The 144,179-nt window shown below is 40.5% G+C and overlaps 1 protein-coding gene across 1 annotated transcript; it reads right to left on the bottom strand.

Moving 5' to 3' along the window:
• Positions 1-31,030: 31,030 nt before the first annotated feature.
• Positions 31,031-139,167, bottom strand: LOC135712956 (uncharacterized). Its single transcript, XM_065236056.1, has 6 exons — positions 138,965-139,167; positions 97,798-97,933; positions 81,324-81,457; positions 52,737-52,859; positions 31,943-32,150; positions 31,031-31,856 (listed from the first exon to the last, which is right to left on the bottom strand). The coding sequence occupies exons 1-6, from the start codon at positions 139,082-139,084 to the stop codon at positions 31,702-31,704; spliced, it is 876 nt and encodes a 291-aa protein (XP_065092128.1). The 5' UTR covers positions 139,085-139,167; the 3' UTR covers positions 31,031-31,701.
• Between the last annotated feature and the right edge of the window lie 5,012 nt (positions 139,168-144,179).

Here is a 144,179-nt window from a genome sequence, read left to right as displayed (position 1 = left end):
GCACTGGTTGGTCTAGTCTGAGCAGGGTTAGTTCGAACCTACGAATCTACTGGCTTTCGAAAACCAACAGACTGTAAACTTTTTTAAGACACCTTCATTGTTTCATAGGACCGTTTGCATAAACGTGCTGGGGTTGCTCGTGGGAAGAAGAATTAACTCGAAAGGAATATTGATTTCAAAAAGGTAATTGGAGTCTGTTGGTCTTATGGAAAAAATAGAATTAGGGGCACGAACGGAAATTTATTTGACGTAGGACCGTGAATGGTTGATGCATTTGTTTTTAGATTTGATTCATTTAACTGTTAAAACAATCTGTATTTTTTAAATGGTGGCCCTAAAAAAGGTCGTTTGTTGTTTTATCTGGTATCCCCTATGGATTGTTACAGTGTTCGGGCAGTTGCTAGGATCTGTAATCAAGACAAGTTCGTTGCTTTTATTATCTTTCAGATAATTGTTTCACTAAGCTACATACGAAATGGAATGGATGTCAACAGTAAGAGCAGGAGCGTTAAGGAGGACCTGTAATTTCAAAGTTTGTCAATATCAAAGAGACCCTAAGAAATGTTTTCGTGCATCCAAGGATAGCCAGAAAGACGATTTTATTTTTCTACGAAATGTTTGTGCCCCTTTATATTTTTTCGTACTTTAAACGCTTGTTTGTTGAAGGTTATAGGAATGTTTCGTACTATTTTCAATCGATTTTATTTTTCTACGATAATTTCGTGTCCATCTGCTCTATTTTCCTACAATGTACGCATGTTTTTTTTTTAGTATACGAATGTTTCGTGGTATTTTAAATCCTCGGATTTTTTTCAGACGAGTAATTCGTTTTTTTTTTTTAAAGATTCGTTGTCAAAGCGAAATAAAATCAGAAGCGAGTGGGGAAGTTTTTTTTTACGAAACTAGCGTCATATCACGTACGAATCTAATTCGTTGCAGATAACAACCAATGGATTCGTGGAACAAACGAAAGATTTCGTTGTATATACTAAATTTTATTTTCAGTGCATGAACCGAGTGAACAATCAACAAAAGTCAGAAAACTGCGCGAATTTGGATCGAACAGCTGCGCTTTAATTCGAACGTAAGATCATGTGACAATGAAAGACGAGATGAATACGTGAGTCAAGCCAAAACAACACTGAAAATCAAATTTCGTTTATACAACGAAATCGCTCGTTTGTTCTATGGATTTTTATTCTTCTTATTTCAAATTTCTCAGAAAAGGTGCCTTACAATAGCTGCAAATTTTGCTGCACAGAGCTTGACGGTATATTTGACGTTTTTCTACTAACAATATTTTCTATTAAAATATTACTATCTCTGGGTGGGGCGAAAAGTAAAAGTTATACGCCCTTTTCAGTATGTTATTCTCAATACATAATATGAAAAAAATTAAGGTATGTTATTTTTTAAACTCGTATACAATCAATTTAATTTTTTTGCGAAAAATTTGTTGTCTGAATGTCTGTTAATAAACAAAGATTTACCCAATTATAGTAAAAAATAAAATACCTAAATTTTTTCATATTATTAGGCAAATTTTTCAAATGCCGTAAAAAATTTTGTTTTGGTTTGCCCCAACCAGAGATATTATCATTTTAAAATAGCACGTTTTTAGTAGAAAAACGTCAATAACTCTTGATCGGCAAAAAATCTCGACGAGCTCTGTGCAGCAAAAAAAAATTGCCTCCTAAAGTTCTAAAAGTTATTTGTAGACACCTTTGCTGAGAAATTTGAAAAAAGAAAACGTGAGCAAAACAATTGTTTTTTTTTAGAATCCCTAAAGGCCCAACCATATTAGATCCGTTTGCGTTGCGATGACGTAAATTTGACAGTTAGACAATAGATTTAGCTGTCACTTTGCCGCAACACGTCAGACCCGGATCTAATGTGCGTGGGCCTTAACGCAATTCAAGCAAATTGCTCTAAATCGGTCAATACAGATACAAACAAATATTTTTCTACTAAGTTGCTTGAAATTAGCTCAGCTATAACTTTGCCGAGAAATTTATTCCTTTAATTTGTACATACAAAAAAGTTAGATTTTTGATTTCAATGATAACAAAAACCACTCTTGAATTCATTGTCATAAAAATGAGGGCCTAGCTATAAGGAACAACTTTGTAGAAGAGTAGAAGAGACTTTTAGTCTAAAGTATCAATTTCAGGCTCAAAACATATCCTTCCACCCAAATCTGCATTCTGGACCACATTACATTAAGGTGGGGTTTATTTTTTAAAATCTTTCGGAGACACCTTTTATCATGTGGAAAATGATTACTACGGCCAAATGAGTGGGGGCACAGTTTGTGAAAACAGAAAATTTAACATGTAACAAAATTTTGAAAGATTTTGAACGTTAATAACTCAGCTACCCCTGGACCAATTTCAATAATTTTATCACCAATCGGTTAAAAATATTTCTACGCATTTGTGGTTGAGTTGATGGGTCAATTGGTAGGATCCAGGTGTTGGAGCTGCCTCCTTGGCGTCGGTAGCATTCGAGCTCAGTACGGAAAACAAATCTCGCGTAACTTTTCAATAAGTCCTATCTACATTGATTGATTCCCTTCATCGACACTCTCTTTCGTAAATAACTTGGCTTTACAAATGTTTCCTGCCGTCTTCGTCGAATTAGATGCTAGATTGTTGCTTCTTCCATCGAAAATATCCGGCCGTGGCAATTCAAAGTTGATCAAGGTTGATCAAAATAATGTACATGTTTCTCCACAGAGTGGTGAAAGATGTTGGCGTTGTTATAGCGTGTATCATTCGGCAAACAACTGTACCGTTAAAGATAAAATTTGCAACGGTTGTGGACGTGTTGGTCATATCCAACGGGCCTCTCGTTCACGGGAAACATTCAAACGACCAGCACAGGAATACTTGGAAGCACCTTCAACGAAGATTGCATTTGTTGAGACGACAGAGGAAGCTAAGGAAGAAGAAGAAGAAAAGGTAAGCGAGAATACAGATGATTGATTCCTGTATAACTGAGTTTGAATATGAGACAAAAGAGAATTAGCACAAGAAGAAAACAAAATTTACTTAAATTTTGATGTTGTTTACGAATGATCTTTAGAGAGAACCATGTAATTCATACTGAAACTGAAATAACAATAAAAATAATGATAATAATGATGTCGGAACCTAAATATAAGAGTGGAGTATTCGATGTGAGGAATCAAACTGATAGACCTCTAAAGGCGTATGGTTCTGTTGGAGATATAAAAGTATCTGCAACATTCCATGCGTACTCATACGTGTCAGACAATAGACCAACATTCCTGGAAAAAATTTATGTGGTCAAAGAAGCTCGTGCCCTTTTGGGTAGAACAACAGCTTCAAGGTACAGTATTTTAATGCTCGGTTTGAAAGTTCCTGTTGAATCACAGAATTTCGATGCCAGGAATGCTCGGTACGCTGGTGAGATAGCAGCTATTTCCCCGAATGCATTTTTCCCTAAATTCAATGTTCCTCCGGTTAAGATTCACTACGATAAGTCGAAACCCCCATGCCGAAATATTTTCCTTAATATTCCGTTGGCAGCAAAACCTTTGGTTGAAAAACGGATTCAGGGACTGATCATATCATAGAACCAGTAGTGGAAGGAATGGATACGTCGTTTTGTTCTTCCATGCTAGTGGTACCAAAGGGAAAAGAAGACATAAGGTTGGTCATCGATCTGAGAGGCCCAAATCGATACATTCATCGGACGCCATTTTCAATGCCAACCTTGGAAAAGATATTGGCCGAATTAGATGGAGCAACTTGGTTCTCCATAATCGATCTCTCAAACGCATTCTTCCACATTGAATTAGATGAGGAATCAAGGCACCTGACAAACTTCTTCACAGAATTTGGCATGTTCCGTTGTGTACGTCTGCCATTTGGTCTATGCAATGCCCCGGACTTGTTCCAAGAAATACTTCAAAGGAAAATACTGGGAGGATGCAAAGGATGTAAAAACTATTTGGACGACATCCTGGTGTTTGGAAAAACGAAAGCCGAACATGACGAAAATTTGGAAGCAGTCCGGTCTTGTCTGGCTAATCATAATGTTAAACTGAACGAAAGTAAATGTGTCTTCGATAGTCAATCAGTTAAATTTCTGTTAAAAATCAGCAATTAAAGAATTCAGGATACCTATTAACTGCTCTGAGGTAGAAAGTTTTCTCGGGTTGATCAAATTTGTTGACAAATTTATCATTCACCGAGCAACTAAAACTAAGCATCTACGGGCGCTCGCTACATCGGAGAAATTTTATTGGACTGAGACTGAAGACGAAGAATTCAATCATTTCAAGGAAGAAGCATTGACTACGATCAAGCGTTTGGGATATTACAGTCAATCCGATCGTATTGAGTTGTTTGTTGATGCCTCACCGACGGGTCTTGGAGCAGTACTTACGCAATTCAATGAGATGGGATGCCCCAGGATTATAGCTTGCGCATCGAAAGTCCTATCACTTTCTGAGCAGCGTTATCCTCAAACGCAGAAAGAAGCACTAGCTGTTGTTTGGGGAGTGGAACGGTTCAGCTATTATTTATTGACTAGATCATTTATAATTCGAACCGACGCTGAGGCCAACCAATATATCTTTAACAGTATTCATCGATTGGGGAAAAGAGCCGTGCAGAAGGTTGGGCTTTGAGATTGCAACCATATGATTTCTCAATTCAGCATATACCAGGAAATGAAAATGTGGCCGATGTACTTTCTCGTCTAATACCCGAAACGCAGAAATCCGACCCATTCGAAGAAGATGAAAAAAAAAACACTTCTTGTATGCATTGTATCTTGATTGTATGGAACTAACATGGAGTGAAATTGAAGCGGTTTCAGAAGATGATGATGAGCTACAATTAGTACGCGACGCGCTGCAGACCAAGAAGTAGCCAAATAAAATACGGGCATACGAAGCACAGAAGAAAAAAATAAATTACCTGGGATGTTTGATATTCAAAGATGAACGAGTGATCCTGCCTCGATCTCTACGTGGGAAAGCTCTTAATTCAGCTCATGGTGGTCACGTTGGTGAAGTGGCCGTGAAACGGATTATGCGTCAGTTTTTTTGGTGGCCAAAGATGTCCTCGGAAGTCACACGATTCATCAAAAATTGTGAAACATGTGCGCTATTGTGCAAACGTAATCCTCCATTGCCACTTGCATCTAGAGAACTTCCTGATGGACCATGGGAAATTCTACAAATAGATTCCTTGTCGGTCAATAATTTTGGAACAGGTGAGTTCTTGATTGTTATTGATAAATACTCCCGATATTTGTCGGTTGTTGAAATGAAATCTATGGATGCAGAAAGTATAAATTTTGCTTTGTGTAAAGTTTTCCAAACTTCGGGGTTACCTGTGATAATCCAAAGTGATAACGGACCTCCATTCCAAAGCGCGACATTCAACAACTTTTGGGAAGGAAAAGGAGTCAAAGTTCGTAAAGCGATACCACTTAGTCCACAGTCAAACGGAGCTGTCGAAAGACAGAACCAAGGTATCATCAAGGCACTTTCCGCTTCTAGACTGGACGGCACGAATTGGCGTTACGCTCTTCAGGAATATGTTCACAAGCACAACACACTGGTTCCTCATTCTCGACTTGTAGTGACCCCATTCGAATTGATGGTGGGATGGAAGTACCGGGGTACTTTTCCTAGCCTGTGGGGAGGCCAAAATGGCAAGGACCTTGACCGTGCAGATCTCCGAGACCGCGACGCAGAATCGAAACTTTCCAGCAAAAAGTATGCAGACCAGGTACGTGGTGCTAAGGAGTCCGACATCAATGTTGGAGACGTGGTGCTGCTTGCACAACAGCGAAAGTCAAAGACAGATCCTATTTATTCGACGGAACGATTTAAAGTTGTGGCTAGGGAGGGAGCAAAAGTTGTAATAATGAGAGACCTGAATGAGAGACTTCAACGAATGAAAACTTGAATCCACTCCAGCATTCGGATGAAGCTGATGAGCCTCGAACACTTCGCCGTAGAAATTTGATCAATCGTCCAACAAGATTCGACGATAACTACCTTTACCATGTATTTCACTAGATTACGCTGAGAAAAATGATTTCCAGTGAAGAGAAAACTGTTTCGGAATCGCAATAGAAACCAAATACTATGTTCGAACTGAAAAATAAATACGACCTACTTGGGCTTAGCTTAAATCGAGTACTATTCTTTTTGTTTGTGAGGTATGTATATGTTATGTGTGTGCGTGTGGTAAAAAAAAACAGTTAATAAAACATTTCTTCTGGATTCATCTGTCGTAGATAAAATTAATTCGAGATGACATGAAGATCTTGTTGAAAGATGAGTGTCGATTGCCGGTCAGGAAAATCAACTATAAACGTTGAAATAGTTCTGCATATTCACTTAGAAAGATGTAAATATGAAATAATGTCTTGATAATAGATAAGATTCCAATAAGATACCTACAAAGTAATGTTTCAAGAGTAGAGATGGGGAAGAATGTAGTGATCAAGACAGACCAACAATAACAAACCAAGTTAATTTTGACAATTGAATAGTCAGAATTCGAAGATCCGAGTCAACTGTCAAAAATACATAGAATATGGATGTGAGCCAACATTAATAAGAAACATTACAACGTCACAATGGAGATTTAGGTACATACACCGTTGATATGATCTATGTAAGTTTCTCGAAAACTGGGTATGAATATTCGCTACAGTACTCGCATGTATATTTATATACCGATAGAAAATAAATACTATTACAATGTTGAGATTTGATTGGATTATCATTAGATTTAATCGTGTGATGGTTTCTACCTATTATGTATATGCTATGTGGTGGCCCTGAAAAGAGCCGTTTGGTTGCCAAACTTGGTGATGATTTAACCTCCGAAACCAAACAGAGTGCGTCTCTGTCAGTTCAAAACGTAGATGACATCCATGGCCGCTTACGCTTGGCGTGTTTAGTGTAGGTGACAGCATCACGGATCTTATTTTTCAGGAACACCTTCAGCACACCTCGTAAATCAGACCGGAGATACGTCAGACACCACCACGGCGAGCCAGAGAACGGATGGTGGTTATCTTGAAGAATTTGTGTTTGGTTCTGAATAACGTGATGAGTGTGCAAAATATTACACAATTCCATCCTACTTATTCGCACGCGTCCAAGGATCGGAGGTGAATGCCACTTTTTTCGTCTACTTACTACTCTCTGACAACTGTGCTGAGGAAGCAGCATATGCATGTAGGTAATTGGTGGATTTGTTAGTTAATTCGATGCTTTTAAACAATACTGGACAATACTGGACATTGACCAGTTTTTCAATAGTTTTTTTGTTGAAAATCAACATTCAAAAGCATTGTTATCTATGCGTAGCCATATTTTTGATCGATTGGTGATAAAATTATTGAAATTGGACCAGGGGCAGCTGAGTTATTAACGTTCAAAATCTTGCTTAATTTGTTACATTTGTTTACATGTTTTAATTTAGATTTTCATAGGTGTAAACAGAATGATTTCCGGATGGTATTCAAGCTATCAAAAAATGGGCTAATTTCACCCAGGGCGGGATTCTTTATTTAAAATTTTCACTACTTTTTGGAAAACCCTTCTGATACTACCTACCTTTAAGAAATTTTAATTCAAAACCAAATGGATGGCATCCAGGACTTCGGGTATGATGTTTGATATAGATGGCTGTGGGATGCAAAAAAGGTACTGGAGCGACATGAAGCTTTCGCCGGTAGCCATGTACCGCAAAGTCAGAGCCAGCCTTTCTCCGGCTGTAATCGCTTTCGGTATACAGTCAAGATTCCTATAGTACGGTTCATAGGGACCGCACTATGGGAACCGGCATTAACGAATACACGTAGCGTATGGGATTAGAGCTAATTGGGGACAAACTCTTATTGTAGGGTAATTTGAAGAGATAACTTCCTAGTATCTTCTGAAAAGTTATTAAACAGAAAATTTGCCACCTTTTGGGAACATTCAACATCCGGAAAGTCACGAGTCTGATCCTCCGGAAGACCCGGAAAATCTGTAAAAGTGGTCAATTCATGAAACTAATCCAAGAGCTTCATGTTTTTTTTCGAAACCACACACAGATGTCTTTTCAGAATTAATTCGGAGTTGTGACCTGAATAAGGACCCAAGAAACCATAAGATGGTCCACCGGAAGATCCGGAACATCCGAAAAAGTGGTCAATTCATGAAACTGATCCTATAGCTCTGTGTTTTTTTTTTTAAATCACTCATAGACATCTTATCAGATTGAATTCGAAGTTGTGACTGGAATATGGACGCTGGATACCACGGGTTGGACCTCCAGAAGATCCGGAATATCCGTAAAAGTGGTCGACTCATGAAGCTGATCCTAGAGCTCCGTGGTTTTTTCGAAACCACTCATAGACGTCTTAGCAGAATGAATTCGGAGTTGTGACTGGAATATGGACCCTGGGTGTCACGGAATGGACCTTTGGATGATGTGGAATATCCATATACGTGGTGAGTTGAATGATGAATTCGAATAAGTGAGCAGAAAATGGTCCCTGGGATCCACGGGATAGTACTCCGGAAGATCTGGAACATCTGTCGCGATGTATGTATGTATGTCACGAATTAATATAGAGGCGAAGAGATATTGCAATGATAGCTTTTGATAAACGATGTTATTGCGCAAAGGGTGAACACCACAGAGATGTATGCTCCTCCTCGTCCTCTAAGAAACATACATTTCTTTCATGCGAACAATCAAAGAAGAAACCGTTAAATAGAATGATGTTTTGTTTAACGTTTATTGCGAAACAATTGACGTGACAATGAACAAAAGTAGGCTAAAAAAACGAGCCAGATAAGGTGCTATAAAAAAATAGACTTTATATATTTATTATAACTGAAATAGTCGACGTTTGATTGGTGACGAATTAGTAAATAGTACTCCATGATTTGTACGATCGCATAAGCGAGATGGATATTTTGTTATACAAAAATAAGGTACAAAAATTGAGCGCTTCGTTTCTCGATCCTCAGTACTTGCTAAAAAAATTTTTTTGACAAGCATTTGTTGTGGTAAATTTTTTTTATAATATTCTTCAAAAACTGCCAAAGTTACCCCGTTTTACGGTATCCAACAATTCTACTTGTTCTATGAGAAACTACCTAAAAGTGCACAAATTCAATCAAAAATAATCAAAGTAGTACATAGGGTATTTTCGGTGCAAGCTTTGACTAAACTTTATTTATGCATCGCTATGCATTAAAAATATGCACTTTAGAAATACTTTTTAGAATAAGGCTGTCTATTCGAACTTTAGTTTATTATACACAGACATATAATTCATCAATGTTTATGGTGGCATCAAACACACGCATGTCTTTGAGGCATGAAATTATTCTGTGAACTTAAATTGATTTGCCAAAACAAAATGTGAGTATTTTAAAGGATATTGCATAAATCTTGTCAATTTTTTTATTTAACGAATTCAAAACTGTTGAATTTAATTCGTTCACTACTCGGTGCACATTTTCTTCTATGCCGTTCACGAATATGGGAACGTATTTTTTTTCGAACTTTAAAATCTTTAAAATAAGTTATAAGTTTGACAAAAACTCCCAATGAACACTATAATACTCTTAAAATCCATAATTTTTTGGTAATATCATACATACAATATATGAAGCAGATATGCTTGTCAAAATAACTGAAAGAAAACTTAATTTGACTAAAAAGTATGCATAGCAGTGCAAATTCTTTCCATGATGAACTAGTTTTCGGCTAAAAATCACGTTCATAAAGTATTAACATAAAAACCAAAGTGTTTACTCTATTTATACTATCCATTACTATTCCACTTTTATGCATCGAATGAATGAAAAAGTCTACATTTCTTTTTCTTTTCTTTTTGAGGGTTTCATAGATGGGTAATGGATTTTAACTCACAATTGACGACTGGTACCCACAAACGCAATAAGTTGTTCTAAGGAACACTGATGAATGTGGGTAACAATTATTCATATACAGCTAAAAAAAAATAATCAATTCAATCAACAACTAATAATTCATTCTGATAAGACGTCTTCGAGAGGTTTCGAAAAAACCCACGGAAATCTAGGATCAGTTTCATTAATTGACCACTTTCATGGATGTTCTGGATCTTCCACAGGACCAGACTTGTGACCTACCGGAAACTGAATGTTCCAAAAAGTTGGCTTACTATCTACTTAACAACTTCTTCAAAGACATCAGGAAGTTATCTCTTCAAATTGCCGTACAATCAGTGTTTGGTCCCAATTAGCTCAAATCCCTGTATTCGTTAATGCCAGATCAACCGTACTATAGGAATCCAGTGGCAACCGTACTATAGGAATCCGGCAAGAACGAATCCGTACTATAGGAATCTTGACTGTATATGTGTCCTTTTTTTAAATATGCGGAGCTACTTAATCCAACAAATAGTCAAAATCAGCTTGGGTTACCAAATGGTATCCTAATGGAGGACATGTCCTCCTTTTTCAATAATTTTTCTACATCCTCCTTTTTCCCGAAAATGTCCTCCTTTTTAATCCTTGCATTTTTTTCAGTAACATATCCGTAAAGTTTTCAAAGAGTGTTGTTTGCAGAGCTTATTTGTTTAATTATGTCACAACCTCATCTTATCTAGCATATGCTTTTGGATGGTGGGACTAGGAGCATACTACAACTGTCAACCCCCCCCCCCCCATTATTTAGACTGCGGTCCATTTGATGAATTTTAAATTTTATTTGACAGATGAAACATTTTCAAATAAACCTGCTATTCGACCAAACTAATTTCAGACAAACCAGGAATCAATTATGACAAACAGTTTCTCGAAAATCGGACAATTAACAAGAGCGGGATTTTTGAACATTATAATTTATTTTCGAAGTGTCAGTGAAAATTCATCGAATGGAACACAGCCTTAGCATAGAGGTAACTCTAAGACCAGAAAGTCCCGAAGAAACGTGCTCAACTTTTTGGCTCAGCTCAGGTACTATCTTCGGTCCCAAGCTAATCGATGGACTCCTCGAAACATATGAAAATACACGAACCCCTCATTTTATCTATCAAACTTTCATAGCGAATCAAAACAAGCATAGTGTAGTACTAGAATTTCGACTAGAATGGGATACGCTTATAGATTTACTTGGGACCAATATAGTCAAGTAGTGAGCCAATTTAAAGTCGTTAGTTTTTACCGGTTGGTCTTAGGCTGTGTTCTATTGTTCTGAATTTTTACTTAAATTTGCATTTCAAAAATAAATTATAATTTTCAAAACTCTCTGTTGCTGTACGAGTGATTTTCGAGGTGTTTGTCAAAATTGATTCCTGGTCTGCCAGAATAAAGTTTGGTACAATTTGAAAATTTTCTATCTGTCAAAATTAAATTAAAATTCAACAAATGGAACACAGCCACACAGATTGAATCCTAAATGTGTTCGATTTTGACGTTCTGGTTCTATGGGATTTTAGGTATTTCGAGCATAATCATTCAAATCAACGTATCTGATGTTGTAAACAATCAATGCAATCGACGATTTGTGGCAACTGCAAGTTCACTCACAGAAACAGGCGAACATTTCCCCTACCTGATGATGGTGTTTGTTTGCGTGGGTGAGTTAGCAGTTAAGACAAATCGACAGTGAGGGCGTATACGCGATGATCGATTCTCTTCATCGATTTTCTCTTTGCATTGCTACAGCTAAGCGAAACAATTTTCTAGAATTTGTTCAATGCAGAGTTGTAACAGGTTGTATTGGCTATCAAAAGCAACAGCAAACGCACCGAGAAACGTTAATTCTAGTGAGTTATTAACAAAAGAGAAAAACGACGAAGCGAATCGATCATCGCGTTTACACCCTTATGCATGCTCACTGTCAAAATCGTCGATTGAAGAGATTGTTTACAATATCATAAGGTGAACATTGTTTTTCTCAACAGAGGAAGCGTGAAATCGAATGTAAGGAATAATATAAATAATAAGAATTCTTTTGTGTAGAACGCTAAGCACGCCTCTTCGCTCCCACTACACGGTAACCGCAAAATACCCAATAATGAGCTTGAGCTTGAGCTTGATTGACCGCCCACGGTTGCTACTCTGTTATTGCCAGATCAGCTGTAATTACACAGAGAACTAATAGACGATGCTTGGGACTAGCAATCATCCTCAATGTGTAAAAACTGGTGATCTTAAATTAGGCAATACCAGCGCCGGCCGCGCCCGAACACAGGTCAAGAAAGGAATGGGAAGGATTGTGTTGACATGCCATTATTATTATTTAGCTTTATTAAGGAGGCTTTCAGCCTTGGGCTGGTTCGCCTCCAATGTTGACATGACACTCGCATTGATGGAAGCCGAGAACACCTCTGCACTTTCACGAGGAATCACTGGGATGTTGGATAAGAGGGTTGGGTTTGCAGCAGGGTTCGTTTTGGTAAACGATAAGCTGAATTGATGTCCTAACGATCATATAACGCGAAGGAGCTTGGGACTAAACCCACGGTCTTCTGCTCAGTAAGCAAAAACGGTTGCTCTAAGGCCACCGAGCCCCTCATATCACATAATACCGTTGCTCAAATTTTTGTATCCATTCAAACCCGGAACCAACGACAACAACGAGTTTCGCAAAATACACGATACACAAGCGATTCTACCATAAATCTCTTTGATATGTAAGGAACTGGGACCGCGTTTTTCTGCTCAGTAAACAGGCCACTGTAACCGACGATCTTTCAAATCCGGAAAACTAAAAACTACAAAAAAGTACTTAGGCCTTCATTAAGTTCCACTTTCACGCGACGTTCAATGTTTCAATTTGCTCTTTACGTATTGTTCAGGCCCTTTTCAAATATGTAATATGTAATATGTTTACTCATTTAATGGGTAGTCCCAGTCTCCCTCGAAAATGCTTACTTTGTAGTCATTATTGGGTATTTTGCGGCTACCGTGTATGGCAGCGGCCTTGGGATCCTATGCTGAATCAATGGTAAAATTAACAGGTTGCTTCGATGTTCCATGTTGATTACAATCAGCGATGACATGTATCCTGATTTTTGTACATGATAAAAGTTGTGATGGTTTTAAACTGTAGTTTTCATGCAAATCAGCTAGACTAGATCATTTCCAAGTATCAAAAATGAATTGTAAAGGTTAGTTTGATGCATTTTTCTGAAGTATAACAAGAAGATTAATTGAATTGGTAACGACTATAAATTATGACAATCTCAATTGAACCTTTGCAAATCATGAATTTTGTGATAGCGCACGAATTATTAAAACGTTTGATAAAAAATCAATGTTAAACTTTAATCACAGACAAACAGACATAGCACTCACAATCACATTCATCGCAAATAATGTTTTAGTTGGGAATGTGCTTGCATTTGTCATGGTGGCGCCACTGAAGCATTGAGCAAGCCACCACATTTCAAACTTATCAGTGATACTAGTTCTTTTTCACGTGTAGTTAGTAGATGGCAGCTCTTGAAAATGATAAGTGGTCAAGGCATCCCACTGGAGACTCATACCACATCTGACGAATACAGGAAAAAAAAGTTGTTGAATATTACATCAAAATTGCTGCACATTAGTCATTCCGTTCCTAATATTTCGCTGTACGATGTACACAGAATTCGAGAACAAATCATGTTGAAGGCTGTAATATTCTATCAACTTTTACCAGTTGTTGATGTTCGATACTTCACCATGAATTTCATTGATTGATACATATTATATTTTTTTGCTGTGTACACATTAAAGTCATGAGCGGTTGTAGAAAGAGCACTAATGAGTGATGCATTACCTCGTTTAAAAACTTGTTTCCAGCAAAAGAAAAAGCACACTAAACAAATAAAACAAATCCCTAAAAAAAGCTTCTGTGAATTTTTCATACGGATCCGTATGTCTGCAGAATTCAATCAATTCTATAGATATACGGAAAATTTTGTAGAACCGACATCACTGACTTCCATCTGTTTTGTTTTCATTCAACAAAGTTGACGCGTTGACAGAACGAGGGAAAAACAACTAGTGAAAAAATTGCATGAACGAGGAATACTCCGATTGCAAAACAATGCTTGGGAATGTGGATGATAGATGGTGCCAGTGCGCATGCAAAATACGCTTGACGATATTTTTTGAAGAATTTTCTTCTAAGAGTTATATCTGTTTGTCTGTGCTTTAATGTTAAGAAAATGAATCATTGTCGTCCTTAATCTCCAAACCTCAAATGAAATGTCCTCCTTTTTAAGTTTTTTATATGGTAGCCTTAAAATCAGCAGCCGTCATTCTCACGAAGTTTCGGAACAAATTTGGATGATCGCTCCTCAACTCATTCAAAAGGGTTGCATAACATCTTTGAATTTGCCGTTTCTTCACCCACTCCTGGACCCAAACACTACGCACTTTTTTTCGATTCGTTCTCCTCCAGCAACAGATATGCTGCTCCCATAACTGTAGCAAATTCAGAATAATTCATCCTGATTATTTTTTCTTCGATTTCAACTTCACAGCAAAACAACAACAATCAGACTTTAACTGCGAACGAATGACAAAGAGACAACTTAATATATAAATGCAAACAGTTGCAAACAATGTGATGACATGTCAAATATATCCCACCTTATTTCATGTTTGGCCAAATAATGTTTGCTCAAATATTTGCAAAATGTAATCATAGTGTAAAAGCATTGACAAACAACTTTGCGTAATTGCATTATTTGACAAGAGTTAACGAAGCAAATATTTGGCGTTTTGTCAAACAGTGTGATGTCAGCTTAAGCTCTCTTAGTAAAAATGGGTTAAGAGTAAATACGATCGGTTAAGATTAGTGTGCACCAAATCGTCGAAGACTGAATAAATAAATAGTAAAAACTATCAATCTTTATTATTAGAGTCACTTCTCAGAGTGTTACTCTTGGGTAATTCGTGACTTGTCCGGGGATGAGATTTAAACTCGTTACTTTGACGTGAGATGTATGGATGTTAATCACTTTTCCAGGGCCTTCCTCTCTCTTTTAGGATACCATATGGTTACCATAGTCTATGGACGACGGGGGGTCTATAACAACTCAAAATGGTCTACGTAGTTTATGGACAGCCCCTTAGTAGATATGTTAATAGGTTTAAGCTTCTTATTCATAGGAATCGAACACTTGACAGGATGTTTTTGTTCCGTTCAAGTACCTCAGCTTCTCAATATGTACTCTAATTGTTTTGTCACTGCTCTGAGACCTTTACTTTTCTTACTTCGGAATAACAAAAGAAAAAAAAAACTGAACAGCCCTTCAAAAGTAACGGCAAGCACCCCCTGAGGATAGCGCACACCCGCAATAAAATATTTCCGAGATCGCAAAAACAACAACTTCTCAGGTGCTCTCGATGGATGTGAGTGGGAATGAAAAGCCTATACATACAACACAAACACGCATAGGGCTTCTTGAGGGGGGTGGAGAGGGGTTGCCAAAAATAAAACGTAACAAGGAGCCACTCAGCAGCCAACTCCCGAGGAAGGTTGATCAAAATAAAGTTCCGAATTTTATTAACAATAAACGTCAACGGTCTAACGGTGTATTGCAGCATACCGTCGTCGTCGTCGTCGTCGTCGTCGTCTTCTTAGTTCGACCTCAATAACGAAGTGGCTTCGAGTGGAAGAGACCATGCTTCTCAATTTCGTTACCTTCTCCTTTTTTTTTTTTGAATGCGGGAACATCAACACGAGCTGGGGGTGAAAATTGGGGTCGCCAGACGGGAAGCAGCAAGATATAAGCTGTTCTCGATGTTATGATTATGATTTCTCGTAATATATCGCCGTTTGGGATCAAAAGGTCATCTCCGATGTGTAAGAGTGTGAACTCTGTGCCTTGAATTCCGGCCCCGATAGAATGCCAAACGACGAGGCAGAACGACCGAGCCGCGCACCGGGAGAATTAAGATTAAGATGTTTTCGGGGTCTTCCGAGATGTTGATCCTTTGACTGCCACTACAAACAGCGCCGAAAAGTGTTTGCAAATTTTGGTCTCTTCCATTCCGCATCGGGTGTAAAGGCAAGGTAGGAAAAAGAGGAAAACTGAGCTGAAAAAAAAGTGTCACCCTCGGTTATGTAACAGCTTCTCGCAACTGCGTACATCATCATGAAATGCGATTAGGTTAGGTAAGATATGAACAGGGTTTGGTAAGAGATAAAAAAGAGCTTGAAGTATGGGCCGTGTGTGGGCAAAGTTAGTCGTATTTGTATTTTAAGGTTACGGAGCTTTTTTTCTGCGTTGATGAGAATTTGTAGCGATCGGGATTTAAACGGTCTATCTTCAATAAATTTTCTGTCGCAACGATGTTTATCGCATAGTTGATTTGATCGTAGCTGTATTTTTTAATTGTGTGCTTTCAATACGAAATGCCATAGGGCTTCTACTACTAAATTAATTTTCAGCAAACTACCAAAGGTAAATGAATAATAATACTGATAGTGCGTGCTGATGCACAGTGGACTTTTACCATCGACTGAAGCCCAGCCATGCCTCCAAATCAGTGCCATGCCAATGTCAACCGACACAATTCGGCAAGCATTTCACACTGAATTGCCATCGCCATTGAAATAATTCCATGGCAATTATGCGCTCATTAACCCCGCATTTCTAACCCACACAAATCCGGCAATTTGCCCACTCATCGATTCTGCGGGACGGGTGGATGTGCAAATAGCGATAGCAGGATTAATCAATCACTGTGGGTGTACAAAATTTATACTTAGCCCAGCTCACCTCGCCATCGCGTCGCATCGTAGTTTGGTGGTGTGAAAACAATGCACGCTGTAATTTTCCACCCCAGCTGAAGTGATTTGTGATGCAATTATATGGTGGACATCCAAGCGAGAGTGAAAGACAACGAGAGTGGAAGAGAGTTTATGCGAAATACATTATGGTCATTGAAATGTGATATCTATGCCAAATTAAACCGCTTGCCTAATTCATCATACGTTGTCGTTTATGTGTATTTGCATTTAAAATTACATCCTTTCAGTACTATATTCAGTAATTAATTAAACTATGTTTTCTTCCTTGCGTTTCACCGTTTGGTTGTTGTTTTTACTCGTTAGCTTCTTTGCAGTTTTTATCATCAATATACTTTTATTTATATATATATATATATATTCTGGTTTTATCTTATCACACATAAATTCATTGAATTTCCTTACTTAACTGTCAAACGACTGCACACTGCCAACGGTGCAGCTTGCAGATCCGGTCGTCATTCGCTTTCATAACATAATTTTCTCGATCATAACTTCCATTTTATGCACACAATGCTTGTCTGTTTTCTGCTTTCTGCTTGCCACCGTAGGTCCCCAACATACCAACTTTTCCTCCTGGCGTGTCTTATTACTACTTACTTAATATATGTACATAAAACTTTGTTTTATTCATTTTTTACTTCTTCCATTAGATTTATTTTATCTAGAGTGCTAACGGGATTTATCTCATTGTAGTACGGATTTATGAGTGATGTATCCATCTTTTCTCCCCCGGCCCTTTCTTCTACATCAACGTCCTTCAGCACTGCTGCGTCATCTTTATGGCGCGTGTATTTATCATGAAATATTTTTTGGAAATTCCCCCCTGCTTGTCTTTCAGTTTACCTTTATTTGCGTTTATAATTCATGCTATTCATTTACATTTTTTGCACTTCATCCCGCCCCCCTCAGTAATACCTATGGAATGGTTGTTCTACTTTCCACTCGATAGAAGCTGAATAGCAACAGTCGTCAGTGTCAGTGCTCCCTTTCTTTCTCTGGCAATCGACGACGACGACGACAAAGATGAGAAGCAATTCAGTGAAACACCCTTTCTTTGGAACTCCGACTGGATTTAGCACCTGATTTGCATTTTATCTTCAGACAGGGCGTGGGAACAAACAAGAACATAACAATCATCACTCGAAACATTATTCCCCGATAGCAACAATAGAGAGTGCTGGGAGGATGCTAGTTCTGGCGAAAGCTATTCGTCATATTCATTGTCGAAAGGAGCGCGTCTTCTCAGACGATCTTTACGATTGCTGCAACGAGATTTGAATTGTTGTCGTCGTCATCGTCGTCGTCGTCGTCGTTGGGAGACAAGTAGTAATCTTTATTCGTCGCCGGTAAACAATTTGTTAGTGCGCGCCAACAACAGCTATGGATGCAAATTTTCTCTAAACCCTCCAAGGCGTCGACGATGCTCTGTCGCCATTCTGAAAGATTTGATTTTAATGTGCTCACGAATATTTTCCCATCGGATTATAGCAATGCTAGAGATGCTGATGAGGGTGCCATTGGAGAAAGCGCGTCGTTCGATGCTTGAGAGTTGGGGAGCTTTGCACCTCTTACCGGTTGCTTGTTTGTGCAGTTCTGTTGATCACGAAAGTGGCAGGATTAACAGGTGAGTGCATAGGAATTATTGGATTTTGGATGGGGAGAGGCCAATAACTTGTTAATGTTGTTCTTGTAACAATGTGGAATGTTTAGGGTTGCCAAAAAGATTTAATAGCTGGTAATTTCTAGACCTGTGCGCCGCCGCGCCACGCCGCCGCCGCCGACGATTTTCATACGCCGCCGCCGCAGAAAAATCGTTCACGCCGCCGAATAAATTTATGTCACGCCGATGAGAAATCCGCAAGACCTTTTCGGTAAAATGCATCTTGAACGCGTTGAAATTAGAACGCTCGATTATGGCTACTAAAAATTGAGCGAAAAACCACTGAATTTCATTGAAACCGAATCTACTCTAAATTTAGTAACATAGTCAGAACTAAATTAGAGTAACACGGCGAAAATGGGCATATATTTCGTTTCTTTTTTTTTCTTTAGGATCAATAAACTAAAAACTGAAAAGCATTTTAATCAAGCATTTCATTTTAAATAAAACAGATTTCAAAACAATTAAAATTCACGCAATTACCACGCCGACTGCTATTTGCACCATTTTCGAATGATTTCTTTCGAAATTTTCAATTTTTCTTTTACGACGGAAAGGCAAACTTCGTATTTTTCAGGACTGAAAAATTTCATTACAGCTAAAATGCTACTTTTAATAATTATAAAGATATGATACATTGTAATAATAATTTTTATATGTAAGATACAAGAAGAGGAGGTAAAGTTTGTGTATGGCACAAAAAACCTGTCAATTTAACTTCCAGAGTGTCGGAATTAGCTATTAGTTATAACGAAGAGTACTCACTCATTGAAAAATTTCATTACAGCTAAAATAGCTAATTGTGACCCTCTGAATTGACAGGTTTTATGTGTCCTACACAAACTTTACCTCCTCTTCTTGCATCCTACATAAAAAAATATTATTATTCTCATAGTTGCATAGTTTTGAAAAGTAGCGGATTAGCTGTAATAAGATTTTTCAGGCCTGCTCACAATTCCATTATGTTTTTTTTTGTCAACAAATGGGCTGCATACTCAAAATTGAGATCCACCTTTATTTATTTATTTAAATATTGTTGCGTCAATGTTAATCATATTAAAAAATCCCAACTACTCATGCCGTGACGTTTAAAAAGAAGTTATGATAATGAATACGTCTGACTCATGTTTGAGTAACCTCTAACAAGCCTGTATGAGGCAGCGATTTAGCGTCATTTAGTTTTTTGACGTTTGTTCGCGCTTTCTCTATCTAGCACACAGGAATCAATCCAAGGGGTAAGTCACTCAGCAAATTGTACCATAATTAGATTCGGCATAACTTGAGCACATCCATCGGCACACCTTTGGCACAATCTCGTAGGCATTTGATTGTTGTAAATAAAATGAAAGAACTGCTGGTCACTGAAGTTGTTCAAAACATTACGTGCTGTTTGGTTAAATATTCAGGAACATCCTCTAATGACCAGCAGTTCACTTCTTGGTTCACTAACAGATTTAAATCCAAAATGCCGCTATACCAATTTATCCTAGCGGATTCAAACCAAAACATTCCAGGTGCCAGAAATAACGGGTTGCCGGGATGGGTATTTTACAAAAAATCGCAGCTTGCTTTATGACAGGCACAATCGGCACACAAAAAAAAAGATCACCCAAGATGTGTGGAGTGACCTACCCCTTGGACAAATCATTATTTCAAGAGCAAATTTTCATTTTGTCGTAAGTAACATTCGCACCAATCCGATAAAAAATAAAGTTTTGTTTTGATGACCGAAAAGTTATTCCTATTGCCAAGTAAACACATATAATCTCATAGTGATAGCAATGTTTAACATATTTAGCAGGGTTTTAATCATACAAATGCAAATCGCTAGCTTTCATGCTAAAAAATACTGGTTTTTGAGTCAAAAGTTATTATACGTCGTTTGGTGGCCCCTATTGTTACTTAAGTCAAAGTGTATTTACCAGGATATGCGGGAGAATGATCAATTACGTCTCCTTACGTGCAGGCCATTCATCATTTTAGGACCACCGAAATCATCTTAGCAACAAACAGTTCGATTTATTCACTTTAATAATGAGAAAGCGAAACGACGAACGAACACTTTTCACGGGTTTCTCAGCGCTGTTACTTAAGTCAAACGGCATCTCCATAGAAATTGGGTGACTTAAGTAACATTGAAAACTATTTTGATCGGAAGGTGATTACGTCAAAAAGCAATTTGACTGGCAAATAAATTTAAAAATGAGATTTGATCCTATATTCGGACAGTTTATAGTGTAATAGCAGGAGAATCGATTGACACTGATAGCTCGACTTTGTTTACCTTTGTTACATTCGACGTAATGAAAATTTGCTCTTGATTTGTCCTCCTGTGTTTTGGTGCGCTGATCAAACGTCAAACATCTCAGTTCACTGGTTTCGTCTCCATGAGCAAGAACGGCGAGATCTATATGTGAGACAGAAGAAAAATAGCCGACTCTTTCTTTCTATCGATCCGACGAGAACCCTGGATGAATGAAACAGGCGACTAAAGTTTCCTTCTTCCTAACCTATAGATCCTGCACATCGGTCTCGTCTCAGTTACGCATTTTATTTTTGACGTTTTGTTTCCCATTCACGACAACTTCCACGATGTCGAATTTGAATTTAAATAAAATTTCTTTGAATTTTCTGTCGATTGATACTTCGAGAGGAAAAAAACATCGAAATGGAAAAAAACAATCAGACTAATATTCACTGATATTGAAGAATCTGGATATTGACTTGATATGGATGAGCAACATAAAGCAAAAGTTATCTATAATAGAGGAGGAGCTAGATGGTCAACTTGCGAGTTTGTGTGAAACGAATATCAATGTTCAATTTGACGGTGAATCTAAATAAGCCCTAACACTTAAAACAATCAGCGTAACACGTTGGCATTAATTACTTAAGATGATAATAAGTCTCGAACTGAATAGAGATGGCGTGAATGCCTTATTGAACCGTCTTAATAAGCACGATCTCATATTCACAGCACATGAGTGGGCGCTAGTTCAAAACTTGTGAAGCTTTCTTGAGCCGTTTGAAATGAGTTTTTTTTAAGACGTGGTTCTGAAACTATTATTCTAGATGGAGCTGGAATTAAGGCGTAAAAGCTTTTGTAAACAATGACTTCTTTCGATTATTTATAGAAAGTTAAGGCTCGTCAACACAAATAAACATCACCATCGGATATAAGAAGACTTCCTCTACCCGATGGTTATGTTGGTTTGCATGAGCGTGCTTTGAGTTCCTAGAAATCATCGAGAGAGGTCATAGTTTACAAAGGCTGTTACGCCCTAATTCCAGCTCTATCTAGAACTGTAAACTATTGTTGCTATATCTCGAGCAACTAAGCCTACTAGCAAGTTCCATCTGACCGATTGGTGACCATATAGGGTTTGAAAATCAATATCCAACCAGTGCATTGAAGATCAGATGTTTGTTTACTGATACACTAGACGATAGCTGAGAAAATAATGTTTGATTTTCACCTAGCGAACGGAATTCACTAATATAAATGCATTTAAAAAGCATCAGTGTTCTTCCAGTTAATCTTGAAATTTTGAAATTGCATCGTTTTGGCAGAAAATGTACTTTAACTGAAAAATTGTCTCAGTTAGCAGGCAAGTTAAAAACGTGCCAGTTAAAAGTCGATCATGTAGCGAACGTCTAGTGTGAAAAGTTTCATTTTAGTTCCAATGTGATTTTATCCTAGTCTGTTTCTGAGACATGGTGACAAGGTGGTGGTGAACATATTGTAGTAAAATTCCGTTTTGGTTTAAAGATAATAGCAACCCTGTTGGCTGTTGAAAAGAATGCAACAGTTTACATTGCCATGCTTTTGCGATCTGGGATTGAAGCTTGTATCAATGAAAAAAAAATGAGGACTTGCTTATCATCACACATATGAAGCTGGGGATGAAGGAGCAACTGAATCGAAGGTACCGTGTAAATTCCGAAATCCAAAATCAACAATCTTAATTCATGACAATTACAGCATTTGCAAAAACAGAGTTTTGCAATGAACACTGGCTTACTGACGAGGATCGGATTTACATAAATATTCACCTATTATTAACAACACGCTGAAATTTGACCTTGTTTTTTAATCGCTTACAGGCCAAGTTGTGTGGAATTCTACGTTTATCCGAAAGACATCATTTTCAAATACATAAACAAAAAGTTATATGACTACAATGCGCGTACATTCAAATATACATCAAAGTAATAAAAGCACATCATTTATCGCTATCAACATATTAATAACGTGTAATGCTCAATAAATGAAAAAAAAATCCTAGGGCCCATTAAATTGTTACGTAATGCAACAGATTGCTTTTCAATACAATCCACCTCTACATAACGTTCTTTTCTTATACTTAATAAAAGGGTTGTAACACTTTGCCATACGACTCCACCCCCCGCAATTTTAAACATTGCAAACATTGAGAATGTCTCAAAATTGAGAACGACTCAAAATTAAGTAAGAGCTACTCATATTTGAGTACCGGTTACTCAAATTTGCGAAAACGTAGGTCACTCATAGAATGAGTCAATTTTCCGACGCTTTTCCGAGGAAACCTTCTCGGATATGAGGAAAACTGAATATGGTTTTAGTCTGCCCACTAGTGAACTTCTAATCTGTGTACAATTTTCTTAAATTTTTCGCGGGAAAGTGTCGCAAAATTTACCTACGTTTTAGCGATTTTGAGTAATCTGAAATTTTTTTGTACATGTGCGATTGGCTTGAGAAGTTTTTTTTTTCTAAAACGTTAAAAATAAACTCACGCCGACCCACGCCACCACGCTGCCGCCACCGGAAGCAAACGGCGTGACGCCGCCGGCAGAAAATAACATATCACGCCGCCGCAGAAATTTTTTTGATCGGCGCACAGGTCTAGTAATTTCATTCGTGAAGCACTAAGAGGAAGAGGTAACAATTGGCTTCTTCCTCTTTTATTTCTATCTCTATCCCTATCTTTATCTATCTCTATCTCTATCTTACACACATGAAATCAGCCAATCAGGAGCTGGTTCACGTTTGACAGAAAAGTGGTTCATTTTCGCCCCCGTATTGTCATCTCTTCTCTTTGGTGAAGCAAAGTAAACATTGAAGTTTGTTTTTTTCCATTTGAACAAGGAGTAAACTGCCTAGAATCGCATATCAGTCCCAAATGAAAAACTAACAAACCGAGAAAACAGCGATGAAAGGTGAAATCATTTTAATCGTTTAACAGCCTGTTTCGCATGTTTGTTGAGAAGTAATGTTATTAATACTATTAGGTGAAATAAATTTCAAATTTAATCCATTGTAGAGAAAACATATCGATGGGACTGACATGCGGTTATTTTGTCTATCATGTCACAAAGTAACCGCATATCAGTGTCCCAGCATGCCTTAACGCTTTTAGTCTGCTGTCGGCGTTCGTTGTTTTAATACTCACACATGTAAGCAATACAGTGAACATCTTCAGCTAGCCAAAGCATCCCGTGCGGAGTACCGTGAGGATGGCGATGTCGTGAAATCTGGGCATGTTGTACTGGCGGTTGATTTGCAAAAGGTATTTCTAATGAATAATTATAGGTGGTTATGATTGTGAACTTACGCTAACCATTGTTTCCCCTTTAAATAGGTCATTCAACTGCCTCCTTTACAGTGATGGAAAAGTTCGCGATAACTCACTATGACTCGCGAACTTTTCCTATGGTGAACTTCGTTAAATATCGCGAACTTTTCCAACACTGCTCCTTTAAATGGATTGACGACAGTTGTGTTCTCACAAAGCCTTATAGCCATTAAAGAAGTACACAATGTCAGGAAGTACACGCAGAGAATTCCTGTTCTGGCATGTGTGTGGAATGAAGCTGTGAGCGGCCGATTGTCTAACGATCTAGCTGGGTGTTTTCATGGGATTATCACCAGATTTAGCAGTGTGGAAACGCTTGTTTTGTGGCTGGACAACTGTGCGTCCCAAAACAAAAAATGGAATCTTTTCCTTCACCTCATCCTTCATATAAATTCCAAAAATGTTGAGATGAAGGAGTTTATTCTAATTTTTTTTTTTTTTTTAATCAGAACACACCTTTATGGCAGCAGACAGCTTCCACACCGCAGTTGAAGGTGCATTGAGAAGAAACCCACCGGTGACATACCCAGACTTTACAGCTGTTGTTGAAGGCGCGAAAAAAAAGAGTTGAGGCATTGGATATGCTTCCCCAACGTTTTCACTGTCTCCCAGTACGTGCTAAACAAGCTGAGCCCTCGACCATACATCGAGAAAATAAGAAGAGATGTCGTCAAGAATGGCTGCTTTAATCTGTTTTATAGCCGTACGATCACACTGCTGAGCGCCGCCTACAAGGTACTCGCCCAAATTCTATGCCGCCGCCTGTCACCATTTGCAAGAGAGTTCGTGGGGCAATACCAGGCGGGATTCATGGGTGCCCGCGCTACCACGGACCAAATTTTCGCGATTCGGCAGGTTCTGCAGGAATGCCGGTAATACAACGTGCCCACACATCATTTGTTCATCGATTTCAAATCCGCATACGACACAATCGATCGAGATCAGCTATGGCAGATTATGCACGTGTACGGATTTCCGGATAAACTGACGCGACTGGTCAAGGCGACGATGGATCGAGTGATGTACGTTGTTCGAGTATCGGGGACTCTCTCGAGTCCCCTTGAATCTCAAAGGGGGTTACGGCAAGGTGATGGACTTTCATGTCTGCTGTTCAACATCGCTTTAGAAGGTGTGATCAGAAGAGCTGGGATAGACACGAGTGGCACGATATTCAGGAAGTCCATCCAGCTCCTTGGCTTCGCCGATGACATTGACATTATGGCACGGAACTTTGAGATGATGGCGGTAACGTACATCAGACTGAAGGCTGAAGCTAGGCGGATTGGACTTGCCATCAACGCATCGAAGACAAAATACATGAAAGGAAGAGGTTCTAGGGAAGACAATGTTAGTCTCCCACCCCGAGTTCAGATTGACGGTGACGAAATCGAGGTGGTCGATGAGTTAGTGTATTTGGGCTTACCCGTGACCGCCGAAAATGATACCAGCAGAGAAATTCAAACACGCATAATGGCAGGGAATCGTGCCTACTTTGGACTCCGGAGGACGCTCCGGTCGAATAAAATTCGCCACCGCACGAAGTTGACTGTCTACAAGACGCTGATTAGACCGGCGGTCCTCTACGACCACGAGACCTGGACTATGCTTGTGGAGGACCAACGCGCCCTTGGTGTTTTCGAACGGAAGGTGTTGCGTACCATCTACGGTGGAGTGCAGATGGATGACGGAACGTGGAGGAGGGTAATGCACCACGAATTGCACCAGCTGCTGGGAGAACCATCCATCGTTCACATTGCAAAAAATTTACGACTACGGTGGGCTGGGCACGTCGTAAGAATGCCGCACGACGACCCAGTGAAAATGGTTCTAAAAAGCGACCCAACAGGAACAAGAAGAAGAGGCGCGCAGCGGGCAAGGTGGATCGACCAAGTAGAAGGTGACCTGCGGACCCTTCGCAGAATACGAGGCTGGCAAACTGTGGCCATGGATCGAGTAGAGTGGAGACGACTTCTTCGGACAGCAGAGGACAACAAGGCCTTGGCCTGATTGGTAAGGTAAGGTAAGTCTTGATTATAGCAGCTTTGTGAACGATGACGATTTGAAAAGCTGTAAGATTTTAACAGCCAAGCAGGAAAAGTGGAGCACTTCAACCTGGAGGAACATTTGATAAGAAAAGTCAACCCAGAGGAATTGACCTGGACAGAAAAGCTGCATTGCTGAATACTGTTTTGCCATTGGTAGAGGAAGGAAAAAAACAGTTTTGGGAAGAGTTACCTGAAGCCCATGGAAAACAGGACGGCTAATTTTTTTTTCTTCATCGCTTTAATATTAATATGCCTCTTTCACTTTTTACAAGGTATCATTGCCAGCCATTGGTTTCGATTGGTATGGACTTGGATGGGAAATCTACAGGACTTTATATGGATGTCCATACAAGTCTCAGTACTGCTGGGGGATGTCAATACGTATTAACCCCAAATATTCCATCAGATCTGGACCCATGTACGATTGGCTTAGCGAAACAGTATAACAGTCAGAAATGCAATTACATTATATTCCGTGAGTACACCCCATCATAACCCCATCACCAATATATACTTTTCTGCTGCACTAAAAGGGTTGCCTACCAATCAGTCAATTATAAGGCTTTACTCAATCTCGAAAATTTGAATCGTGGCAGAGGAGGTTTCGGTAGGGTTAGCGGTTTTGAAGTGTGATATATATGAAGTGGGGGAAATTTGATGGTTTTCACTGGTGGTACATTGGCCACTGGTGGTACATTAGTAAAGGTATCCCAACTGCAAAGGATCGTGAACTTGGTAGGCTTGAACGTAATTGGGTATTTGTAGGAGACATCATAATCAGTGATGCGATGTCTTCGAGTTCACGTACTTCCGAGTCGATCAGAACTGTTTCGAGGTTGTTGTTTCTAGGGTGAGATTGAGCTTTTGCCCGTTCTAGTTCTGAGTTTGATTTTATCGGGGAGAATTTTACTGGCAGCTGGTAAAAATTTCGTCCATCACCAACCAGGCTACACCTTCGTTTCCAACACACATTTCTTGTGAGCGGGTCGCATAGTTTGGATTTCTAAGATTTCGTCATCCACCGCCCACTCCACTCTCGTTCTAATGAGAATGAAGCTTAATGAACCATGACCATGAATTAGAGAAATTCAACAATCACAACAGTCTAACTTCAGGGTTACCAAACTCATGGGATATTGACATCTTGATTGATACACTTCAGCCTACTTCGGAACGATCGGCACAACGCTTGGCACCCCTGTTTGTTTATTTTTTGATTCAATGAAAACGGGTCAGGTTTCCAGATCGTTTAAGTTTGTTTGAGTGAATCTTTGTTCCGTATAAAATGTCTGCGAAGACAGGTGGAGTTGGAGCAAAAGGAACCGCTCAAAGGTGTGGCTTAGCGGGGTTTTTCTTCTATAAAACCAAATTCCTTCCTATTTTACCCTTTTCCTAGAAGGAACTTTATCCCTGCATACGTCTTTCAGTCGCATCAATGATGGTAGTCAGCTCCTTGCTTTAAGGTTTCGGTAGATGTCACATAACTTTTGCGCTCGGTAGATATCCTCATGACTAATGCAGGACGGTCCAATAGATGGGGCCTCATAGCCTAGTCAGTAAAGGCACGGTATTACCAAGCCGGAGGCGGTGGGTTCGATTCCCGGTCCGGTCGAGGGAATCCTTTCGGGTTGGAAATTTTCTTGACTTCCCTGGACATAGAGTAGCATTGTGCTTGCCACACAATATACAAATTCATGCATTGGTATTGGCATTAAAAGCTCTCAATTAATAACTGTGGAAGTGCATTTATAGAACACTAAGTTGAGAGCACGCAATAAGCTAATATGCGCCAAGCAATAAGCTTGAAATGCGAACAAGAAAAAAAAGGTCCAATTTGGCAAACACAATGTATTGACATTCAAAATGTATAAAAGGAAAAGTGCAGCCAACCTCCATAAAATTCCAAACATCTTTCCTGAGGAATCCAATATCACAGCTGACAAATTGCTGGCCTTTAGTGGTTGCTTTTATTGACAATCATCGTATTGTCAATACATTGTATATTGAATACATTGATATTGAAAATATTTCAGTATTCACACCATCAATATTATTTTCAATGATTCCGATAGAAGGTTTCGACAGCATCCTCAATCTGGAACTCAAACATTTGAGTTCCGGATTCTTGAACCATCTGGTCAAGGGGCAAGTCAGCTGTACTCAGAGCAAATAGTTTCGTAGCGAGTAAATTTGAACAACTCATAATTATTCAAAATTGATCAAAGTAGTCTCGCTTTGTTGAACATATACAAACCTTCAATGAAAAGTCAAACCAGACGTCATCTACCTTCCCGAGATTTTATTTATGTTAACAGCGAATTCGGTTATTATTCTGTTCCAACCTGCATCGGGTATCAAGCTTGGGTCTGCTTGTTTTCTGACAAACGTCAGTTTGTTCGTTTGCTTTTAAAACCTAGCTCAGGTTGAGGTTCACACTGACAAAAAGTTCGGTTTCGCACTAGGTTGGAACTGGTGCTAACCCCGATAGTAAACGAGTTCGCTGTTAGTTGAAATCATGCATTTGTTAAATTCAGTATGAGATCACTTGCAGGACGGCTCATGGTATCTGATAACAGATTGATCGGTGCTAGGACATCAATTCGCATTAGTTGTCAAGATACCACTCGTAATCAGGAATTTGATTCTAATGAAGATAAAGGATTCATCGTAGCTAATGCTTATTTTTCCAGGAGGAGACGAAGTAATCTAGACTACCCTCGACTCGTGAACCTCAGCTGGTGTATTAGTTTCGGTCTGGGTGCACAACCAGAACATAAAAGCCTAAATATATCTACCGAAATCTTATACCAAAGGCCTGGTTGATACAACAGGAAGATGTATACGGCAAAAAAGTTCCTTATATCTAGAAAGGGATAAGTAGGAAGGAATTTTATTTTATCGTAAAACTGATCAGTTGGGTGGTATGCGGTTCCGAAACTAGTCACGAGCATTAAAAGAACGAAACCGACGCCATCAAGAATGAGTTTCCACTCAGGCTATGATTGACGATATCCCATTGTAGCGCTCCTCCAACTAGGGAATCTATTCGGACGGATTGTGTTGGCAGTTTTTCGAAAGTGACGAACATTTCATCGATAATGGATCAATGAAAATGCTGAGGTTTTGACAGAACCGTGCTGTGGCTACCACAGTATTTTACATTTGATCGTCCATATACAGTAGCGCCAAAAGCATGCTGTGGTGGGTTCAAAACTTGGCCATCTAAATTGATCAATAGTCTTTCGAACACCTGGAACTTGAAGTCATCGCTCAGAGAGGTTTTGATTCTTCTCGGTGACTGCTGTTGTTGTAGCACATGGTCGTATTTTTTCCGAGTAATTCGCAACGCCATTGTTTCCATCTTAAGCGGTCTTAATCAGACTTCCGATTTTGTTGATGAAGATAGCTCATAGATTTGTTGCACCGAGGCCTTGCTTACGTTTCTGTTCCTCCTGCATATAACCTTCGTAGCTATGTTCATCGTGCTTTTGGATGCTCCTTCTGTTGTCAAAGGAAGGAAGTTAAATGACAATTGATGTGATGAATAGCAGTTTATGAGCCGACGATGTTGACATATGGACACTACCCATCTAACAATTTGAGTTGACTTAAAGCTAAATAAGCTATTTTTTGCATAAATAACCACTTATTCAGCTATCAATGTTTGTTGGGTATTCGCTTTTGAGGTTTAACGCAGTGAATTCCAAAAAGGAATTCTAGAGAATTCCAGGAAAACTCAGTACTAAACTTTCCCTGTTAGCTTGAACAATAGTTCCGGGCAATGTCATTTTTGTAAGCTGGAGATTTTTCTTGGTGGACGCCATGCTCATGCTACTCATGGAAGTTCAGCAAAGCGCTAAATACTGGGAGAAGCAGAAACAAACGGTGCCACAAACCACAATCTTAAAACAGCTACAATTTTGTCTGTCAATCGATTCACCCGGTCAGTGATGGTATCCGTTAACTCAGGCCTGGTGGTCGTCCTGAATCATCGTTACAATCCGTGCATTCTGTAACACCGATTTTTTAGACATAATTTTACAATCCAGCAAGTTCAGCATTACAAGTAGCTCATCCGCAAGATGCAAGATGGAACATCAGAACCAGTTTTCAGTTGCTTATGAAATTATTCTGGAAAAATATATCAATCGGCTTCAGCTCACCGATGATGACAGATTTAAACACAAAAATCAGGTTGCTATGCGTATTTGATGTTGATCAACGCGAGTTAGTCAGAGCAACTCAGAGTTACTCGATATTTACTCCGATTTAACTCATGATCAAAAGCGGCCTTACCCCTTGAATCTGGCACTGATTTTCAGTCAATGCCACCAACTTGGCTACTTCCCCTCAGGATGGAAGTCAGCTAAAGTCATACCCGTTCGGAAACCTGGGAAGGATCCTTCCTCTCCTTCAAGTTACCGACCCATCAGCCTCCTCTCAGGGTTATCCAAGTTGTTCGAAAGATCAGTCTACAGCCGGCTTCTCACATCTGCCGAAGAAAACAGAACTTCGCATCCTCACTAGAACTTCGCCCAATAGAAAAATTCTGGGCGATAATTTGAAGAAAGAGTGGATGAAAGTGTGAAAGAAATAGGGCCCAAGTGTTGCACAGGATTTGATGGGTAGCATTAAGTCCAAGGTGCTGGCATTTAGTCTGAGAGAGGGGATTGAATAAACCAACTTTGCAAAAACATAGTTAATATGTGTTTATTTCTAACCTGATAGTTTTCAAAAAAATCCATCTTAAAATGAATGTTTAGTGATCATTTTTCCCTGTTTTATTTTTTTTTTCGAGTACAGTCTTTAGGCGACGAAAATTCAGTGATTTCAAAGTAGGAACGTAAACAAATATGAAATTTCTTGTGATCAACAGAACAGCACAAATTGCCTTCTCCTATACTAAACAGTAAAGTATTCTTTGAAATTTACACCTTTCTTCTATTAATTGCTTCGACGATAAGTATGCACAACAGTTTCCGCTAGAATTATTCTACTAATATCTTTCTCACACAATTTTCTTCTCCCACCCTAGTTGCAAGTGGGGTTTGTTTTTGTTTTCGTCCTGCAACAACTTCACCTTCAGCTAAATCTTAAAGTTGTACCCCGAAATTCCGCTCTCTCATACACAAACACACTCACACACACTCACACTTCCCACGCACTCGCCAAAACAACCATTAATCAGCGTCGTCGCTATCATTAACACCTTCATCACGCGCGCTTTCATCCCGTGCAGCTGCTTATCTTCCGTCACCTTCATCACCAACCGACCACCAGCACGAAAAGTTCCGACTCGACGACCCACGTTCGTCCGACTGCTGCCAGGCAACGCAGCATTTTCCAAGGCATACTACAAGTGGGTGAAGCTTCCCCCATCTCTTTTCTTTCTCTTTTTTTTTCTTGTTTCTCCTCCCATGCACACTTCGAGACACACTGACTTGTATTAAGAGCAATAAAACCCAACCGAAAAAAAAGATGCTCCTTCCATTCACGAACAGTTGGTAGAACTAAGGGGCAAGGAAAAAATCAAACAGAAGAAAGTTAAACCCGAAATCACATCACTAATGCACGTCACGGAATCATGTTATGGAAATCGTGCCGAATTTGAGCAAATGGTGAAAAACTATTAGCAGCCCTGTTGCCTCCGCCGCCCCCAGGAACCGAGTTGAGCTGATTGATGGCACCGATCTCGTCACCGAGGGCGCACTGCCCGACGCCGAGGACGACATGTCTCCTGGGAAATGCGGTGGAATGGAAGAGCAAACGAAATGATTAATTGACTCGATACGCCGTCGAAGTGAGACGGAGGGAGTGACTTACCCTGCAAGTGCGTCATGTAGTCCTTCCGGTCCAGCTCGTTGTCCAGCTGGGAGAACTGATCGTAGGGGTTGTTATTTATCAGGTTGACGCTGTTGGCGTTGCTGTTGGACGAGGACGAAGCCGCCGAAATGACATGCGGTCGTTCCTCGGAGATGGTCTTCTCCGTCGATTGAAGGTAGATGTCATGGATCCGGGCCGTGCAACGGATCTGTGGTGGGAAGAGAGGGAACAGTCAGTGATTTTTTTGCGGAGGAATTAAATGCACCAATCACTTCAGGAACAAAGCCATATGGTTTGCTGAGTTTCGAATTCCCACCAAACCGGTGCCGTTCGAATTTTTACGTTTGCGGAATACGCGAGCCTTTTGGTTGAATACCGAGGTGTACCGAAAGGGTTTAGGCGGCGTTCATTAATTACGTAATGCTAAAAATTTAAATTTTCGATCCCTTCTCCCCCTTTGTAACATAAATTAACGTGGAAAGTAAACCCCTCTCATTTATGAGAGCATATACTTTTCAAAAGTTTAACGAAAGCATTCAAGATTTTAAATTAAAAAACATCCATTTTGTTTGAAAGATTTCATGATGACAGTTTTAGCCTGCATTTCCAAACTTTAAATAAAACAAAAAACTAAAAAAATCATTATTTTAATTTACATTATCTTTATTACGTAAGCGTTACTCCCGCTTCCTTAAGTAACAATTCATGAGGTGATCCCCTTCCCCCTATAAGCGTTACGTTATTAATTGGTGCCTAGTTGCACTCTAAAATTAATTTTTCAATCCAAAACCTGGAGATTCGTCTACAGTGCACACTAGACTGATGCAAAATTTGAAATTTTCGCTCCACTGTGTTCAAACGGTTTCAAATCAGGTTCTGATTAGCCTCCGAAAGTTTAAACTCATTTGATAAGAAACTGACTAGGCACAAACCATTTGAAGTTTATATGGAAATTACCATGAGAAAACAAAACTTTTTGTTCATTGTCTTTTAGCCTTTGTACATATTGTACTGTTAACAAATTCCATTGCTTTTCTTATGGGAATTTTTATCAGCTACAACTTTGCAGAATTTTTTTTTTCAGCCTAACGTCAAATTAAATAGTTATTAATTGTTTAAGATATTGATAATCTTATGGCAAGATTAAGCAACTGTATTGTAGACAACACTGTATTCAGCAGTGTGACATAGTAGCCATGATTTTTGTCCTCTATTCTGCGCGCCATAAACACCAATGTTGCCTGCTGAACAGTTGATTGAGCATAATCATAAGACATCAGTGACTTGAATCATTAATAACTTTTGTTCCTTACATTTGATCGAAAATTAGTCTTAAACAAAGTTGTAGCTGAAAGAATTTTCAATAAGCTCAGCTATCATTTTATAAAGTAAAGTGAACTGGTGAATTTTGAGATAGATATGAACCAAAATAATGGTTTCTTCAAAGTAATTACCATACAAACTTCAAATGGTTTGTGCCAAGTCAGTTTTTTACTAAATGAGTTCAAATTTTGGGAAGCTAATCAGGGCCCAATTTGGAACCGTTTGAGCACTGTGGAGCAAAAATTTTAAATATTGCATCAGTCTAGTGGACACTGCAATTCTCTTTTTGCGTAACTTGTACGAAAGTTCGTAATTTCATATGAAGAACGTACTGTTGGTGTTGTGTACACTCAAGTCTTTTTACACGGGGGATTCGTACAGTGAAAAAAAAACCGCGTTATTCCAAAATACCATGTTTCACAAAACCGTGTGATAAACCCGTGTTATTTCAAGATTCATCATAACAAAAAATTGGGCATTGTGCATGAAATTTTGTTCGGTACTTGTAAGCCATGATCACCTAGAATATATTCGTTCATGATAAAGTTCTTCTGGAGGTAAAGACCTTCCGAATTCTCTGTTCACAGCATTTCGGAATTTTCTCTCATCAGTATATCCTAACCATCTTGAAAACAGCTGGCTTCAACAAAGCTGCTCCCGTAGCTTAGTAATGAACAGTAAAACGTTGTAGGTACATACATATGTACATATGAAATAGGTCAAGATGGGTAAATGATGAAGAAAAAAGTTATGATTTTTGAAAAAAAAAAAACTCAAGTCCAAAAAATTCCAAAACATGGTTAGACTTGATATATACTTTCAATTTACACCAAATTTAAAATAAAAAAGCATCAATATAAAATTTTTCTTAGTCGTATCGTTTTCGAGATGTAGTGGTTTGTACGTACATTTATTTAAATGATGGTAGTTTTTGGCCATGTTCGAATGTATTTCACGGTTCTTTCGATCTATATGTTTCGAGTAACAGTTCTCCGAAGAAAAGCTCCATGATTGCACCCATATTGACGTTGTTGTGTGTATTAAAGGCTGATACGGTCAAAATTTGGTCAATATCAACTTGACGTATTTCTTTCAATTTTGCATTTAAAAAACCTGAACACCCCTCATTTTGAAGGTGTGTGTGTGTAGAATGTTGCTCCTATATTGATTTTGGAATTCACTCTTCAGTTGTCAAAATGCCGTCCAAGCAAGAAGAGCAGCGTATCAAAATTTTGCTCGCGCATCGCGAAAATCCGAGCTACTCGCACGCAAAGTTGGCAAAATCGCTAAAAGTTGCCAAATCAACCGTTACAAATGTAATTAAAGTGTTTGGGGAACGTTTGTCGACAGCCAGGAAGTCTGGATCGGGGGGAAATCAAAAACCGGAAGCCGCTGAGACGACAAAGAGAGTTGCCGGTAGTTTCAAGCGAAACCCTAACCTCTCTCTCCGAGATGCCGCAAATAAGCTGGGTGTATCGTCTACAACCGTGCATCGAGCCAAAAAACGAGCCGGACTATCGACTTACAAGAAGGTAGTGACTCCAAATCGCGATGATAAACAAAATACGACGGCCAAAGCGCGATCCCGGAGGCTGTACACGACGATGCTGACGAAGTTTGACTGCGTGGTAATGGACGACGAAACCTACGTCAAAGCCGACTACAAGCAGCTTCCGGGACAGGAGTTTTATACGGCAAAAGGAAGGGGAAAGGTAGCAGATGTTTTCAAGCACATGAAACTGTCAAAGTTCGCAAAGAAATATCTGGTTTGGCAAGCCATCTGTACCTGTGGCTTGAAAAGCAGCATTTTCATAGCTTCCGGGACTGTCAACCAAGAAATTTACGTGAAAGAGTGTTTGAATAAACGTCTGCTGCCTTTCCTGAAGAAACACGGTTGTTCCGTACTGTTTTGGCCGGATTTGGCATCTTGCCATTACGGTAAAAAGGCCATGGAGTGGTACGCCGCCAACAAACGTGCAGGTGGTTCCCAAGGACAAGAACCCTCCCAACACGCCAGAGCTCCGCCCAATTGAGAAATACTGGGCTATTGTCAAGCGGAACCTAAAGAAGACCAAAAAATCTGCTAAAAGCGAGCAGCAGTTCAAGGCAAACTGGCTTTCTGCGGCGAAGAAGGTGGACAAGGTGGCTGTACAAAATCTGATGGCAGGGGTCAAGCGTAAGGCCCGGCAATTCGGATTTGGAAAAGCGGAAGCCTAACTGAATATTTTTCCTGAATTTTATACTAATTGAACTTGAAAAAGAAATTTAATTTGATTTTTTAAATAAACGATTTCACCGATTTACACGCGTTTTCCCTTGACCAAATTTTGACCGTATCACCCTTTAGTAATCAGTGTTGAGAAAATATCAAAAAATCAAATCTCACCAACGCCCAAGATCACGCTTGATTTTCTTAGACAAAAATCAACAAGCAACTGCGGATGATTTTGCAAGCTGTGATATCGCAGCTCGGAATATCAAGCTAACAAAACTCACCAACTGCAAATCTCACCAAACTGTGGTGAGATTGAGTTTAATGATTTTTGCTTTAAGCAAACCCCACACGCATCAATATATTGACGCGAAGGGGAATTATTGACAATAATATTGATGATGTGAATTCAGAAATATTGTCAATCTCGATATATTGACGTCAATAAAGAATGTATTGACAATACGATTATTGTCAATAAAAGTAATCGTGTAGGGTCCACTTTACACCCGAATGCAACCGAAACTTCCATAACGGTGAAGATTAAAAAGAGATTAGCAAACTATGCTTTCTCTTTCTAAGGAAACGATGGGCAATGGAATCATTTTGTGTGTCAAACTCAACTCTCAGCTTAATTTTTGCACGTTGTGAATAGTCTCGCAATATCAAAGGAGCTTGTAAAATCAATATCAAGCATGATATTTTGTTCCAATATCACGCGTGATAGTGCGAGCGCATGAGAGCGGAATAATATCAATTGATTTCTGATTTTGCCAACACTGTTAGTAATATTGGGTTGGGTTGCTTTTGGTTTAGTGAATCCATATCAGGCATCACTTGTAGGATCGACGAGTTTGGTTTTGTGAGCGGCTGCATCAGGTGACGTATTGTCTTGGCAGTTGGCAAGCCCGAGCAGACTCACTTTTCAAATAGACCAATGTAAAATATCCACCATTTTGAGAAAATCGGAGTTGAAGTTCGACTGATTATTATTTTAGTCTTGCCTGCTTTGTTGCAGAATACACTGAAGTCTTTTTTTACACGGTTTTTTTTACACGGTTTTTTTTTACACGGTTTTTTTTACGACGATTTTCGAAATAACGCGGTTTTTTTTACACGGTTTTTTGAAACAACGCGGTTTTTTTTACACGGTTTTTTGAAATAACGCGGTTAAAGAGCCAAAACATTCTAAGTGTTTTCTGAGGAATGGACTTAGCCAAAAAAACAAACTTGGAAGTGTACTTCGAGTGGATTCACCGGACAACATGGGTGCATACATATTTTCGGAACGGGAACGACGTATAGAGGCCGGAAATCGATGATTCACGTTATTTTGGAATTCAAGATGGCGGCTTCCGGTTTTGTGAAAAACTGTCAAGTAGCCAACAATATGGATATTTTCGGAACGGGAACGACGCGTAGAGGCCGGAAATCGATGATTCATGCCATTTTGGAATTCAAGATGGAGGCTTCCAGTTTTGTGAAAAGCTGTCAAATAGCCAACGATATGGATATTTTCGGAACCGAGACGACATCCAGAGGCCGGAAATCGATGATTCTTGGCATTTTGGAATCCAAGATGGCGGCTTCCGGTTTTGTGAAAAACTGTAAAATAGCCAACAATAGGCTAGTTCATCTCTTAAGCGGCTTCCGGTTTTATAAAAAAAAACTGTCAAATAGCCAACAATATGGATATTTTCGGAACCGAGACGACATGCAGAGGCCGGAAATCGATGATTCACGGCATTTTGGAATCCAAGATGGCGGCTTCCGGTTTTGTGAAAAACTGTCAAATAGCCAACAATATGGATATTTTCGGAACGGGAACGACGTGTAGAGGCCAGAAATCGATGATTCACGCAATTTTGGAATCCAAAATGGTGGCTTCCGGTTTGTGAATGTTTCAAAAAAAATGTTATGCAACAAATTTTAATTAACTTTAATTTAACATTGAACTTCATAAATTCAATGTTGAACAACATGTGATACCAGTGACTTGGTTATGGAATGCATGTAGCACTAGAGGTTATACAGGTACAAGTGGTAATGGCCTGCCAAGATTTGCACAGCCGAGCTCGGTAGAAAAAAACTAAGTGTGTGGATAGTACTTAACATAACAGGAACTGGGGTTGAAGTTGTCGCTGACCGAATAGTCAAAGTCATGAAACACAGTGAACGAAGAATCCTTGTCACTGAAATCGATGTTTAGCCAATAAGACATCATGGACACTGCCACTGCCAAAGTAACTCTAGTTGGAAACCTGGCAGACTTAAATCTTATTTACATAACTAAGACTTATCGATACTTAATACAAGCAAATGATGAAATTAAAGCATACCCCGTCAGTCAATGCTAACCAGTATATTATTGCGGTAATGCTCTTCGACAGAGGAACCATGCCATTAGTGCGAAGCATTTTTAGTCCACTGATACCAGCGCTCATTTCTGGAAAAAAAACTTATAATTTTTTCATTGCTTGCAAAAAGAATAGATGAATCAGGGCACATGTATCAGAATAAATCAAAATATAAAACTCTATAGTGTGAAAAAAATCAACAAATTGAAAAATTTACTCGGAATCGTATGTTTGCGAAAAGAATTATTTCGCAAAGTTCTCTTTGGCGCAATTCCGATTTGCAGAATCCTGTTTTGCGGAATAAGGATAAAATTTCTGCAAGGTAGGACATCACGCGAAATGGGATATTCTGCCAAATAATATTCCGCTTGATGAAACAGGTTACTCGGTAAATCGCTATTGAAATGCCACTGCCGTCAAACTATAGGGCGCCTTGATTATGTTGAGCCGACTCTTTCAATTCATGGATGAAATGGTTTTGCACAACATACATGTATACCACATTTTTTTTTGACCATGTCAAACAGTGGAATTTAAATTGAAGTTTAATTTAAATGGTCTACTTCAGTACATACCGTGCACTGGTAGTGGCAGTGTCCATGATGTCTTATTGGCTAAACATCGATTTCAGTGACAAGGATTCTTCATTCACTGTGTTTCATGACTTTGACTATTCGGTCAGCGACAACTTCAACCCCAGTTCCTGTTATGTTAAGTACTATCCACACACTTAGTTTTTTTTTTCTACCGAGCTCGGCTGAGCAAATCTCAGCAGGCCATTACCACTTGACCTGTATAATCTCTAGTGCTAAATGCATTCCACAACCAAGTCACTGGTATCACATGTTGTTCAACATTGAATTTATGAAGTTCTTGTAAATGTAAGAAGATTAATTACAGATTATCGAAAAAAAAATTAATTAAAATTTGTTGCATAACATTTTTTTTGAAACATTCACAAACCGGAAGCCACCATTTTGGATTCCAAAATTGCGTGAATCATCGATTTCTGGCCTCTACACGTCGTTCCCGCTCCGAAAATATCCATATCGTTGGCTATTTGACAGTTTTTCACAAAACCGGAAGCCGCCATCTTGGATTCCAAAATGGCATGAATTATCAATTTCCGGCCTCTGCATGTGGTCTCGGTTCCGAAAATATCCATATTGTTGGCTATTTGACAGTTTTTCATAATACCGAAAGCCGCCATCTTGGATTCCAAAATGGCATGAATTATCAATTTCCGGCCTCTGCATGTGGTCTCGGTTCCGAAAATATCCATATCGTTGGCTATTTGACAGTTTTTCACAAAACCGGAAGCCGCCATCTTGGATTCCAAAATGGCATGAATCATCGATTTCTGGCCTCTGCATGTCTTCTCGGTTCCGAAAATATCCATATTGTTGGCTATTTGACAGTTTTTCATAATACCGAAAGCCGCCATCTTGGATTCCAAAATGACATGAATCATCGATTTCTGGCCTCTGCATGTCGTCTCGGTTCCGAAAATATCCATATCGTTGGCTATTTGACAGTTTTTCACAAAACCGGAAGCCGCCATCTTGGATTACAAAATGCCGTGAATCATCGATTTCCGGCCTCTGCATGTCGTCTCGGTTCCGAAAATATCCATATTGTTGGCTATTTGACAGTTTTTCATAAAACCGGAAGCCGCCATCTTGGATTCCAAAATGTCATGAATCATCGATTTCCGGCCTCCGCATGTCGTCTCGGTTCTGAAAATATCCATATTGTTGGCTATATGACAGTTTTTCATAAAACCGGAAGCCACCATCTTGGATTTTAAAAATGGCATGAATCATCGATTTCCGGCCTCTGCATGTCGTTTCGGTTCAAAAAATATCCATATTGTTGGCTATTTTACAGTTTTTCACAAAACCGAAAGCCGCCATCTTGGATTCCAAAATGGCATGAATCATCGATTTCCGGCCTATACACGTCTAGATTATACCATGCAAGAGTGGAAATGGCTGAATTCCAACACAAACCTGGTTCATTGTCTCTACCGAACAATTACAATTGAGGGAGTTAGAAGGAAAGGGGTGTAAGTGACTTTGATCGATTCTCCCTTTGATCGATTGACCCTCAGCTTAATGTTATTCTGAGAGGTAAAATCTGAAAATCGTTTAATTTTTCGCTGTTTGGCGAAATTTTGAGGATCACCATAATCAGCAAGTTTATGTGTACCGTAATGTACCCTAATTCAAGAGCAAACTTCCATTACAAAGCAATTAGTTTTTATATTCAAAAGTCTGTTTGCCCTCGTCGTTTTGCTTTCTTATTATTAAAGTGAATAAATCGAACTGTTTGTTGCTAAGATGATTTCGGTGGTCCTAAAATGCACATAAGGAGACGTGATTGATAATTCTCCCGAATACCCTGGTAAAAATACTTTGACTTAAGTAACCTTAGGGGGCCACCAAATGACGTATAATAACTTTTGACTCGAAAACCAGTACTTTTTAGCATTAAAGCTAGTGATCTGCTTTGTATGATTAAAACCCTGCTTAATATGTTAAACATTGCTATCACTATGAATTGAAATTAGGATGCACCACGGTATGCACATTTGCACCACGTAGATATTTAATTCATACACATATGTATGTACCTACAACGTTTTACTGTTCATTACTCAGCTACGGGAGCAGCTTTGTGGAAGCCAGCTGCTTGCAAGATGGTTAGGATTTACAAATGAGAGAAAATTCCGAAATGGTGTGATCAAAGCATTCGGAAGGTCTTTACCTCCAGAAGAACTTTATCATGAACGAATATGTTCTAGGTGATCATGACTTACAAGTACCGAATAAAATTCCAATTCCAGACTTGAGTGTACACGGTTGTGGATATAGCTTGATGGGAATCGAGAAAAATCATAACACACAAATTTCAATTAACACACGTGTATCATCTTCGGCGTTACTTCGTGAAGCAGCTTGCCAACAATTTGGTCGTTTCCTTCTACCGACCCAAGCGAGCTATATTGGAAAAGGCCGTTTGTCATGAAAAAAAAATAGTGGGGTTGTGTACAAGACACGACCTTAGGGTTGACGTAGACTACGTTAAGCTGTGTAGTGAAATTCTCTTTAATTTTTTCTAGATATTGATTTAAAATACAGTAGAAGTAACCTATGATTTCGGTCCTATGTACATATTTTGGATTTCCTACTTAGTAAAACTTGGTTAAATTCAGGACCTCATAAAAATGCGAATACATATTCTATTTCATTTGGTTCCTAAATTACAATCAGATATGAGTAAGGCTTTCTTCAGGTGATTCATTGAAGCGTCCAACAATGACCGTCATGATGGCTGATATTCCCTATCACTTCAAGATTTCTAGGACACAAATCTTGGACGGTTGTGACATCACTCATGAAATTGAAACTCCTTGTGTACTGGACTGCAACAAACGAGAAGTTCCAGTTTCTTTGTTATAAGTTTTGTGAGAGCTGATATCTGTACTCTTGAAATTTTTCTATGGTAATGAGATTGATCCTCAGCGATTCAGCTTCAAAACGCTAAAAATAAATGCACACACAAAAACGGAGTGCACAATTTTGCACCAATGTTATGCAACATTTCATAGTTGATCGAGATGATATCAATTAGCCATGAATCCCTCCAATAAGTTCTCGGTACATCTTTTATCTACCGATTGAACAAATAAAAAAATACTAGGCTGTGTTCCATTTGGAAAATTTTCACTTAGATTTGACACTTCGAAAATAGATTAAGAAGTTCGAAAATCCCTCCGTTGTCGATCGGCCGATTTTCGAGAAAGCGTCTGTCAATTTGATTCCTTGTCTGTCAGAAATAATTCTGCTGGAATAGCAGGTTTATTTGAAAAATTTCCGTCTGTCAAATTTAAGTAAAAATTTCACCAAATGGAACACAGCCTTAATAACTTGAGCACAGAATCGTTTCTTGTTGTGTTTGTTGCAGTGTTGGCAAAATCAGAAATCAATTGATATTTTTCCGCTCTCATGCGCTCGCAATATAACGCGTGATATTGGAACAAAATATAATGCTTGATATTGATTTTACAAGCTCCTTTGATATTGCGAGACTATCCACAACGTGCAAAAATCAAGCTGAGAGTTGACTCGACACAAAAATGTTTCCATTGCACATCGTTTTTTAGAAAGAGAAAGCATAGTTTGCTATCTCTTTTTAATCTTCACCGATGGCAGATGCGAAGGGACTGCTGTAAGCTGTTATGGAAGTTGCGGTTGCATTCAGGTGTAAAGCAAAAATCATTAAAATCAATCTCACCACAGTTTGGTGAGATTTGCAGTTGGTGAGTTTTGTTAGCTTGATATTCCGAGTTGCGATATCACAGCTTGCAAAATCATCCGCAGTTGCTTGTTGATTTTTGTCTACGAAAATCAAGCGTGATCTTGGGCGTTGGTGAGATTTGATTTTTTGATATTTTCGCAACACTGGTTTGTTGTATTAGATGCTAGATAAAAATTTCTTTTATCGATATGTGTGCTGAAAATACCTGGGCCGAGTGGATTCAAGGAGAAAGTCGACCAAGAAAATCTTGTCAGTGTTACTTAGGACCTAATGCAATATTCAGCTTGAATTGTTTCGCTTAGCTGTAAACAAAAAATCGATGAAGAGAATCGAACATAAGCATTGCAAGATAAAGATAAGCATTGCAAGTCCCTCCTACTTGAAGAATTATGCAAAAAACTGGGGTTGTATAAACCGTTCTATAGCATAATTTTCTCTGCGCGCTTGACAGGATCTGCCTTGCTACTGCTTATGCTGTTGCTGCGGCTGCTACCTGCTTACCCGTCGTGCGAAGCGAAAATGAGTTGAGGTACATTAGCAGCGCTGTTTTATTACTTTTCTGATTCAAGCAGCACGATGTGCAACCAAATTGTACTTGATTTTGAGGACTGGGTTTGGGGAGAACGTTTATTTCATGAAAACAGTGATAAAATTATCACTTTTTATTTGTCCATTTTTAAAACAGTTTTTTTTTATGAAAAATTGAAAAAAAGATTATTGCAACAGCTTACGAAAGGTATTTCCTATCGACTGGTGCATTCGGATTTTAATTTCATCAATAAATGACATAGCTTATAGCGTTCAAAAAATTGTACCTTTTCGTGACGGTCGCAATTTTAGATTTTCAATTTACCCCCAGTACCTTCCCGTAAGACGTAGTCTACGTCAAAAGGAAGACGTTTATATCATTATTCTTTTCCATTGCTGACATAGCATTATGATTTGGCACGTTTATCGCTTGTAATTTTGTCATTTGGAGATATTTTTGATTTCTTAGTCATGAGGAACTTTTCTGAAAATTGTCAGCCAAATAAAAAAAAGGAAATTAATGATTTTTCGAATTCGTCTGGAATTGCTCTGCTACCAAAGGTTCCATTTTTCATTTAAGTTTGTTTTTTCTCTAGAGTAAATTTTGAAAAAGTCGTATTCAAAAACTGTTTTTTTTTTTAAATCAGTGCTTTGTAAATAATTCGGGTATGGCATATTTTTATTTGATTTTTTTTATATCTTTATTAAGGAGAATTTCAACCCTGGGCTGGTTCGTTTATGTGAAAATGAATTGTTTGTTATTTAATATACAATCATGAAAAAAATATTTTGTTGCTAGACATCGTGACGTACATTTGAAAATGATCAAAAATATCGAAAATTAATAATAATTATTTTTGAAATTCGCATTAACTAGAGAAAATCAACAACAAATATTCAAGGAATTGGTCATTCCGCACAGTGTGCCAAAAACACAGTTGGGCACACCTGGGCTCATTCATTGACACAGTTTGGCATCCATGGTTAGAAACTTTCATGATCTTTGAAATTACTGGCAACACTGTTCTACACGGGAAAAAATTCGATTCCATTTTCATGAATAAAAAATCATGAAATCAAAAAACTTGCCATCCCATGAAATCATAACAATAATTAATGATTTCGTTATGGAAATTCATGATTTCATAATGCAGTGGAATCATGACAACTTTAAGCGTTACTTGGAAAACCGTGTTCACCGCACTACACTGGTATCTCTTATACACCTTTTTCCTTCCGTCTTATACAAGTACTGATAGTTTAGTAGTCACAGTATGGGTTTAATGCTCGTAAGGTTCTTAGTTCGAATCCAGTCTATTGCTTTATTTTATTTTTTATATGTTTTGGTTTAAACACTAAAAGTTAAACTCAAGAATTTAGTTAATGATTTTAACTTGGATGACTCATGATTTCGGGAATCTTGGGTGCGTTATGCAAACATAGCTCATGAGATCATGAATATTATTTTTGGTATATTTTCATAACATGGAAATACGCTACGTTCATGAAATCATGAGTAATTTTTCTCATTTCGGATTTTTGATTTGTTCCCGTGTTCCCGATTTCCCGTAGAAATTTATCCATTTGCTAATAAAACATGAGTGATCCATCGGAAAAAGGTAGCAGAGAGCTATCCGCGGTGAATCACCGTCTTATCGAAGCCAATCGGTTGCAAACATTCACCAAGCCCACCTAACCGCAATATATGCGGATTCGTATCTATTGGCCACGGTAAGGTTTTTGATCACTGGTTGAAATTCGGTTAAGAAACTGAACGATTTCTACCTGGACGGCAAACCGGAGGATAAATTTATTCAATGAGAAGGAGCTTAGGGAGCAAAAGTGGAAGGTCACGAAGGTGCAAAATTACAAGTGCCTTGAAGCACATCAGCACAGCGAGGTCAATTGCGAAGAGGAATATACATAAGGACGTGCAAAACTTACAGTCACATATAAACTTATGAGAAGATTCGATCTTTGTGTACGGGATTAGTTAAATTTAATTGAATGCTAGAAGTTCGATTGGCTCTGTTATGATATTTTATAATGTTTTCGAATACTCTAAACAACAGCAGATTGTAAGATTATGATTAAACAGATAATTTAATATGATTTACAGCTTTTTTGCGTTCTGTGTGTTGAATTCGCCGTTTTTTCACCTTTCTGAAAATAAAAATCATTCATGATTGATCGAAGTAGGCCGCGCCGCGAAAATGACTTGTTTTTGTTTTGCTGCGTCGTTTTCGTTCAAGTGAAAATGTTATAAATTTCCAATTTCATTTTAAAAAAGTTTTAATTTGAAAGTACAGAAGTGATGTTGAAATGTGCATTAAGTGAAAATTTTCAAATTCTTATCCGTTGCATGTGGCTCCGACTGTTCAACGCTACGCTCAGCTAAGTTTATTTAAATTTTCGTTCCTCTGTCCTCGATAGGAAATATCCATCTAATTCAAGACGATTATTTTAAAACTTACTAAATACGTGTCAATCAAGTATTGCACTACTGCTTGATTGAAAGTTTCAGTACATTATCAATGATGTGCATTATGCGATGATGTGTTGGAGCGGGGCTTATCATGTATGAAAATAGCTTCGGAATGCTTGCGTTCTTAAAATGGGCTATTGTAGCTGCGGTAGAGCTGTCACCTTCTAACTCCCGGGTTCAAGCTTCTTTGCATTCATAAGAAATGATTGCAGGCAGATTTTATCCATAATACCACTGCCAGACAGTGGGAGTTAAGCCAAGAGCGAATCTTCATTCTAATCTACGATTCCACATACTATTAATAACCTTGTACACATCAGAATGAATATGTTTAGGATTAACAAACATTTACAGGCGCAAAATACCAACAGGATCGAGCTGATAACGTTTCTTAATTCCAAAATCTGAAGACTGTTTTGAATATTATGTTTAGGTAATGGGCAGCAACAACGGACAGATAAACTACTTACAGCTTCTATTTATTAAATGCTTGATATAACGATTACCAGCAACGCCGGCTGGGCATATCCTATGGCTTACCCTCCCTAAAAAAAAAATCGTCCTTCCCGTGACACTTATGAGGGGTCGTAGAGCTCTCTGTATCTCTCTTAAGTAAGTGTCGGACTAACATTCCTCCCTTTCTCCACCAGATGCAAGGACGTGGCCAGGACAGCTCTGGTCTGTTTTAGGGAGACACATCTTTTATCTAAGAGGTAGTAATTAATCACAAATTACTATCTAACAGCAACGGATGAAGGTGGGTCTCAATTTTTAAATTAGGACAACCACAACCGTGAATTTTCGCCCAATTTCCACCACCTCAACAGCGCACATTCTCGTTTCTTCTCAAACCGTGCATCCACGTTGCCACGGGTTGCTAGCAGTTATCGAACGTTGATCACCGCAGCCTCTTTAGATCCCGGAAGAGTTCTAGCAATTTCAATAGCAGCAGCTTGTCCTGGTGGATGTAGGTTTCAAATGTCATTAGATGAGCTTCGATGTTGCCTGCCGAGTTCTTTGACAAGCATCTACCTCAGTCGAAGGAGCTCGATCAGCTTCTGAAGGATCGCTCCTGTTTGTCCGTTATCAGCTTGTCCAGATGAGGTGGCTTAAGATCACCATCTTGGTTCTCATTTGACTGCTTGACAAGCATGCCGTTATTCACAAGCAAACAAAGTAGGTTTGGTATCTGGCACTCTCGACACTGCCGGCACAGCTGCAGCGTACGTAAGGCACACTGAGAAAAAGTTGACACTTGACCACGTCTTACTTGTTGCTCATAAAATTCCCTATTAAAAACTGCACTCGGTTTCAGGCTCATCACCAGGCTTCCAGTGCGCGCGCTACCGTATGCGAGACGCAATACGAATAGTCTCATAATCATAGCAGTCTCATGCGCAAGAGATTTGTAGCACTCTGTTTCTCTCTCTTCAGTTTTGTCGCATCTCACATTCTCATAATGTCTGTGTGTCGCACTGTTTTGTAAGCACAGCACATTTCCGGATGTATGCGTTTCATGAGAACGAGTATCATGCGACGTCGCGTGAGCCGAAGCTCATGCGCTTTTCGCAATGAGACGTCGCTAAGCGACGTTTCAATGCGACATCGAAATAACAAACTCAACTGGAAGACCAACTCGTGTTCTTGATGTGGGGAAAGCGTTGTTTTGTTTTGGAAACGATGGAAAGCGACCTAGCTACTACACTCTTATCGAACATGGAGAAGTGGTGTCGGATGGTTATGACCAACAAAGTTTTCCTAGCGGCAATTTTCGTTGATCAAAGGATTAACTTGAAAAATAACCCATTCATAACGAACGAAGTAAGAGATGAGGCTTTGGTAAGCGAAATTTACAATCAAGTTGTGGTTTATTTGCTCGTTAATATGCTTTTTTTTATTTCACCGAGGGTCCACGGTACTAACATTAGGACTATTTAGAAATCTGTCGTCGCAAATTGATTGTTTAAATTCAGCATCATGGTGGCTGATATGAACTATCCTGTGAGCGCTAACACATCTGAAGAATTCAGTTGCTGCCGTAGTAAGTTTTGTTGATTAACAGGTATTCAATACAATTCCTGAAGCAAGAAGCTTAGCAACAATCCGTAATATGGATATGACAAAAATTGTTCCTAAATTTATTACTTTAACCCTAATCCAGCATTTCGTACCTACGTACACTGTGGTGCAAAGTTGATCGGACAAAGGTCGTTTTCATACAAACTAGCCAAGTTTAACATGTTATAAATGTATCCTGTTATGATCAATTGGGCTGAAATTTTGACGCAAAACTACAAATATGTTGAATTTCACGTGTAAGAAATACCAAATTTTTTGAAGCACCTGCTGGAAGGTGACGATAAAAATAAAATTTGTGCATAGCTGATCGGACAAAGGTCAATGGAAAAGCAAGTTTTGTGACAAAAATTTCAACTCAATTGATCTGACAGAACACATTTACAACTTGTTAAACTTGGTTAATTTTTAAGTGCAGACTTGTGTGTATGCAATGAGAAGTCACCACCAACGTTTTTGCAGCAAAGTACACTTCTGCGTTGAAAATAATCCCTTAAAATAGTGTTCACTCAAGCCAGACAAATAAAAATATTAATATTCAGAGTTCTATCATTACTAGCGTGTTGATATGATCGTTCAAGTCAGACACAAATGTGAATTTTTTATTTGATTTTGAGAAAAACGTATTTAAAGTTGGCTGTTCAATTGTTTTCTCGTGCTACTCTAATTTTTCAAATATGGCTGAAAAATTGAAATGTAGCTGAGGGAATTTTTTGATCTTATGATATCATTAACTCATTTTTTGTTTTTATTTTGCTACTTAGTCCCTTCTGACTTAAGGCCGACCATATGATCTTGTATAGTATAGTGCTGTTTTACATTCAAAATCGTTCATTTATATTTTTACTGGTCTGAGTAAAAGTATTCTGAGGGATTCTGAGTTTAATTTGGTGCAAATGCGCAATAACTTGTTTATTTTTCCACCAAATGGGCTGAAAGCTTCAGAGGCTTCCAAAAATTGTATTTTAGAAGATTTCCGCATAAGGGCTTGTTGAAGGACACATAGTTCCACAGATATTCCGGTATTATTTGGGTGCTAACATGCTAACGGTATCCCAACTACCGTAAGGTTGCCATCCACCGCTCACGTAGCCTTCCTTTACCTTCCTTTAGCATCCTTTCGACAAGCAATTGCGTCTTCCTAGGATCATTAGTGGTGAGCTTACGGTGATTCCAGTATATCTCTGGAACCATGAGTTGAGTCTGCTTGAATCTATACTAGAAGATATTTCTGGAACCATCTAAAAACTTTACCCCATTTCAAAATCCACATGTGCAAAGGGCCACAAGTCTTCTGTGAACAAACCCTTATCTCGTCACCCGACAACATCACTTATGATGGGACCGCGAGAGTCAAAGCATGCGAAACAGCGCACGGCGATGGCGCCCTGAGAGAGCGCATTGAGATGTCTCAATGAAACAGTCGCATGTGATTGAATACATGCGTCGCATTGAGAGATCAATGCGATGAGACAAACAAAAATTGAAACGCTCGAATTTGTTGAGAGCGTGTAGCTTGTCGCGCGCATCGTTCTGGTCTCTCTTTTGTACAATAATGTAGCACACCATGGATTTGAGAGTCATGCGACGCTCCGTCTCACAGCTCGCTGTCGCATTTGTGTACGCGTGAGATTTCCGGAAGCCTGCTCATCACGCACATTAGACAATTTATTATTTAAATTGCACATTAGCCATCTAGTTTTTCAAGTTGTTATCCACGCTAAACATTTTGTTTTGGCAATGTTATGCACTGGGGACTTGACAAGACAGCCACCTATAAAGTAACACCATTTTTTCGATTTTAACCAAAATGGCATAGGAGAAATGGCTCTTATGTTGGCGTATTGATCTAAGATTGGGTAAATCGTTAAAAATCTGCTATTTATCAATTTTATCTAGATGAACGCTTCATTGGGACGGTTCTAATGGATATTTTTGGTCGCTATTGAAAATTTAGTCGATTTCAGAATTTATTTATGGGCCCAAATTAGGAGCATTAAGGCCGACATAACATCCATTTCCCCTATTGGCCAATTTCTCATGCGTCTTCATTGATTTATAGCGACTTTAACATGGTTACGACGCAGTACAATTACCTTTCATTTTATATTTTTATCTTTGAAATCGGTCAAGTAGTTCAAAAGCTATGAATTTAAAACAAAAAGTTATTTCGATTCGATATCAATTTTTTGGACCACCATAACATGGATATGGTTACCCTAATGACAAACGGGTCTAAAATTTTGCGATAAGGAACAAAACTACCAATTTTAACAAAATTCTAAGATCATTTCGTTTTGCTTGGAATGGCTGTATGTATGTGTGTGTTAGAATCAGTGGAGCCAAATACACGATTATTCTCACCAGGTTTATCAATTTGTTCATATAACTGTATACTCGATAAATATCATTGAAAAATATCCGTGTGAATTTTCAATTTCATCGCATAGTTAAGAAAAGGTATGTTATTACCTTTATTAAAACAAATATTACTGATTAGTATAATGTCAATCTATCTATCAGGAAACTTTTCACAAAAGTTGATACAAACTTTTTGTTCGTAGTGTGCCAACAGCGTACCATAGCCTACCTTTATGGATTTGAACGTAGCTGAGAGGGGTGATTTTTTGAAAATATTCACAAAACTTTCCAAAACCTTCACCAATGTTTTGTACCAAAAGAGTACCTTCCGAACACGAGGTTTATTTTTAACGTTCCACAAAACCATATGACCATACATGCTTATATAAAACTTTTTAATAACATTATATGTAAAATCTGACCATGAATTTGGATGCTTCGGCAAGTTTTAGCTTGATTTGACTCAATGAACATATGACTTATGTGTATTCTACGCTACTTTATAACAAAAAAACGTGTTTTTCAAACAAGTACAGGTATACTTCGATATAACGAAACTTTCACTTTTGACATCGTCTATATCTCGCTAATAAAAATTGAATCATACAAATAAATATTACTAATAGATGGGGGATTATCTCATCTGTCCGATGGTGAATATCGCTTGTTTGAATGATCGTTTATGGAAAATCAGCAATGGAAGCCAAAAGTGACAGTTACGTTATATCAAGAAATATCTGTATGTATATGCCTAAATACCTTTGGATACCTACATCCACCTAAGTATTCTATTTATACTTGAATGTAGATAACCAGCAAATATGGAAAATGCATTTTTAAACATCTTGAAGTAGGGGAACGGAACCTATTCTCGGCCTATGCTCCTATTTTGTGCCAAACGCTAAAACTCTGCATTGAAACAACATGTCACTAATTTTCATTAACTAATGATATTATGCGATTCATCATACTCCATTCAAGCAGAAAAATCAGCCTGAAGTAGGTTAAAAATTGAGTTTTATCGTTAAGCCCAACAGGACCATAGGCCGAGAATAGGATCACTAAGCCTATACATAATCAATCTGTATAGGTACAGGTTTAACGTACGTCAAGGAATCTCAACTTTACAAATATTGAGAGGATGATTGACTTACAAAGGACCATCGAATTTTATGATTATTTAAAAACTATAAGGGGTTGTACGAAATGGTGACGTAGGACTACGTGGTCTTATATAATAAATCTTATTTGTTTATTGCAGCAAGAGCTTGTGTTTTGTGTAGGAATAGTGATTTGTGCGGGGTTCTGTTTAAACTCTTTAGTATAACGCGCTTGACATGACCCACAGCGACTCACGAAGAGCTACTGATTCCGATCAATAGCTGTGCGGCTTCTTCTTCCTTCTATGGATGGTCATTGGTCATGTGGGCTGCAGGTCGCTGCTTGCAGGCAGCCTTTCGTTGTGTACTGGAGAACAATGTTCAACGCCACGCACCGAAAGCACTGCACCGGACACCACCACACACGGTGATTGGAACTGAATCTGATCAGCGGTTGAGGGCAGCCTGGATAGCTAGCTGCTTGCGGGGAGACTTTCGTTGTGTACTGGAGCACACCACCACGCACCACGCGGTGATTGAATAAACATCGTTTGGTGAGAGCGGATGGAATCCAACTTTGAAATCTGTGTTAGGGAAATCGCTTTTCGCAAGCAATCGGTGATAATTTTAGTTATCATAGCAACAATTGCACATTCGTTCATTTTTCAATAGTGACATTTTGAAAAATGATAGTCTTAAATTTTACAGATGCGTGGAAATATTTCTGATCGATTGGTGATAAAATTATCGAAATTGGTCCAGGGGCAGCTGAGTTATTAACGTTCAAAATCTTTCATAATTTTGTTACATTCCCCATATAGAAATCACAGACTTAGTCCTACGTCAAAAAAAACTAGTTACGTGAAAATGACATAACCTGCTGCGGACCAAATCTTCTCAAAATATTCTCATAAAGAGGTTGTCCATAAACCACATAGATAATTTTTGGCAAGTGTCTTTGGTCCATACAATCTACAATCTCTCAAAATCTGTCAACACATGAAGAGTTTTGAGTGTGTTGGATTATTTCCTTTAAATTCCGTTATAATTGCTCATCTTTTGGCAGATACCTATATTTCGTCTACTACTTGCAGACTTCATCAGTGCCAAGTACTCAACACCACTTGCAACTGATGAAGTCTGCAAGTAGTAGACGAAATACGCGTAGCTGTCAAAAGATAAGCAGTTATAACGGAATTTAAAGGAAATAAGCCAACACACCCAAAGTTCTTCATAAAGGGATTCTGTTAAGATGTTCGACAAATTTAAAAAGACTGTCAACATAGTTAGTTTATAGACAGCACCTTACCACTCTAGAGCCCATATATATTTTTTTTAATTTTGTTTACCTCTTTCGACAGGTCACCAGGCTATATGAAAAAAAAATTGTTTTTCATAGATCATATTTAGCTTTTTTTTTAATTTTATATTGGTAGGATGTTATTAAAAACCCATAATCACCCAACCGGGAAATGTAAGATTACATATTTGCCTAAAAATCATGCAGAATTTGTTATGTTTCATCACATGAACAGATTATGTAATGTGGTGACTGGAAGGAAATCATTTTGTAATTTTTATGATAGTTGCGATAGTCCGAACATTTTTTTTCCCAAATGCACTGCGGCCAGAAAGTTTTGTACGACAATATACACTTTGGAAAACTTTCTTGTACCTTACAGCCCATTGTAAAAACTGAATTAGCCATAAGCAAAGCCGTTGTCCACCCTACTCTTGATTTGTTCACGGTGAATAATATTTTCAAAATTTTCTATTCAATCGGATGCCGATTACGACGAAAGTAGTACTTAACCCTACTTAATTTCTCAACCGACTCCATTCCGCTGTCCCAAACTGTATTAATCTAAATATCGTTAATGAAGCGTGCACCTTTCACGCAAAGCATAATGATTATTAGTTTTTTTTTACTTTCCATCCCTAAAAGATGTAGGCCTAGAGTGAAGAATTATTGGCAGCCAAATTTCCTACAGGAAACATTAACAACGCACGCCTTCACACCCGAAGCACTTACCTTAAGCTTTCCGAGCTGGAAGTGATGACTGCTCAGCACAAAGTGCAACCCGATGGCCGAAGTTTCCAAATCGGTATTACGGTCTCTAAACGGCTTATGATTTCGAATATGTGAGGGATTAGCCTGTAAGAAGATTAAGATTTATTCGGTCATTATTGTATTTTTTGCTCGTGGGTGTCGGATTCTATGCGATGTTGCTTTCTTAGGTGGGGGCATTGCGGGATCAGTTGCTTTTAACAGGTTCACTCTTCTTATATTTCTAAGACGGTAATTTATACCTTTTGGCAGGATGTTTTGGTTTTCGGAAATGGAAGGCATATTTATGACCAACTTTTCGTTAAATCCAGCCCGTTGTCCAGCGCAACCGTTCCGGATTATAGCTGAGGTGGAAAATTGTTCCATTGTCGCTGGTAGTTTTCAGCCTGAATGCTCGTGTGTGTTTGCAAAAGGTGACCGGATTTCGATACAGTACACAGACACAGCATTTCCTGTTTGTTGCCGCTGGCGCCGCCGTGTACGATTTCCGTCCTAGTGGGTTCTTTTATTTGTTGAACGGTGGTAGTTGAAGGGTGGCCGCCGGTAAGGTAAAGGTTGTTGTCGACATTAAGGAAATCGAGGATTAGGGATATGATTTGTGGCTCGCAGTGCTGCTCAGTTACCCATTTTGGCCTTTAGAGCGGGTTCTTGTACAAGGTAAGAAGGTCACGGAATGGAAGGGGAGGATGGTGAAGGGAAGGGACATAGGAAATTTTACGATTGTTGTTAGAACGTGGGTCGTACAAGTTTCTGACTTGGGGTGGTCGGTATGCCTTCGACAGAATTTGGTTAGCTAACAGGCCGTGATTTTCCGAATTAGCTGATTGTGAAAGTTTGAAAATTGATTAATTATATATTATAATTTCACCTTTGCAAACACTGACAGATCTAAAGAAAATCGTTTCTAACGTTCCAACCAGAAGTAATAGCAACTTGGCTACTGTGGCATCAAATGCAAGTTTGCTTCCGGCTACTGTGCTATAAAAATGTTTTCTTCTTTCTGATTTATGAAATCATCTTTGGTTCTCAGGTAATAGCCAAATGTCGAACAGAGGCACTCTTCTATTAGCAAAAATTTAAGTGATCTTCCACTTTAGCTTTCGGTCCACAGCTTTCTGTTTTCGGCCAGATTTCAGTGTATGCTGAAAGGCTATCTCCTTATATTGTGCATTTTGCACCTTAGTAGACTCCTGAGCTGAAATTATTTTCTCAGTCACGATCCCTCACCTCACTCACAGGCATGCATGCTTTGATCGTTTTTCTTGATTTGTTTTGTTTATTTTCCACTAACGCGCTTGTCAGATTGTATTCAATTGTTCTGTTCCACTGTTTTCCTATCGGCTTCATTCCGGAATAAATAGTCTGGGGAAAAGTTTATTGTACCATTCATCGATATGTGGGTATTTTCAAATATCAGTTGTGCAATAATTAATCAAACGATTTCGTCAATTGCACAGATTGCAAGAGTATGGAGAAAAACCAAAAACGGCGTCGCTTGGAAGCTTCGGAAAATCCGGAAACAGAAAATCTGTCGCGTCTTTCCAACCCCGATGACGAGATGGAAGATCCCGAAGATGGCCCAGGAGGAGAAAAACGCTTGATCTCTGATTGTGATGATGACCCAGCCGTGATTGTAGATTATGAGTTGAATTTAACCGATGAAAATCGTGACTACGCTTAATCTATGCTGCCTAGTGGCTTGTATGGCTGTTGGCTGCTGGTATCGGTTTGTGAGTTTAAGGGTCAGAGTTCAGGAAAAGATGCAGGTAAATGGGGAGTTTCAGGAGACTCTCCCGCGGAGTTTGTGAAAAACTGTTGGTTATTGTCCCAACAGTTTCTCAAACGTGATATCGTCTTCGTCTGCGATGGAAATGGTGTTGCCCAGCCGTCATGGTGCACACAAATGCAACCGGATGAAGAAGATTTCAATCGTTTCGCATTATTTAACGACAAATCTTGTCACAGGTCACATACCGTTGACAAAATCACAGCAAAAATTTCGCAAAACTGGAAGAACAAAGAGATCCATCTTCTCTTGCACGCGTACTCTCTTCCCGTTAATAACAAGGCAGTCCATAAGGTGGTGAAGGACACTCATTTAGAACCCGAGGAACGGGATAGTGTAGCATGTGATTTTCACATGTCACCAAATCATGAATGTTCTCGTTCTTCAAAATTAAATTCAATATCCAAAGGTTCAACGAACAATTACATCAGCACGTTGGAATTGTTCGTTGCCCTGCAAAAGTCTTTCGTTGCAATTTATCACGCGAAAACAAAAGTATCAACTTACAGTGTCAATACTCGCAGGCTGTTTCCAACTAGCACGGAGTGTCACAATGCTTACTAAGTGCTCTCTCACCATAACTCTTTCTCTCAATTCATTTGGACCTCTCTATCAGGTAATAATCAGTGATTGGTTAATTAAGTAAATAATAACTTCAAGTATCTCAGGTAAATGGAAGTTAGAATAAGTCAGTAGAAGTCAATAAAAACACATTCGTTAATCAACCTACTAAGCGTGAAGTTCGTCGTCCGAAAGCCATACGTGGAAAGTAGCTGGTGCTGCGTCCAACATATCTGTTGGACTATTAGCTGAAAAGATACGTCAAACGCACGGGGATCATTGGCAAGCAGTGGATGGATGATGTGGGCTAATGCCATTTTTGCCTCAGACCCTTGTCTCCACGAAAGCCTGGTGAACGAAGGACCTCCAGCGCACTTGGTGAAGCTTTTCACAGCCAAAGAGCTGCCGCGATCGAGGCAAATTCGTCAGAACTTTACCGTAGCTCACAACGTCAATGCAGGGTACCACAAAAATGAACATTGAGGCATATGAAGTGCGAGACCACTTTGGCAAATCATTTCTCCCAGCAGCGGAAGAAGCAGTCACATTCAACGAGTCAGATTTTGGAGCTTCTCTGAAAATGTCAGTAACATCGAAGACGTGGACCACAGAGCAAGGTTGCAAATACTCATTCCAGCTAAAACAATGTTTTTTTTAAATTATGAAATAATTAGATGCTATGATCATATTTTGAATTGGTAAGATACAAGAAGTAGTTGCAAAGAATGTGTTTGATATATTAAACCTGTTTATTTCACTTCATGAGAGTCACAATCAGCGATTTTTTACACACTCACTCACACACTCAGCGATCAGCAAATCGCTGATTGTGACTCATAGAAAGCAAAATTTACAGGTTTTATGTTTCAAACGGATACTTTGTAACCTCTTCTTGTAAGTTACAAGTAAAACATGTCATCATACCATCTTTTGGTTTTATTATTCCGAAAAACATTATTTTAGCTGAAATGAGTATTTGCAACCTTGCCACAGAACGGCGCCGGTGGTGTAGTGGTAAGAGTGATTACCTCTCACTCCAGCAGGCCTGGGTTCAATCCCAGTCGGCGCCGCCGGGATGTTCTGAGGCATAACATCTCTGATCACGCCTTCCTTCGGATGGGAAGTAAAGCCGTTGGTCCCCGGTTCATGAGTTGATGGGTCGATAGGTAGGGTCCAGGTGTGGGAGCTGCCTTCCTGGCACGTCGGTAGCATTGGTGCTCAGCACGGAAAACAAGATCGACGGAAAAAACAAACCAAAGGAAAAAAAAAAAAAAACCTTGCCACAGAGAATAATATTTTATGTTTTCTTTTAAATTTACAATTACAATAAAACGAATGGAAACCGAAATGACATATTAATTTTGCATTTCATATAATTTATTAATTATTTTTAAACCTATTGTCTTCAAAACCAAGATAAATCAGATCACATTCCAATCCAACAGTTGGGTCAAACCTTCCTGCTCTGATATATCCACACTTTTTTGATAAATTATTCATAGAATACTTCGAGAAGTCTGTTAATACTTCCGTCACTGCTAGATCAACAAGAGATGAACTAGCCATATGGCTAAAAATCTCTTAAATAAAGACTAACAAAACTGCTAGATCAATATTTTTTAATTGTGGTTCCCTTGATACGTCCTCTTCAGTTTTCGTTTGATCATCCCAAATACAAATTCTATCGGATTGAAAAAAGGGCAGTAGGATGGCAGGAATTTGGCATAAATGCCCAATGACCGGAGATAGGAACCCAGAATAAAAGAATGGAACCCAGGGTAGCACCACATAACATATGTGGAGCTCGATCAACAAAAATCGACCCCATTTCTGTGATTTCAAGTGGTTTAGAAGAACATCGATCTGTCAAATTGATTATACCAGCCGTAAAATGAGAAAAAGGATCAAGGGGCTAGTTAATTCTATTAGAATAATGCTAACGTGGTTTATAATGCTATGTCATCTTAGCACTCCTGAACTCATGACTTTGTATTTCCTTAACCATTTACGTCCTTTATTTATAATTATATAGCTAGCTTTGACAAATTCATCATCTTGCTTCACACAGCAAAATATGACGTTTGCATTTAAAAAGTATATATTTTTCGCCAATTTTTTATGCTATGACCTACCACCCAACTGTTTACAGACTAATTTAAAAGAGAAACGTATTGTTTTTCTGTGATTATGGCCAAAAAGTGGGTATACTGGGGATAGAAGAAAAATGTATGTAAAATTTTTTTCTTTGGACATTTTCATTTTTTTGGAACCAATGGATCAAACTTTGACTTCACAGTTTGAAAAAGTAGTGTAAATTTTTGTTCAATATGATGCACATCTCATCTAAGTCTACATTATAAATCGTGAAATGTTGCGAATATTGAACACAAAAGCCCATATACAATACAAGTTTACGTGAATGAAGGTTGTTCGCAACAGCGAATAGATTGGTACCACTGCCGTGTATCGATTACACCGCCACCGCTAACCACTCTACGTTTCCGATGTTGGCCGCAGAAATCAGCACAGCAGAAATATTTCCCTATCCTTTTTCCCCTCCTTGCATTTTGTTTTACTAACCCCGAGAAGGCCGCGGGCAAACGGCTTCTCTTACTAACACTAGCAATAAGAACAGAAATAAGTGTAAACATCTAATCAGAAACTAGCTTTTATAACATTGTACACGATCATTCCGTTTTGCGTAGTATATTGTTAGACCAATCATCATCGTCATTTAATTTCTCTTTGATTAAAAAAAGTATAAAACCAAGCGAATCACGCATTCACATTATCAGTCGTTTCCGAATTGCCAAGCAATACAGATATAAGGTGAAGAAGCTGAAGTCATCCTTCTAAGAAAGAAAATTCCAGTTTTCCCGTCGATTCGATATCCATGCAAGGGGTCCCTGTTACCGTCCCAGTTTTGTCGGTGGTCCTGCTCAGCGGAGTTCCTGTTCCCTCTACTTCCGAAATGGAGAGTTGCTGTTCCCACCGTTGCTTGTTGCCGTCGCTGCTCTAAAAAGAGTTTTACTTTCGCGGTGTTCTTTTAAGAACTACCGATTCCGAGTAAGCGACGTCGGCTCGCAGCTGGTGCAGCTGGAATTTGTCGTCATCTGTTGGCAAGGCCCAACGAGCAGCCGTTTCAGTTTCAAGTCAAACATCACGTTGGCAGTCGAGCCAACAAAGGTTGACATCACAATTATAATTCAGAATTTTTTGCTGTGTATGTTTCGTAGGAGGAAAACTACGACCGCGCAAATTTAGAGTTAAGTGCTTACATTTTGAAGTCCATAAAGAAGCAACAAAATTTTCAACAAGAGTCCCTGTTGTACACACTTAGAAAAATTCATGTAAATTTAGGTGCTCTGAGACTGACATATACGAGCGTCAATTTTGACATAAAATTGAGTCATAATAGACGCGAAATTCAGCTCAATCAAACGTAATGTTGAACTTTTCAGTCTTGGAGCACTTAATTTTACATGACATGTTTGTTTACGTCTCTTCCTTTATGTCAAAGATAGATTCCGTCACGTGTAAAATTGGGAATTTCTAAGTACCATGCGAACAATATTTAGTGTTTTGAACTGATCTTGCATCGTTCCATTCACCAGAATTTGGCAGCAGGAAGATGAAATCGAGCACTAATCGATGTAATACCTAAGGTTTCAAATTTATCTATGTTTCTCAACTGCGGCCAATTTAAAATATTAGCTTAAATCCTAATACAAATATCTACTCCAATTATTTTAAATCAAAAACCGCGAAAAAGTTGATCCTGGTTACTAGAAAAGGCAAAGGAGAGACTAAACACAATCTTAACAACATTTTTTCGATCGCTATGGCTAAGGTCCCAGGCTGTGACTCCCAGCTAGCTGCCTCAAAGTTACCAGACATGGCTTAAACAATTCTTTTTCTAGCAAAAATAAGCACTTTTTACACACGAAAGTTATCGTTTGGTTCTATTTGAAGTTGTTTTTTTTTCTAGCTTTTTGGATTTTTTTTTTTATTTGTAAACGTTAATATCCATCAACAGAATATGTTGTGATGTAATCATAAGTTGTCTAACTAAAAGCACAGTGAACAATATTCCAACAAACTACAGACAAAATGGTAGATTTACACCTATATATTCAACGTAATCATCAAATCTTCGAATTGTTTGCATTAAACTACATTCAATTATCATAAATTTGGTTAATGAATCCAAAGCAATTCAACCAGTTCGAAGAGACGAAGAAATATTGCATCTGTGAAAAGGCTATCCACGCTCCTGGCTTCAACCGACTTGAAAATACTAGTTAAAAGATCCTCTGAAAAGCCCCTTGTAGGGCTAGTCGAAAAAAGAATGACCGCATAGCCCAATGACCAGTAAACATGTCAACAGAGAATTTGTCGTATCTTTTGATCCTCCGTGGTTCAAATGGATGACGGACTTTGACATCAAACTCCGTCAACCATTCAAACAGCGGAGGAACAAAAGAGACGACAAATGCTCTCGGCCTAGCCTGTTTACAGCTCATTGCGCATTACCTTGACAATTGACAATTCGCCTTTTCGGTCACTCTGTAACTCTTTACTCCTATGGTAAAATCCCATAAGCAAACATCAGTCTGTAGTGAAACATGGTGAACATTTCCTTACCCTTTCACTCCTATGAAAATCCCATAATATACTGTTCCGTGAAGAGTCCGCTAGATTTTTTGATTGTCAGATTGTCAGATGCTTATGAGAGTTTACCACAGGAGTAAAGAGTTGCAGAGTCAACGTCAACGCCAATGCTTACTGAGCATGCAACCGTTTATCTGCTTTTCTTTCATAAGGACCAATGCCCTAGCCAATGCCACAAACGCAAACAATTACTTTTTCCGTGGATATCTCTATAATGATATCGCACTCAAGTAAACCACCACGATGATTGTGTAGAGCGAGAGTCATCCTATCCGATAGAATTGAAGGCTTACATTACAACTTTTAGTCAGTTATTTTGCATGAAGTTCCACATATGTTATGTGGTAGCACTGAACCGTTCCAGATTCCAAAGCAAAGTTTCTGCAGCATTCGAAAAATGTTGCTCTGTTAAAAGTCCCTTCTGTCGAGAATGCTTCTGTTAACCCTTTTTGTCCTGCGATGTGTGATATTCTGGGTTGTCTGACAAACTCACCCCTACAAATCAAACGTTCACCTCTTACTCCGTATCCTCTAGATCTAAGCATTGACCAATTATCAAAACTATCTTCATCCAGGAACAGCGAATCCAAACACATAAAGCAACCAACGATACAGACAAAACGGTTGCTACGACTACCATGACAAACTCGCTCTGTAATATAGCGCGATCGGAGTGGTAGAAGAATAATGATATATTTGCTTGCCTGCTTTGTTGCAATATACACGGATGAGGACATAGCTTGATATGAATCGAGAAAAGACATATCAAAAAAATTCCCATTAACACACGTGTATCATCTTCGGCTTTACTTCGTGAAGCAGCTTGCCAACAATTTGCTCGTTTCCTTCTACCGCCCCGAGTGAGTTGTGTCGCACGGGCTGCTTGTCATGAAAAAGAACGAAGAAGATTATATCATTATTGCTTTCCACTTCTGACATAGCGTTATTATTCGGTTCATTGATCGCTTGTCATTTTGTCATTTGGAGATATTTTTGATTCCTTGTCCAGGAAGATTACATTTTGATAATCCCATTTGATTTCACTCATTTCTGAGGCAAACCGAACGACGTCTTCGCTACGTATTTGAATAGCTCGTCTCTCGAGTGCTTTCCAGCTAAGCCTTTCCTGGCGAAGGATTTGACAAATTGATGATGCAGAAATGGTGATGCGGAACGTGTCTTCAAACAACCGCTTTGCTTCGTCCAGATAAAGAGTCGGTTTGCAGCGATACAATTGAACCAGCCATGTCCGCTTATCTGCACCAAATGTTTTCAATCCGTTCTGTTGATACGTGGAAATCCATTTGGAAATGGTTGACTTATGCTTTCGATAGATGATTGCAAGCTAGATCGCAAGCTTAGATTTGGATAGACCAAGGACAAAGTATCCGTAAAGCGCATGATATGCTGTATTCACCAATGATCGCTTCTGCGAAACTTGCAGCATGTTGTATGTTGTATCAGGTCTATTGATTATCTGAACCACCATGTCTGATATCTATCAGACATGGTGGTACAGATAATCAATAGACCTGATACAAAATACAGGATACATTAGTTTTATGATAATTCTCGAGTCAAAATGTTTTAATAACTACTTGTATTTTATTGTGTTTTATTGCAATTTGACAGATCATTCACTGAGACGATGATTGAGGAAAAAATACCTGTCAACTACGATCCTCACAGTTTTAGACTACATTTCATGGCATTAGCAATAAAACTTCACGATATCGGTTTGAGCTGCTTTGATACCGTGCCGATTCAAATTTCGGACACTTAAACTCGAATTTCGGACACTTTTAAAAGTTGATTATCTCGGTCGAATATGATCCACATGTCTTGTAAATTTTAAATTTTTTTGACTAGTGCCCTCCACGATCATCTAACATTATTACTTTGTTTCTAACTGGATGTAATATTTAATTAAAAATGAAAGAGTCCGAAATTTGAATCGTCCAAAATTTGAATCGGAACGGTACTTACTTCCTCAATTTTCGACAATTCCTGGGAGACAGGTTTTTGCGCTCTTTAGGAAAAATAACTCGCATTTTGATGATTTCGCAAAAACTGGGATTTTCGGCACACATCCTTGTAGAACAATATGCATACAACAACCAGAGAGGCCAGATGTATAGACATGTCTGTGAATTTACAGTGTTTTATTTTTTTTAACAGACATTTTTTTCGTTACAGACATTTACAGACGTTTTAGTTTTTTCACAGATATTTGCAGACTTTTGTAATCGAGGGAAAATTTTAAAATTTATTTGTTTACACTGTTTTACATCGTTTTCAAATCCACTACACGAACGAGCTGTCACTGTTATAGACGGTCATATTTATTGAGCTGTCGATGTGCTGCCATGTTGTATCCAAATCTAACATTTTCCATACGATTTGACGGTTTGTTTTGATACGTCAACTCACGTTGGCCGGTCTTTAACTTGACTGTCTATAGTCACTGTCAAAAAGTGAATGAAACGGACAGTGTGTTGGCATCCTATTCAATCTTTTTATTCGAGAACAGTTTTAGCACAGACAAACAGACATAAAACTCGCAAGTTGTTCATCAAACAAGCATTTAACGGTCAATTTAAAAGCATCGTAGTTGGTAGTACCGCCACCTGTGGCGCGCATAGTCAATTCCCTTGCGTTTGTCGTTTATACACTACCGCCATCTGTTCAGCGTACTATCCACCACAGTGTACTCAACAGATGGCGGAAATGTTTTAGCGACGATGCTTTACAGTGAGAAATATACAATGCAGAGCTTAAAATTATTGACTGCCTTGGCTGAGTGTGAAAGCACTGCACTATTCAATCCATTGCTCTGTGCAGACCGTTTGTACCAAACAGTAAAGGACGAGGCAATGAAAGAGCCAACAAAATCATTCAGTCACTCACGAGCAGGCGACGCACACTGCTTGCATTCACTCACACAGCATCTAATTGAGTCATTTTTCCAGGTCATTCAAAACAAATGTTGGGTACCATCACGGCAGAATAAACGTGTTGACTGAGCTACTGACTGAGTGCTCGGCTGTCAGTGACTCGTTTACCTCTGAATCATTCAGACTCTCACGAGGCAGTGAATGATGAGGAAGATGGCAGTTCATATTCATATCAAAATGACTCAATGAACCTGACTGTTTTGCGCACTGATACAATGTGTTATGTTTGTTTGTCTGTGGTTTTAGTGCTGAACATAGCAGCCATTGTCTTCGTTTGTACCTGAATAAAAGTCGTTAAAATGTGGAAAAAAAAATCGAGAAAAATCAAAGGGAACCCGAGAGGAAACCCCATAACAAACTTTTACAAAGAATCAGGTTAAGGAAAATCAAGATAAATGCTAGCACTAATCATTACGTTGAGTTCCATATGATTTGAGGTATCGCACGATGCATTTCGGCGCATCTCAAAATCTGTCCACTTCCGGTACCCAGTGCATTTGAACGAGGCCATTGTGATCATTGGGTCTGTATATGTCCACCATTGATCCATCCATTGAAATTCTAGTGTGATTTGAGGTGTCGCATGATGAGTTTTTGATATACAGTGCCTTCCCGTTTTTGGCAACACGACCTCATCAACTAATTCTTTCTTCAAATTTGGGCTAGCACTTTCTGGGGATTAATTAATGACATTTCAAGATGATACACACAAACCAAAAATCTATTACAATGAATGTTAGTTCCATTTCCTATCATCCTCTGTTCATGAACATCGCAGCGAATGTTAGAAGTTGACCTTGCAGGCGATGTAATGGTTTTTTGCCTTTTTTATTTCGTGTTCTGTCTGTGCTTTCACCTACACAAGCAAGCGTTTGCCTTGATTTTTATGTATAACATGGCAGAACGACGCATACACTTGCCTCGAATCTCTCCAGCAGAAAAAGCATACGAAGTCGAGTGTGAGAGGAAATGAGCGCTTCTTGTTTGTTTTTAGGCAATCCGTATTCAGAAGCATGGAGAGAGCAGTGGAGAAAGCACAGGTCTGATTATCGCAACGTTCGTTGTTCGAGTCCCGTCGGCAACCTTTTTCCTATTTTTTTTTCGACATAATTTACCTCACTAACACACTCTACATTTTTTGGTCTCCAATTTTCTTGCATTGGACCGCAGCTAGGTATATCACATCCTCAGTCTCCACTTACACCCTCTGATGATGAATCCCACATAATTGTAAGCGAATCTTACATCCACCGGTTGGGTGTAGGAATGGAATTAAGCCTTGGATGGATTTTCTTGACAGTGAAGAAGACAAAAATCATGTGTTGACAAAAATATTAAGGCTCTGTATCAATGTTTTGTGAATTCCCCAATTGGATCTGGAATTCACATTTTATTTCAAATCTTCGGAACCATAATTCCGACCAAAAAATAAACCAATACCGATCTATGGGGATCTGAAACAAATGTTCTGGAATTTGTTCCACTCAAATTGATCCATCCATCTCTGCGAAAAGTGAGTGAGTTGCACTCATACGAACTTACATACATACATATTAGAGTGATGCAAAATTTGAAATTTTCGCTCCACAGTACTTAAATGATTCCAAATCGGATCCTGACTAACCTCTCAAAATTTGAACACATTTGGTGAAAAACTGAGATGGCACAAACCATTTGAAGTTTGTATGGGAATTACAATGGTAAAAACAAGATTTTTGTTCATGTCTATCTAATAGTTCACCATATAGGTCTGCTTCAAAAGCTTTCAACTGTATTTGTAGGTAATTTTCCCAGCTACAACTTTGCTGAAGACCACTTTTTGATTAAATTTAAAGGATAGAAAGTTATCAATGGTTCAATGCGCTGATGTCTTATGATCATGCTCAATCAACAGCTCAGCAGGCAACATTGGTGTTTCTGGGGCGTTGAATAGGATACACAAATTATGGCTACTATGTCACACTGCAAAATACAGTGTTGCCTACAGAGCAGCTGCTTGATCATGTCATAAGTTTACCAATCTCTTAAATAATTAATAACTTTTTCCCGTCTCGTTTTACATAGAAATGATTTTCAGCAAAGTTGTAGCTGAGAAAATTTTCTATAAGAATTGCTATCGAACTGTTTCGCAGCTCAATATGGAAAAAGACTAGAAGGCAATGAACATAAAGTTGAGATTTCCCATAGTAATTTACATGTAAACTTCAAATGGCTTGTGCGAAGTCTGTTTCTAACCAAATGATTTGTATCTTTGGGAGACTAATCAGGACCCGATTTGAAACCATTTAAGCACTGTGGAGTGAAAAAGTCAAATTTTGCATCAGTCTAATACATATATACACACATACAGAAATATTTTCCAATCCCTTGGTGTAAGAGAAAGGCAAAAAACTTGGTATCAACAAATTGCGATACACTTATCCAAGTTTTTCTCCCCCAAGTTTGTAATTATTTTGCAAAATGTAATGAATATGTTGCTTGATATATCTTATTTTAAAACTGTGTTTGCAAAATCGTTACTACAGTGTTAGTGTTTAGCGCCAATTCATCGTACTTGGCTTCGTTGTACAATACTCTCCATTTCTCGATGATATTAATTCAGATATTCCAAAAAAGGACCAGTACTAAGTAGCTAACGGATTTCCACAAATTACTCAAACTCTAGAAAACGTAGTTTACTTGTACATCCAACCCGGGGATGTAAGATTTGCTTACAATTATGTGGGATTCAGCATCAGAAGATGTTAGTGGAGACCGCATGAACCGAGGATGCGATATACCTAGCTGCGGTCCAATGCAAGAAAATTGGAGACCGAAAAATGTAGAGTGTATTAGTGAGGTAAATTAGTTATGTCGAAAAAAATAGGATATAGATTGCCGACTGGACTCGAACCACGAACGTTGCGATTATAAGACTTGTGCTTTTTCCACTGCTCTCTCCATGCTTCTGAATATGGATAGCCTAAAAGCAAACATGAAGCGCTCATTTTCTCGCATACTCGACTTCGTATGCTTTTTCTGCTGGACAGATTCGAGGCAAGTGTGTGCGTCGTTCTATAAGCTTACTGGTTTAGTCGAAAGCGTAGATAGAACACAAAATAAAAAAGACAAAAAACCATTACATCGCCTGCATGGTCAATTTCTAACATTCGTTGCGATGTTCATGAACAGAGGATGATAGGAAACGGAACTAACATTCATTGTAATAGATTTTTGGTTTGCGTGTAGACTTAATAAAATTTTCGAGCCTCATAAATCTTTTTGAATATGTCGAAAATCGACGAAAAATTTACTTATTCTAGAAGCATACACTCAAAGAATAAATCACATATCCAATGGAGAATATTTATTTGAATTTCACCTAACATTCATGTGATATCATAATTGGGAATTGAACCACAAAATCACATGAACCTTATGTGTCAAATGAAATTTTTCCTGTAAAAGCTCGGAAAGTTTTACTCAGTCTATGAATTAACTACATTTCAAGAATATGAGTGAAATAATCGCAACTTTATTCGACCTCATTTGTCGTGTAATCGTAATTTATCTTTTTATTAACTGCTTTTAACGTATACTGCGTTAATGGATGCATTCTCAACTCCAATTAGGGTCAATTCGTTAAAAGCAGGTCTTTTCTGCTCGAACATGACTTTTACTGAAATTTCAAATTTCGCAAACTATTTCGAGACAAAAGATGATTCAAACGCAAAATTTCTGATAATTTCATGCAGCCCAATTACAGACATTTTTTAAATTCACAGACACTTTTCGCAGACTTCCGAAATAAAAATCTGGCATTACAACACACGTCGATGAACAGTGATTAATGTCATCGGGACTCAAATGGTGCCATGTTGAAAATGTGCCCATACTTTATGAAACACTACCGAAGACGGCACCACCCCCGCGCCCTTCGGGGATTAGTGTATTCGGAGATGGACAAAAGAGTTGTATCCCTAGGTCAGTGCTACTTTCTGAACATTACAACAACAACATTTAAATGACATTTAAAAACAGTAGAGGGGTTGGAACAGTCGTCAGAGTACTTCATTTGAACGCTATCACGGAAACACACCCTTACGTGACAGTAACGATCCTACACTCCCGTTTTCCAAAACTGTACTTTAAGTCAGGGTTGCTTCCACTCACTTCAGTATAAAAAAAATGCTTTTCGGAATTATAGAGGCATTAGAAGAAGAGGTTTTGAAATATATGTTTGACACGCCTGACAATTTCGCTTTCAGAGAATTTACTCCGCCTTCAGAAAATGAGCACTCACGAACGTTGATTTGGCTCTCTGAATGGGAAATTGACAGAACTTTTCAACCTCTTCTTGTTACTTACAAGAACAAATTATCAATGATTCCATAATTCAGAAAAAAAAAACATTGTGAAGTGAGTGGAAGCAGCCCTGCTTTAAATTGGCATTCTCAAACATAACGCTTCCCATTAATTTATGCCACAACAAAGTACACCGCAGAGACCAATCAACAATCATTCATTCACCCAGCATCCGCCTTCTACCCCTGTGCCATTCCTTCTTTCCGGAGTGCACTGGGAAAAGCTGTTTTTTCATTCTTTTCACAGAAGCCCAACCCTGCCTTATGCCAGCCGCCTGAGGTGGGTACTTGCTACTACTGCTGGTGCAATTCCCAATTACACTGAAGACATAAAATAAGCATAAAGGCATCATCGCTTTGCAACCACAAAACTATCCTACCACACCCTCCTCCCCGCTCCACCCTGGTGGTCACATACATAGTCAAAACGATGCGGTGCTGTGGGCGGGATTTAAAGTTTTTACTCGCCACACTAAAAAGTGAGTAGTTTGTGCTGCACAACAACACAGACCCCCCTAAAACCGCCCCGCCAGTACCTAAAGCTCTTCCGCCGCACTTTTCAATGCTCACACAATAATGGTCCCGAGGGAACGGTTCCGTTTGAAATATGATAGGTGGTGCAACACAGCGATGTTGGAGACGAAAAAGAAAAACGGAAAACGGCTTCCATAAGAGGGGTTATGAGCTTTCTGTTGACATTTTTGTGAGCAATGAAAGTCTTTGTGTTTATATGCGGGAATTTATCGTTAACTGGCTGGCTGGTGCAGTCTGATGGATGCTCACCCGGTCGCTCCCGGAGATTTTATTAAACAATGAACACAACATGTGAAGGATGATTGTTTACTGGATTTCGGTCGGGATTCCTCTGAGGATGTTTTGAAACAAATTGTTCCCGGAAAACCGGCTGGTGTTCTTTTGCTGAAATTTTCCGCAAAATGCGTCAGCATCAGATCGTGTCCCCGGTGGCTATCTCATCCTATTGAAAACCGAAAAACAGAGCACTTTGCCAATATTCAAAATATCAATCATCTGACTTGTTTGAACCCCGGGAACCTTTGGCCGTTTCGCTCGCTGTTTCCCTTCCGAGACAGCCCAGAACGAGCATGTTCCGGCCGTTGCATCATCTTATAAGAAGTTCACCACCGAAACCGGGTGAAGGCAGATGAAACAATGTTCGTTGAATATTTCCGAAGTGAGCTGAAATCTTATTTCATACTTCAGTGCTTCCGGTGTGGACTTTTTCATGTGCACTATAAAGAAGGAACAAAATCAAATCTCGGGCCACTCTTGTGCTTCAATTCAACAGCTTTGGCAATCGCTTGGCGAAAGAACGACGTCTTTTCACAATGTCCATTGAACCGCAAGCGTAATTACAAAGTCCAACTTAAATATTGGGGCATGACAGGGTGGGAGCAAACTTTTCCACAAGCTATTGCGTGGTGAGTTTTCAACTTTTGCCCTTGGAGGATGGAAACTGAGTCGTTTTCGTTCCGGACAGAGGAAGAGCTTAATGCTTTGAGGGATGTTTGTGGGTTTTGTTATCGAGGGAAGCAGTTGCTGCAACTTAAATGTTTACTTGTTGGTTTTACACCTGAACTTCTTCGTTTACCGTTGAAAAAGTTTGCGATTCTTGGGCGGTGGTTGGGGCTCAAGGCATCGTCATTCAATTTGTTGTTTATTAATTTATTTGATAAGGCTCAATCGAATTAACTTTACAGAGCCGAGAATTCTTGGTCACTATACAATACATCTTAAAACTATAATCAAAAGATAAAAATCAATAAACACTTTATCTTCCGCTATCCAAAAAGCCTCCTCCATCAGAACGGGAGCCGCTTTCAGTGGTTTCATTGTATGGCAGTATTGCCAAAGTGGGTCAGAGCACTTCCATTGCAGCAATGGACGCAAAACGTGGTCAGCACTCACACACTCATCACTAAACGGTTGCTTTCCAAAGTCAACGACGCCTCGATCGAAAGAACTGACAGACGATCGTTGTCGACGGCCAATTGAACACTGTTTCAATTTGTATTACACTCAATTTTTTTAAACGAAATTATTTTTCGTCTCTGTTTTTGATCGTGTGATCTCGATCTAATTTAGCGCCATTTGTTTAAAAAAATGTTGTAAAATCAAAATCAATTTAAAGGGCGAACACGAAATTATTGCAGCACATTTAATTTGCTCTCAAATTTTATGTATTTATCAGATAAAAATCAAAAAATTTAGGGTGTTTCTAAACATGTATTAAGCTCAGTATTTGTTTATATTGGATCAATTTTTAGGATTTGTTTGGAAAAATGTCCGAAACTTTTGCTTCACGTCATTCACAATACGCTTGTAGAATCGTATCAGGTTCCTCATTTTTTATCCATTTCCTCCGCATGTCATTTGCATCCTTTGCTTCCTCTTTGGTCTTTCTGAGTTCCCGCTTCATCATGGCCCAATAGGTTTCGATTGGGCATAGTTCTGAACAGTGGTTCATATCCTTGGGGATAAAATGCACCGAATTTGCCTTATACCATCCAGCACGCTTTAAGAATAGTGACAAGAAGCTAAGTCCGGCCAAAACAATTGTTTTTTACTGTGCTTACTAATGGCAGTAGACGCTTTTGGAGGCATTAATTTTTCTAAATTTCGCTATTAATGGTGCCCTTTGGTACGAATATTTTAGTTCTTTTGACGTCTGTGATTTCTATATGGGGGTACACTTTGTGAAAACCGAAAATGAAACATGTAACAAAATTATGAAAGAGTTTGAACATTAATAGCTCAGCTGCCCCTGGACCAATTTCAATAATTTTATCACCAATCGATCAGAAATATTTGTACGTATCAATAACAGTGATGATTTTGAACAAGAAACTATTGGAAAGGTGGTAATGTTAAGCATTGTACAATGTACAATGAAAAAATAAAAAGTAATAATTTTATCACTGTTTTTCATGAAAGAAACGTTCTTCCCAAACCCAGTCGTCAAATTCGAGTATCACTTGGTTGCACATCATTCTGCTTTAATTTCATCATCTCATCTCATCATCATTCATTGCTCGACTGTTGAGCTGTTCAGTCCATATTTTCGCTCGAATTCTCGTTTCGATTTTGTTTCGTTTTGTGCTGTCGCATTGCGCCATGGAACTGTCGCCACCTTCTCGCGTTCTGGCAAGTTTACTTGAACTTGCAAACATGAAACAAATGGTGCGTAACGTGCCTATGAGACAGCAGCGGGCCCTTCAAAGAAGGTGCTAATCAAGCCCAGCGCGTCGCAGTATGACGCCGAAAAACGGGTACTACAAGTCAATACAGTACTCCCGGAAGAAATGGCGATGGTGACGCCGTTCCCATTGCAAGAAGAGAGTGGATTCCCCCGCTTTTCACGCCGGTAAAGGATGTTGCCAAGGTGGGTGCCGAACTGGCAAAACACAAGTTGCTGCCTCGCTTCAAGCTTTGCAGCATCGGTACCAAAATCATGTGCTCCAGCCTGGAGGAGTACAAACATATAGGATGTTTCCTAAAGGACAACAACGTGAACTTCTTCACGCATGATCTGCCATCGAGCAAGCCACTGAAGGTGGTTTTGCGTAAATTACCGTTGTTCAAGGCGGCTGCGGTGAAATCCGAGCTGGAGCGACTTGGGCTCAAGCCTGAGGCAGTGTACCCGATGAACCGGCGTTCCAACTACAACACCAGCTTCCATGATCAGTTTTTCCTGGTGCACTTCACTAAGGGATCCACCAGTATTGCGGCTCTGAGATCAAAAATCCGGGACCTGTTTCAGGTCATCATCAGTTGGGAGCATTACAAACCCCAACATCGTGATGTAACGCAGTGTATGAACTGCCTCTCATATGGCCATGGCTCCAAAAACTGCGGCAAGTGTTCTGGAACTCACTCAACTGCGTCCTTTGAGCAAGATGATAACATCGAGCCAACATGTGTCAACTGCGGTGGAAACCACCAAGCCTCCAATCGCGGATGTCCCAAGGAACAATCAGATCGGTCGTCTCCGTAATCATCGTTCGCCTCCTGTACTCACGGAAGGCCAGTACCCAGCTCTCCAGTCCCGTCGACATGTTCCGAACCTAGCCCCGCTTCCGCTCAACAACCAGTTCAACATCGTCTCGCTGCTGCTGCGGCCCAGCCGATTCTAGATTCATCCACCGCCCCTGGTTTATCATACGCTGGTGCTGTCTCAGGTGAGCCTGTTGACGATTCTCCGTTCACCTCGGAGGAACTTGTGACGCTCGTGGCGAGGTAATCATCATCATGCGCACCTGCAAGACTCGATCTGAGCAGCTACATGCTGCCCTGTCCCTTGTCACTCAGTATAGACCGTGAAGCCATCAAGATCGTAAATTGGAATGCTTGCTCCTTGAAGAGCAAAAACATCGAGTTTGTTGACTTTCTCAACGAACGGCACATCAACATAGCCGTCATCACCGAGACTCACTTGAAGCCCGAGCTGAACGTCTTCCTTCCCGACTATTGGCTAGTAAGGCTTGACCGTACCAGCTCCGGGGGAGGGGGAGTGGCCATCGCTGCGAGACGGAATATCAGCTGCCGGCTACTACCAAGCTTCCAGCTGAAAATCATCGAAGCCATCGGATTTGAGGTGAGCACATCGCTTGGTCCAATCACCATCATCGTGGTCTACTGCCCAAAGAAAACCAACATTAGGGACGGCTCGACCGCAGACCTCCGAAGAGACATCATCAAGCTAACACGACGGCGGCAAAATTTCGTCATCGCTGGTGACCTGAACGCCAAGCATCAGGCCTGGGGCAATAGTCGGCGAAACCACAACGGCACAATCTTATACAACGTTCTGCAGGAAGCCCACTACAACATCCTGTGTTCGGACACTCCCACTCGGTTGAGTCGATCCGGAGCTCATGCCACCATCGATATCTTCATCAGCAACGTTGGCGATAACATCTCTCAACCTATCGCCTATCAGGACCTGAGCTCGGACCACTATCCGGTGGTGGCCGCAATAGGTTCCTCGGCCAATATGTTTACAGTTTCCCGGTGAAATTACCATCGTGTTAACTGGCAGCAGTATCAGAGCTGTGTGGGCACAGAAAAAGACTACGACGTCCTACCGGAGTCGTTCGAAGAAGTCGATAATTGTCTGCAAACCATCGAAGAGGCGATATCCCGTGCCAGGGAGCAACACGTACCAGCATCCAGACAGGTGAGTCATACTCTGAACCTTGACAGCCCACCCATTGATCTTATCAGGCTCCGTAACACCATTCGTAGGCAGTTCCGAAGTTCTGGGCTGCCCACTTGAAGACCAATGTCAATAGGCTAACCAGAATTATCCAGGACAGGATGGTGGAACTCAGAAACAACGATTTTACCAAAAAGATTCGGTCTCTCCCAAATTGTGCAAAACCATTTTGGAAGATGACCAAAATTTTGAAAAATAAGTCGAGACCGATCCCTCCGCTTTCCTTTGTTGATCAGAACTTGGACCCATCCCTACTCATAACCCCAGTTGAAAATGCCAATGCTCTTGGCCAACATTTTGTGATTTCACATAATCTTGGCCAAACCATGGTGAGCCCCCATGGGTTTAACGTACTGGTTAATGTACTGGTTAATGTACTGGTTAATGAGTAGAATATCGGCTGATGAGATGATAGCAACAGTTAGAAGCACTAAAAACATGAAGGCCGCGGTGTAGTCAACCTCGAGTTGAAAAATTTGAGTATTGACTTCTTCAACCATCTTACCCTTATTTTCAACAAATGTTTGGAGCTTGGCTACTTCCCTGCATGCTGGAAGTTAGCCAAAGTGATTTCAATACACATATACTTACAGATGATACTCAGCCGTCTGCTAGTGTTTTCAAATGATAATAACATCTCAAAGAGCAACTCGGGTTTAGGAAAGGCCACTCTACCATCCACCAACTCGCACGGGTTACTAACACCATCAAGCGGAACAAGTCCGTTTCCAATACATCTGCCATCCCTAGTAGCACGCTTGTCACATATCGGCTGTAGAAACTTCTTTACGACTTATTTCAGTCATAAACAAGTTGCTGCAACTTTTCTTAACGGAAGTGTGCTACTCGGGATGGCATTGTTCGACAATGTCTGGCATGATGGCCAGCTGTATCGATACAACTTCTCGATCTACCTCGTGAAGATTATCAAAAACTACTTGTCGGGCAGATCATTCCAGGTCTTCTTGAACAATTCTTCTTCTGATACATTCAACGATTATGATGGGGTTCCCCAGGGTAGCCTCCTTGGTCCTATCCTTTTCAACATCTTCACGTCACGGATGTTCCTCCCCTTCCAGTTGTTGGTTATTCCTAAGAAACAATTCAAGCTGAACAGTAATAACAGAAGCTTATTATTGGTTGATTTAAGGTGTACAAAGCTGATTAACACCAGGCTGAATATATAGTTGATTAGTAGTGATTGAAACGAATGGTATCCCCATAATTCAACCTCAATAAGTTTAGTTCTTTTAAATGTACTGCCTAGCTTTCTAATCCCAAGCAGCGCCAGCAGTAGTGACAAGGAATAGAAGCTTTTTAAGAATAGCTCCATGTAGAAGTGGATTGTGACGACTTGTTGGAAGTATTCACATTTATATTCCTGTGTTTCGATTGTTCAACACTTTATATTGCACTGCATTTTCGGACCGCATTCCAAAAATATAAGTCAACTATGGCACTAAAATTGCATCCAAATGACCATCGAAATAAATCACGCACTTGTGTCCACATTTTGTTAACTGCTCTTGATAATGAGAGGAATGTGTTGTTGTTGTTGTTTACTATTCTGCATTGCTGTATAATACTATTCCGGTTGCTATTATTGAACTTAAATTTGACGTACTTCAAGATAAGGATCATACCTTTTGTCACACATATGCTTATGCGGTCCAATAGGTATGGTTGATGCCTGTGAATCAAAAACCATGAAATTTTTAGACTTGTAATAACAATATAAATATGGGTATCCAATTAGGCAGCAGCAAAGAAGGTTAGCAGTATTCCATTTTTTTTTTAATTAAATTTGAAGGCTGAACAAGGGTTGGAAAAGACTGTTATTCAATGCCTTTAAAAGCTGATAATTTTTATAACTTTTAATCTTTCGGCTGATTAAAATCAGATTTAGATGTTTAAAAGCTGAACGAAGGTAAACGTGGCTTATGTACACCAATCAATAAAACTAAGGCTGGATATAAATCAATAAAACAACACTTGTTAAGCATAAAATTGTTACCTGTGTTTACCAATGTGTGTGGATGACACTACCATCATCTATAAGGGTAGAGTGATCCGTGCTCTGACGAGAAAACTCTAATCAGGCGTGAATGTTCTGCCCAACTATTTCAAAAGCTGGAAGATTTGTATCAATGCAGTTCAAACACAAACCATACTATTTCCGCACTCCAATTCACCTCAGCTTGTTGCGCCTAGTAACTTAAAAGTCTTCCTTGATAAGACTCCCATTGAATGGACGAGTGAAGTCGCTCACCCTTGATAGCAAGTTGCTGTTCCATTCCCATGTGGACAAAACATCCACCAAGTGCAACATCTTGATTAGGTCGCTCTATCCACTTATCAACAGAACGTTCACGCTTTCCCTTAAAAACAAGCTTGCCCCCCACAAGCAAATCATCCTCCCCGTGATTGAGTACGGAACGCAAATCTGGGAGGGTTATGCTAAGTGCCATCACCTTAAACATCAAATGATGATCCTCAACAGGCCCCCACGAACTCGAAATTCTGAGATCCACTCAGCAAAAAAATAAATTTTAATATTACATCCAAGAGGATGCACTTTAATCACATCGAGAATCTCATGTAGTTTTTATGGCCACAACAATGAATAAATGCAGCAAAAGTAGCGTAATGTCAGTCATGCACTGTATTAATGATAATGTTGTCCTTTTTGCATGTAATATTACACCATATTTTCGACACGATGGAAGTGCATCCACTTTGATGTGATATTTTAGTCTTCAGATACTGGATGCTGCCACTCAATCAACGATTGGCTGTTACTCGTGCCGCTGCATCTGCTTCCGGCTGATACCTAGTTTCAGCTGAAAATAATTGAAGCATTGAGAGTGGAAGTCTCCACACCCGTCGGCCCCGTCTACATCATTGCGGCCTATTGCCGGAAACAAGCCAACGCCAGGGATGGATCCGTGGCAGACCTGCGGAGGAATATTATCAAGGTAACACAACGCCGTGGAAAGTTCATCATCGCTGGCGACCTGAACGCCGAACATCAAGCTTGGGGCAACCAAAGGCGGAATCAGAACGGTACCATCCTACACAGCAAAAAAATAATTTTGATATCACATCAAAGTGGATGCACTACAATCATGTCGAAAATTTCATGTAATTTTTATGACCACATAAATAAACAAATGCAGTAAAAGCAGCGTAATGTCAGTTCATGCATTGTATTAATGATAATTTTGTCCTTTTTAGCAAGTAATATTACACCATATTTTCGACATGATTGTAGTGCATCCACTTTGACGTGATATCAAAATTATTTTTTTGCTGTGTAAACGACGACCTTCAAGAAACACTCCCACCCGGTTGAGCCGGTTTGGCGTGTACTCCATCATCGACATCTTCGTCAGCAACATGGAGAAGATCTCCCAACCGGTAGCCCACCAAGAGTTAACCTCGGACCACTTTCTGGTGGTGGCCGAGGTGGGCTCCTCCGTTAATCGATTTCATGCTTCCCGTCGGAATTACCATAGGATAAGTTGGGAAGTTCCAACCGCCGTCCAGGAGGCGGTATCCCGAGCCCGCGAACAATACGTGCCAGCTTCCAGATGGGTGAGTAATTCTCTGAACCTTGATCAGAATACTAAAAGCCTCCGTAACGCCATGCGTAGGCAGTACCAGAGAACTGGACTGCCTACCTTGAAGACCCATTCCAACCGTCTAACTTAACTTATCAAAGCCAAAATGGTGGAACTCAGAAATGAGAATTTTGCTAATAACATCCGTTCCCACCCAGATTGTGCAAAACCCTTTTGGAGTCCTTAAAACTAAACCGAGGCCTATTCCACCGCTGGTTCCACTGAGTTGTCCGAACGGTTCAGTGGTTCACCTGATAACACCTGCAGAGAAAGCTTCCACGATAGGTCAACATTTCGTCAGCTCCCACAATCTCGGACAAAACATCAGCAGCCCGCACGAAGCTCCACCACCAGGTTCCTAACATATTTCCCGAAGAATCCGCGATCACGGCTGATGAACTGTTAGCTTATAACAAAACTTCCAAAAGCATGAAGGCCCCAGGTTTCGACAACATCGTGAATCGGGAGCTCAATCAGTGCCTCCGAGTTGGCTTAAGTCATCCTCATTCGAAAACCTGGGAAGGATCCTTCCTCTCCTTCAAGTTACCGACCCATCAGCCTTCTCTCAGGGTTATCCAAGCTGTTCAAAAGGGCAGTTTACAGCCGGCTTCTAACATCTGCCGTAGAAAACAACATCTTACTCGAGAAGCAGTTTGATTTCGAAAATGTCGATCGATCGTCCCCCAACTGACGAGAGTAACAAACATTCTTAGACGGAACAAGGCTGTTTCTACAACATCTGCTATGGCATTGTTAGACGTTGAAAAAGCGTTTGACATTGTCTGGCATGATGGCCTGATGTACAAGTTGCATCGATACGGTCTTCCGATCTTCCTCGTGAAGATCATACAAAATTATCTATCGGACAGGACGTTCCAGGTCTTTCTGAATGGCATCACATCGGATGCCTTCGACATCGGTGCAGGTGTGAGCCAAGGAAGTATCCTTGGGCCCATTCTGCTCAATCGATTCACCTCCGATATTCCGGCTCTCCCTGATGGTGGATCGTTGTCTCTGTTCGCAGACGACACACCCATCGTCTACAAGGGAAGGGTCATCGGAGCTCTGACTATAAAACTCCAGAGAGGCTTGGATGTCCTGTCTGAGTAATTCAATAGCTGGAAGATCCGTATCAATCTGGCGAAGACCCGGGTCATAATTATTCCACACTCAAAATCTCCCAGTTTTGTGTTCACTCGGCTGTCGACAAAAGCAGGCCACTCTCGATGTGTGCCACGCGATCGTCTGTTTTCTCGGCAGCAACCATTGTGTGATCCTCCTCATTGTTCTTCATCAGCAGTTCTTTCGGTCGATGCGTCGTCGACTTTGGAAAGCAACCGTTTCGTGATGAGTGTGTGAGTGCTGATCACGTTTTGCGTCCATTGCTGCAATTGAAGCGCTCTGACCCACGTTGGCGTAACTGCCATACAATGAAACCACTGGAAGCGGTTCCAGTTCTGATGGAGGAGGCTTTTTGGATAGTGGAAGATAAAGTGTTTATTGTGTTGTACCTTTTGACTATAGTCTTAAGATGTATTGTATAGTGACCAAGAATACTCGGCTCTGTGAAGTTAATTTTTTGAGTCTTATCAAAAAAATCAATAAACAAATTAAAAACTCCCAGACTTCTTCCGTCTGAGAATAACAAAATATGCCTAAACGGCACAGTGGTAGAGTGGTCCAAAGAGGTAGTCTACCGCGGACTATTACTCGACAGCAAGCTGATTTTCAGGGAGCATGTTGACAAAACAAACCGCTTATCAATAGGAGATCCACCCTATCCCTGAAAAACAAGCTTGCTGTCTACAAGCAAATAATCCTTTACGTCATAGAGTATGAGTTGCCAATCTAGGAGAGTTGCGCAAATTCTCATCACCTAAAACTATAAAAAGGATCCAGAACAAGATCCTCAGGATGATCCTCAACAGTCCACCGCGTCCTAGAAATTCTGTGTTCCACCGCCTGGCTGGGCTTCAGACCTTGGCGTTACGGAGAACTGCTACCATCGAAAGGTTCAGAGATTCCTGCATGCAATCCGATCATCAGATCATTAGGGTTCTGGCACGTTAGGTTAGGCAACTAGCTTAAGTAGGTAGAATATTAAATTTTCTAATTTAAATCAACAAACAATGCAAAATGTAAACTATTACAATGTAAAACTAAAATCAAACAGTAACTTGTTACAGACATAATCACCAAAGATGAAGAGCTTTCGGGCTAAAGGTCAATGAAATTTATAAACAGCTTCTAGTTATCCTATCATTTTAGGCACCGAAACAAGTTGGGATGCCAGCTTAAATAGTAGAGAAGTTTTCAGAGATCGCTACAATGTGTTTAGGGATGATCGTAAAAAAACGTTATCCAACAAAAAGTCTGGTGGAGGTGTATTAATCGCAGTGTGTACCGACTATGAATCGGAAAAGATTGAATCAAGCAAGAGTAAGGAGTTTGATAATGTTTGGGTCAAATGTTTTACTGGAAATAAATTCACATCTTTGCGACAGTGTATTTTCCTTCTGAAAGTGCCAAAAAAGAATCATATGAATTGTTTTTTAGTATTGCTGATACAATTATTTCTAAATGTGAGCCTGAAGCAAATGTTCATATTTACGGTGACTTTAATCAACGAGCAGCAAATTTAATTGTTGACGACGAAAATGAATCTGATTGATACCGATTGTTGGAGACAACGAAACGCTCCATTCTTTATTTGACAAAAGCGCAGAGATTGGAATTTATCAAGTCAATAATGTCATAAATCATAACAATTGTTATTTAGATTTATTATTTACGAATATGACCGATGATTTCTGCGTGATTGAGGCTCCTGCACCTCTATGGAAAAATGAAATATTTTATACTGCATACTCGATAACACCATAATGTTGGATGGCGATTTGTTGTAAACCTATTTTGACTTAAGACATGCAAACTATGAGCTAATCAAAAACAATTTAAATTCTATTGACTGGCATAGTTTGATTAGAAATTCGAGCCCGGAGCAGGCTGTAGATATGTTCTATGAAATTGTATACGATATATTAGAGACGACAGTACCGAAAAAGCTAAGGAAAAAATCAAAGAAATCTAAAACACCAGCATGGTACAATAGGCAAATAAATAATCTCAAAAATAGAAAACAAAAGGCTCATAAAGCCTATAAAAAAGAACCAAATAAAAGTAACCTCGCAATTTATTCGAACATATGCGATCATTTGAACTGTGAAATAAAAAAAAACGCATACGAACGGTATAACACTCAGGTTGAAGACAACATTAAATGAGACCCAAAATCATTTTTTAGCTTTGTTAGAGACAAACAGAAGTCAAATAATTATCCTTCGTAAATTTATCTAGACAACAAAACAGGAAAAATGACTAGCGAGATCAATAACTTATTTGCTGAGTTTTTTCAGGATATTTACACAAGTTATGATGACCAAGACCGGGATTACCAGTATTTCTCATACCTTCTTGAGCCAATGAGAGATATTGTAGTTAATAATCCCAAGTAGCATTGCTAGTTTTATCGAGGTTTTCAAAGCATTCTACAAGTCCAAATCATGCTCTACAGAACCCTCATAAAACCAACATTGTTACTTGGGATGTTACCCTCAACGAAATCTTACATTCTCTTAATACATTGGATGCATCAAAGGGTGCAGGACTAGATGGATTGCCACCACTATTCTTGAAATCAGTATCGCAGAAGATAGTAAAGCCATTGTTCTGGCTGTTCAACTCTTCTCTCGAATGCTGTTTTCTACCGTCATTTTGGAAGGAATCGTATTTGAATCCAATTTACAAAGGTGGAAAAAATCAGACGCAAAAAATTAGCGTGGAGTTGCTAAATTGTTCTGCATTCCTAAACTCTTTGAATCTATAATAAAACAAAGTGTTTTTGCACAAGTTAAACATTTAATTACAGGCAAACAGCATGGTTTTGTTAAAGGACGTTCACCGACCAGCATCCTGCATTCGCATCCAGTGCATAATTTATCTAATCCAGTAACGATTTCCAAGTTGTTAAAGCAAATTTGTTAGCTCGATTGTCCTATGAAATTTCATGAGAATCATCTTTGACAAACCAGTTAACAATACTAATTAGCAAATAACTTGCGAACAAAAAGGTGCCACATAAATTGACAACGTTCAAACTACAGCAGGACACACATTTCAGAACACCATACAACCCATCACCCTGAGGCCTCTTATCGAACGGTCTTCATCAAAAAATCCAAAACACTTTGGGAAACAAAAGCATTCTGTCAAGCAGCTTGGAAACCCTCATGAAAAGCCATAAAGCCTCCACGCAAGAAATCAACGACCCAAAACCCTCAGGTGCTTCCTGCGTGCAGAACCACTTTTCGATATGATGACTTTTCTGCCCGGCATTCGAAATTCCATTCGTTCTTCTGATATGATAACCGACAAACCACCACCATCCATCCATTCATCCCGAAGATTTCCGTTGCGAACGAAGACTGCGTGTGCTGGTATGAATCCCCCTTTCGTGGCTTCTGGTGGTGGTGGAGGTTGGAAGGGTGCAAAACTCTTTTAAGGGTTCTTCTCGAGTTCATACTTTGGCATTCAGTTTTACAAAACTCTTCTTCTGGTTCCCTCCGCTTTCAGAGGGCGGCGATAGATAACAATATTTGCATTCGAGTGTCCCTTTACCCGACCGTCCGGGTAAAGGGCTTGAAAGAAAATTCAAAGATTGAGAGGATACCTTTTCGCACTGACTATGGGACTTCTTCGGTCCGAGTGGGGGTGAAGGAAAAAGTTGTTTGGTGACCTCTGGCTGTTGGGTAGCAGGCCATCCAGGACCGTAACCAGCCGTCAGCCAGCATCTTTTTCTTTGCTTCTTGTTGTTGCTGGAATGTTGCTGGTTGAACAAGTTGTTTATCGGAAAGTTTTGTCCATTGCCCGAAAGGTATGTTCCGAACAATCTGTGTTAATTTGAAAGGGGGTTAAGTTTTCAACGAGTTCCCTGCACAATGTATTGATCAATGCTGCTTTCGGAGAGTTTGTGGGGGCTTTAGATGTGAGATAATTTTTCTTTAGAAAGGTTTCACCAGTTCTTCGAAGCGTACCCGACGTGATTGGTTATTATTAAAGATGAAGCTGATTTAATCAATATCTGCAGAGTGTCAAGGATCCGTCAATCTGCTTATAAATATGTGTAATCAATATGAATCATTATTGTAAATTCAAGCACGTACACTTTCATTTACACTTGGATCAGCTACGTCAATTGATGAATATTTTCACCCTGTTAAGCCACCGATGATCCTGCAATTTGATTGAGTTTATAGGAATACCCTCCCTCGCACCATCGAAAGCATCAAGTTGTTGTTCATGAACAATCGAGTTAATCACTTACCGGCATTTCGTTGACGTACCACGTCAGGTTGGCTGCTGGTCGTGAGTGGGCCGAGGAGCAATTGCCACGGACGATATCACCCAGCCGGTACCGTGGTCGGATTCCATGAATGAGCGGCACGTGCTTCGGAACCTCTGAAATGAAATGGAATCAAACACCCCCGAATAAACAAGAAATTAATATTAAGTGACGAGTGCCGGGTTTTTAAAATTCACACTGCATTCAATAAATTTCGGATGCGCACTGCCGCAAAAAAAAGCACCGCCCACCTCCACTGAAGTACTCTGTGATAGTACGAATGAATCCGATATTGAAACACAATCGGGGAAAAACAATCTCGAACTTCGCCGACCGAGTGAAAATTGCTAATTAATTAATTAACCAGCTGGAAAATTATAATAATGGCTCCATTTATCTCGTCCCGTCAAATGCGCTGATCATTTGAAAATTCTCGATAATGTGTTTCCTCCCGGTTTCCACTTTTCCGGCGAGCTTTGTTTGGATAGTTCCTATCGTCACATCGTCGATGATGTCAGGCTCTTTGTCAAAATGGGACACAGTTTCAAACACACACAAACACACTCATCATGGAAATGTCGAATCAAACTTTCCATACCAGCTGCAGCAACGATGATGATATGCATTATTATGCATTTCGAACAGCGAAAAACGAGCCAATCAAAACATATCGAGTTGCAGCATTTCGATGGAAGCGTGCAGAGCTTCATACTCGACGGTAAATATCATAATTGAATGATGCAAACCAATTATCGACGAATAATTTATGACACTCATTATAAATTTTACGAATCCCTGCTGCGACGAGTGAAAGCCAGCGAGAGAAAGAGATGGGTAGACACAGTTGCACGGAAGCATATGCCACTTGCGCTGCTCCAGAGTATCGGGACGTGATAATACTGATGCTTATGGTTGTGATAATTAATTGTTTAATTAATCAATATGGTTCATTCCACAGGGAGGAAGAGATTGCTCATTTCAATGCTAGTGGAATGGTGCTATCAGGGCTGCGGAGTTGAATCTAAATCGACCGACTCCGACTCCTTTGATTTGAAAATAGTCAACTCCGACTCCTCGACTTCGACTACTTTTCAAACAAAATCCAATAAGAATTTAAATGTATACCACTTCAGTTTTACATTGCTCCAATAATTTATACAGAGCATTGTGTGCTACATTTAACTCATTGACACCCAGTGATCTGTTCATCGATTAGTTACATTGTTGATTACTGTCGATAAAATAGAGCTACATGTCTTCATCAATATTGTTCTATGGGCCAATCTCTTGAAAATAATAAAAATGTAGGTCGAAATTAACTCACTAGGTGGTGCTAGTAGAAAACTTCGTTTTCTCAACTTTTATAGAATAAGCTTCTCGTTATATGTGATAGATAGAAGAATGCGGTCTTCTGCAAAGTTGATTAAGTTTAAAAAAAAACCTACACAACTTTCTATCTCTTTTTGCTCAGAACTCTCTCACAAGGTGGTTCTGGTGTTCATGTGAAATTTGTGAACTCATGATCCAGCCTTTTGTGTTCGTCTCTACCCAAGGAACATTTTCTACATTGAAAAAACAATCAAACAAAAATGGCCGAATCGAACATTTTAAAGGACATTTCTTATAAATGGCACTCTAGAGTGTCATACATAAGCATATTGCGTTACTTTCACACAAATGAGTTTTCTATAATTATTCTGACATTGCTTTTAAACCAAGAACAAAAAATCTTTCTACCAAACTGAGAACCTTACTTAACAGTCTCCAACGTTGAGTTTATTTAAACTCAATTTTGAGTACTTTTTCCTTATCGCGTAGATGGTGTTCACATTTCGCCATTTGACAGGTATGTTTTTGCTTCGTCAGTTCATATTGATATTTTGTTTAGTGACGCATCTTCAGATTGGCAGTCCATGTTTAGTGATTTTGGAAATGATTTCAGTGGAAATTTTCATGCATTTGCGAGTTAAAATTCTTCAACTTTGAACTTTAAGTGTTACAGAGACATTATGCCGCCGGTCAGAAGATCGAACATTGATTCACGCAGTCGCAATGCAAGACGATTGGCGGTTCGCCCAGCTAATCAAACTCCTGAGCGACGGGCCTTGTCACATGGCCGATTATATGTGGTATGTTCACGTTTTGGAAAGCCTTCATCTTTGTTTATTTATGCGCCGGATTGACCTGATAAATGATTCCATACACCGATTAACATTCCGTGTAAATAAATGTTATTGAATTCAATTCCATGCTCGAAATTGTTTAAAACAAAAATCAAATTTTGGGTGGGACGAAGTTCGACGGGTCAGCTAGTGTTATATATATATATCTACCTACGCACCCATCTTTAATTGCTGATGTTATTCCTCCAGCATAAATATGTGCTCTCATCTCTCCTCTCATTATTCTCTGGGGGAATGGAAGATCCGCACAAAAGCAAATAATCGAAAAGCGAAATCTAGAGTAACATTTGAACCTATGTCCAAAACGTAAACAAACCAGAAAATGAATTTTATGTTTTGACCGCCACTATTCAATTCATATTCAAGAAAATTGAAGTATTTTAGGCATTTATATTGTTCACAATAACAATAGTAACTGTATTTCAGTATTCAGCATCCAAAATATGCGGAAAGCTTTCAAAAATATATGAAAATCGATAACAATATAATTTCATAAATTAATAAGCCTTTTTTGTGGATAGGCCCTTTTTGTTAAGCCGTTGTGTTTGTCATCAGAAATGGTAGGCTCTTTGCTAAGCCTTTTCGCAACGTCAAATAAATTCAAAACAAATCATCGGTCCTGCCTCAAGCAGTAAGGCCTAGCATTGGTTAGAAATTTTTCAATCATCGGCCCTTCTATGTCACTAGGCTTATCAATGAAATGAAATAAATTAATGGTCGAAAAATCGAAATCGAAAATCGAAAAATTTCGTTGATCTGCCGTTTCGAAAATCGAGTTATTTTTAATGATTTTTCTCGATTATGCGGAACTTTTCTACACAATTAGTAGCCATCAAGCAGTGCTATCAAAACGGTGGTATCAAAACCTGATTTGTTTACGTTTTGGACATAGGCCCATTTCAAATGTTACTCGAGAAATGCAGTTATCCAGGCAGCTGATCTGGGTGCTGTTTATGATAACGGCTCTCGGACCCGTCCAGTTTTCGGAGCCATCCAATTCTCGGACCCATCCAGCTATCGGACCCGTCCAGCTATCGAACCCGTCCAGCTCTCGGACCCGTCCAGCTCTCAGCCCGTCCAGCTCTCAGACCCGTCCAGCTCTCGCACCCATGCAGCTCTCGGACCCGTCCAGTTCTCAGACCCGTCCAGCTCTCGGACTCGTCCAGCCATCGGATCCATCCAGCTCTCGGACCCATCCAGCTCTCGGACCCATCCAGCTCTCGGACCCATCCAGCTCTCAGATCCGTCCAGATCTCTAGGACCCGTCCAGCTGTCGGACCCGGCCAGCTTTCGGACCCGTCCAGCTTTCGGACCCATCCAGCTCTCGGACCAATCCAGCTCTCGAACCCGTCCAGCTCTCGGACCCATCCAGCTCTCGGACCCATCAGCTCTCGGACCCGTCCAGATCTCTAGGACCCGTCCAGCTGTTGGACCCGTCCAGCTATCGGACCCGTCCAGCTTTAAGATCCATCTAGCTTTCACACCTGTCCAGATCTCTAGGACCCATCCAGCTCTCGAACCCGTACAGCTCTCGGACCCGTCCAGTTCTCAGACTCGTCCAGCTCTCGGACTGGTCCAGCATTCAGACCCGTCCAGTTCTCAGACCCGTCCAGCTCTCGGACTCGTCCAGCCATCGGACCCATCCAGCTCTCGGACCCATCCAGCTCTCGGACCCATCCAGCTCTCGGACCCATCCAGCTCTCAGACCCATCCAGCTCTCAGACCCGTCCAGATCTCTAGGACCCGTCCAACTGTCGGACCCGTCGATAGCTGGACCCGTTCAGCTCTCTAACCCGTTCAGCTACCGGCCACGTCCAGCTCTCGGACCCGTGCAGCTCTCGGACCCGTCCAGTTCTCAGACCCGTCCAGCTCTCGGACTCGTCCAGCCCTCGGACCAGTTTAGCTCTCGGACCCATCCAGCTCTCGGACCCATCCAGCTCTCGGACCCATCCAGTTCTCAGACCCATCCAGCTCTCGGACCCATCCAGTTCTCAGACCCATCCAGCTCTCGGACCCGTCCAGATCTCTAGGACCCGTCCAGCTATCGGACCCGTCCAGCTTTTAGATCCGTCTAGCTCTCACACCTGTCCAGATCTCTAGGACCCATCCAACTCTCGAACCCGTTCGGCTCTCGGACCCGTCCAGTTCTCAGACTCGTCCAGCTCTCGGACTCGTCTAGCATTCAGACCCGTCCAGCTCTCGGACTCGTCCAGCCATCGGACCCATCCAGCTCTCAGACTCATCCAGCTCTCGAACCCATCCAGCTCTCAGATCCGTCCAGATCTCTAGGACCCATCCAGCTCTCGGACCAATCCAGCTCTCGAACCCATCCAGCTCTCGGACCCATCCAGCTCTCGGACCCATCCAGCTATCGGACCCGTCCAGATCTCTAGGACCCGTCCAGCTGTCGGACCCGTCCAGCTATCGGACCCGTCCAGCTTTTAGATCCGTCTAGCTCTCATACCTGTCCAGATCTCTAGCAACCATCCAGCTCTCGAACCCATTCAGCTCTCGGATCCGTACAGTTCTCAGACTCGTCCAGCTCTCGGACTCGTCCAGCATTTGGACCCGTCCAGTTCTCAGACCCGTCCAGCTCTCGGACTCGTCCAGCTCTCGGACCCATCCAGCTCTCGGACCCATCCAGCTCTCGGACCAATCCAGCTCTCGAACCCATCCAGCTCTCGGACCCATCCAGCTCTCGGACCCATCCAGCTCTCGGACCCGTCCAGATCTCTAGGACCCGTCCAGCTGTCGGACCCGTCCAGCTATCGGACCCGTCCAGCTTTTAGATCCGTCTAGCTCTCATACCTGTCCAGATCTCTAGCAACCATCCAGCTCTCGAACCCATTCAGCTCTCGGATCCGTCCAGTTCTCAGACTCGTCCAGCTCTCGGACTCGTCCAGCATTTGGACCCGTCCAGTTCTCAGACCCGTCCAGCTCTCGGACTCGTCCAGCCATCGGACCCATCCAGCTCTCGGACCCATCCAGCTCTCGGACCCATCCAGCTCTCGGACCAATCCAGCTCTCGAACCCATCCAGCTCTCGGACCCATCCAGCTCTCGGACCCATCCAGCTCTCGGACCCGTCCAGATCTCTAGGACCCGTCCAGCTGTCGGACCCGTCCAGCTATCGGACCCGTCCAGCTTTTAGATCCGTCTAGCTCTCATACCTGTCCAGATCTCTAGGAACCATCCAGCTCTCGAACCCGTTCAGCTCTCGGATCCGTCCAGTTCTCAGACTCGTCCAGCTCTCGGACTCGTCCAGCATTTGGACCCGTCGAGTTCTCAGACCCGTCCAGCTCTCGAACTCGTCCAGCCATCGGACCCATCCAGCTCTCGGACCCATCCAGCTCTCGGACCCATCCAGCTCTCGGACCCATCCAGCTCTCAGACCCGTCCAGATTTCTAGGACCCGTCCAGCTGTTGGACCCGTCCAGCTGTCGGACCCGTCCAGCTCTCGGACCCGTTCAGCTCTCTGACCCGTTCATCTATCGGACCCGTCCAGTTCTCAGACCCGTCCAGCTGTCGGACTCGTCCAGCCCTCGGACCAGTTTAGCTCTCGAACCCATCCAGCTCTCGGACCCATCCAGCTCTCGAACCCATCCAGCTCTCGGACCCATCCAGCTCTCGGACCCATCCAGCTCTCGGACCCGTCCAGATCTCTAGGACCCGTCCAGCTGTCAAACCCGTCAAGCTATCGGACCCGTCCAGCTTTTAGATCCGTCTAGCTCTCACACCCGTCCAGATCTCTAGGACCCATCCAGCTCTCGAACCCGTTCAGCTCTCGGACCCGTCCAGTTCTCAGACTCGTCCAGCTCTTGGACTCGTCCAGCATTCGGACCCGTCCAGCTTTCAGATCCGTCTAGCTCTCGCACCCGTCCAGATTTCTAGGACCCATCCAGCTCTCGGACCCGTCCAGTTCTCAGACCCGTCCAGCTCTCGGACTCGTCCAGCATTCGGACCCGTCCAGCTTTCAGATCCGTCTAGTTCTTCCGATCTTTTCTCTCTCGATTTTTCACGATTCTGCTACGGATCCGGACCTGAGCTAAAGTCTAATCGTACGTGTCATCGCTAATTTGCTTTTGCGTGGATCTTAAACTTCCCAGAGAATGGAGCGAGCAAATCTGCTGGAGAAATAACATCAACAATAAAATCTGCATGTAGACTGGATTGCATAGCACGAGAAAAAACGTAACATCGTCTGACACAATGTCAATCATATCATCGCGTGTGACATACCGTATGCGTGATAATGTTTGCACCATTGAGCAATGTCAAAATTAAAAAAAATCTCAAAGATTCCGTTTTTTATTTTTATTTATTCAAAGGGAGGTGTTTCCCAGATTTTTTAAATATGTTAATCATCGATCGAGTTTCCATTTGCTGCAATTACGGCCTCCCCACGCTTCCGGAATGTACGGCAGGTTCTAATAATGTAGTCTGGATCCATTTCTCTCCAGGTACGGGTTTATGTTTGTCTGAAGCTTGCTGTACTCGGGTGGCGTTTTGAACAGGCCTTGGCCTTCATGACGTGCCATATTGAGTAATCCAGCGGATTAAGATCGGGGCTGGATGGCGGCCACATATTCTTCGCTCAGAACGGAAGATGTTCCTGCAACCACTTCTGAGTGAGGTTCGAGGTGTGACACGGAACCCCATCTTGTTGAAATACAACATTTGGCTTCGGACCGTACTGTTCTTTGATCCACGGAAGAACATACTTACTTAAAATCCCGATGTAGACCTCCGTGTTGACCTTGTCGCCTTCTGGAATGATCACCGGGTCAATTTTTTTGCCATCGGAAGCCAACAATCCAAACACCATAACGCTAGCAGGATGCTTGGTCAGATACACGTTCTTGTGCTCGTCGGCCACGTCTGTTGCCGAAAGAGAACTAATATACCGGTCGGTTCTGGAATTTGATACGGGATAGACATGCTCTCGTTTGTGAATAGGATTACCGGATTTTTTCGCTTAAGGAAGTTCAAGATTTTCTTGCATTGTTCGACTCGTAGCTCCCGGATGCGGTTGGTAATCATGTGAGTTTTTTTTCCGTGCCCTCGACTTCACCCCGCAATCTTCGGAAGATCGTGCCGTAAAGTCACTGATCCCGTATTCCTTTGCCAATTGAACGCACTGGATTCACCCGAATCTTCCTTTTGATAGCAGCGATAACACTCGGAACCGGAGCTGACCTCGGACGATCTGTGGCCACCTTCGCGGATAGTTGTCCTTTCTTTTCTCGGTCTTAAACCCTTTTGACACTCTCACGGCGATTGAAATGTCTTTTTGCGACATTTGCGCGTGGGACAAATCACGAATACGCTGCCACTTCATCATGGTGCAACTGTCAAACTAAGTAAATCATTTTCTTTTATACACAGCCTACTATGGTATGAGCTATAGGTTACGTGCATGCAAAGAAAACCAAGGCATTGTATGCACAGGTGAAACGGGAACCTTACTTGTACGATGGTGTAAACATTATCACGCATACGGTATACACGTTCAGGAAGAAAGGAGGATGGAACGAACCGGGTTGATGATCTCCAGAGGTACCCCTCACCATCCCTCCTCAACAGGGGAGTTTGGTAAACGAGATGATTGAGATCAAAATTGACCTTTGCTCGTTTTCTACTCTCTATATACAATTTTCACACTGCCGTATTCTAACGGAACTATCAACTCTAAACATTCATTTCCTCATCTATCGTATAAAACGGCAACTTTAAGTCTGATATTTGAAGTTCAGCATCTCCAACAATAAAAAAGTTAAATAGTACCATTGAAGTGTTGAAAAGTTCATCCGGTTGAGGTTAACCACTAACGGGGCAAATCCTTATTGGCGGACAAAAGTTAGCGCTACTTAGTGGCGTAGGATATAAATTTTGACGTGATGATGCTTTCAAAAAAAATTCACAGAGAGGTATGGGAGAGAAGTTTGGAATCATTTAAAAAAGGGACTTAATTCAAACTTTAATAATAAATATAAAAGCTATATATATATAATACAATTCATGCAAATAAATAGATTAAACTAGGTATCATGCAAAATTAACCTAGAAGGCAAAAGACGGCTAACGCTCAAATAATAAAAAAAAAAAAAACACAACACGCTGTGAAGGTTTTGCACGCAGCCTCAACAACAAGACACACCCACAATACCCCCATAAACGGTGGTATTTTTGGTAGCAGTACTGTCTGATGGGTGGATGCTACAGAAAAAGGCCTATTCGCCAGTTCCTGAGGATTGCAAGTACATAGGCTCGGTCACTTGCTTGAGCACCAGGAAAGCACTCACACCTTAGCTCACGAAGAAAAAGTTAGTGAAGGAATTTATTCTCCATAAAGCGGTGGAAAGGTTCTACGAAACCACCGGAGTCGTCACTGCCATAAAAAACGGTAAGCTGACACAAGTGGACGAAGCGAGACTCTAAACCTGCGAATCCAAGAGAACTAGACCAGTGTGATCCGTACAATCAGCATATTCGACGCACACGGAGGAATCGTGGCAGTCGGCACGATTGTCACGAACGATCATCACCACCATAAAGGGCGAACACGAAATTATTGCGACACCGAAAATGTCATGCCAATTTTCTTATAATGTTTAGAATCAAACCAACATTTTAGGGTAGTTTTATGCATATATTTACTTCAAAAATCAAAAGAAAAGTTAATCGATGGAGCCTTGAGTGTAAAATTGAACGCATTTTCGCTTGATGCCCTCCATCAAAGTCTTTACAGTGTCATCCGGTACCAGTTTCTCAGTTTTTTTTTCCATTTTCTTAACATGTCCTTCTCGTCTTTGACTGTCTTCTTGCTCTTCCGAAGTTCCCGCTTCATTATTGCCCAGTACTGCTCCACCGGGCGCAGCTCCGGACAGTTTGGCGGATTCATGTCCTTTGGAACAAAATGGACAGAATTGGCCTCATACCACTCCAGGACACTTTTAGAATAGTGGCATGATGCCAAATCTGGCCAAAATAGCGGAGCTTCGTCGTGCTGCTGCAAGAACGGCAAAAGGCGCTTCTCGAGGCACTCAGATTTGTAGATCTCGCCATTTACTGTGCCCTTTGTCACGAAAGGCTCTTTCCTCAGTCCGCAAGAGCAGATGGCCTGCCAAATGAGATATTTGGAGGCGAACTTCGACATTTTCTTCTTCTTAAATTTGTCGTCCATATCGAACTTGCTCTTGCCGGTGAAAACTCCAACCCCGGAATTTGCCTAAAATCGGCTTTTATATACGTTTCGTCGTCCATCACACAGCAGCCATATTTTGTCAGCATCTTCTCGTAGAGCTTCCGTGCCCGAGTTTTAGCCGTCGATTGTTGCCGCTCATCGCGGTTTGGGAAGTTCTGTACCTTGTATGTATGTAATCCAGCTCTCATCTTTGCATTCTGGACGTAGCTCTGCGACATGCCGATCTTTTTAGCCAAATCACGGCTTGAGACGTTGGAATTTGCTTTAATCATCCGCTTCACCTTTCCCTCTGTCTTTTTGTTCTCCGGTTCCGGTTTTCTTCCAGCTCCTTTGCCGTGGTCCAACGTCAACCGCTCCTGGAACCGCTTCAACACTCTGGAGACGGTTGAATGGTGAATGTTCAACATTTTTCCCAACTGCCGGTGCGACAGGTCAGGAAATTCCAGGTGTTTGGAAAGAATTTGTTCTCTCAACTCGCATTGGTTCACCTCCATTTTCGTTGAATCGAAAAACACGACTTCGAGTTTGACAGCATGTACACAATACACATCAATGAGAAAGTGTGCAAAATTTGGTTGATTTTTACCCAATGGTAGAAAAGTTATGCCCTGTTGAATGTGTCGCAATAATTTCGTGTTCGCCCTTTAATAAACAAATACCATAAACGAACTGTATCCCGGATGGGTAAACTATCCCACAAATGGTTTGGATGATACACCGAACACGTCACTAAGCTCTCTGGTTATTTTTATTAGGGCAGATGTCGGGGAAGCCAGATCGGCGCAATCGGGGCTATCCGCACGATTGGCGCGAACGGCAAGGTAGGAGACCAAGGATTCGACTAGGTACGGAGACATCGTCCAATCCATTGCGGAACCAACCAGCGAGCGTTTATCGACGGGCCTGACACTGACACCACACACAAATAGAAACCGTGAGTTTTTATTAATATAAAGAGATTAGGGCTGTTAGGGACCGTTAGAGCAAAAATTCAATAAATTTCCGCCAGTAATCAAATTAATTGTTTTGTGGTTTTTCTTCTAATTTCGCAAACCTCGGAGGAAAGAAGCCGACCCAGAGTGTGGTTAGAGTCACTTGTGGGCTGAGCGGGCGTAACAAAAGGGATTGTTACAAAGTACTTAATCACTTCAGATAGTAACGACATAGTTTAGCATGAGAAAGATTAACCGCTCGCGGTTTGCTACTTCGTTGTTACCAGATAACCTATGTTGCGTTGGACTAGCATCTGCAATGCGTAAAAACTGGTGATCTCATACTTTACGAAAGGCAATGCCAGTGCCGGCCGCGTCCAAATGTAGGTCAATTAGGGAATGGATAGGAATGCGATGATGTGATTTTCTCTTTGTTGGAAACTGAGGAATCCTCCTCACTTTCACGGATTTTTGAATAGTTTTGAATAGTAGTTTGGGATTGTTATTCTATAAATCGACGGTCCCTTCAATATCGAGTTGTGGAGGTTGCACTGTAGTTATGTTTCCAAAAACAAGATCTACCTGTCATTACATTATATTAGGAATTTGGAATCACGTTGGAAAAGCTCAGAATTACTTCAGAAAGTACTGTATAACTTGAGCAAAGCTTAGGGCCAGTTTGGAAAGAACTGGACCATTTCATAAAAGCTTAGCACGTACATAATCACTTCAGTAATGAATGTAATGAAATTTACAAAAATGTAATGAACTTTACAAAAATGTAATGAACTTTACAAAAGTTTTAAATCACTTCGGTAAAAAAAATTGTAAACACTAGATCCGTGTATTCAGCTAATAAAATATTTAAAAACTTCGAAAGGCTTGAGTTCAGTAGGGAAAATGTTGAATCACTCATAGATAGACTAACTTCCGAAAGTGTTAAATTTTCTGGACTAATTTATCACTTTTGGCTGTAATTTTACGAGCTCTTGGGCACGTCTGAAACAAGAACCTGATATAAACGTAAAAACTTGCCACTGATACAGTAAAAGTTTTGCCTATTAAGGTTTCCAACGGTAACATCAATTGTAACAGCACAAATATCCCTGGTTATTATTTCAAAGATTTGCGTACTCACGATTGCATTATTTAGACGCACACATGCTCGAGGAGTTTGGCATTTTACTTTTGTTAAAACTAGCAAAGGTTGGGCTCACGAGTTTTTCTAGATAAAAGTTTCCTTTGCGAAAGTAAGGTTTTTGTACGAGAGCTACATTGGATGTACCGTTTAGCACTAATCTACATATTTTAGTTGTTCGTTTAGTTCTTTTATGTGGCGATTGATTTTTGCAATCTTAACAGTAGTCATTATATAAAACTACTCAAGATATTACAAATTCACCACCTCCAGCTTAAATTGAACAGCAATTTATAAACCAAATTGATATTTTGTAAAACGCTAGAGATATTCTAAGTTAAACACATAGAGCGAATCCATATTTAGGTAACTTTTAATATGTATTTTTTTTTTGTTTTTTTAATAAAGCCTGGAACGCGCAAAAATTGGTCAACTTCAAATTGGTGATGAGTTTTTATCGTTTGCTCTCCAGTTTTCAAAATGACGTCCAAGCAAGAGGAGCAGCGTGTCAAAATTTTGCTAGCGCAGCAAGAGAATCCAACGTTCTCACACGCCAAGTTGGCAAAATTGCTGGATGTGGCCAAATCGATCGTGCCAAACGTTTTAAAAGTGTTCGGGGAACATCTGTCGACCGCCAGGAAGCCTGGAAGCGGTGGCAATCGTAATCCGGACGTGGCAGCGACGACGAAGAAGGTGGCGGTGAAATATAAGCGAAATCTTAACCCCTCCACCCGGGACGTCGCTAGCAAGTTCATTGTCTCCCATACTACTGTGCAGCAGGCCAAGAAACGAGCCGGATTGTCGATGTTTAAGAAGGTGAAGGTGGCGAGCCAAGATTACAAACAAAAGACAAAATTCGACTGTGCCGTCATGGATGACGAAACTTATGTGAAGGCGGATTTCAAGCAGCTTCCGGGACAGGAGTTTTATACCGCATCAGGAAAAGGGAAGGTGGCTGAAATTTTCAAAACCATCATACTATCGAAGTTCCCGAAAAAATATCTCGTCTGACAGGCCATATGCACGTGTCTGAAAAGCGGCATTTTCATTACTACGGGAACCATCAATCAAGAGATCTACGTCCAGGAGTGCCTGGAAAAGCGGCTGCTACCATTGATAGAGCAAAATAATAGACCTGTGCTACCACTATGGGAAAAACGCAATCGAGTGGTACGATGCGAACAACGTGGTTGTGGTACCCAAAGACCACAACCCTCCCAACAGCCCAGAACTCCACCCTATCGAACGGTATTGGGCCATGGTCAAACAGAATCTAAAAAAAAACTAATAAATCTATGGAAAACGAGCAGCAGTTGAAATCTATCTGGCGTTCGGCGGCGAATAAGGTCGATGAGACCACTGTGCAGGGGTTAAGTGGAAGGCACGGCAGTTCGGATTTGTGGCCACCGGTCCTACACAGATCCGAACCCTACGGCAAGCGCAAGCGGCAGTCTCTGCCGTCGTCAAATTGACCGACTCGATGGATCCGATCCGATGCCACGTATGTTCGTCTCATCACCGAGTCAATAGCACCTCAATTACGATCCACGACCAAGCCATTCCAAACAGGACAACAGTTCGCGTCCTCGGCGTACTGATCGACCGAACGCTCGCCTTCGACCAGCATTTCCAACAGGTCAAAAAGGACTGCCGCAGTAGATTCAACCTCGTTAAAACGATCTCTCGGCCTCACCGATCCAACAACCGCGATGTTCGTTCCCGGGTGGCGCGAACCATCATCGACAGTAGGTTGCTTTACGCGACGGGAAATACTTGTATCGCCCCACCGAACACCGTGCACATATGGATTCCCGGACGTTGCGGAGTGCCAGGTAACGAGTCTGCTGATCACCTTGCTGGAGCCGGGACATCGGGTCACAGACTCACCGACAAGGTACCTCTACAGGACGTCAGACGGTGGATCATGCGGACCATTCGAGCGGCATGGGAGGCCGAGTGGTTCCGCAACAGAACTGCCTTCATCAGTAAAATCAAAAGGTCAACTGAACCATGGAGCGAACTGGACAGCCTGAGAGATCAACGCGTGATTTAGCGGCTTCAGACCGGGCACACCAAACTCTACCATAACTATGGTGGCCTGCCGTTCCGCAGAAGCTGCATCATATGTGGGGTACCCTACACCGTCGAATACATCCTGTGAAACTGCCCGGAGTTCCAAAATTTTCGGGAGTCACTCTGCTTAACTTCCAGCATCAGCGATCTACTGGGGAATGATACATCGGCCTCGGAAGCACTAGTAACGAAAAGAAGCCAAAATCTACCACTTGGTATAGCAGGAATTTTTTTCGGCCAGCGGGATTTGTCAGCTGAATAAATTTCCCCTATGAGAGCCATGCCAGTTGAGCTCTGTTTTGTTTGAATTATTCGTTTGTAGCTTGTTTTAAATCATTTTGTTTTCTGTTGTTCCTCTGTTTCACTATTTTATATATTGTTATTATTTCCATATTAGTTGAAGAGCCAGCAATCAAATTTATTTACAAAATTTTAAAATACCATGTATTTAGAGGCTACTTACTCTAAGGCCTCTCTTTTCTCCGAAGATGAACTAGCCATAGGCTAAAATCTCCTCAATAAAGAATTAAAAAATAGGCAGTTCGGATTTGGCAAAGCAAAAGAATAAACGAACATTTTTTTCCTTTCAATATATTAGAAAAAATTAAAAATAAGAAGATTTTTGTGATATGAATTTTGACTGAGAGATACTTTTTTTTTGTCAACCAATTTTTGCGCATTCCAGTCTTTAGTCTCCCAATTTCCCACGGTGGTTTCAAAGTTGTACGCATTTCTGTCTTCACATCTCTGGACGATTAAGTGTGCTTGTAAGATTCACTCCAAGATATGTCATTGATTCGCAGGTATCATAACCCAAGTAGCATTGCAAGTTTTATCGTGGTTTTATAGCATTCTACAAGTCTTAATAATGATCTTCAGAACCCCAATAAAACCCAAATTGTTACATGGGAATCCTTACCATAAAATTATATCATCTTCGGTGTACTCTTCGTGCCATTCGGCTCCCTAATAAGAAGTTGACTCTTTTTTTCGTTAGTTTCTAATCCAACATCGGCCAAGCATTCTTCCAAAACTGTTATGAATTTTTAAACTATTATCAGAAGGTCGTCAGAAATTCCAGTATTATTGGTAAGATGAGACCACCAATCTTAATCAATCTTAAATGTGGCACTTTAGCAGCTATGTACTTTCTTTAGTACACTTTGGATTTCTATGTTGAAAAGAAATGGCTTTCAACGTGCACGGGTTGTCCTTCAAAGCCTAATCTCCCAATTACCACAGTTAGGTGCAGGTTGTTGTCATCGAAATCGAGTATGTCCAAACTCAAAGCACGGTTAGCAGAGCATTGGAGAAGAGTAGAACGCCCGCGTCTTGCACCGAATCCATCCAAAGTAAATATACTGGGGCACCACTGTACCCTAGAGGGTGAGGATAATTTCCAGGGTATTATTCCAAGTATTGCCTATGCCACCACTACGTTTTTGTCCTCCTAATAGCAGTTACCGTAAAGTTTTCGGCTGAGTAGTCCGTTGATTCTGCACAATTGATGACACACTTCGAGAAGTTCAAGACAGGATGCTTGTAAATATTTATGCCACACATACTTTACAATCGCTTCTTTTAACTTACAAGTACAATATATAATTAAACATCTAATGAAATTCTGAAAAACTACCCTAGCTACCCTATTGGAGATAAACTAGCTAGTGACTAAAAATCTGGGAAAAGGACGCTACTCTGCGTAGCTAAACTCACTCCAAGCATTATTAGCTAATTAATAAGCCTTCTTCATCGAAATGCACCATGGCCGATGATGATAACGTACTGACTAATGGTGGAAATTGTTTTCGCCCTTTCATAGGACAACCGCGTTGCCCGACAATGTCCGCGATAGATGGACATACGACGTTTTTGGTTCTATAAAAACTGGTATATAGCAAAATGGTCCGTTAAACATTGATTTGCGGAGAGATGGTCAGCCGTTCCATCCATCTCCGTCGCTCATGTCCGTAAACCGTTTAGTAAATCTTAATACTACTCTTACGCAAATATTCGCTTTTCATTTGTTTGCACAGGCTTTATATGAATTCCAACCATCGCATTGCTTCATATTGATGCTGCATTGTTAAATATTCCGAGTATTTGTTTGGTGATATTAATAAATCGTATTGAATTAAATTAAAAGAGTACATCCCGCAACACAAAATCCCATCCAACGCTGTGACATTTCGAGTTTCCCGCCCGCAGTAATCATCTGTTAAAGAGCAATCGATTCCATTCACATTACTTATTTACTTGTATGAGTATGTCCTTTGTATACAATTATTTACCCATTCCGGCCTGAATCACGCCGAGGTGGGCTGAGTAAATTTAATCACATTGTGGTTTCAGACTAGCAACTACTCTGCGGAATTGCTGCCGACACTGACTGGCCTGACAGGGGCCATGATTCACACTTTCGCTCTCAACCTCACACCATTCGGGCCAGGCCAGAGGGTCAAAACCACACCAGGGTTCGGTGAATTCCCGCACCAGCCATGGGGAGAAATCCGTTTCAGCTGATGGTTTCAAAATTGATAAATAATGAAACCCGTTTCCGGGGTTAATTATTCGGTTAAAATTTAAAATTATTGTCTTTATGTTATGCCTGTCTTTCTCTCTAGCTGGCAGTGGCTGCATCTGACTGTGTGTCATTTTCACACGTAATTGTTCGTAGCAATGTTCAAATGTAGAAAGCCACACCAATGCACAACGGACGGGCAGACAGGTGGTTGAGGTCGTCGAGGTTTTGACCCAGTAGTGGGCCGAGGACCGGATGTGCCATAATCAGAATCACACTCGAGGTGGGCGGTCGGCGTGTGGATGACACCCACGCGGTTGAGTCTCAGTGGAAATGCGTGGAGGGTAGAATATAATGAATAAAAAAAAAGCGTGAATATACATGTGTTGGTGGTTTTCACACTTACCGCAGACTTCCAAATCGCCCGTGACGATCATCGTGTGAAAGGATGGCGCTTCCGCTGACACCTCGCAGCTGTACTTGCCCGATGACAACGCATTCAGATTGGTTAGCATCACCTGGCTCTCGTTGGATGCTGTACGCTGTTTTGTGGTGGGGCGTGTGGTGGGGAGAAAGAGAATAGTGATAATGGTGGTTGTAAATGTCAGCTTATGATATGGTTGATTACATTTTTTGCTTCACTTGAGCTGGTGGATTGCGGGAAAGCTGACTTGGGAATGATACATTTTCAGTATCTGTTTTGTGATGTGAACTTACCAATACAACATCTTGATTTCATTTTGCATAATATATATCAACTCGTGCTGTGGATCAATTTATCTCGTTATACGAGATTGGAGAGTTCTCGCTATTTAAAAGATTAATTTTTACGCGAGTTAGCAACATCGTCACCCGACTTAGCAACATTGCCATCCGGCTGGTAGAACAATAAGTGCAAAGTCCTCACTAGGTGTCAACGAACGTCAGCAGAATTCGTGGGACTCGGCCGCCGGTTAATGAACGACATCGCACCGGCAGCATCGAGGCGCATCAGCAAAATTGACCAACGTGGACGACAGTGCATGGACTCTGCACCGATGGCATGAGGTGCTGAGTAGACATAAAGTTCACCTGTAGCATTAATCGATAGAAATAAAGTTAGTCTTAAGTGAGTGTTGAAGTGGACTAGATGTTTAATCTTTTTTAAAAAGAAATCCGTTACCCAAAAAACTTAAGTGGCGCCCGAATAGGGACCTTCCACTTGGGAACTGTATAAGTCTGTGACTGTGAAAATTCTTTGTGTTAAACTGTGAAAATTTAAAAGCAGGTTGAAGTGAAAAATCAACTAATAACGGTGGAAAGAGCCGCACAGTGAACACCAGTGATAGACCTGCGAAAGTCTTAAAAAAGTGATTTAAGAAAAAAATCATCTCCCATCTGTTCCAAGAGCCGAGCAGCTATTAAAGTGAACACAGTGAAAACTAGTGATAGATCTGCGAAAATCTTAAAAAGTGATTAAAAAAACAATCATCTCCCATCGGTTCAAAGAGTCGAGCAGCTATTAAGTGATCACAGTGAAATTCACGACTGGTTTAAGAGCCAGCACAGCCCCAGACGAAGCAGGACAGGAGACACCGTGGGAAAACACCCCGATCGGCACCAAGGCCCGCAGTAGCGACTCCAGCGAACCGGATCAGTTCCTGAAGTGCCTGCTCCCGTTCTCCCCAATCAGCGAAGGAACCGCATCGAAGTCCAGTTCAAATGCTGGCCTATTTTTTGTAAGTAATCTTTTTGTATCTCATCTATTCGATTCATTTTATTTTACTATTACCATAAAATCAGTTTCACAAGTGAGCTAGAACAGTGCAAATTAGTTATCCAATCCAGTAAATTGAAACAATTGAGTGCTTTTGGATTTTTTTTTTAAGTGAGTTTTTGTGTGCTTCAAAATTACAAGTGAAAAGTATTTAAAAAAATCTCGGGTAGATTTCTATTATCAAAACATTATGATGGAAGACGAAGAAACGAAGGCCCGCCAAGAAGAGGCAAAGAAGCGATTTATTGACGTGGGAAAAATCCCTGATTTTGCTAGGGATTTGACCACTTTTAGTGGTGAAAGACCGTCTGATCTAGCACTATGGATATCAGACGTAGAGGGCATCCTGCACCTATACAAGGATCTGCCCAAGACTAGTTATCAGTATGGCCTGCTCGAAAGGACCATTCGAAGGAAAATTGTAGGAGATGCATCCAATGCGCTCAATTCTAATAATATTTTATATAACTGGTGTGAAATTAAGAATTGTCTCATTTTATACTTCAGAGATAAAAGGGATTTACAAACCCTTGACTACGAATTGACTTCTATACAGAAGCACAACCATGAAAACCTATCATCCTATTACAGCAGAGTTAACGAGCTCTTAGCTGCAACAATTTCACAAATTCAGACCAACGATGAATTTAAAGCGAACGTAGAATCACATATTGCCTATTTTAGGAAAAAAGCTTTGGATTCATTCATTCGAGGTCTAGATAGTCCTCTAAATTTATTGCTGAAGACAGCAAAAGTAGAAAACCTGAGTGCCGCATATAATTTCTGTATTGATTATTTCAATATGAACGCTCGCTCCTCATCTTTCAAAAGCACATTATCCGATAAACCAGTAATAAAACCACGAGAACTTGAAATGTTACCACCTAGACCACCTCCAAGAAGAAACATCCCACCCATCCCAGCACCACGGCTTATGCAACCAAGATTTCCTTCTTATAACAATAACCCGTTTAACACACCAAGACCTCAGCCATTATCACAAAATCCTTTCCATAACCAAACTTCTTTCAATCAACCCCGACAACCTCCGCAATAATCCAATCCAAAACACAAATCCTTTTAGACCCCAGTTCCATCATCCTAGACCCCAACAAAATTTCCCAAAACCAGAACCAATGGACGTAGACCAGAGTATACGTTCACGACATATAAACTATTCGAATAGACCCCAAAATAATTCAAGTCAATTTAAAAGACAAGCGCACGCTTTAGATGATGAGCAGTGTAATTTGCAAGATTTTTGTTATGAAAATGAAGATGAATATTACACCACAAATTGATAAACACACGAGGATCCTTACGAAGATCATAACGATTATATGTACTCCGCTGATCAGAAAGTATTCACAGATGTTACAAGCAACCATGAAAAAGCACCAGAAGAAACAGCTAACTCTTCTACCACGGCAAATTTTTTAGAATGGAACCCAAGTTGGTGATACCGGTGTTACCATTCATCAACTTGAAGACGACTATCGGAAATTTTCCTTTTCTCATAGATACAGGAGCTAATATAAATTTAATCAGCCCAAAGCTAGCATATTCTTACAAACAGGCAAAACCCTATGATTTCACAGCTAATAGCATTTCAAGTGCTAACGGCAATTTTAATGCTACATCTGCAATAGACATCAACTTTTTTTAAACAAAAATTAACCACAAGGCTAAATTTCTATTGCATAAATTTCATCCATTTTTTCACGGTATTATTGGCACAGGTATACTAAAAGCATTAAATGCAAACATAGATTTAGCTAATAAAACGTTGACGTTAAATGATCATCAAACCCAACTAAAAATTCCCCTTCAAGAGTATACACCTATTGAAAAATCTTCAAACGTAACATTCAGAACTTCTCATCTCTCTACATTAGAAAAATCAAAATTGGATCTAATTCTCAAATCTAACGAAAGATGCTTCCATGAACCAAACAATAAATTGACATATGCAACAAAGGTAGAATGTGCAATTAACACAACAGACGATATTCCCATTCACCAAAAGGTCTACCCATATCCAGCAGCGTATACCGAAGAGGTTAATAAGCAAATCAGCAAACTCCTCGCTGATGGTATTATTCGCCCCTCACGGTCTGCCTGTACATCGCCAGTGTGGATAGTTCCTAAAAAGACAGATGCGTCTGGAGAAAAAAAGTTTAGAATGGTAATTGATTACCGCAAAATTAATGAGAAAACTATAAGCGATCGATATCCCATACCTAAAATTAATTATGTAATCGATCAGTTGAAAGGGCAAACATATTTTTCGACTATTGATCTGGCTTCTGGATTTCACCAGATCAAGATGAAAGAATCTGACATTGAGAAAACAGCTTTCTCAATAAATAATGGGAAGTACGAGTTCACGAGGATGCCGTTCGGATTAAAGAACGCTCCCTCAACTTTTCAAAGAGCTATCGATGATGTACTCAGAGAACACATCGGTAAAATTTGTTATGTATACATCGATGATGTTATGATTTTTGGAAAAGACTAAGATGAGCATTTAAAAAATTTAGATATTGTTTTAAAAACCCTTGACAATGCTGGTTTTAAAATTCAGTTAGATAAATCTGAATTTCTTAAGCAAGAAGTAAAATTTCTTGGCTATATTATTTGTTCCGATGGAATTAAGCCAAATGAGAAAAAAATTGAAGTAATTAATAAATTTCCAGAACCTACATCAATCAAGGAACTTAGATCTTTCCTGGGAATGATGGGATATTACCGACGATTTGTGAAAGATTTCGCAAAAATTGCAAAACCTCTCACAAATCTCTTAAGAGGGGAAGGGAACCCTTCATCTAACAGGAAAATAAACCTATCTGAAGAGGAAAAGAAATGTTTCAATCGTATGAAAAGTTTACTTTCATCTTCGGATATACTAATTTATCCTGATTTTAACAAACCGTTCACCTTGACGACTGATGCATCCAATTATGCTATTGGAGCAGTATTGTCTCAAGGAGAAGCAGGCAACGATAGACCAATACACTTCGCCTCGCGCACATTGACGAAATGCGAAGAAAAATATTCTGTTCCCGAAAAAGAAATGCTTGCTATATTTTGGTCACTAAAAGCGTTTCGCAATTATCTGTACGGCGCAAAATTTAAGATTTTAACAGATCACCAGCCTTTAACGTTTAGTTTATCTCCAAAAAATTCGAATGCAAAATTAAAACGATGGAAATCATATTTAGAGGAACATGATTTCGAAATTATATATAAACCCGGTAGATCTAATGTAGTTGCAGATGCTTTGAGCAGAATAGTGTGTTCAATGACTGCCACTCAACATTCTGCTGAAAACAGGGACGATTTTTATATAATATCAACTGAAGCACCAATCAATAGTTTCAGACACCAAGTCATTTTGAGACATGGACCTGACAGAGTAGTCGTTACTCGTCCTTTCGACCATTTTACACGAATAGAAGTTACGATAGCCCATATTAATGATAACTCTCTCCTACAGGTTTTAAAGAATCACTTCGACTTTTCTAAGATTAACGGACTATTCACTAGCGAAAATATAATGGCAAAATTGCAAGAAGTTTACAAAAAACATTTTGGAAATAAGAAAATATTGAAGATCCGTTTCTCTCAGAAATTACTACGAGATGTACCGGAGGAAGACGAACAATGGAATGTCATTCGTCAGGAGCACTACCGAGCACATCGCGGTGCTGAAGAAAATAAATTACAACTTTTGCGGAAGCTTTACTTTCCAAAGCTTTCTCAAAAAATTCGCGATTTTGTTGCAAATTGTCAAATTTGTAACGAAAATAAGTATGACCGTAACCCCATCAACTTCCCTCTCCAAGAAACTCCCATACCAAAAGCCCCATTTGAAATCGCCCACATTGACGTACTATTTTTGGAAAATGAAACCTTTTTAACGTACATAGACAAGTTTTCAAAATTTGCTCAGATCAGACCAATTCCTTCAAGAGCCGCAATTGACTTAGTACCAGCAGTAAAAGACATCCTTACGAAATATAAAACACCCGACATACTAGTAATGGACGGGGAAAAATCGTTTTCAACAGGAGAGCTTGTAAATTTCTATAATCAGTATAAAATTAAAACATATATTACCGCTACCGGACGTAGCGAGATGAATGGAACTGTTGAGCGGTTCCACTCAACAATTCTAGAAATTTACAGGATCACTACAGCGGAAAACCCCGGGAAAAGACTTCACGACTTACTTGACCTTTCGACTCACAAATACAATAACACCATTCACAGCTCGACAAAATTTACGCCTACTGAAATTATATTGCCCTCTGCTAGAACCCCTGATATAATAGAAAAAGTTTATGCCAACATTACTGCAAAACAGAAAAAAGATTTAAAGTATCACAATAAAAGTAAAAAGGCTATTAACCCTGTTCCAAACCAAGAAGTATACGAAAAGACAAGGCAAAGAATTAAACACAAAGCTAGGTTCAAGAAGATTAAAATTGATAAAATCAACAAAAGTACTATCACCACCTCAGACGGAAGAAAAATTCATAAAAATGATTTGAAAATCAGGCAAATATAAAGTAGTACTTTGAACTTCATTCTTTATTACAGGATTGCATATCTATCCACGCTAAGACTGACGACAATATAGACGACTGGACAGACACTTGCTATACAAAGACTCGACCACCCCATATTAGCTTTCGACAAAGGGCTAGCAAGGCTTGAGTTTGACAAAAAATATTACATTCATCATTTCAATTTAACTTCTCTTCAATATCATGTACAGGATCTTAAAATTACATTCGAGAATTTAAAGTTCAACCAATACACAGGTTTAATAACAGAAAAATTTACACAAATAGAAAAATACTTCAAAATTTTGACCCCTAATAGAAGAAACAAAAGATGGGATAGAATAGGAACCTTTTGGAAATTTATTGCCGGAAACCCGGATGCAAATGATTTAAAAATGATAAATACTTCAATTAACGATTTAATTAGGAACAATAACGACCAAGTGAAAATTAATAGAGACATCAATTAACAAATTAAAGAGTTAATTTTCAAAACCAGAGAAGCAATAAATATGTCTAATTTCCGCTCTTAAGAAACACTGTCAATTAATATTTTCTTCAATCTTAAATACCTAGGCGAAAAAATAGAACAAATAGTTGAAAGCATAACGTTAGCTAAAATTGGAGCTCTTAATAGTAAAGTGCTCAGCAATAGAGAAACCGATTTAATTGTTACTGATTTAATGAAGCAGAATATAAGTTTCCACACCGTAGCAGAAGCCTTATCCCAAGCAGAAACAGCCATCGCGACTGACAGCAACGAGATCATCCTACTCATCAAAATGCCTCGATTGGATCCAAGGACATTCAGAAGAACCCACATTTATCCCATACTAAAAGACAACCAGCTACTCCACCTACCCAATCAGCAATAGTTGGTACACCATACACAATACTACATAGTCAAATCATTAGAACAAATCATTTATAACTTGAAGGAAGTCGAATTAGACAATTCAACCTGCATCCCACAACTATTACTGGGAAACACAGCAAATTGCAACATAACCACAAACCCAACCCAATGGGAAATCATATCATTGGACAACAAGCACACTCTGGTAAACACCATGGAAAGTTTCACTTTAGAAACAGATTGCGGTGTTACTAAGAGGAACCTAACAGGACCATATCTACTCAAATACGAAAATTGCAACGTTTCAGTTAACAATCAAACGGTCTCTATGGAGGTCAACGAGCTTACAGGCGAACCAATCAATCTCCCTTTAGACGGAGTCAAAATCAATGTCCAGAGAGGAATACTAAACCTAACCCTGGAGCATTTACACAGCCTACATGTAGAGACAAGAAAGGAACTGAAATACTTGAATCTTCGAAACAACAGCATACACATTTCAAAATGGTTCATCATCGGAGGAATAGGATTTCCTCCAATCGTCATCCTAACAATACTTGCATTTGTTCTATGTAGTTTCAGGAAAACATTAAAAATCAATATCAACCAACCAACATCATCCCATGCCAACAGTATTGACGGAATCGAGGAGGCCCCGTTAGATGAGAGGAAGTTTCCAGACGTTAGCCTTTCGGACGTGTTTCGTACGGAGTCTCAACACTAAGGAGGGGCAAGTTAGCAACATCGTCACCTGACTTAGCAACATTGCCATCCGGCTGGTAGATCAATATGTGCAAAGATCTCACCAGGTGTCAACGAACGTCAGCAGAATTCGTGGGACTCGGCCGCCGGTTAATGAACGACATCGCACCGGCAGCATCGAGGCGCATCAGCAAAATTGACCAACGTGGACGACAGTGCATGGACTCTGCACCGATGGCATGAGGTGCTGAGTAGACATAAAGTTCACCTGTAGCATTAATCGATAGAAATAAAGTTAGTCTTAAGTGAGTGTTGAAGTGGACTAGATGTTTAATCTTTTTTAAAAAGAAATCCGTTACCCAAAAAACTTAAGTCGCGTAAAGCTATTCAGTTTAGTGATACTTCTCTGATGGTGGTTGTTCTATTTCAGTAGGCAATTAATTATCCTCGGTGATATAAGTTTAACGAAAATTTTCGAAAGCCATCAACATCAACACAAATTATGCCACTACCGAAAAGGAGAGAATTCACCCTGTTATTGGTTTGCGTAGGCGTACTTTGATTTGCGTGTAAAGGGCCTTACCAATTTTGCTTATAAAAGCTTTTGTGCCGTTTTCAAACCTTACACCTGATATGCCAATGTAAGCCATACAATTTAGTCTTTAAAAAGCTGACCCATGATTATCATTTGTTGTCAAACCAATATCCTTTTCCATTACTCAAAGATATCTTAATTTCTTTCTCAAAGTAACAACTTTCTAAACTTTCATGGAGAATAAAAAAAAAGTACCGTTATCATAATTTTTAATAATTTCCGGAATAAATCGAGTTCAACTGATTGTGAAAGTTGTTTTATGTAATGAGGTAATGAGAACATTTAAAATCCTCTATCCCTTCTGGAAGTGATTGAATTAAGCGGTGCTGAATTTGGAGCAGGTTTATTTTTCTTTATTTATTTTAATCGTACTCTGAAGCGAAATGCTGTGGATTGTGAGATGCCCGATGACCCTAGAAGGATCGTTTTTGCTTACTGAGCAGAAAATAATTGGTTCAATCCCAAGCTCTCCATCATGCCTCTTAAAATACATGATCACTAAACAAAATGAATATTTTCGGGCTATTTTCTCCAACTCACTTTTTGATGATTATCATTGATGACACCTTCTGAGACTGACAGTAAGTTGCCTCATTAGATTTTAAACTGCAGAGCATCAGCAAATTAAAGCCATTGATGTCGTGTTGTCAAAATCGAACGAATACTGTATTCTGTACAACTCAGTTCAAACATTGCTTCACCACACTAACCACCGGAAAACTTTCCCAATTAGGTAGTACTCTCTTTCTCTCTCTCTTCCCTCATTTCCGAAGAAATCCACTGCCAAACAATTAATAAGACTAGTTCGAGTAATTTTGCCAAACAGTTCTGTTGTAGTTCTGCTGAAGCACCCGGCAGAAGCGTCCATAGCTATAACTATACAAGCAGTCAAACTACAGGCATCACGCCCGAGGAAGTTTGATTTTGTGACGCTACTTCACAGGGCGTGTTGCAATTTGTGGAAAACCCCACAACAAAAAGCAAGGGAGAAACATATTCCTCCACCCTTCACACAAAGCTCACGCTGGCGCTGCCTAGAGAGTGCTTGGACTACGCAAGCCGGGTAAACGAGAAGGCGTTCAATCTGACGTTGCCCTCCTTGGCTCAGCATGAACCAAGAGCAGCACGGCACTGAAGATGGAGATGGTGGCGGTGAGATTGTTGTCGAAAATTGAAAACAGCTAATAACTGAACGCTGAAGTTTAGTCCAGCTTTCGAGGTGAAGGAAGGCAAAGCGATTCCAATTTCTTGCTGCCAAAAGTGTGATGATCAAAGTTTTTGCTGCTGATGGTGATGATGAGCGTGACGATGAATACTCACTCGTCGGGAATTGGAACGGAAGTAGGGGACAAGCTTAATGAAGCTGTTCGCGCAACAATTAGGAATCAAATCAAGAACCATTTCGTCGAGGAAATTTGCTTTTCAAACTGCGACTCGTTGGCGCGCTGATGATGGGCGAGATTGTTCATTTTTCCGAGTCATTTACTATCGCCATGCTTTTTCGTTATTGGTTGAATGTTGAACTCAGAGTGGGGCTATTTCGATCAGAATCTTTGAAGTTATTGTTACTTAACTGCTTCATCTTGTGCTAGGGTTACGGGATGTAAATTGGGACCACGCCCTCAATTTAAACTATAAGAAGAAAAAAAATGCGTATACCACGTATAGCACCGGTTGAAAACTAACGACTTTAAATTGGCTCACTATTGGACTAGCATATTGTTCCCAAGCAAATCGATTAACGTACCCCATTCTAGTTGAATTTCTAGTACTACACTATGTTTGTTTTGATTCGCTATGTAAGTTTGACAGATAAAATGAAGGGTTCGTTGATTTTCCTATGTTTCGAGGGGTGCATCGATTAGCTTGGGACCGGAGCTAGTACCAAAGCTGAGTCAAAAAGTTGAGCACGTTTCTTCGGGACCTTCTGGTCTTAAAGTTACCTCTATGGATATAGGGTTCTCACGCCATTTTAAATCAAGTATTTTAACTCAAAAAGGCCCTTCCGCATATGAAATGATAGTGAATAAATAAATAAAAAGGGAAAATGGCTCTAATACTGTTCTATGGATCTAAGATTGGGCCCATTGCTAAAAATTTGCTATTCACAATTTTATCTAGATGACCGCGTCATCGGGACGGTAAAGGGCCACCCACATTAGATCCGTTTGCGTTGCGTTGAATTTAATTTGACAGTTAGACAATAGATTTAGCTGTCGCGTCCGATCCGGATCTAATGTGCGTGGGCCTTAATAATGGATATTTTTGATCGCTTTGAAAATTTAGCCGATTGCTGGGATATGTATGGGCCCAAATTAGGGGCATTTTGGCCGACATTACATCCATTTCTCCTATAAAGATATAAAGTAACGGAAAGCAATTTCTGAGATCGTTCGAATTGTATCAATGTTTCACCGATAAGTTTTAATTGTCGCCCCAGTTGGTAAAGGCGCAGCTACAAAACAAGGCAATGCTAGAGGTGGCAGTTCGGTCTTCTCGATCGCTTTTATAATTTTACCCTTTGTTTTTCCCATGATCTGCTTCTGTCAACTGTCGACCATTCAGTTGGTACCGCACGGTAGATTTGGAGGTGTGCTCATCGACGAGGGGTGTTCGCAACAGTCCCCCCCCCCAGTAGTTGGACCCTGGTCCAGCATACTCATATTTTTCCGATGTCCAGCACCGCCATTTCACCGCTGGTCTCTCTTAGATCCCGGATGAGGTCTGAACCGTTGTTGAACATACCTGACCGTCTTTCGAAGTCTTGACTGCAACTACTCTGCCTTTCGGACAGCAGTTTCTTGGGAAACTGGGATCGACGACGATAACAATGCGACCAACAACAATTGGTTTTACAGGGTTGAACAATTTTGCCCGGCGGGTGATTATAGGAGTGTATTCAAGTACCCAGCGTTTCCAAAAATAATTGGCAAGAATTGCCAGGATTGCCGCAACGTCAAAGCATTATCATCATACCGTAGACCGTTTGTATTAGGGGTTTCGAGCCACTCGATGATCAAAGCGGGAGACGATTCATCATGAGTCAATGGTCTACTGTTTACAACGTTTTCTATTTCAACCATCAGGTGCCTTAAAACTTCTTTGGTCGGTAGGCATTTCGGTTTGACTTCGGCTAGAACTTTTAAAACCGTCTGTATCATCCTCTCCCAAGCGCCACCCATGTGTGGGGACGCAGGTGGATTGAAGCTCCACGAAGTAGGTAGATGCCGTAGTGAACTCAGCCATGATCTTGTTGTTGTCGACGTAAGCTAATGCATATTTACACTCCTTCGAAGCTCCCGCAAAGTTGGTGCCTCGATCACTTATTATTTGCAGTGGAGTTCCCCGTCTAGCAAAGGAATTACCAAGGGCCATTATATATGAGTCCGTTGAGATAGAGTGTACTATTTCGATATGGATCGCCCGGGTAGTCAGACATGTTACTAATACTCCATAACGTTTCTCCGTGTGCTGTCCAACGATGACCTGGTATGGGCCGAAATAATCAACCCCTACATATGAGAAGGGCCGAACAAATGCTGCTAGCCGTTCTTTCGGGAGATTCGCCATCATGGGTGGTTCAGGTTTAGCTCGACGGATTTTACAACGTTGACATTCTCGACGGACTCTGTCACACTCCGTACGTACCCTTGGAATGTTGAATTTCCTTCGAGCCTCGTTGCACTAGTGGTGATACTTTTCATGGATGTCCTGGAGCACTAGTTTAGTTAGTAGATGGCAACGTGGTAGAACAATCTAAATGGTGTTTTCTCGTCAACAAAATCGCAACCGTCGATTCGACTGTGTATACGCATCACGCCCGCATCATCGATAAAGGGGCTGACATTGAACAAAGAACTAGTTTTAGGAAAAGACGGCCTACCTGTAGATTGCTGAAGTGATAATGTCGTCATTTCAACCTAGTAACATTCCCATTGAGCGCGCTTATACAGGTAGTTCTCGGCCGCTAGCAGCTCATTGCTAGTCAGCGGTCTTTGAAGAAGTTTCTCACCCTTAAGCTTCCTCTTGATCTCAACAGGAAATCGCTGCACTAAGGCCGTTAGCCGTTGTAGGTAGCTCCAGTGGATATAGTTTTCCGGACGCAAAATATCTCCCACTATCTGGGCGTGTTGGTGCAGCAATCGCGGACGGAGTTCTTCCACTGTTACTTCGTTAATCAATGCTTCCGGAGTTGTGATCGGAATATGGGCCCTGGGGACCACGGGATGGTTCACCGGAAGATCCGGATCATCCGCAAAAGTGGTAAATTCATGAAACTGATCCTAGAGCTCCACGGTTTTTAGAAACCACTCATAAACGTCTGATCAGAATGAATTCGGAGTTATGTCCGAAAAATTGACCCTGGGGACTACGGAATGGTCTACTATAATATCCGGAACATCCGTAAAAGTGGTCAATTTTCTTCTTGTGAAGTATGTTGTTTGAATGTTTTAATTTGATATTCTACCTACTTAACCTAACTTAACCTAACGTGCCAGATCCCTGACGATCTGTTGATTGGATCGCCTACAGCAATCTCTGAACCTTGCGATGGAGTCAGCTCTCCGTGATTCCAGTGTCTGAAGACCAGCCAGGCGGTGGACTTCAGAATTTCTAGTCCGCGGGGGACTGTTAAGAATCATCCTCAGGATCTTGTTTTGGATCCTTTGGAGTTTGAGGTAATGGCATTTGGCGCAACTCTCCCAGATTGGCATCCCGTATTCTATTACGGGAACGATGATTTGTTTGTAGACAGCAAGCTTATTTTGCAGGGACGGGGTAGACCTCCTGTTCATGAGTGGATACAACGATCTTATCAAGATGTTGCACTTGGTTTTGGTTTTGTCAACGTGCTTCCTGGAAAAAAGCTTGTTGTTTAGTGTTAGCCCGAAGTACACGACCTCTTTGGACCATTCCACCACTGAGTTGTTGAAGCAGATCTTATTTTTTTTCAGACGGAACAAGTCTGGGAGATTTTGAATGTGGGAAAATGATGACCTGGGTCTTTGCCGCGTTGATACGGATCTTCCAGCTGTTGAAATATTCAGACAGGACGTCCAGGCTTCTCTGAAGTTTGGCATTCAGAGCTCCGATGACCCTACCCTTGTAGACGATGGATGTGTCATCTGCGAACAGAGACAACGATCCACCATCAGGGAGAGCCGGCATATCGGAGGTGAACAGGTTGAATAGGATGGGACCGAGGATGCTTCCTTGTGAAACCCCGGCACCGATGCCATTCAGAGAGACTCGGAACGTCCTGTCCGAAAGGTAGTTGTTTATTATCTTCACTAGGAAGATTGGAAAAGTGTTCTGCTGCAATTTGAACACCAGGCCATCATGCCAGACATTGTCGAACGCTTTTTAAACGTCCAACAACGCCATGGCAGATGTTTTCGAAACAGACTTGTTCCGTCTGAGAATGTTTGTCACTCGAATCAGCTGGTGGACGGTCGAACGACCTTTCCGAAAACCAAACTTTTCCTCGAGTAACAAGTTGTTTTCTTCGGCAGATGTTAGTAGCCGGCTGTAAACTGTCCTTTCGAACTGTTTTAATAACCCTGAGAGAAGGCTGATTGGTCGATAACTTGAAGGAGAGGACGGATCCTTCCCAGGTTTCCGGATGGGTATGACTTTAGCTGACTTCCAACACGAGGGGAAGTAGCCAAGTCTGAGGCACTGATTAAAAATCAGTACCAGATGGTTGTAGAATCTGGAACTCAAGTGTTTGAGTTCCAGATTCAGGATGTTGTCGAAACCTGGAGCCTTCATGTTTTTAGATGATTTGATATAGGCCAACAGTTCGTCAGCCGTAGTCTCGGATTCCTCTGAAAAAATGTTAGGAATTTGAAGAAGATTGGTTGCATTTTCAGCAACCTCAGATTCATGAGGGCTGACGATATTTTGTCCGAGATTATGGGAGCTGACAAAGTGTTGACCTATCGCGGCAGCCTTTTCTTTAGGAGCTATCAGATAAACCACTGGGTCGCCGGGACGATCCAGTGAGGTCAGTGGTGGAATGGGTGTTGGCTTATTTTTAAGGATTTTCGTTAGTTTCCAGAAGGGCTTTGCACAATGGGTTTTCAAGACACGTAAACCAGATTGCAATGGGTTTTCAAGACACGTAAACCAGAACGCTGGTATTGCCTTTGGATGGATCTTTGGTAATTATATCAAGGTTCAGAGTATTGCTCACCTGTCTGGATACTGGCACGTGTTGTTCCCTTGCCCAGGATATCGCCTCCTCGATGAAACGCAGATACCGGTCAACGTCTTCGGGCGTCTCCGGAAGGACACCGTAGTCGACAGTGGAGTCGACACAGTGTTGGAACTGCTCCCAGCTGACACGATGGTAGTTGCGTCGGGAAGCTTGGATTCAGTTGACGGATGAGCCTACTTCGGCCACCACCGGATAGTGGTCCGAACTCAGCTCCTGATGGGTCACAGGTAGCGAGATGTTGTCTCCCATGTTGCTGATTAAGATGTCTATCGTGGAGTGAACGCCAGACCGGCTCAACCAGGTGGGACAGTCCGGCGCTAATATGGCGTAGCGAGCCTCTTGCAGGTCGTCGTTCAGGATGGTGCCGTTTTGGTTGCGTCAACTGTTGTCCCAAGCCTGGTGTTTGGCGTTCAGGTCGCCAGCGATGATGTACTTTTCGCACCGTCGTGTTAGTTTGATGATGTCCCTCCGCAGGTCTGCTGCCGACCCGTCCCTGATGGTGACTTGCTTGGGGCAGTAAGTCGCAATGATGGTGCTAGGGCCGACAGGAGTGGAGGCTTCTACCCCTAAAGCTTTGATGGTTTTTAGCTGGAAGCTCGGCAGAAGCCGACAGCAGATGTTTCTCCTTACAGCAAAGGCCACTCCTCCTCCCCCGGAGCTGGTTCGATCATGTCTTAGAAGCCGGAAGTCAGGAAGGTAGATGTTTACCTCCGGTTTCAGGTGGGTTTCAGTGATAACGGCAATGTCGATGTTTTGTTTGTTGAGGAAGTCAACGAACTCGATGATCTTGCTCTTGAGCGAGCAAGCGTTCCAGTTGGCGATCTTGATGGTTTCACGGTCCATGACGGAGCGTGAAGGTAGTCACAGGTTGGACCTGGTCGGATTTGTTCTTGATGGTGTTGGCAATGTCGTGCATTTTGAGGAATATGATCATTAGTTCTGCTGCGGTGAACCACGAACCGTCGCTGATTTCTGGCTGCGGTAGGGTCGGTCCATCCTGACGCCAGTTTAGCCCAGGGGCTGTGGGGAGATCCTGCGGCTGTGGAGCAGCGGTCGTCTCTTGGCCTGAGCTTGCAGGAACTCTGGCAGTTTGAACTTGAGCGGTGGCGACCGCCGCAGCAGCCAATCGTTGATTGTAAGCACTGTAATCCGTCGTCGAGGTATCGGTGGGAAGTTCTGGTCATTAATTTCCGGCACCTTCTTGCGGCCAGGTATCCTTCCGTGCACAGCTGGATGGTGCACCGGACAACCTACGTGATGAAGAAGTTTATGTTTTCCTGCAATCTGGGAGGGAAGCCCTTCACGTAGAAGGGCCACATTCTGTCCTTCTTCGGCGGTCCTGTTGTTTCCGTCACCGGTTCTGCACCGTCCTTCAGAACGGAGAACCGATTGTTGTCGAGCAGCTTCTTCGCGGCTGTCAAACTGTTACTGTTGTCTTCAGGCCTAGACCGTTTCCCGGGATTGCCGGCACTCGCGCCACTGTGCGATTTTTGACCCATGGCTGGGTTAGCGAGAGCGTCACTATTCAACGCGAGAAATAACGGAACAACGCAATCGAGCGATCGAAGAGAGCGAGAGTAAAGACGTCTACTGTACTGCTCAACAGTCTGGCAGCGAATGCCGCACGGTAGATTTGGAGGTGTGCTTATTGACGAGGGGTGTTCGCAACAATCTTGAAATTTAATGTACTAAGCTTTTTTTTAATTTTGCTCATTTTTAGTCAGAAGAAAGATCATTCATATTCCATTAATTTTACTAAAATTCGTCCACTAAGTAAAAAGTTGAAAATCGAGCGTTTTACTAAAATAAATCTTACTTCATATAGGTAAGATAAAGTTCAAAACTAAAGCGATAAATTAATGAACATCGGTTCAACCACCAGCTAAGATTTAAAAAAAATATATCTATTCACAATGTTTCAAAGAATGTTCCACTAGAGTGTACGCTCAATTTTGCGATACACTGTAGTAGGTTAGGTGTTTATAGTAGTTGTAGGTTAGTTGTAGTTGTAAATAGTAGTTGAAAGTAGTATTTTTTTCAATTCCAAACAAATTAACCCCTCCAAGGTGGGAATGCTCTGACCAGGCCTGATAGGATTAGGATCTTAAACAATAGTTATAAAAAAAAAGTCAAAATAACTAAAGATGAAAAGACACGTCTGTGTCACTGATAAACTCAAATACAAAAAATAAACATCATTTAAATTTAAAAAAAAGTACACCATGGACGTCTGTCCCCCGAAAGACACACATTGTTGGAACAGATGTTTCCATCAAATTTGCCGGATCAGCTAGTTCAAGTGTAATGGCATGTGATTTTCCTTCGGTCCAGAAGAGCATTTATTCTATATTCTGATCTTTTATATACGCCTCAGTCTTGTTGTTATTAGTTGAGAAAAATGACTCCATTACACCTAATGGTTTCTCATATCATTTTGGAATGAAGATTCTAGGACACAAACTGTTTATGTGGGAAATTAATCTCCCAGTGCTATGCTGTGTAATCCTTTACAATATAATCAAATTCTGCTCAACCTCTTACGTATTGACATCTGAAATCCTTACATGTAACATAACCAACATCCCCCAACACCAACAGGACATTATCACATCCCATCAAATGACACAAAATCCTTGTCCATTTCATGAAACCCCAACCCTCGAAACCATCTCCGGCTCGGGATTAAACTCATCTCGTAGTCGTCCCAAAGCATACCAAAAAAAGAAAACAGGACTCCGATTACATGCAGAAGCACAATGAGCTGGCATTAAAAGACAATGAAAATAAGTATCATAAAGCAATTATAATATCAACTCTGCTCTGATGCCTTCGGGTAGTGGGCACGTCCCAACGAGCTTCCTGGCTCGAGTCGTCCACACGATGGTGCCTCGAACAACTTTTGTTGAACATGGGTCGAACAGGCGTTCTTTTTAGCTCAATCATCTCCCTCCTCCGACTAAACAGCAAAAAGCAAAGGATCGGGAAAATCTCTCCTTGATGCCACCGACCGACGCCACCGTCGTTGTCAGTTGCTTTGAAGCAGACACAACATTAGGCATACACACGCAAAAAATAATAACAGAAACCTCAATCTGGTTAAGGAATTTAAAGTATTCCGACAAGTCCATATAATGGGGGTAGTGTTATGCCGGGTAAAAAGCTTAAAATGGAAATACGCTTTCTCTCACTCTGACTCACTAGCGAGAGGAGGGGTTAACATCTTGCTCCATCACACTCTGAACTGTGATTCGGGTGAGGTAGAAAATATACACCGAATGTCTCGCATCTGGTCGGGGGAGTGAGCAGCTTGCATATCCCTTTTAGCTTTCGTTTTTTTTTTTTTCGTCGGTGATGTCAGCTACTTGCTTGCAATCTACTGACTATATGGATTTTTGAGGACTTATCTCCGACGGCGACGTTGACTGGGGATCATCAGGGATGAAGCAACAAGAGACGAGATTGCTACTGAAAGATTTTCAGCTTTCCTCACTAGCACCCTGACTGGATCTGTGCACGGCACCGGTTTTCAAATATTCTTTCCGTTATTCAGACTAGATGAACATGTTAAGCAGAAAAACTGTTCAAACACGAAAAAATGAATTCATTCACCCTTTGCCAGCAACTCACCCTCGACATAACCGCAACCCCCCAACTCCGCCCCAAGCAAAACCATAACGATGTTCGTTGGAACATTGTACGCATTCGAACATGTACAAATTGTAGCAAAGAGTCGTCGGCGTCGGCAGGATCAGGAAGGAGGAAACAGGAAGAACTTTGAAACATAAATTCATTGTGGTTTTTCTGGCACTCTTCACAGGCTCCATATGCGAGTATGAATGTGAACCATTTTTTTTCCTTTTCATGTTGTTTTAGGAAAATCCATTCACCCCCCGAATTCGTGTTGGTTTAAGGCTAGAGGTGGTGGAGGCCCAAAATTAGATTAATAAGCGAGTGAGATTGAAAGTTTTTTTTTATGTTTCTGTTGGGTGAGATATGGAACGGCAGCCCATAGACAAAATGGGAGTGGGAGTGAGCGAAGAAAGCTTGAATTTTTCGCATACGAGGGTGATTTATAGCAGTGGGGAATTTATCGCACAGACTTTTCTTTTTTGTCTTACGGAGACTGGATGAGCTGTTGTTCTCTTATGCTTGCTGCAGCTAGAGGTAGTTGGGAATTCTCAGCAAAAATGGCAGGTAATGCTGAGTATTAATAATAAATTGCGAACCCGACCAGGGAGAATGTGTGTTCAAGCTGATGCTGCGAGGGGTTTTTTTTTTATCTCATGGAATTTTTTGACGTGAGAATTTTTTGAAAAGTTCTGAACTGTAAGCTTGAGCTTATTGCCAAGTTCACGTCGTAAATAACAGGGCACTCATCATACCTAACATTGGTTGGGCATTCACGATTTCATTACGGATCAACTGACGCCACATTGAGTTCGGTTCGTCGAAGTCAATTGGAAAAGTATATTAACTGCAAACTCTCCTTAAGTAAACACCATACTTTATTCCTTATTTCGTGGGTAGAATGCACCACTAGATACCGATCCCTTAATTTTATCGGCGTTCTGATTTTAGGGCAGCTTTTTTCCACTGAATTCATGGTTTTCTTTAGGCAGTATGCCAAATATTTTTATTTTAGACTCTATTATTATGTCACAAGGTTCCGCATTAATTTTAACTGCAGCCGTTATTTCACTTAATTCTAATAAACCGCGAGTTTGTAGGGTTGTATGACGAAAGCTACTTTTTTTTCTTAATTTGTTTTCCGTCGATCTTGTTTTCCGTGCTGACTACCAATGCAACCGACGCCAGGGAGGCAGCTCCCACACCTGGACCCTACCTATCGACCCATCAACTCATGAACCGGGACCAACGGCTTTACTTCCCTTCCGAAGGAAGGCGAGATCTGAGATGTTATGCCTCAGAACATCCCGGCGGCGCCGACTGGGATTTGTGTTTATTCCACTTCTTGCACGAATCGAGATGACCATTCGCAGATTGAGGGATTTGAGTAATCCCTTGGATATGCCACCAAATTTGTGAGTACTTGCTGAAATCTATAAAAATCTTATTTAAAGCTTTTTTCGATTACAGATTTTTAAATTACTTTCGTGTATCGAAAGAGCTCTTCAGATATTTATTATACATTGTGGACGGCAAATTAGGAGGTACCAAATCTTCATCTGTGCAGCCGATGTTAAAGCTCTCAGCTGCGTTGAGATTCTTTGCTGAAGGGAGCTATCAGAAAGGTGTTGGAAACGATTTCTTTGCCGGAATGTTGTGCAACCATGTTACGGTACTCCGGTAGCGGTAGAGCCAACACTGCAAAACTACCAAAGCGGACAAAATCACAAACACTTACAGGCATGTGCACCAACAAAAGTAAACAGGGTTGAATCTCATTTTGACTTATGATTTATTCATCCCTTTATAACGCCCACATTCCTCCTTCCTAGCTCCTGGCTCTTATTATTCCTTATTGCTCTTTCGCTCCTATCCACTACTCGCTAAACAGCCATAGATTTTCTTCTCTTCGGCGTCGCAAAAGCGTCCGCCCATCACGCAAACAGGAACGTACTCACAGTATACATATTTCTCCTCTTCATCGTCGATGTCGCCACCGAAAGGTTTACTGCACGGCCTCGCAGCTCCGGTGTACCTCGTCGACGTACGGATGACACGACGCACCGTGTTGCAGTCGACGTCTGACCGGCGATTTGCCGAACGTACACGAACACCCGTCGTTCCGCACTTCCGCTTACGACCGTCGACTTGGCGATCGCTAACCGTGCTACTCGCCGCAACTCGCCGAACGTCCCAAACACTTGACGTCTTACGGATCTCCGTTGCTTAGGCAAATGTCAGAATTCGTCGAATGAATTGCGACCACTTGCGTAGACGACTCAGCAATAGGAACAAAAAAGCGCCCTGAAAGGCCTTCGATTAGTGTCAGCAAGGATAATCCTTGTGTGGTGGAACTTACTCTCGAATTGGGACGCTTCTTTCTCGTTCCACTTCTGATATCTTCCAGTTGTCTTCCGAACGGTCCGTGTGGCAGCCGGCTGAACGCTGATGTCAAATCAGGCCGATTTAGAAGCGTGCCTAATCACGAAAGAACACGTTAGCACCATCTTCGCCATCTTTTATTACGTGAATTACCTTCGACTACGTTGCGTTCCTGACGAGGCGTCCGTTTCCCAACCGGTGTGTAAACTTGTCTTCCAGCCGGTTTGTCTTTCGACCGATTCCTAACGTCCGTGTTGCGACTGTCGTATCATGCCGATCGAACTTGACCAAAGCGTGCTGCCTGAGCGAATTAGTGGAACTAGCGATCCCTCCGCCATCTTGTCATCGTACAAATTACTTTTATTTCTCTCTGGTTTCCTCGACTAAACAAGCCCGATATGTAACCAATCTTTACGGTCATTTTTCGTCGGTCCGCGGTGTTGGAGATCGTTCTTCCGGCTCCGGAATGTGAGGGACTTGTCTCGCCGATTTTCCTCTTTCCACCGGGTCTATTTTCACTCGATCTTTGTTGGCACTCGCGGATTTCGGCGGAACTTTTCGCACACGCGATGCGCTCGACGCTGTCACAATGGCGGTTCCACTAGCAATAACCAAGGTTGCAAATACTCATTTCAGCTAAAACAATGTTTATTTTTATTATAAAATAATTAGATGCTATGATCATATTTTGAATAGGTAAGATACAAGAAGAGGTTGCAAAGAATGTGTTTGACATATTAAACCTGTTTATTTCACTTCATGAGAGTCACAATCAGTGATTTTTCACACACTCACTCACTCACTCACTCACTCACTCAGTGATCAGCAAATCGCTGATTGTGACCCATAGAAAGCAAAATTTACAGGTTTTATGTTTCAAACGCATACTTTGTAACCTCTTCTAGTAAGTTACAAGTAAAACATGTCATCATACCATCTTTTGGTTTTATTATTTCGAAAAACATTATTTTAGCTGAAATCCAGAACAACATGTGAAAAGGGCATACAAGCTTTTTGTAAACAAACCTTTGTAGGCCCTTTTCTCACCAACGGAGGGTCGCCCACGCAAACCAGCAATATCATCGGGAAGGGGAAAGTGTCCCCTACCCGGTGATGTTAAAGGTTTGCGTTGGTGTCATATGGGTGGCGAGAAAAGGGCATAAGAAGGTTTGTTTACAAAAAGCTTGTATGCCCTTTTCACATGTTGTTCTGGAAATGAGTATTTGCAACCTTGGCAATAACTTTTTTACTGCCGTTTTTTCTTCTCACGACCGCGGCGGCAGCGGCGATGTCCTCGTATGTGTGCGTGCTATTTTCCCCTCCTTTCGTTTACACGCTAATTAAAAAAGTATGCATTAATGCTTAGAGTTCAACCAGTTTCGAGAAAACCCGCACATACTCATAAAATGAATAAACACTGTTTACTCATCGGATGAATAAACGCGTTTTTCTCGAAACTGGTTAAATTTTAATCATTAATGACTAAAGACGTTTTTCTCAAAAGTGGTTAAATTGTGTACACCGGAACGATTTTAAATGGTTGATTTCGTATATTTCCATCATATTTTATTAAAAATAGTAGCAAAACAACAATAATGAAGAACGTTTATTTCTTGGTGACTTCAACATGGTGACGCAGAGTTCGGGGAAATCTTCAGACTTTTGCTGCCAGTTTCCCCTCTTGAACCAACCATTCCGTGACGTAGGCGTGCCAGTACTCCATATCGCGGAAACATCGACGAAAATTTGCTGTGCATCCTAGGCTAACTCAATCAGAGACACTTCAAATTCAGCCACTTTCTACGTGTCCGGCGACCTTCCCGTTCCATTGCCCACTGAACTCGATCCGGATCGTGCTACCGTTGGAAGCCCTCTGTAATGTAGATCAAAAGTTACTAAATAATGAAAGAATGTACCTTGTTAGATATACTTACTATTAGCATCGGCCATCTCTTTGCCTGATCCCCCTAATCCCACACATCCTGTCCAACTGTACCGGACAACACTTGTAACAGCTGAATCTGCTGCTCACTAGCTCCTCCAACTTTATCGTGGAAGAATATAGGAAACGGAATAGGAGGTTTTTGTTCCAGCACTCTATTGCGAAGGAAGCAGTAATTCCTTCCCACTGCTGGCGATGATGACGACTTCTTCTGGAAGTTCTCACCACACTCTTGAAACAAAAGGAAAGTTATAAATTACTATCAAATTGTCTATTATAATGATACTAAAAACAATGTATCTACCTGCGAAAATGTTAATCATTGTTAGCCGGCGGCGTTTTCGGAAAATAATTGTTCCCAAGTTTTTTTTCAGCCACCAGTGAATAAAATTTAAACACTTTTGTTGAAAAATGGTTTTCTCTGAAAATGTCTAAATTCTATACACTTTTTTGCTATAAATTTCAACCACTCTATGACAGCTCGAACAAGCTCCCAAAAGTGGTTAAAAAATAGTCATCAATGCATAAACTCGTTTTTCCGTGTATGCTTTGTTCAGACTGGAGAGTTATAACATGTAATAACGGTTGTCAAATAATTGCAACACAGAAACCACCATCAAGATAGCGCTATAACATGTTATAACTCTGTAGTCTGAACGTACTATTTGTCTCGAACGGAAAACGGTCTCGCATGTCGGTGTCAAACACGAGCGGTGAGCAAGGCAATTTTTTGTGCGCTTTTGTATTACTACACTGAATGCAATTATCATCGTATTTTTGCTCACTAATGTGAAATTCTAAACTGCATCTTACATTAAACGTAACAACCCACACTATCGAAGGCATTATCAGCTGTTATCGATGTGTTCGAAGCAGAAGTATGTCCAGCAGCAATAAAATTTCCTGTTTCAGAAGTCGAAAAGCGTAAAATCAAACACAGCTTTTACGAAAAATCCGGATTTCCCGGCGTAAATAATTGGTTGTGTGGATGGTACGCATGTCAGGATTTTAAAGCCTGTTAGTGATATTCAGCACCTAAATGATGCATCAGTAAATGAAATAAGACAGCAAATAATGTACTCAACCACTTGAATAATACACGAAAGAAATGTGTGAAAATGTTGAAAAAAAATTAGTATGAAAGCCCACATTTTTGAAAACATAAACAAGAAAGAACACTATATGGACTTCAAAAATACTCCAGGTTAATTTAAGGAGTTTCATCTGAGATTGTTTTATTTTTTGTGTCATTCACAGGCATCCTTGGGTTCATCCTTACCCCGCAAAGGCATCGTAAGATATCGTTGATGAAACGGATATCGTCGGTTGCTACGGCTTGATTCCCTGTAGCAGTCAGGGAGTCCACCCACGCTCAGTTATCCCGTCTACAGCAACGGGTAGCATCCCTTTCGAGGATTGAATATCGTTGATCGATCTCGATCTTGTCTCCTCGGCTCCTATTCCACTGTATCGCGGATTTTCAATCTTCGCCCCTTGACCTTTCTCCAGGTTTTATCAATATTTATTTTTTAATTTTTACTATCGTGATTTTTAGCCGTAGGCTAGATAATCACTAGATTTTATCAATGATCAACTTCTTCATCTAAGTGTGTGGCGCATTCAGAATGTTTTCGCTTGTTCTTAAAATGACATTATTGATGGCCGTCCATTGTTCTTCTACGCCGCCAGCATCTGAAAAATTGCCCGCGTTGACCTCAAGTCTTTCAACGAATGATCTCTTCCCGGCGGGGATTTAAGTCAGCGTGTTTTAAATCGCAGTCCGAGTCTACCCTCCTGCCGTTGAACCCACGCAATGCGTAGGCGAATCTCATGAATCAGGAGGATTTAGCCATCGCCAAGAACTCGCTTCCATTGTGTGTTACATTTTTGTTAACATTGTGTCCGCTAAAAGTTATTTTTAATTCGTTTGACTGTAGTTTTTAATCGTTTTTTCAACGTTGACGTACTATCTGGACCTGCTTTCATCGCTAAATTGTGGAGTTGATTTGTGAATTTGCTGTTTTGGACGATTCCGAAGGATTTAATTTTCAACCACATTCCTGTATTCGGGCTAACGCTATCATTTGTTGCTGTTCACTGAGTTTTGTTTTGTTCGCTGTAAGGATGGAGAAAAAACAATGCGGAGAATGCCAGTTGGAAATCAACGAAATCGAGCCGTTGCGCTGCGGCTTTTGTGAGGTTTACTTCCACATCAGCATGCAATGTTGTGGTTTCAACCTCAGTCGTGCGAGCAAAGACCTATTCTCGCAAGGCAAGGTTGTATTCGTTTTTTTAAATTGCCGGGATAAAATGAATGGCAGAAGTCTCGCGTCACTTTTCAAATAGTCCAATGTAACAAATGTAAACAAATCGAGTTAAGCGATACAAACTATTGCTCTTCTGTCATTGTATGTGATACAAAAACATCCATCCAAATTTACTTCATTTATTTAAGATAATCATTGATCAAAAATTGTCCAATGTACCAGTTTGAAATGATGGGTACATGATTGTTACTTCGGTCATTCGGACTGCCTAACATGATTGGTGCTCATTTTCCAAAGGCGGGGCCAATCTAAAGTTAGGTACTATACTCTGAAATCTGTGAAAGGGAATCCAGTATCATGTAGACAAAACGTCCAATGTAACACTCATTGATTATGTCATTGAAAAAAATCGTCCAATGTAACATGTCCGATGTACAACTCGACTTGTCAAAACGTCCTATGTGATTTTTTCTATGTTGTAGCATGAAATTCAAAGTAAAATTGTGATTTTACTGTTTCTTCTGAATTTTCAACGTTATTATATGCTGACTACATTAAAAATAGTAATGCAAAATGTATTGTTTTTAAACAGTTAAAAAAATAATCTGTCGAACTTCAACTTCGATTTTCTCAAAATGGTGGATATGTTACATTGGTCTATTTGAAAAGTGACGCGGGAAGTGTGAAACAGTATTTTACTGATGAGCTCACATACGACACGACTCCGTCACCTGATGGCTTACCGGCTCAGGTTCAACAACTGTTCAACTTGGTGGAATCGCTGAGTGATAACGTTGACAAGTGCATTTCCATGGATATTCCTGCTGAGCGACCATCCAATCGATCAAGGAAGGGAAATGCCTGGCCCAGACTTGGTGTTAAACGTCGTCGTGGTAATGAAGGTGGACCGGTGCCAATCTTCTGTGCGTGGGACCAATGCAATTGATCTCAGTGACTTGTCTGTACCGTGTCTAACACCACCGATCTCCCCTCCAAAGTTCTGGCTCTACCTGTCCGGCTTACACCCGTTAATAACTGCTGAGGACATTCAAAAAATTACTTCTCGCTGCTTGGATCTAACAACACCTGCTGACGTCGTGCGTCTCGTTCCCAAGGAAGTGGATATGACGAAGCTGACTTTCATTTCCTTCAAAGTTGGCTTGGATCCATCGCTGAAAGAACTAGCTCTCGACGCTTCTACGTGGCCTGATGGGATATTATTCCGTGAATTCACCGACAACTCAAAAAACCAGTCTGGATCCAACGGCAATCCACTGACAAATACTTAAGGCTCTATCATGTGGACGGTGGAAACCCTAGGGTTAGCACCATTATCAATAATCATTCTTTGCGACATTCTGTGGACGGTGGAAACCCTAGGGTTTCCACCAGAGGTGAGTATCTGTACCATTCACCAAATATTCCCGCGCCAAATATTTCCATGTTGCAGAACACGACCCGTGACGCTAGTCGTTTATGGGTTTATTACCAAAACGTACGTGGACTGCGCACCAAGATCGACGACTTTTACTGCAACGTCCTGGAGTGCAATTTTGACGTCATCATTTTAATCGAGACGGGGCTTAACGAGGCTATCAATTCGACGCAGCTTTTCGGAAGCAACTACAATGTGTACCGATGTGACCGAAGCCATATAAACAGCAGCAAATCTCGTTTCGGAGGGGTTCTAATTGCCGTACATCATCGTTTCATCAGTAGCAGTGTCGTTGCATCGAGCGGAGAAACGATAGAACAAGTGTGTGTATCGACGAGGATTGGATCCAAGCGACTATTGCTGTGTGCAATTTACGTTCCTCCAGACAAGAGCAAGGATCTCAGCGTTTTGAATGGGCATATTGAATCGATCCAAGAGCTTTGTAACAGTGGCTCTGACAGCGATTGCTTGCTGGGATATCCTGGAGTTGGGCTGATGGATGGATTTGATGGATACAAACGTACCGATTCGTCGGCCTGCTGTTTCTCCTGCGTGGAGCACCGCTTTGCTACGAAAACTAAAACGAAAAAGAAATGCTTCGCAACGTAGACTTCGGCAATACCGTTCCCTGGCAAATAAGCGTAGTTTTCACTTTAACGAGTACCGTAATCTAAACTCTTCGCTCTACAAATCGTACGTTTTACGAGTGCAAACTAATTTAAGGCGAAACCCCAAGAGCTTTTGGAGCTATGTAAACTCGAAGAGGAAAAATTCTACAATGCCTGCAAGCGTTTTTTTCAATGACGTTGAATCGTCGATAAGCGGGGAGAAATGTGAGCTTTTTGCTGCTCATTTTTCGTCGGTTTTTGCCGCAGAATCCATCACCTCGACTGAACTTGTCTCGGCTGTTTCGGATGTGCCTTCAAACCTTGTTGACATAAACACTTTTGAAATAACGCCCGTTATGGTAACTAATGCCGCCAAGAAAATGAAATGTACCTTCTCGCCTGGACCAGATGGCATTCCTTCTGCAGTGTATTGTCGTACCATTGGAGCGCTTGTTGAACCGCTTTGCAGAATCTTCAACAAATATTTTGTAGAGTCGAAATTTCCTGCAATCTGGAAAGAGTCATTTATGGTTCCGGTACATAAGAAAGGAGATAAACGTGACGTTAAAAACTACAGAGGAATTACTAATCTCTCTGCAGCATCAAAACTGTTTGAGATAATTGTGAGTGGTTTCATTCTTGAGCACACCAAATGCTATATCTCTAGTGACCATCATGGCTTCATGCCTGGACGATCGGTTACCACAAATCTTCTAGATTTTACCACGACATGTTTTGAGCAACTGGAAAATGGGGCACAAATAGACGTCATCTACACTGATCTAAAAGCAGCGTTTGATACGATCAACCATGACATTATGTTGGCAAAACTATCCAAACTCGGTGCGTCGGACCGTTTGACTTCGTGGTTGTGCTCCTACTTGACTGACAGGTCTCTGCGAGTGAAACTCGATTCCAGTACTTCCTCGTATTTCACGAACTCGTCAGGTGTACCACAGGGTAGCAATCTTGGCCCGTTGCTGTTTGTGTTGTACATCAACGACGCACTTCTTCTACTTGGCGATGGCTGTATGCTTGCGTATGCCGATGACCTAAAGCTGTACTTCGTGGTGCGGACTGCTGAGGATTGCATTCGTCTTCAATCGGTATTGGATCTGTTCGTTGATTGGTGTCGTCGGAATAAGCTTACCCTCAGCATTCCTAAATGAATGGTAATGTCGTATTACCGCATCAGGCAGCCGATTGTTTTTGACTATGCCATTAACGGTGTGGTTCTTCAAAGAACCGACCAGTTCAGCGATCTTGGTGTTCTACTGGACCATAAGTTGACGTTCAACCTCCACCGCTCTTTTCTGATCACAAAGGCGAATCGCCAGCTAGGTTTTGTGTCGAAAATATCGAAGGACTTCATTGACCCACACTGCCTGAAAGCTCTCTATTGCTCACTTGTGCGACCAATCCTGGAAAATGCCTCCTTGGTCTGGTTTCCTCATCAGTTGACTTGGAGCTTGAGGATCGAAAGCGTTCAGCGCAAGTTTATCAGGATAGCATTACGTAATCTACCATGGCGTGATCCGCAAAATCTCCCGCCGTATTCTGATCGCTGCAATCTGCTGAGCTTGGATACTCTGGAATGCCGACGGAAAAATCAGCAAGCAGTTTTTGTTGCCAAGCTATTGAATGGTGAGGTCGACTGCTCGAGGCTTCTCTCGCTGTTGGATATCCGAGTACCACCGAGAACATTACGAAGTGGTACCCTTCTCCAACCGCGGTACCATCGAACGGCGTTCGGTTACAACGAACCACTAACAACTATGATGCGTACGTTTACGGCTGTCGAAGAATTATTCGAATTTGGGGAATCTTCATCTCGCTTTTTGGCACGGATTAGAAACACTTGAATTGTTTTAGCTTTAAGGTTGTTTCATGTAGACAATAGTCCGATGAATAAAATTAAATAATAATAATAATAATAATAATAACTTTACTTCCGATCGGAAGCCGGCTTTACCCTTCTTACAGAGAAGGGCATACACACAGACAAACAGACATAACACTCGCTAGTTGTTCATCGTACAAGCATTTAACGGTCATTTTAAAAGCATCGTAGTTGGTAGTACCACCGGTTGGAAACTAACGATTTTAAATTGGCTCACTACTTGACTAGCCTATTGGTCCCAAGCAAATCGATTAGCGTACCCCATTCTAGTCGAAATTCTAGTACTACACAATGGTTGTTTTGATTCGCTATGAAAGTTTGACAGATAAAATGAGGGGTTCGTGGATTTTCCTATGTTTCGAGGGGTGCATCGATTAGCTTGGGACCGAAGATAGTACCAGAGCTGAGCCAAAAAGTTGAGCACACACTTAGAAATTATTATTTTTACACGAGACGTAATTCATGGAACGTAAACTTTGACGTAAATCATGGAACGTAAACAAACACGGCATGTAAAATTAAGTGTCCTGAAACTGAAACATATGCAACTCTCGATGCAACTCGACGAAAAGTGCGTTTGATTGCATTGATTTTCTCGTTCTTTTCAACTGATTCTTATGTCAAAAGGGCTGCTTGCATGTCTTGGTCTCAGGGCACTGAAATTTACATGTCTTTTTTGCAGTGTGCACGTTTCTTCGGGACCTTCTGGTCTTAGAGTTACCTCTAAGGTAGTACCGCCACCTGCTGCGCACATAGTAATTTCCCTAGAGTTTGACATTTACACACTACTGCCATCTGTTCAGCGTACTACCAAGCGGTGGAAACTAACGATTTTAAATTGGCTCACTACTTGACTAGCCTATTGGTCCCAAGTACATCTATAAGCTTACCCCATTCTAGTCAAAATTCTAGTACAACACTATGTTTGTTTTGATTCGCTATGAAAGTTTGACAGATAAAATGAGGGGTTCGTGGATTTTCCTATGTTTCCAGGGGGATGATGCAATTAGCTTGGGACCGAAGATAGTACCAGAGCTGAGCCAAAAAGTTGAGCACGTTTCTTCGGGATCTTCTGGTCTTAGAGTTACCTCTATGGTACTACCCACCACAGGGTACTTATGTTCCACTCTGAATTTTTGAGCATTTGGTACTTCACGGAGACTTAAAATGATTAATTGTGTTTAAAAATAACTTTGTTGGATTATCCAAACTATCCAGGATATCAGACTGAACTAGGTGATACAAACATTTGACTAAATGATAGAAGAAGGGAACATTCATGATGCCCCATAAAATTATTGATTTGTTTTATTAGGTTTTCCAAAATTACTAGACCTAGACTGTTTAGTCTACTAGAAAATTTCGTCCAGAGAGCGTGGTACATTTGCCGGTCCATTGCAGCTTCCAACTGATCAACCAGGAAAGCAAACTGCTTTTGGTTTGTCACACGGTTTCTACAATAATATAATTATACAGAAAAAATATTTTCAAAAGCATAAAAAAAATAAAAACTTACCGGTTCACTTCCATTTTCACGCTTTTCAAACGTTCTCGATTGCTTCTGACGTATCGACAACACTCGCATCAAAACGTCATTACGATCCGAGTTTTGTCGATATACATCGACTAGGGGAGTACACCGAAAGTTCATCGGAGTTCATTCGTATCGACAATTGTCACTCGACTCGGTACGCGTCACGCGAGAAGCGGAATAAACACAATTGAAGCCAGGCCTGCTGGGGTGAGAGGAAATCACGCTTACCACTACACCACCGGCACCGCTGACGAAACCTACTTGCTAGATGGTCATTCCTAGAATCAATTTTTCAGAACAAACCATTCGCCAGAAAAACATTTCCCAGATTGATCTGTTTCCCAGAAAATCAATTACCAGAATAGACAATTCCCAGAATAGACAACTCTTCAGAAACAAATATGGTCTTATTTTATAATCATGAAATCCTGAAAATATGATATCCTTTTTATTCTTCGTTAAGGATCATCTTGTTTTGTCTCCAACAGGTTAATACTTTTCCGAATTTAAGGTGATATTCTAAGGAAGCCTTAGCGTGAAACTGCTAAAGCGCAAATGTCAGCTTCCACAAAATATACAAACTTGAAATTGCAACTCATTGGTTACTGCGCTACAACAAACAGAGAGTAGCAATTACAGAGCTGTATGTTTTGTGGAAGCTGACATTTGTGCTTTTTCAGTTTCACGCTAAAGGTTTCTGAGAGAATTCACTTTGAGCGTTTATAATGAATTTGCCCTTCTTGTGTTCTTTTGAATTGTATATACAAAGATGTTGACAGCCATTTGACCTCTTGGATTAACAACAAAGGGGCCTGACAAAGTAAAGTAGAGACTAATAGATCAAAGCGGACCAGAGAACAGAACGGCTCTGTGGAAAACAGTGCAGAAATAAAGATTTGCAGATGAAGTGAAGACGCTGCTGTTGCAGGCTAGCTGGTGTATTGAACGATCCAGTCAGTCCGCATCGTGCTCTCTTTCTGTGCGGATCCATCTGCATTTTGCTGAAGGAAGCGTTACTGCTATTTAACGCTAAAACAAATTGAAACAGCATTTTTCAGTGGTAAATATTAGCTGCAAATTGTCTACCTTTCTCTATTCTTATTCCTCTTCGATCCTTGTTTGGACCCTGCCCTAGCTAATCCTGCTTGGATATCGATTTTCTTCGATGCTTCGGATTCTTATAGTACGCTCCCCTTGGCTAGTTTTTGCACCTTGTTTTTGGTGGGCGGGCTTAATTTCATGCTTTATAGTGAAGTGTTGGAGACGGTGGTTTATGGCTGGCGTTGCTGGCTCATGCCGCGATAGAATGGCGCCATGGACAGGCGATGGGGATTACTAAGCTTCCCTCTCTGATGAACCACTGCATGAGAAAACTAAAGATCTAGTCTAGCAGTGATAGTATCACACTTGTTACTCCTTTGTATGAGAGCCGCAGTGTAGTATGCTTACGTATAGGCACTGACGTTGGGTGCGATACTGGCGGGTTTTTCCGCAAATCACTAGTATTTTGTTTATTTTTACCCAGATAGATTTATTTGGGTTTGCATGGGAATTATACTATTGAAATATTTCAGAAAGTGCCCAACAGTGCTCCTTCTACTTGCGTGACAAGCTTTCATTGTTGTTTTCATTGTGGTACCTCAATGAACAATGTTAAACACCATTTTCGTACATGGTATTGTAACTAATCTTATATACACTTAGAAATAACTAATTTTACAAGTGACAGAATCCATCTTTGACATAAAAGATGAGACGTAAACAAACATGTGATGTAATATTAAGTGCTCCGAGACTGAATAGTTCGTTGCTCGACGAAAAATACGTTTGATTAAGCTATATTCCACGTCTGTTATGACTCAAATTTATGTCAAAATTGACGCTCGTATATGTCAGTCCCAGAGCACCTAAATTTACATGAATTTTTTAAGTGTGAATGTTTCATTTTGATTTGGGATACGTGTTTGAACTATGGCTCGGGATTTCCACTGTGACGTACTTCTATTGTGACATACCCATACGTATTTTTGTGGCGCGACATAGTGGAAGCGTGTGAGCATAGTTGGAGCATATACCCTTTATAATTTAAAAATCAGCAGTCACATGAAGGTGTCACCTGGAACGAACTAATATATAATAAATGTAGGTCAAATGCAAAAACCATTTTGATACACATTCAATTTTAGATTACAAATTCAAAAGCAGGTTCTTAATAAAGCATGGGTTATAATTGTTTAGGTAGATTAGAGATTTCAATTATTTATTAAATTAGGCCAATGAGATATCAAAATCATCAAACGAACTTAAATAAGTAAATTTAGACAGCCTAATAACATTTAGCAGATTAACAAAAGAGTAAGGGAGGCAACTAGCCTTTAAAGCAACTGACAACTAGCCTTTTCATACATTGTCTGTTTATTTTGCAGGTTGCTTTAATATGTCAATTTGGTATATATGTGAAAGGATGAATAAGTGGGAGATTGATTTTCGGGTTCTTTACATTTTGCAGCACAAATCTAGTACTATGTGTCATTACAAATTATTTTTTTGGAAATGTAAGACCAACTAAATGATCCTATTATCTCGTTCTAAGGGACAGGTAGGAAACGCTCCACGTTCCGGAACAGGTACTAATACCTCTGCTGTTAACAAGGGTCAGCGAGGTACAAATTCTACATGCGTACCCGTAGGTACAAATAGCTCCCCTGCTTAAAATTTTTCATATCTGCTGTTAAAAAAGTTCAGCAAGTAATTGAAGCTACGAAATTGAAATCAAAATTCTAGCCAACATAATTCCAACGGAAATTTTGATGATTTTGAATTAGGTAGCATTACTGTGTGTGTGTATTCCCTCTTATCCCCACTGGCCGGCAGTGTTATTATGGAAGAACTCTCTCTACAATGTCACATATATGGTCATTGCATACAGCTTTAGTCCGGGAGTTCAAAGGTGATAGCTCTAATGCTGATCCATCAACCCATTCCAGAATGTCTTGAGAGTCACGCCCATTCCGAGGCTACATTCACTTACATTTAATCCCCGCATGTATGTTTTACCTCTATCAATTGGATATTAATATTACAAACACACTTCCAATTTGAAAATGTTCTTTTGAATCCTGGCACGTATTTAGTTTGTTTTTTTTTTTTCAATTGTAAAAAGTATTTGGACTGGTGTCACCATGATAATTTGATCCTGCAAATCCATGGGCTCCGTATTTTTGTTTTCCTCTACGCTTTGCATCTAATTTCGTGATTCTCCTTTGTCGTTATACTTCCTTCAACGAACACAAATAGTCGTGCATTACCATGGTCATCTGGGAGGAGGTTCGCGTCTAGTGCTTTCCCCAGGAACCATTCGCGGACACCAGCTACCACCCGCCTTGGGCGTATCTAGCGTATCCAGCGAGGCATCTTTCATATTGCTCACAATCTCCGACACTGACAGCGGATTCACGGCAACGTCGACCACCGAATCACCACCAAAACTCGTGACGAACACATTATCTCAGAGTTATTTGTTTTTCATTAGGAAAATCGGCTGGAGTAGATAATGTAAATGCTAGAGTTATTCAAAATTGCTTTCATGTCATTGGCCACATCTTGCTGGACCATATTAATGAATCATTGCAAACAGGACATGTGCCACAAATTTGGAAGGAATCCTTAGTGGTCCCTATTCAAAAAAGTGGCTGGAACGATTCAAGACGAAGAGTTTCGTCCCATCAACATTTTGCACACATTAGAGAAAATTTTAAAACTTGTTGTTAAAGGCCAACTGTTGAAGTATTTAAATAGTAATAGTTTGTTGATACCAGAACAATCGGGAAATCGGGAAGGTCATTCTTGTGAAACCGCGTTGAATTTGGTGTTAGCGAAGTGGAAAAATAACTTGAAGTGTAAAGATACAATTTTTGCTGTTTTTTTTTTGATCTTAAACGCGCTTTTGAAACAATTTCTAGGCCCTTATTGTTAAGATCAATCAAGCGCTTTTGAATTACGAGTACTGCATATAAATGGTTTGAAAGCTATTTGTCTGACAGAACTCAACGGACTGTTTTTAATGATTCTGTTTCCAGTCCCGCGGGGAATAACCTTGGAGTGCCCCAGGGAAGTGTATTAAGGCCCCTGTTATTTATTATTTATATTAATGACTTGCGACGTGTTTTACGATTTTGCGACATTAATCTTTTTGCAGATGATACTGCGTTATTCATTGCAGCTAAGGATTTAGATGATGCCGTTTTACACTTGAATGAAGATTTACGTTCTCTAAGTAGATGGTTGAAGTATAAGCAGTTGAAATTGAATACAAGTAAAACTAAATTTTTGGAAACTTCGTGGAATCGAGTAAATGAGAACGTTGATGATGAGACTATTGATCGCGTTCGGGAGATTAAATATCTTGGCGTGATGATTGATGACACACTTAAGTTCAACTCTCACATTGACAATGTCATCAAGAAAATTGCCAAGAGGTATGGAATTCTATGTCGATTGAAAAACGATTTAACTATTGCCATTAAAATACTGCTTTACAAATCAATCGTCTCTCCTCATCTAGAATTTTGCCCTTCCATTTTATTTCTGGCTAATGAAACAGCGCTTGCAGGATAAAATAATGCGTTCACTTCCTAAACTTTGATGATAGACGCCTTAAAATGGTTGTCGGTGAAGCAAAGAATTTTGTATTTGACTATGATGTTCATTTTTAAAGTAGTTAACGGTTTGCTGCCTCGATATTTGGGTGATAGAATTGAAAGAGGAAGTGACTTCTATAGATTTAATATTAGAAACGCTTGTGCTTCAGAAATTTCATTATACTTTAAAGGAATAAATGTTTTCAATTCAATGCCAACACATCAAACGTTCAAAAACACTTACAGAATTTAAAAGACACTGCATTTCACACGTTAAATCTGTCGTTTGAACTGTTATACAATGATATTTTTTTTATGAAATGACAAATTATGTATCTTGACGAAGTTATCCATATCGGATTATTTTGTATGGATAGCTGTTATAATGACTTTTTAATAATTATTGTAGCACTGTAAAAACTTTTTTTTTTTCGCCACGATGGCGATGATGGATTTTTGATATTTGATTTAATAGTAGCAGATTAATTAAAGAAGAAGTAGTCTTCAAAGGTTTGAGCCTGGCGCGCGTATTACGGATATAGAGGACTGAATTTAACATTTGATAAAACAAAAATGCCAACTTTTCCATTTTCTCATACGAACGCTATGAGACAGGTACAACCACGTCATCTGCCACTCAAAAATGCTTCGAACGAATTTGATAGCAAAGATTACATGCTCAGAAGAAAGGTTTGTGTATTTGCTCATTTTTCTATGCGTTGCTTCCACCTTCACTCAAGCGCAGCGCTACTGTATCTGTCGTTTGGATTCTGGCAAAGTTGCCAGTCTTCTTGATATGATATCTTTGCTTATTTGGAAGATACCTTGAGTAAGTAGTTAGTTTTCTGACAAATGTCGGGGGTTCGTGAGCATTCCTGACATTGCTGAAAATTATGATAGCATCAGATTGCGGGGTTGCTAGTGTAAGATGCTTTGTTGATTGTTCATTAACTCTTGATTGCTTGTAATATGAATATTATGAATATTATTATGAATGTTTTAGGAGGACAAAAAGGAGAACTAAGAGGTGGACGCCTGAGCTTTTCCACATTTATATTGCTGTGAAGCAACTGTAAACTCTAGAGGGAATTTATATCTGTAACTGATAAAATGTCATATTTAATTATGTTAAAGATAAATCGTCCAGCTCAAACCTTGGTATAGGTAAGAGGTGGGACCATCATAACCATCATATCAGCACGTTCCCAGGCTAATTCACCAACCGGACCGGGTTCAAACTCGCCCACGGTGACGAATCTCTCAATAGAACAGAACTACGAACTTGGAGAACCGAGCTCCCGGGAGGCAATTTTCAACACCGAACAATGAAGCTGCGTCGTAGATTTTGGAGGTTAGATTCAAGGTCAACCGAGTCACTCAAGGAAAACACAGAAAAAACACGATATACCACTAAATGGTAACTTTAGGAACACTTGAAACTAAATTTCAACACACAAATTAACAAATTTAGAGCAAAAAATGTTTGATTCACTGACGAAAAATACACCGCAAAAGAAAAACACCTCCGCTTTCAAGGGTGGACTACTGCGATTCTTTTGAATTAGGTAAAATTACTGCTCTTAAAATTGATTTTGACGCAGGACTACGTTTGTGGTTTCTTTATTGGGGTACACTTTGTGAAAACCAAAAATGGAACATGTAACAAAATTTTGAAAGATTTTGAACCTTAATAACTCAGCTGCCCCTAGACTAATTTCAAAAATTTTATCATCAATCGATCAGAGATATTTCCAATGCATCCGACTGTTAAAACTATTGAAAAAGCGGTAAATTTCAAGAATTGTCTAAAAGCGCCAAAATAACTAACAAATCCACCAATTACGTACATGGATATGCTGCTTCCCAAACACAGTCATCAGATAATCGTTTCTAGACGAAACATGTCGATGTAGCATTGCTGCTTCCCCAACACAAGTCGAAAGAAACCAGTCAAAGTGGCATTCGCCTCTGATCTGCGGGCTTGTGCGAATAGCGAGGATGCAATTGCGCAACATTTTGCACACTCATCGCCATATTTAGAACCACACCACACGCACCCAATGTTCTCCAGAGTTGTAATCTTGTAACCAAACTTGGGAGCAGGGGTGCAAGTGATTTTGATCGATTCTCTTCATCGACATTCTGTTTCGTTAATAACTCGACGGCAAACACATTCATTGAAACGTTTGTTGTTCTGGATGATAGAAAAGCATAGCCGAAATAGTGCGAAATAGGGTAGTGAAGCCATGGTCATGCAAAGAGGAAATCAATGAAGATAATTGACTTTCACCCCTCTGCTTCTAAGCTTCTTAATTCAGTCGTCGTCATAGCAATGAAAACTAGCATCGCACCGCTTTTGGTTCTTGGGTTACATTTGCTGGTTGCAATTCTGCTGTTCGACGTAAAGGGTGATACGGTCAAAATTTGGTCAATATCAACTTGACGTATTTCATTCAATTTTGCATTTAAAAAACCTGAACACCCCTCATTTTGAAGGTGTGTGTGTGTAGAATGTTGCTCCTATTTTGATTTTGGAATTCACTCTTCAGTTGTCAAAATGCCGTCCAAGCAAGAAGAGCAGCGTATCAAAATTTTGCTCGCGCATCGCGAAAATCCGAGCTACTCGCACGCAAAGTTGACAAAATCGCTAAAAGTTGCCAAATCAACCGTTACAAATGTAATTAAAGTGTTTGGAGAACGTTTGTCGACAGCCAGGAAGTCTGGATCGGGGGGAAATCGAAAACCGGAAGCCGCTGAGACGACAAAGAGAGTTGCCGGTAGTTTCAAGCGAAACCCTAACCTCTCTCTCCGAGATGCCGCAAATAAGCTGGGTGTATCGTCTACAACCGTGCATCGAGCCAAAAAACGAGCCGGACTATCGACTTACAAGAAGGTAGTGACTCCAAATCGCGATGATAAACAAAATACGACGGCCAAAGCGCGATCCCGGAGGCTGTACACGACGATGCTGACGAAGTTTGACTGCGTGGTAATGGACGACGAAACCTACGTCAAAGCCGACTACAAGCAGCTTCCGGGACAGGAGTTTTATACGGCAAAAGGAAGGGGAAAGATAGCAGATGTTTTCAAGCACATGAAACTGTCAAAGTTCGCAAAGAAATATCTGGTTTGGCAAGCCATCTGTACCTGTGGCTTGAAAAGCAGCATTTTCATAGCTTCCGGGACTGTCAACCAAGAAATTTACGTGAAAGAGTGTTTGAATAAACGTCTGCTGTCTTTCCTGAAGAAACACGGTTGTTCCGTACTGTTTTGGCCGGATTTGGCATCTTGCCATTACGGTAAAAAGGCCATGGAGTGGTACGCCGCCAACAACGTGCAGGTGGTTTCCAAGGACAAGAACCCTCCCAACACGCCAGAGCTCCGCCCAATTGAGAAATACTGGGCTATTGTCAAGCGGAACCTAAAGAAGACCAAAAAACTGCTAAGGGCGAGCAGTAGTTCAAGGCAAACTGGCTTTCTGCGGCGAAGAAGGTGGACAAGGTGGCTGTACAAAATCTGATGGCAGGGGTCAAGCGTAAGGCCCGGCAATTCGGATTTGGAAAAGCGGAAGCCTAACTGAATATTTTTCCTGGATTTTATACTAATTGAACTTGAAAAAGAAATTTAATTTGATTTTTTAAATAAACGATTTCACCGATTTACACGCGTTTTCCCTTGACCAAATTTTGACCGTATCACCCTTTATTCGAAGGACCGTTAATCGCAGCGATGTTTCCGGCTATTCGATTAAATATTTATTGAATTTTCAATTATTCGAGCGTGTTAACGACATCCCTTCTTATGTCTAGTCGTTTGATTAAGCGCAGTAGAGAAAATAAACAAAAGTACTAATTTATCTTAACAGGCATGGAGAAGATCCATGACGTGAAACAGAATCATAAATTCGTCGAAAAAAGTGTTAACCGTCTTTCAGCTACAGACTAAGATTTACCAACTTGTTGAGAGAAGGAGTTTAACGAGAAAAAACTAAAAAGGAGGGGAGCTTTAGCAGGCTGGACACTGATATTCTGCGGCCTGCCAACCTGTCGCAGCCACCAGTTCAACCCCTGTCCAGCAGCAGACGGGCCGAGACTCTTGCGAGTGCCCAATCAGAAGAATATGGAGTTGTCCGGTCCAATTTGCTGAACCAGCTACCTACACGTCATCATAATCTTCCAAAGGCTTTAAGCCTGTACTACCATCGGCTTTTTTAAGGGCCACCAAGATTTTCCAAAAGCGTTTAATTTCTGAACTTGTCCCTACTAAAACTCATATCAATAGGTTCTGTTCAGGGCAACCATAGTCATACTAAAGAGTATTCGTACACAAAACACAGGCTCCTGCTTCAGTTAACAAATAACATTTAATATATAAGACCACGTAGTCCTACGTTACCATGATACGATGGACGTTACGCATGCTTCTGGAGGGCGGTTGAAAAATGACGAAATTGGATATGTGTTTTCAAATATATTTGCTGCAACAGGGAGCGCCAGTTGAAGACGTTTGTTAGTCTCGATATAACGTTACTATTCATTTTTACTTTCATCGTCGATTTCTCTCAAATAACAACTCAATCATACAAACTAAGATTACCAATAGATGGGAGATTGTCTCATCGATGATTGAATCGCCCTTTGCGAGAAAACGATGATGAAAGTCAAAAGTTACAGCTACGTTATATCGAGGTATACCTGTAAGGCATCCTTAAGAATTCAGAGTAATAGTGCTGGTTAAAGCATATTAATTTATTGTGTATCAAAAATTTTAGAAATTATTTTCCAATCAATGCAACCACCTTCCTAGTGCGCGAGCTCGCTTGTCTAGAATACTATTTTGGATTGACCTCTGGAAAGTTTTATTATGTATAAATTTCTCCAAGAGAACTTGAAGAAGATCCTGATGAGAGGACCACATTGATAACACTGAAATGAAGCATTTCTGTGACTTAGTGTTTTCAGCGAAGGTTCTCACAATAATAAGAATCAGCTATTGATATGAACAGATAGTTCAATTCTCTTCGCATTATTTCAAACAACACATTTTCCGAAATTATCACAATACAGTGTAGTGAAAGGTTGTATTAGCTAGCAAAAGCAACGTATCGAGAAATAATAACCTAACCGATTTATTAAAAAAAAAGAGAAAATCGCAGTTCTAGATTTGTTCCTTTGTTTGCAGCTTTCCCGTTCCCCCAAAATGTTAGATGTTGTGATTAAAGGGTGATACGGTCAAAATTTGGTCAATATCAACTTGACGTATTTCTTTCAATTTTGCATTTAAAAAACCTGAACACCCCTCATTTTGAAGGTGTGTGTGTGTAGAATGTTGCTCCTATTTTGATTTTGGAATTCACTCTTCAGTTGTCAAAATGCCGTCCAAGCAAGAAGAGCAGCGTATCAAAATTTTGCTCGCGCATCGCGAAAATCCGAGCTACTCGCACGCAAAGTTGGCAAAATCGCTAAAAGTTGCCAAATCAACCGTTACAAATGTAATTAAAGTGTTTGGGGAACGTTTGTCGACAGCCAGGAAGTCTGGATCGGGGGGAAATCGAAAACCGGAAGCCGCTGAGACGACAAAGAGAGTTGCCGGTAGTTTCAAGCGAAACCCTAACCTCTCTCTCCGAGATGCCGCAAATAAGCTGGGTGTATCGTCTACAACCGTGCATCGAGCCAAAAAACGAGCCGGACTATCGACTTACAAGAAGGTAGTGACTCCAAATCGCGATGATAAACAAAATACGACGGCCAAAGCGCGATCCCGGAGGCTGTACACGACGATGCTGACGAAGTTTGACTGCGTGGTAATGGACGACGAAACCTACGTCAAAGCTGACTACAAGCAGCTTCCGGGACAGGAGTTTTATACGGCAAAAGGAAGGGGAAAGGTAGCAGATGTTTTCAAGCACATGAAACTGTCAAAGTTCGCAAAGAAATATCTGGTTTGGCAAGCCATCTGTACCTGTGGCTTGAAAAGCAGCATTTTTATAGCTTCCGGGACTGTCAACCAAGAAATTTACGTGAAAGAGTGTTTGAATAAACGTCTGCTGCCTTTCCTGAAGAAACACGGTTGTTCCGTACTGTTTTGGCCGGATTTGGCATCTTGCCATTACGGTAAAAAGGCCATGGAGTGGTACGCCGCCAACAACGTGCAGGTGGTTCCCAAGGACAAGAACCCTCCCAACACGCCAGAGCTCCGCCCAATTGAGAAATACTGGGCTATTGTCAAGCGGAACCTGAAGAAGACCAAAAAAAACTGCTAAGGGCGAGCAGCAGTTCAAGGCAAACTGGCTTTCTGCGGCGAAGAAGGTGGACAAGGTGGCTGTACAAAATTAGATGGCAGGGGTCAAGCGTAAGGCCCGGCAATTCGGATTTGGAAAAGCGGAAGCCTAACTGAATATTTTTCCTGAATTTTATGCTAATTGAACTTGAAAAAGAAAATTAATTTGATTTTTTAAATAAACGATTTCACCGATTTACACGCGTTTTCCCTTGACCAAATTTTGACCGTATCACCCTTTACTGTCAGTTTTTTTCCTTACCTTCACTTGCACTCCGGGCACGGAGAACATCTTCATCACAGGATTTTCCTTCGGCGTGTATCGGTAGAACTCCCGCCGACCTTTGTACCACTTGACCGAGTACAGCTTCTCGTCGCCCATGTCGTAGTAGCAGACCAGGAGAGCGTTTTCACCCCTCCGGACCGCCCGGGGCACTGTGACCTGTACGTCCAGCAGGGCGTCTATCACTGAAAGACAGAAGCAAAATTACGAGAGGAAATTAGAATTTTTCAACATGGCATATTGATTTTATGTTCAATAAGATTATAAATAGACCATTTCCTATCCCAATTCAAGGTTGTTTCAAGCGCTGGAATGCAATCCAAAATAATCATTTCCGGCAAAATCAATCCATTTACACAGAACCCTTCAAGTCAGGAAGTTCATTAAATTTTTAATTAAACCGCAATCACACACACACACACAGACACACACTCTGGTGACATCCTGACCGGGTGCAGCAGCTGAGCCGAATCCTAGAAATATAATCAGTCCGGCACTGGGGGACAATAAGCTAGGCCTCCCACGAGTCCATCATGACGATGATAAACGACAGCGACAAAAAACCGCGAAACGATTAATCAATGGCGAAAATACCCTTCGCCGAAGGAGATCCGTCAGAAACTTTGCGGATTTTCGGGCACATTACTGCGGTTGAGCTGTTCGTTGTCGGCTGCGGCGGGGAAGGGGGGAAACGTAAAACATTTCTTTTTCATTTCCCCCATATTTTTCCTTTCGAGCAACTTGTCAGTCAACGGCACGATCTGGGAGAACTGGGCTTTCGGAGCGAATAATAAGAAGGAACAGCTATGAAGATTTTTCCGAGACTCTCTTGTGTGATGGATGAAGTTTTGATAAAGGTCTAACCGGTCGGTTCGGTCTGGGAAGTGAAGGACAGAGTTAATGAAATTATCTTGTCTGGTTTTACAACGTTTCGCGTCTTTCATCGGATTTTGGGACGGCAAAATCGTGATTCATTTGGGGGGGGGGGGGGGGGTGTTGGGGAAAAGGCTAACGTCCGTGGCAGACTTTTTAACGTTAATTACTTGATTTATGGATCGACGATGATGGTCTTGTCTCTCAACAGGTTACAACAGCATCTGCGTTGGGATGATAATGAACTGGGGACGATAATTTATGCGGTTTTTTTATTTGTCATGAAGTTAATGAAATTCATCACGTGTCTGTTCAAATTACTTGCTACTGATTCGTTTGTGCATGTATAATCTTTGAATGCACACGTGCCATGAATATTTTCAAAAACCTTGGTTCCTCAAACCATACCTAGATAATTTTGAATTTGTTTTGTTTCAATTCTTTTCAAACCATTTAACAAAATACCCTATGGATAGGTTTTGGAGTGAGTTCCTTTTATGATTACGTAGTTATTTCTTAAATTCATGCCGTATTTATGCACTGATGCAAAATTTGAAATTTTTGCTTCACGGTGTTCAAACAGTTTCAAATCGGGTTCCGATTAGCCTTCAAAAGTTTAAACTCATTTGATACGAAACTGATTTGGAACAAACCATTCGAAGTTTATATGGAACTTACTATGGAAAAACAAAACTTTTTGTTCATTGTCTTCTAGCCTTTTTACATATTGTACTGTTAACAAATTCTATTGCTATTCTTACGGGAATTTTTATCAGCTACAACTTTGCAGAAAACCGTTTTTCAGCCAAACGTCAAATTTAATAGTTATTAATTGTTTAAGAGATTGACAATCTTATGGTAAGATTAAGCAACTGTATTGTGGGCAACACTGTATTCTGCAGTGTGACATAGCAGCCATGATTTTTGTCCTCTATTCTACGCGCCATGAACACCAATGTTGCCTGCTGAACAGATGATTGAGCATAATCATAAGACATCAGTGACTTAAATCATTAATAATTTTTGTTATGTTGATCAAAAAGTGGTCTTTAACAAACTTGTAGCAACAAGCTCAGCTTTCATTTTTTAAAGTAGAGTGAACTGGTGAATTTTGAGATAGATATGAACCGGAATTATGGTTTCTTTATAGTAATTCCCATATAAACTTCAAATGGTTTGTGCCAAGTCAGTTTCTCACTAAATGAGTTCAAATTTTGGGAGGCTAATCAGGGCGCAATTTGGAACCGTGTACCAGTGCTTAATGTGGAGAGAAAATTTCAAATTTTGCATCAGTCTAATGTACAGCTGTGTTCGATAAAATAGTAGCACATTCCGATTTTCATACAAATCAATCAAACTTATCTTGTGCTTTGGCTTACTATCTAGCCCCCCAGAACTTTTGGTTTTTTTTTTTACGTGGGATTACGTCTTTCGGCCACATATTGGGGGTGCAATTTCAAAAAACCGAAATCGTCTGCATCACGAAAAGAGGTCAGGTTTTGACCACTTATAACTCTGTCAATAGCAGATGAATTTTATTTCTAAACAAGCCAAACGATTGGAAATTTACCTACCAATCTGTTAAAATTAATAATTTATTAATTTTCAATAGGTTACTATTGAAAAATACACAAATGTCCAACTGGTGATCAAAATTATCACCGAATGCCTGCAAAAAGCGCTTTCCCTAACACAGATTTAAAAATCGAATTCGATGCGATCTCACTGATCGGTGCTCATTCAATCACCGTGTGTAGTAGTGTCAGGTCATCGGTGTCAGCAGCAGCAGCAGCATCATCAGCAGCAGTGCTGGCGGCGTGTGGCATTGAACATTGTTCTCCAGTACGCAACGAAAGGCTGCCTGTAAGCAGTGAGCTGCAGAGCCCACATGAGCATCCATAGAAGGAGGAAGAAACCGCACCGCTATGGATCGAAATCAGTTTCTTCGTGAGTCGCTGTGGGTCATCTATGCCAAGCACGTCATCCTTGCTCCAAGCAACATACAGCTCGCCAGCCTCATCCGTGTTGAACACCCTAATAGCTCAGTAATACTCAACCAGTACGACAAAACGGTCATTTTCATGACCACAATAAAATTGATAAAGAGTATTTTTCGGACATTTTTCAAGGTCATCAATCGGATGCCTGTTCCAATATGTTAAAATCTAACATACCATATATTTTTAAAGCAACATTGGCAGTGCAATTTCAGAATCCAAAGTCGGTCGCGGCATGAAACTCGTCTGATTTTGATCCAGAGATGATGAATTACAATTCTGAATTCGCAAATCGATAGGAAATTTTTCTGCAATTCTGTTAAAATTAAGGATTAATCATTTTTCAAAATGTCACTATTGAAAATTTCACAAATATGCAAGTTTTTCTATGTTAATAAAATGGTCACCGATTGCCTGCGAAAAGCGCTTTCTCTAACACAGTTTTCAAAATTGAATTCCATCCGGTCTCGACAAACGCTGTTCATTCAATCACCGCGTGTGGTGAGTGGTGGTGTTCTCTAGTACACAACGAAAGGCTCCTCACAAGCAGCTAGCTATCAAGGCTGCCCTCAACAACTGATCGGATTCAGTGCTCGTCGTGATTATGTGATTGATGTGTTTTCTCTAATACATATTTCATTTCCGCACCGCTATCATCTCCAAGAACATCGAGGACAAATTTCTACAGCATTGTTCTAAACTGGTTTCCAAGCTTCCAACACATCGGACCATCATTCAGGACCAAAAACGACTGATAAAAGAGTTAACTAAAGAGTAAGAGCTTGAATCCAAGACATACCGTCCAGGATTGACTTGTACTACATGGACATCGACAGAGCACATCACAAACAGAACTCTCAACTTGCTTCCGAATTTAAACCTATCGAACTTTTTCTCTGATAACGAGTTAAGAAATGAACTTAATATATACCATACTTTTGCTGCGACATCAAAACTACCGTTCGTAATCCTACGTCAAATCTACGGTCGTGTCTTCGATACAACCTCTTACTTTTTTTTTATTCTCCGGGATTTTGTCAAGCTTGTCAAGTTCGATGATACTAATCTTTTTTTAAAGTCCTTTATGTTGACTACTTTCCGTATGTTATGGGCTAGAAGCAGCAATTATGAGAAATTATATCATACAGATATTTAATCGATGGAACTTCGTAAAACTTCAATGCCTTCCAAGGTGTTCAGGAAACATCGTAGAAATTGAAGAAACTTATTAAAAATTCTGGGAACATCATAGATCTACAGAAATATTCGAAGAAACAAGGAACATGGAAAAGTTCTGAAAACGGCGTAGAAGTGGAAAATATATTTATATTTGAGAAGCTTTGTAGAAGTTAAGGGAACATTATTTTATTTCAGGGAAGCTAATTGATGATCGGAAACCTCTATATAATTTCAGGCCACTTTTAAGAAGCCTTATGAACTTGGATTAGTTGTGAAAACTACGTAAAAGTTCATGAAATTTAGTTCGTTAAACTTCAGGGAAAATCAACGAGAAACGTAGAAAAACCGTATGCGTGATAATGTTTGCACCATTGAGCAATGTCAAAATTAAAAAACAAATTCTCAAAAATTTCGTTTTCGAGTTTTTTTTTTTATTTATTCAAAGGGGGGATGTTTCTCAGAGTCTTAAACTATGTTAATCATCGATCGGGTTTCCACTTGCTGCAATTACGGCCTCCACACGCTTCCGGAATGCACGGCAGGTTCTAATAATGTAGTCTGAACCCATTTCTCTCCAGGTACGGGTCAATGTTTGTCTGAGGCTTGCTGTACTCGGGTGGCGTTTAGAACAGGCCTTGGTCTTTGAGACGCGCCATATTGAGTAATCCAGCGGATTAAGATCCGGACTGGATGGTGGCCACATATCCTTCGCCCAGAACGGAAGATATTCCTGCAACCACTTCTGAGTGCGGTTTAAGGTCTCATCTTAGTGAAATACAACATTTGGCTTCGGACCGTACTGTTCTTTGATCCACGAAAGAACATACTTACTTAAAATCCCGATTTAGACCTCCGTGTTGACCTTGTCACCTTCTGGAATGAACACCGGGTCCATTTTTTTGCCATCGGAAGCCACCAATCCAAACACCATAACGCTAGCAGGATGCTTGGTCAGATACTCGTTCTTGTGCTCGTCGGCCACGTCTTTTATTGGAAGAGAACTTATATACCGGTCGGCTCTGGAATTTGATACAGGATCGACGGTAAACATGCTCTCGTCGGTGAACAGGATGACCGGATTTATTCGCTTAAGGAAGTTCAATATTTTCTTGCATCGTTCGACTCGTAGCTCACGGATGCGCTTG

This window comes from Ochlerotatus camptorhynchus, unplaced genomic scaffold (assembly GCF_037179485.1).
Source record: "Ochlerotatus camptorhynchus isolate MF236.1 unplaced genomic scaffold, CSIRO-AGI_Acam_v1.1 ptg000523l, whole genome shotgun sequence".
Taxonomy (NCBI): Eukaryota; Metazoa; Arthropoda; class Insecta; order Diptera; family Culicidae; genus Ochlerotatus; species Ochlerotatus camptorhynchus.
This window is presented reverse-complemented; position numbering and strand designations above follow the sequence as displayed.

Excerpts from the sequence above, each read along its gene's own strand:
- LOC135712956 (XM_065236056.1), bottom strand. The coding sequence starts at position 139,084 with ATGGGCGACGAGAAGCTGTACTCGGTCAAGTGGTACAAAGGTCGGCGG. Across the intron at positions 97,934-138,964 it reads TGCCCGGAGTGCAAGTGAAG|CGTACAGCATCCAACGAGAG; the intron begins GTAAGGAAAAAA and ends ACCACAAAACAG. Across the intron at positions 52,860-81,323 it reads GGTACGTCAACGAAATGCCG|GCTAATCCCTCACATATTCG; the intron begins GTAAGTGATTAA and ends ATCTTCTTACAG.